The sequence below is a fragment of the Pelophylax lessonae genome, assembly GCF_965119305.1.
Source record: "Pelophylax lessonae genome assembly, chromosome: 8".
Taxonomy (NCBI): domain Eukaryota; kingdom Metazoa; phylum Chordata; class Amphibia; order Anura; family Ranidae; genus Pelophylax; species Pelophylax lessonae.
The window spans coordinates 5,059,601-5,203,779 of record NC_138775.1 but is presented as its reverse complement, the minus strand read 5'-3'; the positions used below and the strand labels follow the sequence as shown (position 1 = coordinate 5,203,779).

Here is a 144,179-nt window from a genome sequence, read left to right as displayed (position 1 = left end):
ATCTACAAGAAACGTCTGACCTCTGTGCTTCCAACTACAAGAAACGTCTGACCTCTGTGCTTCCATCTACAAGAAACGTCTGACCTCTGTGCTTCCCAACTACAAGAAACGTCTGACCTCTGTGCTCCCATCTACAAGAAACGTCTGACCTCTGTGCTCCCATCTACAAGAAACGTCTGACCTCTGTGCTCCCATCTACAAGAAACGTCTGACCTCTGTGCTTCCATCTACAAGAAACGTCTGACCTCTGTGCTTCCAACTACAAGAAACGTCTGACCTCTGTGCTTCCATCTACAAGAAACGTCTGACCTCTGTGCTTCCCAACTACAAGAAACGTCTGACCTCTGTGCTTCCATCTACAAGAAACGTCTGACCTCTGTGCTTCCCAACTACAAGAAACGTCTGACCTCTGTGCTTCCATCTACAAGAAACGTCTGACCTCTGTGCTTCCCAACTACAAGAAACGTCTGACCTCTGTGCTTCCATCTACAAGAAACGTCTGACCTCTGTGCTTCCAACTACAAGAAACGTCTGACCTCTGTGCTTCCATCTACAAGAAACGTCTGACCTCTGTGCTTCCCAACTACAAGAAACGTCTGACCTCTGTGCTTCCAACTACAAGAAATGTCTGACCTCTGTGCTTCCAACTACAAGAAACGTCTGACCTCTGTGCTTCCATCTACAAGAAACGTCTGACCTCTGTGCTTCCAACTACAAGAAACGTCTGACCTCTGTGCTTCCCAACTACAAGAAACGTCTGACCTCTGTGCTTCCAACTACAAGAAACGTCTGACCTCTGTGCTTCCAACTACAAGAAATGTCTGACCTCTGTGCTTCCCAACTACAAGAAACGTCTGACCTCTGTGCTTTCAACTACAAGAAACGTCTGACCTCTGTGCTTCCCTCTACAAGAAACGTCTGACCTCTGTGCTTCCATCTACAAGAAACGTCTGACCTCTGTGCTTCCAACTACAAGAAACGTCTGACCTCTGTGCTTCCATCTACAAGAAACGTCTGACCTCTGTGCTTCCCAACTACAAGAAACGTCTGACCTCTGTGCTTCCAACTACAAGAAACGTCTGACCTCTGTGCTTCCCAACTACAAGAAACGTCTGACCTCTGTGCTTCCAACTACAAGAAACGTCTGACCTCTGTGCTTCCCAACTACAAGAAACGTCTGACCTCTGTGCTTCCAACTACAAGAAACGTCTGACCTCTGTGCTTCCCTCTACAAGAAACGTCTGACCTCTGTGCTTCCCAACTACAAGAAACGTCTGACCTCTGTGCTTCCATCTACAAGAAACGTCTGACCTCTGTGCTTCCATCTACAAGAAACGTCTGACCTCTGTGCTTCCATCTACAAGAAACGTCTGACCTCTGTGCTTCCCAACTACAAGAAACGTCTGACCTCTGTGCTTCCAACTACAAGAAACGTCTGACCTCTGTGCTTCCCAACTACAAGAAACGTCTGACCTCTGTGCTTCCAACTACAAGAAACGTCTGACCTCTGTGCTTCCATCTACAAGAAACGTCTGACCTCTGTGCTTCCAACTACAAGAAACGTCTGACCTCTGTGCTTCCCAACTACAAGAAACGTCTGACCTCTGTGCTTCCCAACTACAAGAAACGTCTGACCTCTGTGCTTCCCATCTACAAGAAACCTCTGACCTCTGTGCTTCCCAACTACAAGAAACGTCTGACCTCTGTGCTTCCAACTACAAGAAACGTCTGACCTCTGTGCTTCCCAACTACAAGAAACGTCTGACCTCTGTGCTTCCAACTACAAGAAACGTCTGACCTCTGTGCTTCCCAACTACAAGAAACGTCTGACCTCTGTGCTTCCAACTACAAGAAACGTCTGACCTCTGTGCTTCCCAACTACAAGAAACGTCTGACCTCTGTGCTTCCCAACTACAAGAAACGTCTGACCTCTGTGCTTCCATCTACAAGAAACGTCTGACCTCTGTGCTTCCCAACTACAAGAAACGTCTGACCTCTGTGCTTCCCATCTACAAGAAACGTCTGACCTCTGTGCTTCCAACTACAAGAAACGTCTGACCTCTGTGCTTCCATCTACAAGAAACGTCTGACCTCTGTGCTCCCAACAAGGGTTTCTCCACCAACTACTAAGGCGATCAAATACTTATTTTACTCACCAAGCTGCACCTCCATTTATAACATTTGTATCATTTTTGGTTGATATTCTGTCTCTATCATATAAAATACACTGATGATAAAAATTATACACCCGACATTTCTTTGTAAGTGGGCAAACTTACACAATCTGCAGGGAGCCAATCATTATTTTTCCCACTGTAATTACCACAATGCACATATAATTATGCGCGTTGCGTGACTTTAGGCGCATTATTTTTTGCACATGTTCGGTTTTAGCTTTTTAGAATGAAATTTGCGATCTTCGGGATGGATTTGGTGCAGAACACGAGTAGAAGTTGCAGTCTGGAGTTCCCCTTTACCCCCGGACTGGTAATTTGCGGCTCCCATGACTCTCCTGGCCCCTCGCCAGTCCTCTTCATGGAACATTAATACAGTAAATTCTTTTTTCTCAGGAGGAGTGGAAGAATTTCCCCGGCGAGCTCCGGCTTTAATGTGGTCGGTTCTGAGCTCATTTCCATGTAAAAGACAAACACGAAAACAGAGGCGTCCAGTGCGGAGGGAGGAGGAGGAGGCGAAACGCATAGGATGTAAATAGGAGCCGCAATTGCGCAACGCGATCAATGCCAACAATTCCTATTTAATTATTTACTGCTGTTAATAGGAAGGAGAATTCATGGAATCAGAATCGCAGTCATTTATTCCATCTAATGTCACAATGTAACTTCAATTCTTTAATAATCCGAAGTCTTTCTGTCTATTCAAATGGCACACACCAGCTGAAAGTTGAAGTTTGGCTTGCAGTGTGAGACTTATCTCTATGGGCCAATACACAGAAAGGGGAGAACTTTATTTTATCATTTAACAATGACTATGTTTAATCCTTATGTTGCTAGGATTAGTAAATAGATAGGAAAGTCTATTATATTTACTTGTTTTAAACTTTTTTTTTTTTTACATCATATCAGTGTCTTTCTGGTTTCTGGCCTAGGCCAAAATTATGTCATACATCCCAGGAGTCTTCATGGGAGGAGGGGCTTTCTCAGCTGCATGCATGCCTGAGCTAAGAGCAGATGGATTCCAGGAACTAAATGGTACATGAATCCTCTGCCCTTACTCAAGATGGCCACAACTAGAAATGCTAGGGGGTGTTTTTTTACAGTGATTTCTCAGCAAAATAAATCATGAAGACATGGATGAATGGATGTATGGATGGATGGAGACATGGATGGATGAAGACATGGATGGAGACATGGATGGATGCATGAATGGAGACATGGATGGATGGATGGATGGATGGAGACATGGATGGATACATGAATGGAGACATGGATGGATGGATAGAGACATGGATGGATGCATGAATGGAGACATGGATGTATGGATGGAGACATGGATGGATGGATGGATGGATGAATGGAGACATGGATGGATGCATGAATGGAGACATGGATGGATGGAGACATGGATGGATGGATGGATGGATGGAGACATGGATGGATACATGAATGGAGACATGGATGGATGGATAGAGACATGGATGGATGCATGAATGGAGACATAGATGTATGGATGGAGACATGGATGGATGGATGAATGGAGACATGGATGGATGCATGAATGGAGACATGGATGGATGGAGACATGGATGGATACATGAATAGAGACATGGATGGATACATGAATGGAGACATGGATGGATGGATGGAGACATGGATGGATGGAGACATGGATGGATGCATGAATAGAGACATGGATGGCTACATGAATGGAGACATGGATGGATACATGAATGGAGACATGGATGGATGGATGGAGACATGGATGGATGGAGACATGGATGGATGCATGAATAGAGACATGGGTGAATGGATGGAGACATGGATGGAGGGATGGAGACATGGATGGAGGGATGGAGACATGGATGGATGGAGACATGGATGGATGCATGAATAGAGACATGGATGGATACATGAATGGAGACATGGATGGATGGATGGAGACATGGATGGATGGAGACATGGATGGAGGGATGGAGACATGGATGGATGGATGGAGACATGGATGGATGGAGACATGGATGGATGCATGAATAGAGACATGGATGGATACATGAATGGAGACATGGATGGATGGATGGAGACATGGATGGATGGAGACATGGATGGATGCATGAATAGAGACATGGGTGAATGGATGGAGACATGGATGGAGGGATGGAGACATGGATGGAGGGATGGAGACATAGACGCATGGAGGGGTTTGGTTTGAATATGAAAAAGTAAATTAAATAGAATTTTTGATTATGGAGCACAGATGCAGTTTAGTTCTGCTTTAAGCAGTTCCTGCATGTGCTAGAGCCAATAGACGGCTACATCGCAGCTCTCCAGTCCTGGAAGGATGTCCATGGTCCATGAACTTGCATGCCCCCAGCGGGTGCGCTCTGTGACCGCTGTGTCCTTTGGACACAGCTGATCACAAATCGGGGTAAATGGCCAATCACAGCTGATCACATGTAATCAGAGTTTCTGGTTATCTGCATTTTACCTTCCCCACACAGAAACAGCATGTGAGGAAAGAAGAGCTGATAGGACAGGGCACAATGGAGTCCACTGTTTACCCTGATTATCAGTGCAGCCTCATCAGTGCCCATCAATGTTGCCTCACCAATGCAGCTTCTTCAGTGCCCATCAGAGCACATCAGTGGAGTCTCATCAGTGTCCATCAGTGCAGTTTCATCAGTGCCCATCTGTGCACATCATTGCAGCCTCATCAGTGCCCATCAGTGCAGCCAAATCAATGCCCATCAGTGCTCATCAGTGCAGCCTCATCAATGCCCATCAGAGCACATCAGTGCAGCCTCATCTTTGCCCATCTGTGCACATCATTGCAGCCTCATCAGTGCCCATCAGTGCAGCCAAATCAATGCCCATCAGTGCTCATCAGTGCAGCCTCATCAATGCCCATCAGAGCACATCAGTGCAGCCTCATCTTTGCCCATCGGTGCACATCAGTGCAGCCTCATCGGTTCCCATCAGTGCACATCATTGCAACCAAATCAATGCCCATCAGTGCTCATCAGTGTAGTCTCATCAGTGCCCATCAAAGCACATCAGTCAAGCCTCATCAGAGCACATCAGTGAAGTCTCATCAATGCCCATCAGTGCAGTTTCATCAGTGCCTATCAGTGCACATCATTGCAGCCTCATCAGTGCCCATCAGTGCAGCTCCATCAATGCCCTTCAGTGCAGCCTCATCAGTGCCCATCAGTGCAGCCTCATCAATGCCCATCAGAGCACATCAGTGCAGCCTCATCAGTGCCCATAAGTGCTACCTCATCAATGCAGCCTCATCTTTGCCCATCAGTGCACATCAGTGCAGCCTCATCGGTTCCCATCAGTTCACATCATTGCAACCCCATCAGTGCCCATCAGTGCGGCCTCATCAATGCCCATCAGAGCACATCAGTGCAGCCTCATCTTTGCCCATCAGTGCTACCTCATCAATGCAGCCTCATCTTTGCCCATCAGTGCACATCAGTGCAGCCTCATTGGTTCCTATCAGTGCACATCATTGCAACCTTATCAGTGCCCATCAATGCAGCCTCATCAGTGCCCATCAGAACACATCAGTGCAGTCTCCTCAGTGCCCATCAGTGCAGTTTCATCAGTGCCCATCAGTATACATCATTGCAGCCTCATCAGTGCCCATCAGTGCAGCCCCATCAATGCCCATCAGTGCAGCCTCATCAATGCCCTTTAGAGCACATCAGTGCAGCTTCATCAGTGCCCATCAGTGCACATCAGTGCTACCTCATCAATGCAGCCTCATCTTTGCCCATCAGTGCAGCCTTATCAGTTCCCATCAGTGCACATCATTGCAACCTTATCCGTGCCCATCAGTGCAGCCTCATCAGTGCAGATTATTGCAACCTCATCAGTGCCCATCAGTGCAGCCTCATCAGCACACATCAGTAAATAATAAAAATGACTTTTTTGCAACATTTTTTCCAACAGAAACAAAAAATAGTGCTAGTAGATGGTACGCTCCTGGAATAGACTTCCAGCAGAGGTGGTGAGTCAGTCATCAGAAGATTCAAACATGCTTTTGTTTAGCAAATAATAAGCCCCCCACCCCCACCCCCAGTTGTGAATAAATGCCACCAGGAAGCTCTATCTGTCTCAAAGAAAAAAAATAAAAATGTCATATGGGCACAGTGTAGCATGACCGTGCAATTGTCATTCAAAGTGTGACAGCGCTGAAAGCTGAAGATTGGCCTGCCTGGGCAGGAAGGGGGGGGGGAGGGGGAGTGCCCGGTAATGAAGCTGCAGAGTTCAGGGAAATGACCAGACCTGGTTTTAGCTTGCCTAAAATTGAGTGATTCCCCCCCCCCCCCCCCAATATTGGCATTATATGTCCATGAAAGTACGCTGTGGGCACACTGTCCTCCTGTGATTCATACAAGATTATATTAACATATCACATAGGACACAGTACTGCATGCCGTACTTTTTTTCAGGCTGCAGCAGAGGTCACCTGTGCCGCTGTGTGAATAGAACTTCATGAAATGTCACCTTTGGAGATCAGCAATGGGCCTTCTGGTGGGACGCACTGAGGGAGATTTCCCGTCCAAAGGGGCAAAGAGCAGTTTTTATATTTTTCCTCTTTCTGAATTGCCATGCAGTTTCTGGCAGAAGATGCCAGCAAGTGGCCCAGTGGCCTAATGGATAAGGCATCAGCCTCCGGAGCTGGGGATTGTGGGTTCAAGTCCCACCTGGGTCAGGGAGTTTTGAAAAAAATAAAGTGCTACCAGACGGTACGCTCCTGGAATAGATTTCCAGCAGAGGTGGTGAGTCAGTGATCAGAAGATATCAGACATAGATCTACACTATATTACCAAAAGTATTGGGACGCCTGCCTTTACACACACATGAACTTTAATGGCATCCCAGTCTTAGTCCGTAGGGTTCAATATTGAGTTGGCCCACCCTTTGCAGCTATAACAGCTTCAACTCTTCTGGGAAGGCCGTCCCCAAGGTTTAGGAGTGTCTATGGGAATGTTTCACCATTCTTCCAGAAGCGCATTTGTGAGGTCAGGCACTGATGTTGGACGAGAAGGCCTGGCTTGCATTATCCGCTCTAATTCATCCCAAAGGTGTTCTTTCAGGAACAGGTCAGGACTCTGTCAAGTTCCTCCACTCCAAACTTGAGGAGATCTCACAGCGTACTTTCATGGACATATAATGCTAATATGGGGGAAATCACCCCAAACCCCAATCCATGTCTTTATGGACCTTGCTTTGTGCAATGATCCAAATCATTTGGTGGAGGGGGGATTATGGTGTGGGATTGTTTTTCAGGGATTGGTCCCTTAGTTCCAGTGAAGGGAACTCTTAAGGCGTCAGCATATCAAGATATTTTGGCCAATTTTATGCTCCCAACTTTGTGGGAGGAGTTTGGGGATGATCCCTTCCTGTTCCAACATGACTCCGCACCAGTGCACAAAGTAAGGTCCATAAAGACATGGATGAGGGAGTTTGGGGTGGAGGAACTTGACTGGCCTGCACAGAGTCCTGACCTCAACCCGATAGAACACCTTTGGGATGAATTATAGTGGAGACTGCGAGCCAGGCCTTCTTGTCCAACATCAGTGCCTGACCTAACAAATGCGCTATTGGAAGAATAGTCAAACATTCCCATAGACACTCCTAAACCTTAGTCTTTTTCTGCTTTCACTCCTCAATATTTCAGATCAAGGGTATCAAAATGATGGCCCACTGCAAAAACTTATCCAGCCTGCCGCCAGGGTCAGTGGCCTCTCATATGGGTCTACAGGTCAGTCTATGGTCTCCATTTCTCCCCGACATGTACAACCTCCCACCTTTCCAGTCTCTAGAGCAGGCTCCCCTGGCCACATTGACATTGTACTATTCTTGGTCTCCTAAAAACCAATCACGTGTTTGCCCAAGTATTTATAGGAGGACAGCTCTTCTTTCATCCAGATCTCCTCTGCCTCCAACTGCTGCTACAGCCTCATCCTCCGGCTTTCCAGACCCCGATGTAAAGTGGAATCTGATGGGAACTTTGTTGTATGGGAAGACTCTGATGTAAAGGAAGACACATGAGACCAACTACTACTAGATACAATATCATCTGGACCAATGAGAACAATAACTACTAGATATACCATGACCAGGACACATGAGACCAACTACAGTAAACCCCCCTCCATTGCGGGGGTTACGTTCCGGACCCAGCCACGAAAAGTGAAATTCCGCGAAATAGAAAAACCCTATTAAAATGCATTGTAGGCATGTTTATTTTACTGTCACTGTACGTGTAAAAGCATTTTAAGGTCTTTAAACACACTTTTAAAACAATAGAAACTCATTTAAACACATAAAAGATACTGAGAGACATAACAAGAGCTATGGAAAACACAAAAATATTTCATTTTCAATGATTTATATAGTAAAATAACATTACAAAAAAAAAACGCAATATACCGGGACCGCAAAAACTGAACTGCGATGGAGCGGGGGTTTACTGTACTACCCCGATGTAAAGTGGAATCTGATGGGAACTTTGATGTATTGGAAGACTCTGATGTAAAGGAAGATCCATGAGCCCAACTACTACTAGATACAATATGACCTGGACAAATGAGAACAACTACTACTAGATTTACCATGACCAGGATCCATGGGAACAGCTACTACTAGATACTGTATACCATGATCCAGATCCATGAGACCAACTACTACTAGATATACAATGACCTGGGTCCATGAGAACAGCTACTACTAGATAACACATGACACGGATACAGGAGACTAACTACTACACTACATATATATATATATATATACCGTGACCGTGATACATAAGGCCAACTACGACTAGGTATACCGTGACCTGGATCCATGAGACCAACTACTACTAGATACACCATGACCTGAGACATGAGACCAACTACTACTAGATACACCATGACCAGGACACCTGAGACCAACTACTACCCTGATGTAAAGTGGAATCTGATGGGAACTTTGATGTATTGGAAGACTCTGATGTAAAGGAAGATCCATGAGCCCAACTACTACTAGATACAATATGACCTGGACAAATGAGAACAACTACTACTAGATACATTATGACCTGGATTCATTAAGCCAACTACTACTAGATACACCATGACCTGGATCCATGGGAACAGCTACTACTAGATACACCATGACCTGGATCCATGGGAACAGCTACTACTAGATACACCATTTCCTGAATACATTAAAACCAACTACTACTAAATACACCATGACCTGGGTCAATGAAACCAACTGCTTCTAGATATGTAATGACCTGGATCCATGGGAATAACTACAACTAGATATATTATGACATGGATCCATGAGATCAACTACTACTAGATACACCATGACTTGGACCAATGAGAACAACTACTACTGGATACACCATGACCTGGATCCATAAGAACAGCTACTTCTAGATACTGTGAACAATTACTACTAGATACATTATGCACTGGATACATGAAGCCAACTACTACTAGAAACACCATGACCTGGAAACATGGGAACAGCTACTACTAGATACACCATTGCCTGAATATATGAAACCAACTACTACTAAATACACCATGACCTGGGTCAATGAGAACAGCTACAACTAGATATATTATGACATGGATTCATGAGATCAACTACTACTAGATATACCATGACTTGGACCAATAAGAACAACTACTACTAGATGTACCATCACCTAGTTTCATGAGACCAACTACTACTAGATTTACCATGACCTGGACCAATGAGAACAGCTACTACTAGATATACCGTGACCAGGATCCATGAGCACCTTTACAGACACAGTCCTGATCAATGTTTCCCATGGCCGGTTATGGCAAGACATCCACTTCATTCTGGCCCCCTTTGTCCCCCCCGTCCTTTTCATAAACCCTCAAAGCCCTCTTCTGATTTACACAGCGGGAATTGTTTGTAAAGTGATGACAGGAGAAGTGAAGCAGACCACTGACCTCCTATGAGTCCTTTACAGAAGTTAAACAGATATTTTCTTCTCCTTCCTAATATGTTCCGTCTGACATTTCCCATTCGGCCCCCCTGATCCAAGGAGGGGGCCGCCCCGTATTTGTCGAAGAAATAAAAAGTGATATAAACAGAGGTCTGTTTGAGTGCTGCGGTGACCTTGAGGAACCGGAATCGGTGCCAGCAGCTGATGGCTGGCAGTCAAGTCCTCCGCCAGGCGATTCGGATGTCTGAGTCATGGAAGGGGGGTGGTGGGGAGGTCATGCCAATCTCTTCACCGCACACAGAGCCACAGTCACCTCCATTATTCCTGAAGGATCCTATGGCCAAGAACTGTCCTCCCACCATCACAGACCAGAAGATATTCATAGACTTTGCAGCAGGTGGGTGTTCAGACCCAATGAACAGGCTCAGACCTCAGCCGGTGTTGCTGGTCCTTAACCCTTTGCAATCTCTCAGCTTACAAGCATCCCTTAGAACTGAACATCCTAATTCGCCCCTCCGGCCCCCCTTCAGTCTTGCACAGGTGTAGCGGCTCCTCTCCTGGACTGAAACGGCTTCCTCTGACTTCACTGCACACTGTGAGCTTCTCACAATCTGCATTAGAAGCTGCAGCCAGTCAGATAGAGCCCCGCCCCATTTCCTGGCTGAAGGACATCCAACAATATCTGTCAGGGACTCAATACCCTGCGCAGGCGCACTGGCGTCGCTAACCGCGCATGCACATGCGCTGAAGCTACCTTGGTAGAGTTCGAGGCTACCTTGGTAGAGTTCGAGGCTACCTTGGTAGAGTTCGAGGCTACCAAATTGGCGCCAAAACGGCCTATTTAAACACAGCTGTCACTCTAGGTGATTGCTGTGTTGTCTTCAGCTCTCCTGTGCCTGTTATATCTGCTGTTCCTGTTTACCTGACCCGGCTTGTCTTTGGATTCTGACCTTGGCTTGTCCTGACTATCCTCCTGTCTCGTCCTGATCTGTTTACCTGCTACCGGCTATTGGTCCTGGACCTGTTCCTGGCTCTCCCAGGGAATCCGGGGGGCCGCGACCTGGTGTTAGCAAGCAGCCAAGTCCATCCCCACCATCTGGGGCCCTGGTGAAAACCGGCTTAAACTTAGACTCCGTGCCTCTGGTGAACCTGTGCCACGCCAGTTACCCGGTAAGCCACTCCTCTTACATCAGGCTCTGCCACGTTACCCCGTGACAATATCTAGCACTTTCCTCACCAGTATGACTATTCCTGGCCCCTCCCCTTTCATTCATTGGATTTCAGTTCTGTCAATCGTGGAGGCTTAGCATCACATGTGGGCGTTACCTATGCAAATACAGCCTGCCTAGGAACGCCCACTCCTCCAGACTGATACCCACCCATCAAAGCATTTTGATATTCACCTAAATGCTCCCAAAAGCCAGCCCACTGCTTGCATCAGTGCTAATTACTCCTGATGAGGTTCTGTGATGTTTTCAGGCATATACAGCACCCTCTCAGCCCCTCCCACCAGCCATGATCTGCTTGCATTGCATAGAGAGGCACAAAGACCCAGCCCTGCTCTTAGGTTTTGATGTTTTGCCAACAAATGGACTGTTGAGATAAACTCAGTTGGCATTTACCAATTCCCACCAGGAGGACATCCATTTGTGAGGTCAGGCACTGATGTTGGAAGAAAAGGTCTAGCCACTGTCTCCGCTCTAATTTATCCCAAAATCAGGTTGAGGTCAGGACTCTGTGTAGGCCAGTCAAGTTCCCTCACCCCAAACTCGCTCATCCATGTCTCATGGACCTTGGTTTGTGCACTGGCCCAAATCATTTGGTGGAGGGGGGATTATGGTGTGGGGTTGTTTTTCAGGGGTGGGGCTTGGCCCCTTAGTTCCAGTGAAGGGAACTCTTAGGCTCCGTTCACATTATAGCATATGGATCACGGGCAGAACCGCCGCGGTTCCGCCCGTGATCCGGAGATTATTGCAAATCGCGGGACGCCTGTGCATTGCCCGTTGATTTGCAATAGACCCCCAAACGCTGAGCGATGTTGCCACGATTTCCGCCTGCCGAATCGCGGTAACATCACGCAAAAAAAATCGCGGGACGCAAAACGCTCCAAAGAAGCTCTTGTACTTTTTTGGTCGTAATGCGTCCCGGGATTTTTTTTTGCGCAATGTTACCGCGATTCGGCAGGCGGAAATCGCGGCAACATCGCTCAGCGTTTGGGGGTCTATTGCAAATCAACGGGCAACGCACAGGCGTCCCGCGATTTGCAATAATCTCCGGATCGCGGGCGGAACCACGGCGGTTTTGCCCGTGATCCATACGCTATAATGTGAACGGAGCCGTAATGCGTCAGCATACCAAGACATTTTGGACAATTTCATGCTCCCAACTTTGTGGGAAGAGTTTGGGGATGCCCCTTCCTGTTCCAGTGCACAAAGCAAGGTCCATAAAGCCCAAGCCAAGCCCAACCCCTGAAAAACAACCCCCCACCATAATCCCCCCTCCGCCAAATGATTTGGACCAGTGCACAAAGCAAGGTCCATAAAGACATGGATGGGCAAGTTTGGGGTGGAGGAACTTGACTGACCTGCCTGACCACAGCCCGAGAGAACACCTTGCTAGCTGCCATAACCCCGGTATTTTTTTTGTACTGCGGGCGATTCTGCATCTGATAAAAGTGATTCCGGCAGCATATTCGCCACGGGATCACTTTGAGAGGCGGCGGGAGAGGTGCCTCCCCCCTCCCGCCGCTTCCCAGTCTTTTCTGGGCTTACCGGAACTATCAGTTAGCCCGGAGCCGATCCGATCCAATCCAATCCATGGCCAGGCAGGAAGCCACCTTTCCGGCCTTATAGGGATAATTTTTTTCTTCTCTTTTTTTTTTTTTTTAAAGATAAATGGTCTTTTTGACCCCAGATCTCTCAATAAAGAGGACCTGTCATGCATATTTCTATTACAACGGATGCTTTTTTAATTTTTTTAATTAAGGGACAGTGTAAAAATAAAAAATAAATAGTAAAATAAATAATAATAATAATAAAAATAATAATTAATATAAATATAATAAATATTAATAATAAAAATAATAATAAAAAAAACATTTAAAGCACCCCATCCCTCCGTGCTTGCACATAGAAGTGAACGCATACCTAAGTTACCCCCACATATGGAAACGGTATTCATACCACACATGGGAGGAATCGCCGCAATCGTTAGAGCGATAGCAATAATTCTATCCCTACACCTCTTCTGTAACTCTAAACTGGTAACCTGTAGACATTTTTGAAGCATCGCCTATGGAGATTTTATGTACCGTAGTTTGTCGCCTTTCCACGAGCGTGCGCAATTTTAAAGCGTGACATGTTGGGTATCCATGTACATCATCTTTCACATTATATTAACCAATTTAAGACCAAAAGGATTTGCCCCCTTCCTGACCAGGCCCTATTTTGCGATTCGGCACTGCATTACTTTAAAGGACAATTGCGTGGCCGTGCAACGCTGTACCCAAATACAATTGATGTCCTTTTTTTCCCACAAAGAGAGCTTTCTTTTGGCGGTATTTGATCACCTGTGCGATTTTTATTTTTTGCGCTATAAACGAAAAAAGAGCGACAATTCTGAAAAAAAAAAAAACAATATTTTTCACATTCTGCTATATGACATTCTCAAAAAAAAAATTTAAAAATCATAATTTTTTAACATTTTAGGCCAATTTGTATTCTGCTACATATTTTTGGTAAAAAAAAATTGCAATAAGCGTATTTTGATTGGTTTGCGCAAAAGTTATCGCGTCTACAAACTAGAGGAAAGATTTATGTCATTTTTATTGGGGGTTTTTTTTATACTAGTAATGGCGGCAATCTGCGATTTTTTGTGGGACTGCGACATTGCGGCGGACAGATCGGAGCCCTGACTGATATTTTTGACACTTTTGGGGGGGGGGACCAGTGACATTACTACAGTAACCAATGCTAAAAGTACACGCTGTTACTGTAATAATGACACTGGCAGACAAGGGGTTAACATTACGGGTGATCAAGGGGTTAAATGTGAGCCTAGGGGAATGATTCTAACTGTGGGGGGCATGGCTTCTGAAATGACCATAGAGACATGTGATCCTATATAGAAGGAGCTCTGTGATCATTCCAGAGAGAAGAACGGTCAGCTGTGTTTACAACATCCGACCGTTCTTCTCTCTCAGCGGGGAGAGAGAAGGCGGCAATCGGACACGTCTGACGAGCGGGGGCGGGAGCTCGCCCACAGCTGCGCGCGCTCGCCCCCTAGCCTCCTGAGAGCGAGCAACGTATACCTACCTCGATTTGCCCAGGAGCGTCTGCCTGCCCCAGTATATCTGCGGTGGGCGGTTGTAAAGTGGTTAAAAAAAAAAAAATGGGCTAACTTTACTGTTTATATATTTTTTTTTTTTTATTCAAAAGAGTGTATTTTTTCCCAAAAAAAATTGCATTTGTAAGACCGCTGCACAAATACGGTGTGACATAAAATATTGCAACGATCTCCATTGTATTCTCTAGGATCTCTGCTAAAGTATATATATATTGTTTGGGGGTTCTAAGTAATTTTCTAGCAATTTAAGCTTGTTATCAAAAAGTTCCAGAAAAGTCCTGGCCTTAAAGTGGAGGTTCGTCAGTCCCCTCTTAAAAATGAATAGTCAGCAGCTACAAATCACTGCCTACTCTTCCCTACAGGGCTCCCAACCCTAACTATAGTGACACCTAGTGACCAATTTTGGGAACTACATCTCTGTGCCCCTAACCTCCAGATTGGTTTATCAGGCATGTCCAACCTGCGGCCCGGTGGCCTCATGCGGCCCAGAACCGCAGGCAATGCGGCCCACTGCCCCCTGACAATTTTTTTTTTTCTGGGGAGGAAGGAAGTCGGGTCGGGGGCACGGCCACAGCGGCTTTCAACTGACTGTAGGCAGAGGCTGCCTCGGAAGGGATCATCCTCTAGTTGTGTTAAATAAGTGCTGGGGGGGGGGGGGGGGGCGGCAGCGCGGGAACGACACGGCAGCGTTTTATTACTTATATACCTTAACTATAGTATATATTTTATTTGCGGCCCGAGAAAATTTCTCTACACTCAATGTGGCCCAGAGAAGCCAAAAGGTTGGACACCCATGGTTTACATGAAATTGCGTTTTAGGGTAAGCCATGGGTGCTCAACCTGTGGCCCTGCAGCTTTTGCGAAACTACAAGTCTTATCATGCTTCTGCCTTTGGGAGTCATAATGCTTGTAGTGCTGGGACAAGGTCATCCTGCTCCCAGGGCAAAGATTCCAAACTGCACCCCCCCCCCCCCCGTTCATGATGTGCAAGCTTAGGGTAACCTACACCCTCAGCCGTCACTTGCTTGTCAAAATCATTGCTCCTCTCAGCCTTGCCACAGAAAGAAGGTGCCCCCAGTAAACCACTGCGCCCAGGGCAGCCTCCCCTCCTGCCCACCCTTTGTTAGCCTTGCAATGCCTCGTAGGATTTGTAGTTCCACAACAGCTATAGGGCCACAGGTTGAGCACCCATGGGGTAAGCAATAAGATTGCAGTGAGATTAGGTGACAATCTAACGTCGCAGCACTCTACAGCCCCAAGCGCCCATCCTCGGGGCATGATGCAATAAATGACAAAATTAACATAAACTTACTAGAGAATATAGGGCTGGGATCACAGACATTGCATGTGATTCGCACCCCATTGCTGTGCAGATCACATGCAAAGTCTGTGAGAGGCAGTTTCAGCTTTATAAACTGTTGGTCCTGACCAAAATGGTGCAGGACCCTTTTTTTGGTCCGCATTGGAATCGGATCACAAAGGTGCGATCCGATTCCTGCACCATTTCCCGCACTGCGATCTGCAAACCGATCTGGGGGTGTCATTAACTTTTCATTGACACCCCCAGCCGTTCGCAGATGTCAGTGTGAACCACCGCGGTGCGATGAAGGAACCGGCACTAAATCGCAAGATTTCCCGCATCGCACCAGTGTGAACTGGCACTAAATTTAAAGTTTTCTCTTGGGTATCTGGGCAGAAATTCACACGGACATTTAATTTTCCGATGACACATCTGTGCTGGCCATAGAATCATTCTCCCAGCAGATAACGGGGTAATTACCACATAATAAAGATTAGCCAGGAGACGATGAATATCTGATGTCCAACGGAACAGATTGAGTCCTCTGAGAACTTCGAATTACTGGAGCCATCGGCACCCCCCAATAATGTCTGGGGGCTCTGGCAGGCGTTCAGAGGTTGATCTGCATTTGGGATAAACACGATCGTTGGGCAATGCTTTGCTGGAGAACTTTCCATAAGTTGCCGCCGTTGTGCAATACTTTACCTAAAATGTCCGGCGAGGACCGTCTTCGAGGCACGCTACATTGTAATTACAGCCGTTACATAATGTTTATTTAGGTTCTGTACATTATGCTGACTCATTTCTCCATAAACACAGCAGATGCAGTACAATAAATCCGCAGAGAGGATTTTACTGTCCAAGGATTAGCTGTTGTGTAACAGGATTGGTAAAGAGGACCTGTGCTGCTTTTTCAGGTAGAATATTCTAGAGCAGGGGTCCTCAAACATTTTAAACAGGGGGCCAGTTCACGGTCCCTCAGACACTGTTGGGGGCTGGACTATAGTTTGAAAAAAAATATGAACGAATTCCAATGCGCATATTTTTTATTGTTTTATTTATATAGTGACGGTTGGTGCTCCAAATTTTTTTTTGGGGGGGGGGGCGCAAACAGAAAAATGTAATAGGCATTGCTTTGCGGCAAAAAACGCTGTAAAACATTGTGTGACTTTGAGGTCACAAAAGTGTGAAAGGGGCCTTTAGTAATCAAGGTATAGTGTGCCTCCATCAATGCAGAGTGACCAGCGTGCCCCCATCAATGCAGAGACCAGCATGCCCCCTTTTAATGCAGAGACCAGCGTGCCCCCATCAATGCAGAGTGACCAGCGTGCCCCCTTTCAATGCAGAGACCATCATGCCCCCTTTTAATGCAGAGACCAGCATGCCCCTTCAATGCAGAGACCAGCGTGCCCCCTTTCAATGCAGAGACCAGCGTGCCCCCTTTCAATGCAGAGACCATCATGCCCCCTTTTAATGCAGAGACCATCGTGCCCCCTTTCAATGCAGAGACCATCGTGCCCCCTTTCAATGCAGAGACCATCATGCCCCCTTTTAATGCAGAGACCAGCGTGCCCCTTCAATGCAGAGACCAGCGTGCCCCCTTTCAATGCAGAGACCATCATGCCCCCTTTTAATGCAGAGACCATCGTGCCCCCTTTCAATGCAGAGACCATCGTGCCCCCTTTCAATGCAGAGACCATCGTGCCCCCTTTCAATGCAGAGACCAGCGTGCCCCCTTCAATGCAGAGACCAGCGTGCCCCCTTTCAATGCAGAGACCATCGTGCTGTGCCCCCTTCAATGCAGAGAGACCAATCAGTGCACTTACCCGCAGCGGCGGCTTCTCCTCAGTCCCCCGGCGTCTCCTTGAGTCCTCCTGCCTCCTCCTCGGCCAATGGCATGAGCTCGCCTATCGGCCAATCAGGAAGCGGGTCTCGGAACCGCTTCCTAATTGGCCAAGAGGAGGATCCGTGTGACAAAAGGGAATTTTCATTCACTATTGTCACACAAATGGGTGGGCTAGGGCGCACTGCTCTGCGCCCCGGGTCCACCCTTTTCTGAAGCCAATTAGAGCCTCTGGCTCTAATTAGGTGATTCATGAAAAAAAAAAACATAAATCAAATTTTAATGCAGAGACCAGCGTGCCCCTTCAATGCAGAGACCAGCGTGCCCCCTTTCAATGCAGAGACCAGCGTGCCCCCTTTCAATGCAGAGACCATCATGCCCCCTTTTAATGCAGAGACCATCGTGCCCCCTTTCAATGCAGAGACCATCGTGCCCCCTTTCAATGCAGAGACCATCATGCCCCCTTTTAATGCAGAGACCAGCGTGCCCCTTCAATGCAGAGACCAGCGTGCCCCCTTTCAATGCAGAGACCATCATGCCCCCTTTTAATGCAGAGACCATCGTGCCCCCTTTCAATGCAGAGACCATCGTGCCCCCTTTCAATGCAGAGACCATCGTGCCCCCTTTCAATGCAGAGACCAGCGTGCCCCCTTCAATGCAGAGACCAGCGTGCCCCCTTTCAATGCAGAGACCATCGTGCTGTGCCCCCTTCAATGCAGAGAGACCAATCAGTGCACTTACCCGCAGCGGCGGCTTCTCCTCAGTCCCCCGGCGTCTCCTTGAGTCCTCCTGCCTCCTCCTCCTGCTCTGCGCCCCGGGTCCACCCTTTTCTGAAGCCAATTAGAGCCTCTGGCTCTAATTAGGTGATTCATGAAAAAAAAAAACATAAATCATACATCCCGGCTGGCGGGCCGGGTTCAGGACCCTGGTGGGCCGCATGTAGCCCGCGGGCCGTAGTTTGAGGACCCCTGTTCTAGAGCATCGATATGCAAACTGTGGCCCTAAAGCTGTTGCAGAACTACAAGTCCCATATGAGGCATAGCAAGACTATGATAGCCACAAGCATGACAGCCAGGGGCAGAGGCATGATGGGATGGAGGGCCACAGTTTGCATTTCCCTGTTCTAGAGTCTCCTTACAAAAGGGTCCAAATTGATACTTTGATTTGTTCATGGGAAATGTCAGCTTCCTCATTTATTGCATTGGGAGGACTATAGAAGTCAATGGCTGCACACAGAACCGGTGCTTTGGGGCATTTTGACACACTGGCATGGGATTTTACCACGCCTCAGTCAGTGGCTGTTACCTCCTCCATCCAATTCAAAAATGTTTTGGAAGTATCAAAAATGCATGTCAATGCACAAAGGAAATGCGGGTTGATGCACAATAATGCACCGGCCTAATGCTACAAAAACCACCCCTCTACACACACCCATAAATCTACATGGACCCTTAACCACTCCCCTACCGGGCACATTTACCCCCTTCCTGCCCAGGTCAATTTTAAGCTTTCAGCGCTGTCACACATTCAATGACAATTGTCCGGTCACTGCACCCATATGACATTTGTAGCATTTTTCAGACAAGTAGAGCTTTCTTTTGGTGGTATTTATTCACCACTGGGGGGATTTTAGTTTTTTACTAAGCAAACAGAAAAAGACAAAAAATTTTGTAAAAAAAAAATATATACATTTTTCATATTTTGTTAATAAAAATTTGCAATTAGGTAACTTTTCTCCTTCACTGATGTGCGCTTATGAGGCTGCACTAATAGGTGGCACTGGTGAGTACTGATAGGTGGCACTGATAGGTGGCACTGATAGGTGGCACTGACAGGCGGCACTAATGGGTACTGATGTGTGCTGATAGGTGGCACTGACAGGCGGCACTAATGGGCACTGATGTGTGCTAATAGGTGGCACCGGTGGGTACTGATAGGTGGCACTGATAATGAAATGGAATCTGAATGAACAAAATCACACAATGACTGCTGTGGTGGTGTTCTGGGACACTGTAACTGGTGTGGCAGTGATCGGAAACTGGTGTGGCGGTAATCAGGGACACTGTAACTGGTGAAATGGTGAAATGGTGATCAGGGACACTGTAACTGGTGTGGCAGTGATCGGAAACTGGTGTGGCTGTAATCAGGGACACTGTAACTGGTGAAATGGTGAAATGGTGATCAGGGACACTGTAACTGGTATGGAGGTGATCAGGGACACTGTAACTGGTATGGAGGTGATCAGGGACACTGTAACTGTTGTGGCGGTGATCAGAGACACTGTAACTGGTATGGCAGTAATCAGGGACACTGTAACTGGCATGGAGGTGATCAGGGACACTGTAACTGGTGTAGAAGTGATCAAGGACACTGTTACTTGTGTGACGTTGCTCAGGGACACTGTAACTGGTGTGGAGGTGATCAGGGACACTGTAACTGGTGTAGAAGTGATCAAGGACACTGTTACTTGTGTGACGTTGCTCAGGGACACTGTAACAGGTGTGGCGGTGATCAGGGACACTAACTGGTGTGGCAGCAATCAGGGACACTGTAACTGGTGTAGCGGTGATCAGGGACACTGTAACAGGTGTAGCGGTGATCAGGGACACTGTAACTGGTGTGGTGGCAATCAGGGACACTGTAACTGGTGTGGTGGCCATCAGGGACACTTTACTTGGTATGGCTGTAATCAGGGATACTGTAACTGGTATGGAGGTGATCTGGGACATTGTAACTGGTTTGGCGGTGATCAGGGATACTGTAACTGGTTTGGCGGTGATCAGTGACACTGTAACTGGTGTGGAGGTGATCAGGGACACTGTAACTGGTGTGGAGGTAATCAGGAACACTGTAACTGGTGTGGAGGTGATCAGGGACACTGTAACTGGTGTGGAGGTAATCAGGAACACTGTAACTGGTGTGGAGGTGATCAGGGACACTGTTACTGTTGTGACGTTGCTCAGGGACACTGTAACTGGTGTGGAGGTGATCACGGACACTGTAACTGGTGTGCTGGTGATCAGGGACACTAACTGGTTTAGCAGTGATCAGGGACCCTGTAACTGGTGTGCTGGTGATCAGGGACCCTGTAACTGGTGTGCTGGTGATCAGGGACACTGTAACTGGTGTGACGGTGATCAGGGACACTGTAACTGGTGTGACGGTGATCAGGGACACTGTAACTGGTGTGGTGGTGATCAGGGACACTGTAACTGGTGTGGCGGTGATCAGGGACACTGTAACTGGTGTGGTGGTGATCAGGGACACTGTAACTGGTGTCCTGATTATCAGGGACACTGTAACTGGTGTGGCGGTGATCAGGGACACTGTAACTGGTGTCCTGATTATCAGGGACATTGTATCTATTTATATTCATTATATATGTTTGTAAACATTTATTATATACATTTATATTACATTTTTATTCCCATGTATCAGTATTCGGTGATTCCTCCCAGCTTGGAGTTTTTGCGCACTTTATATTGGTGGCGTTGCGCTGTGAATAACGATCGTAGCGCTCGCAGTTCAGCGTGGAAGTTTTTCGGAGGTTTTCGTGGTTTCGATGCACTTTAGACGTCTCTCTGTAGCCGGAGATCGATGACGCAGGTCCGGCCGGACAGGTGCACTTTACCTTCCTCCGCCGCGAGGCGTCTGGAAATGAAGTTTTATTGGCAGTCGCCCTCTTAGCGGTCGCTGACTTCTTTAGAGACTCTTTATGTTCCCTGCGGGGGAGGGGAATTGGCCTCGATTTTCCCCTCACTCCACTCGTGAACGCTCGGCGCGGTCTGCAGCCAATTAAGGTCCATGTGTTGTTCACGCTTCATCCTGCGGTTTGTGTGGGGGGAGGAAGTGTTTGGATGGGGGGGTGATAACGGATGGGGGGGAAGGTGACATGGGGATTGGAGGAGGGATCATCCCAATAAATATCATCCTGGACCCAGAAATCTCCACAACTCCTCACCAGAGCCGCAGAGCACAGCCACCTCGGTGAGTATACTGGAGGCACGCCTGGATCAGCATCGCACCGCTCCCTAATGACAAGATTTATTCTTTATTATTATAAATCACAGAAATCCCAAATATATTCCAATTTATTATATATACACCCGGGGGGCAGCCAATCCTCACCATAAAATCTACCTGCTCCGCTGTCTACCTAGGAGTGCTGCACAGTGACTGCGCTTATATCACAGTGCTTGTTCAGCACTGATGCTGATTGCAATGTCTGACACTGAATATAGCCAGCAGGGGGAGAAAGTGCAGGTTCTATTAAAGTATTAGAGTAATGGAAATATGGGACAGCAAATACTAGAAGTAATTTAATTATTTTAAAAATATTAATAATTTATATCACATTTATAAATATGTATAGTGTATTTTATATTACATTTATATATCTACATAGTTATATATATATATATATCTGGGTTTTTTTCCAGGTGAGTGTGCTATATTCTTCCACTTCTCCCATTACTGGCCTATAACTCTGATGGCTCATACTGCCTGCTTATATCTCACTGCTTGTTCAGCACAGATGCTGATTGCAATGTCTGACATAAACATAGCCAGTAGGGGGAGACAGTACAGGTTCTATTAGAGAAATAGAGTAATGGAAATATGGGACAGCAACTACTGGAAGTAAATTAATTATTTTAAAAATAATAATAATCATTTATATCACATTTATTTATATACATTTATATTTATAGTACATTTAAATACATTTGTATACATATTTTGTTACATTTATATATATATATTACTGGTGAGTGTGCTATAATGTTCCACTTCTCCCATTAGTAGCCTATACTTCAATAAGCTGATGGCTCATACTGCCTGCTCACATCCCAGTGCTTGTTCAGCACAGATGCTGATTGCAATGTCTGACACTGACTATAGCCAGTAGGGGGAGACAGTACAGGTTCTACTAGAGTAATAGTGTAATGGAAATATGGGACAACAATTACTGGAAGTAAATTAATTATTTTAAAAATAATAATAATCATTTATATCATATTTATTTATATAGATTTATATTATATTTAAATACATTTGTATATATTCTTTGTTAAATTTATAAATATATATTACAGGTGAGTGAGCTATACTCTTCTACTTCTCCCATTACTGGCCTATACTCTGATAAGCTGATGGCTCATACAGCCTGCTTATATCTCACTGCTTGTTCAGCACAGATGCTGATTGCAATGTCTGACATAAAGATAGCCAGTAGGGGGAGACAGTACAGAAAGAAAATTGGAAGAAAAATGTATTATTTTAAAAATGTATAATAATTTATATTACATTTATTTATATACATGTATAGTAACTTGTATATTACTTTTAAATACATTTTTGTTACATTTATATTCATGTATTTATATACCTATAACATAAATATATATTTATAGTAAAGTTATATTACATTAAAATACATTTATAGACTGTCAATTTGTATACATTTATTTATATCTAAAAATATATAAATAATAATTTATATCACATTTATACTTATAATAACATTTATATATATTTATATCACAGCTGACTGCACTTTAATGTTCCACTTCTCCCATCACTGGCCTATACTCTGATAAGCTGATGGCTCATACTGCCTGCCTTTCCATTTTATCTCATTGCTTGTTCAGCACAGATGCTGATTGCAATGTCTGACATAAAGATAGCCAGTAGGGGGAGACAGTACAGGCTGTGCATAGTACAGAGTAATGAAAATATGGGAAGTAATATATAGGAATTCTGATAATCTGTATATAAGGGTGTGGAGGCACAATGGATGTATCAGGCGTCGGATGGATTGGCAGTGACCTGGAAGCAGCGTATGAAGGGTGCATGCGGAGTCCTCTGTTCTGATTGGTCACACACAGATCTGTAGGGGGCGCCCTCTAGTGGCTGATAATATTTTAGCCAGTGCAGTCAGAAATGCAGCTATAAGAGGAACAATCAGTGAGCAGGAAGCAGAGGCTGCCAATGTAATCAGGAAATCTGTATTTTTATAATGACCTTGTATGACCCCGGAATATATTTCCCTGTGTTTGGCATCACATCTCACTGTATACAGATTATCTTCAGAAAATCCTTATTTTTTTTTCTGTGAATGTTGCAAAGTTTCTCACCTGGAGATCCTGCCAGTAACAGCACTTCCTGTTGCAGGGAGACAACGCTGCTGCTAATTGCAAGGCAGTGTCCTAAAATTTATTATATTCAAAATTCAAATTTTGGAAGATGGTTATATTCTTTCTACTTCATTCTTTTCTATTTTTTTCTTTTAGTTTTTTTCTTTTAGTTTTTTCTTTTCTTTTCTTTTCTTTTCTATTCAAATGCAAATTTATTCTATTTGAAATTTGAAAATAGTTATGTTGGTATATTATTTCTATGTTATTCTATTATTTTCAATGTTATTATTTTATTTTTTATTTTTATTAATATTCTATTCAAAATTCAAAATTTCAGAAGATGGTTATATTCTTTCTAATCCATTCTATTCTATTGTTTTTTATACTCTATTTTTTTTCTTTTCTTTTCTATTACATTCTAGTTTTTTTTTTCTTTTATATTCTGTTCAAATTCAAATTTATTGTATTAGAAATTTGAATTGCGGAAAACGGTTATGTTGGTATATTCTTTCAATGTTATTCTTTTTTTTTTTTTTTCCTATTCTAATGTCTTCTATTCTAATATTTTATTTTTATTTCTATTATTATTATATTCAACATTTGAAGATGGTAATCTTTTTTATTCTATTCTTTTCTATTTTTTTATTCTATTCTATTCCATTCCTTTATTTTCTATTCAATTTTATTTTATTCTGTTCTTTTATTTTGTATTCTATTTTGTTCTGTTTTACTTAAAAACGGCTGCACAAATACAGTGTGACATAAAAAAAATTGCAATGACTGCTATTTTATTCTCTAGGGCCTCTGCTAAAAAATATATATAATGTTTGGGGGTTCTAAGTAGTTTTCTACCAAAAAAAAATAATATAATGCTTGGGGGTTCTAAGTTGTTTTCCTATAAAAAAAAAATGTTTGGGTGTTCTAAGTAGTTTTCTAGAAAAAAAAAAAATATATATATATATAAATTGCCTGGGGGTTCTATGTAATTTTCTAGCAAAAAAATATTATGCTTGGAGGTTCTAAGTAGTTTACCTAACAAAAAATATATATATATATATATATATATATATATATATATATATATATATATAATGTTTGGGGGTTCTAAGTATTTTTCTAGCAAAAATATATATATATATATATATATAATACTTGGGAGTTCAAAGTAGTTTTCTAGCAAAAAAAAAAATAAAATATATATATATATATATATATATATATATATAAAATGCCTGGGGGTTCTATGTAATTTTCTAGCAAAAAAATATTATGCTTGGAGGTTCTAAGTAGTTTACCTAACAAAAAAAAAAAAAATATATATATATATATATATATATATATATATATATAATGCTTGGGGGTTCTAAGTAATTTTCTAGCAAAAAAAAAAAAAAAATATATATATATATATATATATATATATATATATATATATATATATAATGTTTGGGGTTCTAAGTAGTTTTCTAGCAAAAGAAAAAAATATATAACGTTTGGGGGTTCTAAGTATTTTTCTAGCAAAAAAAAATATATATATATATATATATATATATATATATATATATATATATATATATATATATATAATGCTTGGGAGTTCAAAGTAGTTTTCTAGCAAAAAAAAAAAAAAAATATATATATATATATATATATATATATAAAATGCCTGGGGGTTCTAAGTAATTTTCTAGCAAAAAAATAATATTATGCCTGGAGGTTCTAAGTAGTTTTCCTAACAAAAATAAATATATATATATATATATATATATATATATATATATATATATATATATAAAATTTTTGGGGGTTCTAAGTAATTTTCTAGCAAAAAAGAATATATATATATATATATATATATATATAATGTTTGGGGGTTCTAAGTATTTTTCTAGCAAAAAAAAAAATAAATAAATATATATATATATATATATATATATATATATAATGCTTGGGAGTTCAAAGTGGGTTTCCTAGCAAACAAAGAAAAAATGATGTTGGGGATCCTAAGTAGTTTTCTGGCAAATATATATATATATATATAAAATGCTTAGGGGTTCTAAGTAATTTTCTAGCAAAAATAAAAATATATATTGCTTGGGGGTTCGAAGTAGTTTTCCTAGCAAAAAAAAAAACAAATGATGTTTGGGGGTCCCAAGTAGTTTTCTAGCAAAAAAAAAAAAAAAAAAAAAAAGATATATATATATATATATATATATATATATATATATATATTTTGCTATATATTTTTTGTTATATAAATATATAATGCTTGGGGGTTCTAAGTCGTTTTCTAGCAAAAAAAAAAAATTAAAAATATATATATATATATATATTTTTTTTTTTTTTTTTGCTATATATTTTTTATTTTATATATATATATATAATGTTTGGGGGTTCTAAGTAGTTTTCCTAGAAAAAAAATATATAATGTTTGGGGGTTCTAAGTAATTTTAAAGCAAAAAAACCCAGATTTTTATTTGTAAACAAAATGTGTCAGAATAGGTCTTGTCCTTAATAAGTAGTATCAATATACTGGGGATTATTTACTAAACCTGCATGGTGCAAAATCTGGTGCAGCTCTGCATAGAAACCAATCAGCTTCCAGGTTTTATTGTCAAAGCTTAATTGAAGAAGCTGAAGTTAGAAGCTGATTGGCTCCCATGCAGAGCTGCACCAAATTCTGAGTGCTCCAGTTTTAGTAAATCTCCCCCAATGTGCCTCACCCCGCATTCATCACTGACTCCAGCAGGTCCTAAATAATAGAAGCAAATATATTCTGACCCATTCCTAAACTCAGACCTTTCCCCTTTTGTCCACCCACCCACCTTCTCCCCACCTCTCTTGTCCCCCTGGTGCCCTTTTCTGGGCAGAGTCCATACATACCTCCGGTCAGAACCGCCCAGCCCAGATGTTGGGTCTAACAGAGATCTCGCTGTGTTTGATTCTAGAAGTGTTCAGCACCTCCTCGGCTGAAGTCTCCTTTCCTGTGGAAATCGGGCAGAGAGCAGAATGAAGACCCTGGGTGTCCTCCTCTTCCTGGCGCTGGCCGCTGTGGTCGCCCTCGCTTACGGTACGCAAAATTAATGGTAATGTTGTGTAATGACAGAGTACAAGGGGGCTTGGATGGTGATCCTCCAAATGATAGGCTGTGCATGGGAAAGGAACAATGTTACAATCTAGTCAATGAAAATAGGTGGGGGGGGGGGGGGGATTTATATTGTTATTAAAAATCTTTGATTGTCTGCTTTGTGAAGGCCAGTCAGCTTCCTTCACCCCAAACTCCCTCATCCATGGCTTTATGGACCTTGATGTGTTCACTGGTCCAAATTCCAAATCATTTGGTGGAGGGGGGGATTATGGTGGGGGGGTGTTTTTCAGGGGTTGGGCTTTATAGACCTTGCTTTGCGCAGTCATGTTGGAACAGGGAGGGGCCATCCCCAAACTCCTCCCATAAAGTTGGGAGCATGAAATTGTCCAAAATGTAATCAGTGCTAAAAATATGCACTGTTACTGTAATAATGACACTGGCAGGGAAGGGGTTAACCCATGGGGAGATCAAAGGGTTAAATGTATGCCTAGGGGGTGTTTTCTAACTGTGAGGGGGGGGGCTTATGGAATCAACACAGAGACCTGTGATCCTAAATAGGAGGAGCTCTGTATTGATTCCTGAGAGAACAACGGTCGGCTGTGTTTACAACACGCCGTTCTCTCGCCATGGGAAGCGATCGAGGTTTCCCTGTGAATCAGCTTCCCCGCTGGCGAATGGGGGCGTGCTCGAGCCTCCTGCAGCACACACGTCCCCCCAGGATCGCTCCTGTGGACCGCAGGTACGGCGATTTGTGCAGCCTGCCTCAGTATATATGCGGGGGGGGGGGGGGTGGTCGTCAAACGGCTAATTTGGAACCACTCATCAATATGAGGATAGGAGATGCCTATCAATAAAAAAAAAAATTATTTTCCAAAATATCTTTATTGAGAATCAAAAAGGTAACATACAGGAAATTCATAAGAATAATAAGAATAAAATAATGAGTTTGCAACAACAGAGGTAAAGAAAAACAAGAAGGAATGCGAATGGTGAAACAAAATTCAATTCCCGGACGGGAGTATCATAACTTGGACATGAGTGAGAACAATCAAGTTATATATCTATAAAATTTTATAGAACAATGATTATGTTAGGTTATATATAAAACCTTTTAGATCGATCGCTACCTCGATCACAGTCATTATATGAATAATAATAAAAAAAAGCAGCCAAATCAAATCTCCCAGAGGGCATTTCACTGAACGGTGCTGCTGATGACTTTTCCAGGGAAAAAATGTTCTCTATTTCCTCTGCTGGAGAACACACAACCCCCTCCCCTGATATATTCTATAAAATGTAAGGGAAAAAAATCAACTGTATATTAAAAAAAAAAAAAAAAAAAAAACATTGTCAGAATAAATACAAGAAAAGAGTGTGTTGACTCAATTTTCAGTTTGTAGGTTTTTTTTTTTTTCTTTTTTTTTTTTCTTTTTTGGTTTTTTTTTTAGATCAACATTTGTTAAACTGTTTTTAGAAGGAAAATGTAAATTAAGGAACATTTGCAAATAAATACTGTAAATAAATAAATAAAGTATGTAAATTAATTATCTAAAAAACTAATAATAATTCTATATTTTGGTAATTTTTATTAGTCCATCTTATTATTATTATAAATAAAATGATAAAGATAATAATAATAATAAATATAATATAATATATATATATATATATATATATATATATATATATATATATATATATATATAATATAATAAAAACATATATATATATATATATATATATATATATATATATATATATATATATATATATATATACAAAATATAAATAAAATGATAAATATAATAACAATAATAATAATAATATTATATTATATTTATATTATATTATATTTATTATAATATATATATATATATATATATATATATATATATATATATTATATTTATTATTATTATTATTATTATTATTATTATCTTATCTTTTTATTGGTCCATCTTTATATAACATTTGTACTTAGTGATGGGAGTTATCTTCTAGATCAGTCTATATTGAAATATATTAATAAGACTAAGAGCATTTTTTAGTATAGTTTTAGTAGTAATAAATACAGCTGAAAAAGATTCCTGACCTCATTCTTATTTTCCATATTAGTAAAGAAATAGGTGTGTTCTATACATTATGTATGCTGCATAGCAATAAGCAAATGGCTCATAGGTTCTACATTTGGGCAATTTCACAAAATAAATAAATAAATAAATAAAATAAATGAATATCCTATTTATTGTCATCAATATTGATTTTATTTTTGTCACTCTGTTTCAGATTCCCATGAAAGTCACGAGTCTTATGAAAGTTATGGTGAGATGATTGTTTTTCTTTAAATCTTATGTAACCCAATAAACATAGGAAATGACTGAGCAGAGACTTTTATTGCTCTCTGCTACCCAGATGTAAAATTTTGGATGGAGCTGTTGCTTGGAAGAAGATACATTTGATTAGATAGAGAAAAACACGACTTTCCTAAAGTGTCTGTCCAATCAAAACAGTTTTTGGTGAATGTTAGAGAAATAAAAATGTTAGGTGGTTAGATTCTATAATTCTGACACACTGTTGGTGAAATCTCTGCGCTGAGTTCCCAGGTCCACCAACCTTCTCTGCCCAAACTGCCAGATGGACAGAACAGACCCGTGAATTATGGCAGAGAGATATCACCACAAAGGCCTTCAAGAAGTCCCACCATAAATACATTGACCAAACTTGTCTCAATATATCTCCTAAACCGCCCTCTCCACTCTTCCCATAACCTCTTGCGCTCTAGTTCCCCCGTCAACTCCTCCAGGACTTCCCTAGAGCCTCTCCCATCCTCTGGAACTCTCTACCTCAATCTATCCAGCTATCTCTACTTTGGCCACATTTAGGTGATTCCCTGAAAACGCATCTCTTTAGGGAAGCCTATCCCATCTCTACCTAACAACTGCAATTTTATTTCTTCTATCAGCTCATCCCCAACAGTTATTACCATTTGTACCACTTGCTCTTCCCTATAAGATTGTAAGCTCTCAGGAGCAGGTCCCTCCTAACCCTTTTATATTGAATTGCATTGTAACTGTGCTGTTTCCCTTTATCTTGTAAAGCTCTGTGGAAACTGTTGGCGCCATATAAATCCTGTATACATTTCCAACAAGCCCATTTGTGAGAATTTGATCATTAGATTGACTTCTCAGGAATGCAAATAGCCATAGATGATTTGGAATTCAGGCCGATCCCTGCTGAACCAGTCAAATTTCAATCCATCGATTGCCAGCTTAAAAAAGAGGGAGGTAGCAATTGACCTCTAACTGAGGTCTAAAATGGGATTGTCCACAAATTGGGCTTCTGCCAGGGGAGGAGCTGACAGGCAAAAATGGGAAAGGAAAATACAATATTCAGCACTTCTTTGGATAAGCATTTCTACATTATTTATAGACCAGCAGTCATTCTTCAGTGCTCATGAGACATCTTCTTCAGGAACTCAGTATGCTGCTGTTGGTGCTGTATAAATCCTGTATACATTTCCAACAAGGCAATTTGTGAGAAGTTGATCATTAAATTGACTTTTCAGGAATGCAAATAGCCATAGATGGTTTAAAATTTGGGCCAATCGCTGCTGAACCATTTCAAATTTCAATCCATGAATGGCCAGCTTAAAAAAGAGGGAGGTAGCAACTGACCTCTAACTGAGGTCCACAATGGGATTGTCCACAAATTGGGCTTCTGCCAGGGGAGAAGCTGACAGGTAAGAATGGGAGAAGGAAAATACAATATTCACCACTTCTTTGGATAAGCATTTCTATATTATTTATAGACCAGCATTCATTCTTCACTGCTCATCATGAGACATGTTCCTCGGGAGCTCAGCATGCTGCTATGTTTTTTGTGTGCACAGCTCGCCTTGATTTTATTCATAGATTGGACAATATTGTACCTCCGATGCTAGTTTTTTTACAAATAATTATTATTTTTTTATTTAATGTCCTCAGACCCCTTTGTGAACTCCAGAACTGCCAACACCTTCATGCGCACCCAGCAAAGGCCCTCAAGAATGAACGAAAGGTAACAACCGATTCTTATAAAAATAAATCATCGATTGGAGTTCTGCGAATTTCAGCCGTTAGCATTGTACACTGAAAACACTCAGTTCCACGCAGGGACAAGATTCCATGCATATGACTGGAGGACCGGCACACTAACTGCAGAGGTGCCAAATGGGGCTCCAATGTGATTACAAGATTTGCAGGGCAAGGCAGCAGATTCACTTTATTGGTGGCTCCACCAAGAGCTCACACTTTCCTTTCCTTCTCTCTCCCGCTGCTCCGTTCACCTGTCCAGAGTGATAGAAATATACTCACTCCCCTTTTTTTTTTGTGACAGCCCTGGTGCTTTGTGATTGGCTGCTAAGCACCCAGGACTGTCACACGGGGACAGAGAAAGAGTCCTTAGTGCCTTACTGCTAAATAGCCTCCAAGTCGAGCCCTGGACCTTCTACAAGGTTTCCTCTCTTAGTTTCCCACAGGCAGAAAGAGTTTCACTTTTTGAATCGAATTACTGAAATAAATGATGTTTTTTGGTGATTTTCTAATTATTTTTAGATGCACCTTGTAGAGCTTTTTTCAACAAATAAAGATCCAAGTTGGGTTTTCAGGAATTCTGTGGGAAACTAAGAGAAGAAACCAGTGGCGGCTGGTGCATTGGGGGCGCAGGGGGCCGCCCACCCCTATCCATATGTCCAGCCCCCTAATCTACATGCAGGGCGGCGGAAGCATGGAGTTCAATGGGGCTTTTTTTTTTTTTTTAGCATGTGATTAGAGCCAGAGGCTCTAATAGGCTAATAAAAAGGGTGGGCTCGGGGGCGCAGTGGCCCACCCAGTTGTGTGACAATAGCGAATGAATATTCGCTATTGTCACACGGATCCTCCTCCTGGCCAATCAGGAAGCAGGTCTGAGACCCGTTTCCCGATTGGCGGAAAGGAGAAGCCATGCCATTGGTCATGGAGGAGGAGGGAGGAGACACAGAAGACTGAGGGGGAAGAAGGCAAAGCCGCCGTTTGCTGCTGCTGCCTGCCCTCCCTCCACATATCCAGGCAGGGTGAGTGCGGTCGGGTGGGGGGGTGGTATGGTGCAGTCCGTCTGCCCCCCCCCCCGGGCCATGGAGCACCAGCCACCACTGGAAGAAACCTTGTAGAAGGTCCAGGGCGTGACCTTTTATATATAATGAATGGGAACAGTTGAGACGTGAGGAATGATTGAACATAACAGCAAATAACAATCGAATCCTCCCCAGTAACCAATTTCCTTTTATTTCAGAATCCGCGAGCGCAACAAGAGCCCCCAAGAACGCCAACGCGAGGTCTGCGAGGACTACAGACCCTGCGACCGCTACGCCCTGCGACACGGCTACAGCGCCGCCTACAGGAAATACTTCGGGCAGCGCACCGGGGGGAAATAAGATGATCAGATGAGATCAGCGATCCCCACACACATGAAGATCTCGGAGTCCACCGATTAGACCAGGACCACTTTCCATCCACCTTCCCATCCCATCAAAGACTCCAAAAGGGGGTCAATAAAACCAAATACGAGTTGGTTTATGTAGAAGAGCTAACACTCCATTCAGATCTCCGTGTGGCACTATCCATATTATACAGAGACATTGTATTGATCATATTGTTACTTTGTAACCATTTTAGGGTGAAGAGGAAGTGATTGGCTGTATCATTGGATGGGATTACTGGGTGGGGTTTTATTTCTGATCTGATTGATGGTATTGGAGTCACTTTAATATAGACTAACCTGTAACCTTCTCCTGAGGCCCCGGAGGGCCCATTTGTTACCCGTCTCTGTATTTTATTATCTGTTGTCTACTCAGCACTTTATACGTTTTATCAGATCCGGAATGGCGGCCGCGGCGAGTCCCAGGAGGGCGCCCGGCGATCACACAGATATAATCCATTCTATTTCACGTTTTCAGAGTCGCTCACTATCTCTGTGTCTTGCTTCCATCACATGACCTTTTTTTTTTTTCCACAAATAAAATGCTGCTTTTATAATGGAAATCTGCCCTCTGCTGGCTTATTTTATTATCACACACAAATAAAGTGCACCTGTCATCAGATAGATTATTTCAGGTTAGGTTAAGCAATGTGTCAGCGTGACCCTTCCAGGTATTTATTACCTCCCACAGAGATCCCACTGTGGGAAGGTAGAAGAGGATCAGTGTTTGCATAAGGCAGTACAGCTGGCACTCCTGCTCAGCAGGTGCCTGGGCTCCGCTTTTGAACTGATGGGGCCCGGGCCCAGTACAAGAGGGCTGGCTGTACTGCCTTATTAGCGGCCCTGCTCTTTCCCACCCAAAGTCTCTCTGACACTCTAAATTCCAGGTCCCATTGAGGACTTCCCAATCCTGAGGGAACTGTACATCAGTCAGCTCCCTCCCCCACCGGACTACCCCGGGACCCCTCACCCTGCATAGGTGAGAGCCCCTGAGTACTAAAAATGTCTCCTATCATTCTCCCTTAAAGAGAACACAACTCTCTCTGAGCCTCCGAATTCCAGGTCCCATTGAGGACTTACTAACCCTGAGGGAACTGTACATCAGTCCGCTCCCTCCCACCGGACTACCCCCGAACCCCTCACCCTGCATTGGTGAGAGCCCCTGAGTACTAAAAATGTCTCCTATCATTCTCCCTTAAAGAGAACACAACTCTCTCTGAGTCTCCGAATTCCAGGTCCCATTGAGGACTTATCAAGCCTGAGGGAGCTGTACATCAGTCCGCTCCCTCCCCACCGGACTACCCCGAAACCCCTCACCCTGCATAGGTGAGAGCCCCTGAGTACTAGAAAAAAATCTCCTATCATTCTCCCTTAAAGAGAACACCGCTCTCTCTGAGTCTCCGAATTCCAGGTCCCATTGAGGACTTACCAATTCTGAGGGAATTGTACATCAGTCCACTCCCTCCCCCACCAAACTACCCTGGAACCCCTCACCCTGCATAGGTGAGAACCCCTGAGTACGAAAAATGTCTCCTATCATTCTCCCTTAAAGAGAACACAACTCTCTCTGAGCCTCCGAATTCCAGGTCCCATTGAGGACTTACTAATCCTGAGGGAACTGTACATCAGTCCGCTCCCTCCCACCGGACTACCCCCTCACCCCTCACCCTGCATAGGTGAGAGCCCCTGAGTACTAAAAATGTCTTTCCCTTAAAGAGAACACAGCTCTCTCTGAGTCTCCGAATTCCAGGTCCCATTAAGGACTTACTAATCCTGAGGGAACTGTACATCAGTCCTCTCCCCCTCCACCGGACTACCCCGGGACCCCTCACGCTGCATAGGTGAGAACCCCTGAGTACTAAAAAAATGTCTCCTATCATTCTCCCTTAAAGAGAACACAGCTCTTTCTGAGCCTCCAAATTCCAGGTCTCATTGAGGACTTACTAATCCTGAGGGAACTGTACATCAGTCTGCTTCCTCCCCACCGGACTACCCCGGAACCCCTCACCATGCACCCTTAAAGAGAACACAATTTAAATAATGGGGAAATATACCCGCTGTCCACGACACATCCCTGACATCCGTTACGGTTGTCATATTAGGACAAATAGCACCCAACTTGAAGGTTGCCCCTGTAGCACTGGCCCCGCAAGGGCCGTTAGTAACTGGTTCCCCTATTCCTGCAAAGCCAGGCAGCACACATTGTCCCCCTGCATCCAAACACAAGAAGTCAGTCCCTTGGTTTTGTTTTTATGTTTTATTAGGGGGTAACAACAGAGGCGTAACTAGAAACTTCAGGGCCTCGGTGCAAGAAAATACGAAAGGCCCCCCGGACCCCTGGCCGGGGCCCTTCCCTTCAAGCCTGGGGCTTTTCCCACTGATCCTGGGGCCCTTTACTCTTGTTGTGGGGCCCTTTATTACGGTCCCGCAGCGGGACCCTTTCACAAGTTCTGCAGTGGGCCCCCTTCCTGCCATCTTGGGGCCTCCCCACGGTGGTGGAATGCCAGGGCCCGGTTGCAAGTGTGACCTTTGCGATCCTGGAAGTTCACCCACTGGTGTCAGTAGTTTTTATTTTTTTGGTATTTTAATTGTATTATTTTTTATCATTTTATTTTATTTTTTTTTACAATGTGACTGACTATGACTCTGTCCATTCAGAAAAGGAAGGAGCTGGTAAATTACATTTCTCTATCGCTCATTGACAGACGTAGTCTTCTTGATTCTCAAGAGCTGGGTTATGTTGTCTCCGCAGGAGTAGGACTAGGCAGAATGACAAAACGTTCTGGCTCCACCCTAGGGGGCAGTCCCTGAGGGTATATCCTCCCTCTCTCTGCTACAGGGAATCAGTTTTTTTCTGTCTAGTCAGGAGTAAGGACCTAAGTTCCTTGCTGGGATCTTTTGGTCCTGGCAAGACTTTTTTTTTTTTTTCTTTAAGAAAAAGACATTTTTTAGGTAGTTTTCTCCAGTGTTTTTTTCCTGTGAGATCTTCAAGCAAAGATGCCGGACTGGGCGACACTTGTGGTCACCCCAGCCGGCCTACGAGCGCGTGCAGACCAGGCATTGCGCTTGGTCGGCCGCGACACATTCAAGTAAGTATGCGGGGCCGGGCGACGGGCTGGATGTGAGATCCAGTGGTCACCCCGGTTTCTGCCTAAAAGCGCGTGCAGACCAGTGCGCTGAGTCGGCCGCGACGGAGTCCCAGTAAAGGGACTGACTTTGCGAGTTAAAAGCTCGCTTGGACGCCAGGACCAGAGAGTCGAGGCGTCCACAAACCCCCACCTCGGTGGAGAGGGTATTATGAAGAGAGGGTGCCTGTCGGTTCGGTATGGTGAGTAAAACGTTCCCTTTTTTCCTCATTATGAGGCAGTATATATTATGGGCCCCTCCATATATGGTCAGTATATATCTGATACTTACAAGTCCCCCTTGTAATACAGCATGTGTTTGTGGGAAGTGGACTTGGTTCAAGAGCTAACACTCTACCCAGCAGACTGTAACATTACAGCAAACATAGGAGGTATAATCCTACCTTATGTGCAGTGTATCTCTGTAGATCCATATGTCACCTCTCAGCAGAGTGCAGGTGGATGTGCTGGGAAGACGATATCGGCGGTCCGCCGCCATTTTGCCGTAGACCGAATGCATGTATGTCCTCAGGTCACGCCGGCCGCCATGTTTTTGGAGTCTTATGTCTCTTCTATGGGGGCGGCCATGTTTTGTGAGCCCAGCTTCCTCGTGGAGGGCTGGGAACGCTGGAAGGCGTACACAGGGGGCGGAGCCACGCCTTCTGCCCGGGAAAAAGCAAACAGCTCCTTCCAGTCTGTGTAAGACAGACGCTGACTGCAGTTTGTTGGAAACTGCACTGCATCGGTTGGTGAGCCTTGGGGGTCCCTCTCTCTCTCTCTGGGATCGAGAAGCAGGTACTCTGAGGGGCGCTATTGCGCTAGGGGGAGACACACAAAAAAAAAAAAAAAAGTTTTTTTGTTTATTGCTGGCAAAAGTGTCCTGTATTAACATGGACCCTGCCACTCATGTATCTCCTCCGGATCCCCTCGAGGGGTCTGCGGGATCCTCCAGCACCCCATTGACAATTGAATCTTTGTCAGCTATTATGGAAACTTTTGTGTCCCGGGTGGAAGTGGCTTGTCAGGGACAGGGCGCAAGAAAGCGACCCCCGCCTAACCCCTTATTATCTGAAACCTCGGATTCAGACTCTGAGCCTATTTCTGCAGTTGCAGGTACTTCATCTGGTATTGGTGTCTCGGGTCCTGTCTCTTCAGACAGTGAGGAGGATGTTTCGGCATCTGCCATAGCCCGAGAGGAAGCGTTGGTAAACGCACTCATTGTATCTGTTCAAGAGACTTTAAGGTTACAGGGTATTCCATCAGAAATAGCTGAAACTGAGATCCCTTTTGGGACTAAAAAGCGCATCAAAGTGGCAAAGGTTTTTCCATTGCCCAAATGTTTTGGCAATCCAATCGATGAAGAATGGCGTCTGCCAAAACGCACTTTTAATATTTCCAAACGCATTAACAGGCGTTATCCATTTGAGGAAACCCTTATTAAGAAATGGACAGAACCACCTGTGGTGGATTCACCTATTGCTAGATTGAATAAAGCCACGGTTATTCCTTTAGAAGACGCTCCGTCTTTTAAAGATCCAGTGGATCGCAAGATAGAAGCTATGTCTCGCACCATGTTTTCCTTGATTGGATCAGCTTTCAGACCTATAATAGCTATTGGTCTGGTTTCGCAGGCTGTAACTGAATGGACCAAGTGGTTACGCCGGGACTTAGAAGAAGTCCCTCAGGCGGTATCAGATTTGTTGGAACAAATGATACAGGGATTACAGTTTGTATGTGATGCGGCGTTAGACGCCACTCCATTATTGGCGCGAGCATCAGTCTCAGCAGTGGTTCTCAGGCGTACACTGTGGCTAAAAGGTTGGATAGCCGACCAAGGTTCCAAAAAAGCATTGGCTAATATCCCCTTTTCAGGAGAGCGTCTATTTGGAGCCAACTTAGATGAGATCATTAAGGATCTCACCGGTGGAAAAAGCACCTTTTTACCGCAAAATTTTAAAGGTAAAGGAACTCGTCAAAGACGAGGGCCTTCTTTTTCTGCTCACAAGAGGTTTTTTCGTCCAGCGGGTGAAAAAACTAAGTCCTCCAAAGCTCCTGCAGGAGGCGTCAGGGGTCGGTGGTCGGGCAAGCAAAAGCCCGCCCCCTCCAGACCCGAAGATAAACCATCCAAAGCCTGAAGGTGCGCCCCCACCCATAACTGGGGTGGGGGGACGTCTTCGCCGGTTCCCGGATCCATGGCTTTCCAGAATCCCGGACAAATGGGTTTGCGAAGTCATAAAGTCAGGGTACAAGATCGAGTTTCGATCTCTCCCACCGGCGCGATTCTTCCCTTCCAATATCCGACTATCTCCGGATCGTCTAGAAGATCTGCGGAGAGCAGTCACAGATCTACTACAACAAGGAGTGGTAGTCCACGTTCCTTGGACAGAACGGTTTCAAGGGTTTTATTCAAACCTGTTTACAATACCCAGGAAAGAGGGCAAAGTGCGTCCAATTCTGGACTTAAGAGCACTCAATTCTTTCGTCAACATAAGAAGATTCAGAATGGAGTCCATTCGCACGGTAGCAGCCTTCCTGCATCCAGGGGATGTCCTAGCGTCCATAGACATCAAGGACGCCTATCTTCACATTCCCATTTTCGCAGGACATCAGCGTTTTCTACGCTTTTCCGTAGAGGAGAACCACTATCAGTTTGTGGCGTTACCTTTCGGTCTCGCCACGGCTCCGCGGGTCTTCACAAAAGTGTTGGCCCCCATGTTGGCACTTCTGCGCCAAAGAGGTATATCGATTCTAGGTTACCTAGACGATCTTCTGCTTCATGCAGAATCTCCTCAGACCTTGCTACAAAACATAGAGATTACTATGATTTCTTTACAGGAATTCGGGTGGCTGGTGAACCAGCAAAAGTCATTTCTGGTTCCCACCCAGAGGCTCGAATATCTGGGTCTAATTCTAGACACAGTCAGGACGAGAGTTTTCCTTCCGGTAGGGAAACTTCGAAAGATTCAATCAGCAGTCCAGTTGTTACTGTCCAACAGCTGGTCTTCCCTTCGGACGTGCATGAGGGTTCTGGGGTTGATGGTGGCTTCATTCGAAGCAGTCCCATTTGCCCAGTCCCATACCCGAATTCTTCAGCAAGAGATTCTTCTCAGATGGAATCGGAATCCGGAATCCCTGGACAATCAGATACGATTGAGCAAACAGACCAGAGAGTCTCTGGTTTGGTGGCTTCGGTCTCCAATGCTCAGCCAGGGAAAGTCATTTCTGCCAATATATTGGACGATAGTGACCACGGATGCCAGTCTATCCGGATGGGGAGGAATTCTTGGTCAGTTATCTGTCCAGGGACTTTGGTCCCCAGAAGAATCCAGATTACCGATAAATGTATTGGAACTGAGAGCGATCAGACTTTGTCTGATTCACTGGACCGAGCAGCTCCAGGGCAGCCCGGTTCGGATCCAGTCGGACAATGCCACGGCCGTGGCTTATGTCAATCATCAGGGGGGCACCAAGAGTGTCCGAGCGGCCAAAGAAGTGGCTTGCATTCTTCGCTGGGCGGAACGTTTTGTTCCAGCAATCTCTGCGGTGTTCATTCCGGGGGTGGAGAATTGGCAGGCAGATTATCTCAGCCGTCAGACCCTGGATCAGGGGGAATGGTCCCTCCATCCAGACGTTTTCCACCAGTTGTGCCTACGGTGGGGCACCCCGGATGTGGATCTGTTGGCATCACGATTCAACAGGAAAGTTCAGAGATTCGTGGCTCGCTCCCGCGATCCTCTAGCAGAAACCGCAGACGCACTGATCGCCCCATGGGGGCAATACCAGCTAATATATGCCTTCCCTCCTCTCGCGTTACTGCCAAGACTTCTTCGCAGGGTAGAGGAGGAAGGAATCCCAGTAATCCTGGTAGCTCCGGACTGGCCTCGTCGAGCTTGGTACGCCGACATGGTCAGACTGGTGGCGGACGTCCCATGGAGACTTCCTCTCAGGGAGGATCTACTGTCTCAGGGACCGATCTTCCATCCTGCTTTACGATCGCTGGCTTTAACGGCCTGGCTATTGAGACCCAGGTGCTGAAGGACAAAGGTTTGTCAGCTTCAGTTATTCCTACTCTAGTTGAAGCAAGGAAAGCGACTTCCAGAAAGATTTATCATCGCACATGGAAGTCCTACATTGCATGGTGTGAACCTTTGGGGTTCCGTCCTCGGTCTTATTCGATTAGTCGAATATTGGCTTTTCTGCAACAAGGGGTTGAGCAGAAACTGGCCTTGAGTACTATCAAGGGTCAGGTCTCAGCATTAGCCATCTTCTTTCAGAAGCCTTTGGCTACTCATTCCTTGGTGCGGAATTTCATCCAGGGGGTGCGACATCTGGCTCCGCCAGTGCACGCGCCGTTACCCCCCTGGGATCTTAATTTAGTGTTGTCGGTTCTTCAGAAAGATATTGAAGATATTAGGGAGATTCCTCTACCTACGTTGTCCCAGAAGGTGGCCTTCTTGGTGGCTATTACTTCTGCACGCAGGGTGTCAGAACTGGCCGCATTATCTTGTCGTTCACCATATCTGGTGGTTCATAGAGATAAGGTGGTTTTTCGTCCGAATCCATCCTTCCTACCAAAAGTAGTTTCAGAATTTCATCTGAATGAAGAAATTGTATTACCTTCCCTGTGTCCTAAGCCCAGTCATCCTCGGGAATTTGCTTTGCACTCCTTGGATGTGGTCCGGGCGATCAGGGTATACTTGAAAACGACAGACTTGTTTCGCAAGACGGATTCACTTTTTGTGATCCCAGATGGACCCAAAAAGGGGTTGCCTGCATCTGCCGCGACCATTTCCAAATGGATCAGACAGACGGTAGTACAGGCTTATTCTATTAAGGGTCGGGAGCCCCCGTTCCCTGTTAAGGCGCACTCCACTCGGGCACTTAGTGCGTCATGGGCCTTTCGCCATCAGGCGTCAGTGGTCCAGGTGTGCAAGGCGGCTACCTGGTCGTCGGTGCATACCTTCTCTAAACATTATAAAGTTGATGTAATGGCATCGTCTGATGCCTCATTTGGCCGCAAGGTTTTGCAGGCCGCAATTTGAGGAGACCAGTGGTCTACCTCGAGGGTTTTTTTCCGTTGGAAAATTTTTTCTTTTAGTCTCATTCTTTGTTTATAATGAGCCTTTAAAACTTCTAGTTTGGCACCGGTTGGGCCTACTAGATTGGATTTGATTTTGTCAATCCCACCCCTCATTTGTGGCACTGCTTCTGGATGTCCCAGCTCTTGAGAATCAAGAAGACTACGTCTGTCAATGAGCGATAGAGAAAAATGGATTTTCTCTTAAGCTCATTGACAGACGTAGTACCCGCCCCTCTATCATTGAGTTGGGTTGGGTTAAATTCTCTGTACTGCTTTAAACAGAACTGATTCCCTGTAGCAGAGAGAGGGAGGATATACCCTCAGGGACTGCCCCCTAGGGTGGAGCCAGAACGTTTTGTCATTCTGCCTAGTCCTACTCCTGCGGAGACAACATAACCCAGCTCTTGAGAATCAAGAAGACTACATCTGTCAATGAGCTTAAGAGAAAAGGATTTTACGGTAAGTTCTTACAAAAATCCATTTATTTACTGACCCCTTCCTGGTTCTCTATTGTGACACACTCCCTGCAGCAGCCAGCAGGAGAGGGAAGGGAGCACAGTAGGGGGGGGGGGACACAGGGGCCCAGAAACAGCAGAACACAAGTGAACTGGATAGGAGGAGTGGCGGGGGCGGCATACAGAGGAACCAATCTCCTCCATTTTCCTCCTGCAGCTACAGGGGGAAAAAGGAGGACAGTGATTTCTCTACACGCTGCCCCACCGCCCCTCCTATCCAGGTGTACAGGGGAGCTGCACAGGCCCCTGGCGCATGGGGCCCGGTTGCAATTGAAACCACTGCAACCCCTGTAGTTACGCCCCTGGGTAAAAACTTGGATAGGTGAAGGGACTTATGGGAAGTCCAACTTGAACCAAAAACAACAACAGGGGACAACTTCCTCCCTACATACAAAGTCCTGAATTAGAGCTGCCGGAGTAATAGTTAAAAAATCGATTCAACCCCCCTTACGATCCAAATCCGGCATTTCCATGATTCAAGTGCAGAGCCGTTCTCTGCTCCAAAAAAAAAAAAAAAAGGCAGCCGGTGTTCTGCCGAAAACACCAACCAATCTCCAACCACGTTCATTCTGATGACTCTCCAGCAGCAATGATTGGAGATTTATGACGAGGTGGCTGTTTTCACAGAACAACTGGAGGAAAAAGTTGTCACCGCCTTGGAGGCGGCCATGTTGTTGGTTGCTAGCGGGCGCACTAACAATGTCCACTCATTATATGGTGTACCAGACTCAGAGTGTATAGGCTGCCGGTGTTGTGTGAAAACAGCCAAGTTGTCGAAATCTCCAATTATTTCTGCTGGAGAGTCCCTGGAAGTGATGGGATTGGAGGTTTTGGCGATGTGGAGTTTTTAGCAGAACATCGGCAAAGTTTATCACACCATTGCTCAGCGCTGAGAGAAAAAGAAACATTGTATCATTTAGTTCTGAACAGTACAGAAGGGATGAACTTCCATCTGTAAATGAGGTCAGTTTACCCTCTTAAAGTGGCTCTTCAGTCATTTTTTCATCTTTCCGTCTATTAAATCCTCTGCCCTTGTTGGTATAACTTTGAATAGTAAAAAAATGTTTTTTCTGCCAGTAAATACCTTATACTTCCTCTTTCTTGTCTGGTAATTAGCCTAGGCTAATGACATCATGCACAGCTCTCTATCTCTCACTCTCATGAGAGTTTGCCAGCAAGGGAGGGGGAATGAATCATAGGAGGGCCAATGAGAGCTAGAGTGGGCTGGATGAGGGCGGAGATAACAGGAGACTGGAGAGATCCATGAGTATTCATCAAGAGAGGAAAAATGGGCAGGCAAGCCGTGGTGTGTTTGTGTGTCTATTTATGTATATATATATATATATATATATATATATATATATATATATATATATATATATATACGTATATATATATATATATATATATATATATATATATATATATATATATATATATGTGTATGTGTGTGTGTGTGTGTATGTGTGTGGGGGGGGTGTATATATATATATATATATGTGTGTGCCTCCGTGTAATTCCAGGAAGTGAACAGGCAGCAGCTTCAGCTGCCCACAGTTAAAATGGCTGCAGCCAGACTTAGTGGAGGGAGATCTCTTAAGCATATTTGGCAAGTACTGAATCATAGCATATATAAAATAATATGCAAAGTGATTGGAGGTCCTGAGAGTTTGCCAGCACTGGAGGAGGAATGAGTCATAGGAGGGTCATTGAGAGCTAGAGGGGGCTGGATGAGGGCGGAGATAACAGGAGACAGCAGAGATCCATGAGTATTCATCAAGAGAGGAAAAATGTGCAGGCAAGCAGTGGTGTGTTTGTGTGTCTATATATATATATATATATATATATGTATGTGTGTGGGGGGGTATATATATATGTGTATGTGTGTGTGTGTGTGTGTGTGTGTCTGTGTGCCTCTGTGTAAATCTAGGAAGTGACCAGGCAGCAGCTTCAGCTGCCCATAGTTAAAATGGCTGAAGCCAGACCTAGTGGAGAGAGATCTCTGCAGCATATTTGGCAAGTACAGAATCACAGCATATATAAAATAATATGCAAAGTGGTTGGAGGTCATGAGAGTTTGCCACCAAGGGATGAGGAATGAGTCATAGGAGGGTCATTGAGAGCTAGAGAGCTAGAGGGGGCTGGATGAGGGTGGAGATAACAGGAGACAGCAGAGATCCATGAGTATTCATCAAGAGAGGAAAAATGTGCAGGCGAGCAGTGGTGTGTGTGTGTCTGTATATATTTGTGTGTGTGTGTGTGTGGGGGGGGGGTATATGTGTGTCTGTGTCTGTATATATATATGTGTGTGTGTGTGTGTGTGTGGGGGGGGTATATGTGTGTGTGTGTGGGGGGGGGGGGGGGTATATGTGTGTCTGTGTAAATCCAGGAAGTGAACAGGTAAAATGGCTGCAGACTTAGTAGAGGGAGATTTATGCAGCCTATTTGGCAAGTACAGAATCACACCGACGCATTGCAGGCCGAGTGCCCGCGTTCCGGATTATATCGATTTTTTTCTATATATTCTTATAACATACCCCAATACTTGATATCACAGAGATTCTCTGGGAATAAAAGCCCCGGTGATTGGTCGCTACACCGGACGCTGAAAAAAAATCTGAAAGAGATTCTAACTCTCCACCTGCTGGCTGAAAATGAGAATGCAGCCGATTCATTTATAATGTCAGATCAAACCGACAGAAGCAAAAATGTTAAAAATGTTTATTTTTAGACACTGACCATAATTAATTAGGACAATATTTATAAAACCAGCGCACATTCCTTTCTGGTGGATCTGTTTTTTTTGTTGCACAATAATGATGATGAAGCACATATTGTACAATACATTCCTCTGGCAGCAGAGAAGGACGAGGATGAGCAGCCAGGCACCCCGCATGCTCCACGCTGAGCTCTCTTATGGTGAGCCCAGAAATGTTTTCTCCTTTGTCACCCCTGAAGCACTAATAAACATTCTCTGCCTACAGGAGGTCAGGTGTGGGAGGAGGATCTGGGCTAGACTTCAAATATTAAACTATTTGGCCTGAATGGGAAGCGTCATGTCTGGAGGAAACCAGGCACCGCCCATCACCTGGCCAATACCATCCCTACTGTGAAGCATGGTGGTGGCAGCATCATGGTGTGGGGATGTTTTTCAGAATCGCAAAATCTGGCCTGGTCAGGAAGGGCGATTATTCTTCCGGTCTTAAAGTGGTTAAAGAAGAAATACACAAAAAAAAAAAAAATAGTGAAACCCACGAGTGCTTTTTTAACCTCTTCTATTCCTTTATATCGGCTTTTTAAATTTACAAATGCAGCAATTTAGAGATGGAATGAAAGGTTCAGCACTGGGAAACATTTTTGAAAGATAAAAAGTGCATTTTATTTTATATACAATTACTGTATATGGATCAGACCAAAATGAGGGACAAATAGGGAGGAAAGAGGGGCAGAGGGACTTTGTTCCAGATCAGGGACAGTCCCTCCAAAGCCCCCGGTGAGAGAGGTCTGGAGAGTCCCAACCTGGGCTGTGGCAGAGGCCGAAGATTTTTCAAGGTTGGCCTCCATCTGGGCCTAGAAGGTTCACATTAGCGTGTAGCCAAGGCATTAAGATACTAGAAAGTGGAGTTACCCTTTAAGGGGGGGAGGGGGATGATGACAATGTTTCTTTAAATGAGAGGAAGCTGGATTGCCGTGGTTTAGATTTGGACGCAGAACGCAGAATCTGTTCCCAGCCGTGATTACCCCGACCGCTGATCATTATCCCATCTGATTGGTGTCTGGGGATCTCAGCCAGTTCTGGTAAACAGAAGCCGCCGCCCCTTCCATTCCACAAACCGTTCCAAATCACACATCACCGACCCGAGGATTTCTTCATCAACCGACACCAAAACGTGACACCACACAGGCGTCACCTTCCTATAGGAGACCCGAGAACGTGACACCACCCAGGCGTCACCTTCCTATAGGAGACCCGAGAACGTGACACCACCCAGGCGTCACCTTCCTATAGGAGACCAGAGAACCTGACACCACCCAGGCGTCACCTTCCTATAGGAGACCCGAGAACCTGACACCACCCAGGCGTCACCTTCCTATAGGAGACCCGAGAACATTACACCACCCAGGCGTCACCTTCCTATAGGAGACCCGAGAACGTGACACCACCCAGGCGTCACCTTCATATAGGAGACCCGAGAATGTGACACCACCCAGGCGTCAACTTCCTATAGGAGACCCGAGAACGTGACACCACCCAGGCGTCACCTTCCTATAGGAGACCCGAGAACGTGACACCACCCAGGCGTCACCTTCCTATAGGAGACCCGAGAACATTACACCACCCAGGCGTCACCTTCCTATAGGAGACCAGAGAACCTGACACCACCCAGGCGTCACCTTCCTATAGGAGACCCGAGAACATTACACCACCCAGGCGTCACCTTCCTATAGGAGACCAGAGAACCTGACACCACCCAGGCGTCACCTTCCTATAGGAGACCCGAGAACGTGACACCACCCAGGCGTCACCTTCCTATAGGAGACCCGAGAACGTGACACCAACCAGGCGTCACCTTCCTATAGGAGACCCGAGAACATGACACCACCCAGGCGTCACCTTCCTATAGGAGACCCGAGAACAATACACTACCCAGGCGTCACCTTCCTATAAGCGACCCGAGAACATGACACCATCCAGGCGTCACCTTCCTATAGGAGACCCGAGAACATGACACCACCCAGGCGTCACCTTCCTATAGGAGACCCGAGAACATTACACCACCCAGGCGTCACCTTCCTATAGGAGACCCGAGAACATGACACCACTCAGGCGTCACCTTCCTATAGGAGACCCGAGAACAATACACCACCAAGGCGTCACCTTCCTATAGGAGACCCGAGAACGTGACACCACCCAGGCGTCACCTTCCTATAGGAGACCCGAGAACGTGACACCACCCAGGCGTCACCTTCCTATAGGAGACCCGAGAACGTGACACCACCAAGGCGTCACCTTCCTATAGGAGACCCGAGAACGTGACACCACCCAGGCGTCACCTTCCTATAGGAGACCCGAGAACGTGACACCACCCAGGCGTCACCTTCCTATAGGAGACCCGAGAACGTGACACCACCCAGGCGTCACCTTCCTATAGGAGACCAGAAAACCTGACACCACCCAGGCTTCACCTTCCTATAGGAGACCCGAGAACGTGACACCACCCAGGCTTCACCTTCCTATAGGAGACCCGAGAACGTGAGACCACCCAGGCGTCACCTTCCTATAGGAGACGCGAGAACGTGACACCACCCAGGCGTCACCTTCCTATAGGAGACCCGAGAACGTGACACCACCCAGGCTTCACCTCTCTATAGGAGACCCGAGAACGTGACACCACCCAGGCGTCACCTTCCTATAGGAGAGCCGAGAACGTGACACCACCCAGGCGTCACCTTCCTATAGGAGACCCGAGAACCTGACACCACCCAGGCGTCACCTTCCTATAGGAGACCCGAGAACGTGACACCACCCAGGCGTCACCTTCCTATAGGAGACCCGAGAACGTGACACCACCCAGGCTTCACCTTCCTATAGGAGACCCGAGAACGTGACACCACCCAAGCGTCACCTTCCTATAGGAGACCCGAGAACGTGACGCCACCCAGGCGTCACCTTCCTATAGGAGACCCGAGAACGTGACACCACCCAGGCGTCACCTTCCTATAGGAGACCCGAGAACGTGACACCACCCAGGCGTCACCTTCCTATAGGAGACCCGAGAACGTGACACCACCCAGGCGTCACCTTCCTATAGGAGACCCGAGAACATTACACCACCCAGGCGTCACCTTCCTATAGGAGACTCGAGAACGTGACACCACCCAGGCGTCACCTTCCTATAGGAGACCCGAGAACGTGACACCACCCAGGCGTCACCTTCCTATAGGAGACCCGAGAACGTGACACCACCCAGGCGTCACCTTCCTATAGGAGACCCGAGAACGTGACACCACCAAGGCGTCACCTTCCTATAGGAGACCAGAGAACGTGACACCACCCAGGCGTCACCTTCCTATAGGAGACCAGAAAACCTGACACCACCCAGGCGTCACCTTCCTATAGGAGACCCGAGAACGTGACACCACCCAGGCGTCACCTTCCTATAGGAGACCCGAGAACGTGACGCCACCCAGGCGTCACCTTCCTATAGGAGACCCGAGAACGTGACACCACCCAGGCGTCACCTTCCTATAGGAGACCCGAGAACGTGACACCACCCAAGCGTCACCTTCCTATAGGAGACCCGAGAACGTGACACCACCCAGGCGTCACCTTCCTATAGGAGACCCGAGAACGTGACACCACCCAGGCGTCACCTTCCTATAGGAGACCCGAGAACGTGACACCACCCAGGCGTCACCTTCCTATAGGAGACCCGAGAACATTACACCACCCAGGCGTCACCTTCCTATAGGAGACCCGAGAACATTACACCACCCAGGCGTCACCTTCCTATAGGAGACCCGAGAATGTGACACCATCCAGGCGTCACCTTCCTATAGGAGACCCGAGAACGTGACACCACCCAGGCGTCCCCTTCCTGTAGGAGACCCGAGAATGTGACACCACCCAGGCGTCACCTTCCTATAGGAGACCCGAGAACGTGACACCACCCAGGCGTCACCTTCCTATAGGAGACCAGAGAACCTGACACCAGCCAGGCGTCACCTTCCTATAGGAGACCAGAGAACCTGACACCACCCAGGCGTCACCTTCCTATAGGAGACCCGAGAACATGACACCATCCAGGCGTCACCTTCCTATAGGAGACCCGAGAACATGACACCACCCAGGCGTCACCTTCCTATAGGAGACCCGAGAACATGACACCACCCAGGCGTCACCTTCCTATAGGAGACCCGAGAACCTGACACCACCCAGGCTTCATCTTCCTATAGGAGACCCGAGAACGTGACACCACCCAGGCGTCACCTTCCTATAGGAGACCCAAGAACGTGACACCACCCAGGCGTCACCTTCCTATAGGAGACCCGAGAACATGACACCACCCAGGCGTCACCTTGCTATAGGAGACCCGAGAACGTGACACCACCCAGGCGTCACCTTCCTATAGGAGACCCGAGAACGTGACACCACCCAGGCGTCACCTTCCTATAGGAGACCCAAGAACGTGACACCACCCAGGCGTCACCTTCCTATAGGAGACCCGAGAACGTGACACCACCCAGGCTTCACCTTCCTGTAGGAGACCCGAGAACGTGACACCACCCAGGCGTCACCTTCCTATAGGAGACCCGAGAACATGACACCACCCAGGCGTCACCTTGCTATAGGAGACCCAAGAACGTGACACCACCCAGGCGTCACCTTCCTATAGGAGACCCGAGAACGTGACACCACCCAGGCGTCACCTTGCTATAGGAGACCAGAAAACCTGACACCACCCAGGCTTCACCTTCCTATAGGAGACCCGAGAACGTGACACCACCCAGGCTTCACCTTCCTATAGGAGACCCGAGAACGTGAGACCACCCAGGCGTCACCTTCCTATAGGAGACGCGAGAACGTGACACCACCCAGGCGTCACCTTCCTATAGGAGACCCGAGAACGTGACACCACCCAGGCTTCACCTTTCTATAGGAGACCCGAGAACGTGACACCACCCAGGCGTCACCTTCCTATAGGAGAGCCGAGAACGTGACACCACCCAGGCGTCACCTTCCTATAGGAGACCCGAGAACCTGACACCACCCAGGCGTCACCTTCCTATAGGAGACCCGAGAACGTGACACCACCCAGGCGTCACCTTCCTATAGGAGACCCGAGAACGTGACACCACCCAGGCTTCACCTTCCTATAGGAGACCCGAGAACGTGACACCACCCAAGCGTCACCTTCCTATAGGAGACCCGAGAACGTGACGCCACCCAGGCGTCACCTTCCTATAGGAGACCCGAGAACGTGACACCACCCAGGCGTCACCTTCCTATAGGAGACCCGAGAACGTGACACCACCCAGGCGTCACCTTCCTATAGGAGACCCGAGAACGTGACACCACCCAGGCGTCACCTTCCTATAGGAGACCCGAGAACATTACACCACCCAGGCGTCACCTTCCTATAGGAGACTCGAGAACGTGACACCACCCAGGCGTCACCTTCCTATAGGAGACCCGAGAACGTGACACCACCCAGGCGTCACCTTCCTATAGGAGACCCGAGAACGTGACACCACCCAGGCGTCACCTTCCTATAGGAGACCCGAGAACGTGACACCACCAAGGCGTCACCTTCCTATAGGAGACCAGAGAACGTGACACCACCCAGGCGTCACCTTCCTATAGGAGACCAGAAAACCTGACACCACCCAGGCGTCACCTTCCTATAGGAGACCCGAGAACGTGACACCACCCAGGCGTCACCTTCCTATAGGAGACCCGAGAACGTGACGCCACCCAGGCGTCACCTTCCTATAGGAGACCCGAGAACGTGACACCACCCAGGCGTCACCTTCCTATAGGAGACCCGAGAACGTGACACCACCCAAGCGTCACCTTCCTATAGGAGACCCGAGAACGTGACACCACCCAGGCGTCACCTTCCTATAGGAGACCCGAGAACGTGACACCACCCAGGCGTCACCTTCCTATAGGAGACCCGAGAACGTGACACCACCCAGGCGTCACCTTCCTATAGGAGACCCGAGAACATTACACCACCCAGGCGTCACCTTCCTATAGGAGACCCGAGAACATTACACCACCCAGGCGTCACCTTCCTATAGGAGACCCGAGAATGTGACACCATCCAGGCGTCACCTTCCTATAGGAGACCCGAGAACGTGACACCACCCAGGCGTCCCCTTCCTGTAGGAGACCCGAGAATGTGACACCACCCAGGCGTCACCTTCCTATAGGAGACCCGAGAACGTGACACCACCCAGGCGTCACCTTCCTATAGGAGACCAGAGAACCTGACACCAGCCAGGCGTCACCTTCCTATAGGAGACCAGAGAACCTGACACCACCCAGGCGTCACCTTCCTATAGGAGACCCGAGAACATGACACCATCCAGGCGTCACCTTCCTATAGGAGACCCGAGAACATGACACCACCCAGGCGTCACCTTCCTATAGGAGACCCGAGAACATGACACCACCCAGGCGTCACCTTCCTATAGGAGACCCGAGAACCTGACACCACCCAGGCTTCATCTTCCTATAGGAGACCCGAGAACGTGACACCACCCAGGCGTCACCTTCCTATAGGAGACCCAAGAACGTGACACCACCCAGGCGTCACCTTCCTATAGGAGACCCGAGAACATGACACCACCCAGGCGTCACCTTGCTATAGGAGACCCGAGAACGTGACACCACCCAGGCGTCACCTTCCTATAGGAGACCCGAGAACGTGACACCACCCAGGCGTCACCTTCCTATAGGAGACCCAAGAACGTGACACCACCCAGGCGTCACCTTCCTATAGGAGACCCGAGAACGTGACACCACCCAGGCTTCACCTTCCTGTAGGAGACCCGAGAACGTGACACCACCCAGGCGTCACCTTCCTATAGGAGACCCGAGAACATGACACCACCCAGGCGTCACCTTGCTATAGGAGACCCAAGAACGTGACACCACCCAGGCGTCACCTTCCTATAGGAGACCCGAGAACGTGACACCACCCAGGCGTCACCTTGCTATAGGAGACCCAAGAACGTGACACCACCCAGGCGTCACATTCCTATAGGAGACCCAAGAACGTGACACCACCCAGGCGTCACCTTCCTATAGGAGACCCGAGAACGTGACACCACCCAGGCGTCACCTTCCTGTAGGAGACCCGAGAACGTGACACCACCCAGGCGTCACCTTCCTATAGGAGACCCGAGAACTTGACACCACCCAGGCGTCACCTTGCTATAGGAGACCCAAGAACATGACACCACCCAGGCGTCACCTTCCTATAGGAGACCCGAGAACATGACACCACCCAGGCATCACCTTCCTATAGGAGACCCGAGAACATGACACCACCCAGGCGTCACCTTCCTATAGGAGACCCGAGAATGTGACACCACCCAGGCGTCACCTTCCTATAGGAGACCCGAGAACATGACACCACCCAGGCGTCACCTTCCTGTAGGAGACCCGAGAACGAGACACCACCCAGGCGTCACCTTCCTATAGGAGACCCGAGAACATGACACCATCCAGGCGTCACCTTCCTATAGGAGACCCGAGAACGTGACACCACCCAGGCGTCACCTTCCTATAGGAGACCCGAGAACGTGACACCACCCAGGCGTCACCTTCCTATAGAAGACCCGAGAATGTGACACCACCCAGGCGTCACCTTCCTATAGGAGACCCGAGAACGTGACACAACCCTGGCGTCACCTTCCTGTAGGAGACCCGAGAACGTGACACCACCCAGGCGTCACCTTCCTATAGGAGACCCAAGAACATGACACCACCCAGGCGTCACCTTCCTATAGGAGACCCGAGAACGTGACACCACCCAGGCGTCACCTTCCTATAGGAGACCCGAGAACGTGACACCACCCAGGCGTCACCTTCCTATAGGAGACCCGAGAACAATACACCACCCAGGCGTCACCTTCCTATAGGAGACCCGAGAACATGACACCACCCAGGCGTCACCTTCCTATAGGAGACCCGAGAACGTGACACCACCCAGGCGTCACCTTCCTATAGGAGACCCGAGAACGTGACACCACCCAGGCGTCACCTTCCTATAGGAGACCCGAGAATGTGACACCACCCAGGCGTCACCTTCCTATAGGAGACTTTATGGGGCTCCTTCTGAAAAATATTCTAATTAGATGCTCACACTACTTCTAATTAACTGCTTACTGACCGCCCACCGCGCTGGCTTGGCTGCACGAAACGACGTAGCACTACGTCAGTTGTGCTTGTTGTGCTGGAGGAGCGAGCGAATGTGCCACCGGCAGCGCGCTCCCATCCCCACTAGGCAGCGAGGATGCCGATCCACAGCACTGGTCGCCATGATTGCCGCCTGACACCCGCGATCGCTCCCCGCTGAGAGAGAAGGACGGTCGGATGTTGTAAACACAGCTGACCGTCCTTCTCCCTGGAATGATCACAGAGCTCCTTCTATAAAGGATCACAGGTCTCTATGATCATTTCACAAGTCCCTCCCCCCACAGTTAGAAAACACTCCCCTAGGCTCACACTTAACCCTTTGATCACCCCTAGGTTAACCCCTTCTCTGCCAGTGTCATTAGTACAGTGACAGTGCATATTTTTAGCACTAATTACTGTAGTAATGTCACTGGTACCCCCAAAAATGTCAGTTAGGGGTCCGATCTGTCCGCCACAATGTCGCAGTCCCACTAAAAATCGCAGATCGCCGCCATTACTAGTAAAAAAAAAAAATTTAAAATAACATAAATTTTTCCCCTAGTTAGTAGAAGCGATAACTTTTGCACAAACCAATCAAAATACGTTTATTGCAATTTTTTTTTTTTTTGCCAAAAATATGTAGCAGAATACAAATTGGCCTAAAATGATGAAAAAATTTGATTTTTATTTTTTTTATTTTTTATTTTGGGGGTTGGGAATGTTATATAGCAGAATGTGAAAAATATATATTTTTTTTTCAGAATTGTCGCTCTTTTTTTGTTTATAGCGCAAAAAATAAAAATCGCAGAGGTGATCAAATACCCCCAAAGCAAATCTTTATTTGTGGGGAAAAAAAGGACGTTAATTTCATTTGGGTACAGCCTCACATGACCGCGCAATTTTCTGTTAGAATAACGCAGTGCAGAATCGCAAAAAATGGTCTGGTCATTAAGGGGGCAAATTTGGCAATATAACGGCAGAGCGCCACTCCACGGTGTATCCGGTGGCAATCGTGGCCACTGGACCTGCAGATCCGATTCCCACTTTGGTGAATGGGTGCATGAGCGCCCCCGGGAAGCGACGTACAGGTACGTTATTTTCGCGGGACAGAGCCGACCTGCTGCAGTAAAACTATGGCAGGCTGGTCAGCAGGCGGTTAATTGAGTCACCTATTGTTTCTGTCTGTCGGATCATCTCTTGAAGAGATGACTGATGTTGCATGCTGTATCTTGGTATTGAACAATTGTGGGATGTTTATGTGTATGTAGCACCCTCCTAGGTAGGTAGGTGCTGGGTGGAAGCATCTTTTGCTCCTTCTGCTTATCAGGGGAGCCTGGTCTATTAGGTTGCCTGTTGCAAGTTTCCAGGAGTGATTCACTGGGTATGAGGGAGTGTCCCCACTGCATCCAATGAGCGAGCTTGTTGGACAGTGGAGGGAACCCAGCCAGTGACACATTGGCTTTTGTGGGAGTCCCAGTGGGTGGGTACATCCTGGGATTGCTCACAAAAGCCAGGAGGACATGTGACAGGGTGTCTTTGGCGGGATGCAGAGTCCCAGGAGGAAGCTGACGGCTGATCTCTCCTCCTGCTGCATGAGGAAAGTGGTCATAATAGGCAGTCGGCCTAGTGAACCAGGTGTGGAGCTGAACTGCAGAGGATCCAGTGAAGCTGCTGGCAGAGTCTTCCTGGGAAAAACTGTGTCCGTGAGTACCAGGGGACTTGCCAAAGGGTCTGCCCAGGAAGGGGGACCACTCCAGTCAGTGGCGTAGCGTGGGGGGTGCAGGGGGGGCCGGCCGCACCGGGCGCAACATTTGGGGGGGCGCATCCCACGCCAGTGTCACTCTAGCAAACTTTAAAAATTCTTCCTCCAGGTCGGCGCCCTGTGATTGGGCCAACATTGTCATGTGCGGCAGCGGGGCTGGCCAGTGGCAGAGCCCCGCCTCGCTTCTGGAGCCTGCCTCGCTGTCTTCTAAGTCAGCCCTGCATGTGCCTCCATCCCGCCTCCTCTAAGCTCTCACAATCCTCCCCGACCCGCCCCCTGTAAGGGCTCGATGACGCGGTGGTGTCCTCTGTGTAGTGGGCAGTGTAGTGTAGTGGGCAGTGTAGTGGTCAGGTAGGAGTCAGGTAGGTCTTTGTAAGGGTCAGTGTCGTTGACAGGTAGGTCAGTGTAGTGGCCACTACAGGAATCAGGTATGTTAGTGTAGTGGACTGGTAGGTCAGTATAGGAATCAGGCTGGTCAGTACTATTGTAGGAAGGGACTCGGGGAGTACTAAAAGTCCGCAGGTTAGGGGGCGCAAATTACTTGCCTTGCCCCGGGCGCTGACAACCCACGCTACGCCACTGACTCCAGTGAAGTCAGAGGATAAAGGGTCAGCCCACACAGAGTGTCAGATTAAAGGGGGTGCCGTATAGAACCCTAAAGAGTATGGACAAAGGGGGTGCTGAGTAGGACCCTGAAGAGCGATTCACAGTACAGTACAGTTCATCTAATTCTTCTTCACTTAGTGGCAAGGTGAAGCAGAGGCCTTGCCGCATTCAGCTATAGTCAGAAGACCCAGCAATTGTGCATAGTTTATTCAGTTGGAGTATCCCACTCATCCCTTCTCCTATCCCAGTTCTCCAATAAAACAACAAAAAAAACCCTGGACTGTTTTCTGACTGAGCCAAGCACTTAGAATATACTATATTGTCAAGTTGTTGCTATGGGTGACCCTGGGGAATCCGTAACCAGCAGCTCCCAGGGGAGTAGTGCTACACGTATGCTAATGTGTAATGTTCGGGGGTTGTGGGCTGGCTACTGGACGGTCTGGATATCACTGCCGGACGGTTTGGGTGTCCCTGCCGGACGGTTTGGGTGTCGCTGCCGGACGGTCTGGGTATCGCTGCCGGATGGTCTGGGTATCGCTGCCAGAAGGTCTGGGTATCGCTGCCGGAAGGTCTGGGTATCGCTGCCGGACGGTCTGGGTATCACTGCCGCACGGTATGGGTATCGCTGCCGGACGGTCTTGGTATCGCTGCCAGACGGTTTGGGTATCGCTGCCGGACAGTCTGGGTATCGCTGCTGGACGGTCTGGGTATCGCTGCCGGACGGTCTGGGTATCGCTGCCGGAAGGTCTGGGTATCGCTGCCGGACGGTCTGGGTATCGCTGCCGGAAGGTCTGGGTGTCGCTGCCGGACGGTCTGGGTGTCGCGGCCGGATGGTCTGGGTATCGCTGCCGGACGCTCTGGGTATCGCTGCAGGACGGTCTGGGTATCGCTGCCGGAAGGTCTGGGTGTCGCTGCCGGACGGTCTGGGTGTCGCGGCCGGATGGTCTGGGTATCGCTGCCGGACGCTCTGGGTATCGCTGCAGGATGGTCTGGGTATCGCTGCCGGAAGGTCTGGGTATCGCTGCCAGACGGTCTGGGTGTCGCTGCCGGACGGTCTGGGTATCGCTGCCAGACGGTCTGGGTATCGCTGCAGGACAGTCTGGGTGTCGCTGCCGGAAGGTCTGGGTGTCGCGGCCGGACGGTCTGGGTATCGCTGCAGGATGGTCTGGGTATCGATGCCGGACGGTCTGGGTGTCGCTGCCGGACGGTCTGGGTATCGCTGCCGGATGGTCTGGGTATCGCTGCCGGATGGTCTGGGTATCGCTGCCGGACGGTCTGGGTATCGCTGCAGGACGGTCTGGGTATCGCTGCCGGAAGGTCTGGGTATCGCTGCCAGACGGTCTGGGTGTCGCTGCCGGACGGTCTGGGTATCGCTGCCAGACGGTCTGGGTATCGCTGCAGGACAGTCTGGGTGTCGCTGCCGGAAGGTCTGGGTGTCGCGGCCGGACGGTCTGGGTATCGCTGCAGGATGGTCTGGGTATCGATGCCGGACGGTCTGGGTGTCGCTGCCGGACGGTCTGGGTATCGCTGCCGGATGGTCTGGGTATCGCTGCCGGATGGTCTGGGTATCGCTGCCGGACGGTCTGGGTATCGCTGCAGGACGGTCTGGGTATCGCTGCCGGAAGGTCTGGGTATCGCTGCCAGACGGTCTGGGTGTCGCTGCCGGACGGTCTGGGTATCGCTGCCAGACGGTCTGGGTATCGCTGCAGGACAGTCTGGGTATCGCTGCCGGATGGTCTGGGTATCGCTGCCGGACGGTCTGGGTATCGCTGCAGGACAGTCTGGGTATCGCTGCCGGATGGTCTGGGTATCGCTGCAGGACGGTCTGGGTATCGCTGCCGGAAGGTCTGGGTATCGCTGCCAGACGGTCTGGGTGTCGCTGCCAGACGGTCTGGGTATCGCTACCGGACGGTCTGGGTATCGCTGCAGGGGATGGTCTGGGTGTCGCTGCCGGACGGTCTGGGTATCGCTACCGGACGGTCTGAGTATCGCTGCCGGAAGGTCTGGGCACCTCTGCTGGTTTCAGTGGCTAGTAGTTCATTATATGACATCTATTAGTTGCTGAGTGTGGATTAGCATAGTCTATGTTGGCTCCTCCCTAGCTAAGCTAATTATATGGCTGCTTACTGATTGCAGTGTATAGGCGGGGAATGTGATCAAACTATTCTCTGATCCTGACTGGTTTATATTCTGGGTGAATTTACAGTCAGTTCCAGTATTCACCTAAACCGGTGTCACCCCGATCCTGGGTGCAATCTTCACCTCTAATCCCACACTACAGGAAGCTGTATACTGATGCCCAAGCTGCAATAAAGTAACTCTTTATTACTGAATGTTGCTGATTTTTATGAGGCCTTTTCCCATCGGGAGAAGATTTCCTCTGCTGGATGTAATCTCATCCCTGTAATGAAGAAGTGGCACTGCCTAGAGCCCTGAAACGCGTAGCCCATGGTACAAATAAAACAAACACATTTTTTTTTATGGTTGCTGATTATTATGAAGCCCATCAGGAAGAGATTTCCTCTGCTGGAAGTAATCTCATCCCTGTAATGAAGAAGCTGCACTGCCTAGAACCCTGAAACGCGTAGCCCACGGTATAAATAAAATATAAAACTTTTTTTTTTTTTTGCTGATTTTTATGAGGCCTTTTCACATCTGTATTCTACATCGGGAGGAGATTTATTTCATCTCAGCAATGAGGAAGTGGCACCGCCTAGAACCAGGAAACGCGTTGCCCATGGTATCAATAAAATAAAATAAAAAACTTTTTTACTTTTTTTTTTTTTTTTTTACTGAATGTTGGTGATTATTATTATTATTATTTTCACATCTGTATTCCCCATTGGCAGGATATTTCCTCTGCTGGCTGGCTGTAATCTCATCCCTGTAATGAAGAAGCTGCACTGCCTAGAACCCTGAAACGCGTAGCCCACGGTATAACTAAAATATAATTTTTTTTTTGCTGATTTTTATGAGGCCTTTTCACATCTGTATTCCCCATCGGGAGGAGATTTATTTCATCTCAGCAATGAGGAAGTGGCACTGCCTAGAACCAGGAAACGCGTTGCCCATGGTATAAATAACATAAAATAAAAAACTTTTTTACTTTTTTTTTTTTTCACTGAATGTTGCTGATTATTATTATTATTTTCACCTCTGTATTCCCCATTGGCAGGATATTTCCTCTGCTGGCTGGCTTTAATCTCATCTCTTTAATGAAGAAGTGGCACTGCCTAGAGCCCTGAAACGCGTTGCCTACATCATAAATAGAGAAAAAATACATTTTTTACTGAATGTTGCTGATTTTTATGAGGCCTTTTCTCATCTGTATTCCCCATCGGGAGGAGGTTTCCTCTGCTGGAAGTAATCTCATCCTTCTAATGAAGAAGCTGTCCTGCCTAGAGCCCTGAAACGCGTTGCCCACGGTATAAATAAAGAAAAAAACACTTTTTTTTTTACTGAATGTTGCTGATTATTATGAGGCATTTTCACATCTGTATTCCCCATCGGGAGGAGATTTCCTCTGCTGGAAGTAATCTCATCCCTGTAATGAAGATGTGTGACACGTGTGCTTCCAGACTGGGAGAAGAGAGAATAAAGGAATTATTTTCTGTACAGATGATGAGTCACAGAACGTCTCTGACTATGTGGAGGACAGACAGAACCCTCCAGCAGGAAAGGGGGGATGAGCGGTGGCGATACGGCGAGTTCCAGAACCTCCGGATCCCCTTCCAATCATGAGCTGACCTCCCAGGAATTTGGCTACCGGCGGCTCCGGCACGCCGCGGCGTTATATAAGAGGACGTAACGCAGAACAGACCCAGCCCCCGCAGACTGCCAGAGACTCACCAGCTGGGGATCAGAGAGACGAGGAACGCACCGCGCACCGCCATGAAGACGCTGATTGTCCTGGCGCTGCTGGCGATGGCCGCCGCTGCCGCCGTCCTGACTCACCAAGGTCGGAAAATTTGAGGATCTCTCAGATTTTTTTTAAAACTTCCACAAAATTATAATCGCTGTTCAGGTTTGGAAACCCGCATTGCTGTGAATGGTTTATAGATACATTGTTGCTGTGAATGGTTTATAGATACTTTGTTGCTGCGAATGGTTTATGGATACATTGGTGCTGCGAATGGTTTATAGACACATTGTTGCTGTGAATGGTTTATGGATACTTTGTTGCTGCGAATGGTTTATGGATACATTGTTGCTGTGAATGGTTTATGGATACATTGTTGCTGTGAAGGGTTTATAGATACATTGTTGCTGTGAAGGGTTTATAGATACATTGTTGCTGTGAATGGTTTATGGATACATTGGTGCTGCGAATGGTTTATGGATACATTGGTGCTGCGAATGGTTTATGGATACATTGTTGCTGCGAATGGTTTTTGGATACATTGTTGCTGCGAATGGTTTATGGATACATTGTTGCTGCGAATGATTTATGGATACATAGTTGCTGCGAATGGTTTATGGATACATTGTTGCTGCGAATGGTTTTTGGATACATTGTTGCTGCGAATGGTTTATGGATACATTGTTGCTGCGAATGATTTATGGATACATTGTTGCTGCGAATGATTTATGGATACATTGTTGCTGTGAATGGTTTATGGATACATTGTTGCTGTGAAGGGTTTATAGATACATTGTTGCTGTGAATGGTTTATAGATACATTGTTGCTGTGAATGGTTTATGGATACATTGTTGCTGTGAATGCCCCCCCCCCCCCCCTCTGCATGGGTGAGACTGCAGGAAAGGTGAGACCTTTCATTTGCCGTCTGAAAGATAAAGTTAACCATTTGTCGCCCGCCCACAGTGAAATGAGGGCGGAGCAGAGCGGTGCGGCTCTCGTTGTGATGACGTCATATGACGGCGCCCCAGAACAGACACTCGGGGGCGCGCAGTGCTGCGATCACAGCCGCTCCGTGTTCCTAGTAAAGAGCCAATGACGCAGTTCTGTACCCATGTGATTAACTGTGACCAATCACAGCCGGTCACAGGTAAATGAGGAAGTGCGTTTATCGCTCTCCTAGCCTCACACTGTCAGAGCCAATCAGCGGCTTCTCCTTGAAGGGGAGTCCAAGACAGCTAATCACGGCACTGATAACAGTAAATCCAGAGCAGTGCCCATCAATGACACCAATTACTGCCCATCAGTGACCCCAATCAGTGCCCATTAGTGACACCAATCAGTGCCCATCAGTGACCCCAATCAGTGCCCATTAGTGACACCAATCAGTGCCCATCAGTGAACCCAATCAGTGCCCATCAGTGACACCAATCAGTGCCCATTAGTGACACCAATCAGTGCCCATCAGTGACCCCAATCAGTGCCCATCAGTGACACCAATCAGTGCCCATCAGTGACCCCAATCAGTGCCCATCAGTGACCCCAATTAGTGCCCATTAGTGACACCAATCAGTGCCCATCAGTGACCCCAATCAGTGCCCATCAGTGACCCCAATCAGTGCCCATCAGTGACACCAATCAGTGCCCATCAGTGACACCAATCAGTGCCCATCAGTGACCCCAAACAGTGCCCATTAGTGATGCCAGTCAGTGCCTGCTCATCTGTGCTGCCCATCAGTGCCCACCAGTGCTGCCAGTCAGTGCCCATCAGTGTGGCCCACCAGTGCCACCTATCAGTGCCCATCAGTGCCACCTATTAGTACCACCTCTCAGTGCCCATCAGTGCAGCCTATTAGTGTCTCCTCATCAGCACACATCAGTGAAGGAGAAAAATTACTTATTTACAAAATTTACTGACAGAAACTAAGAAAACTTTTTTTTTTCTTTCAATATTTTTGGTCCTTTTTTTTTTTGTTAGAAAAAAATAAAACCCCCAGCGGTGATTAAATACCACCAAAGGAAATCTCTATCTGTCATCTGGAGACAGCGTTGCATGACGGCGCAATTGTCATTCAAAGTGTGAGAGCGCTGAAAGCTGAAAATTGACCTGGGCAGGAAGGGGGATGGGAGTGCCCGGTATTGAAGAGCTTAAATCTGCTTCTGTTTTGCCCTCCCTGGTCCCTCCCCCCCCCCATCAACATATTAATGATATTATTAATTAAAACCTTTCCATTTTTAATACATCTCTTATTTTTAGTCCCTGTGATGTCATCACTGGGTCTCTGTGCTTCTCTATGCGATCCGGCTGGACACAGTTTCCTGTGTGTAGCTTATATTTTGCCTACCCTGGAAAATTAAGACTTTTTTTTTTTTTCTTTTACTGTCACTTGTGCAGTACAGCGTCATCATAGGACTGGTGTGGCAGTGAATAGGGACACCAACTGGTGACATTACGAAAAAAAAAAAAAAATACTTTATTTTTATTTTTTTATTTATTTTTATTTTTTTTGTTATTTTTTTTTTTTTTTGTTTTTAGGATTTTTTTAACACACTTTGACAAGAGCAATATAGGGTTACCATAGTAACATTGTACTACTCTGGGGGAGTGTTCAGGATTTATTTATTTTTTTCACGCATTGTTTGCATAGAGTGGTGAATTTCCTTGCTATATGCCGGGCTGCTGTTAGAAATTAGGGGGCCCCGTACAGCCTACCTGCTCCTGATCCCCGCCCCCTCATGTGCCCCTCTTTCACTGTGCCAATCCCCCTCCCCCAGCACTGCAGACTTCTCTGTCCTGTAAAAAAATAACACATTTAAAAAAAAAAAAAAAATGCTTTAAACGTAATTAATAATTTTCAAAAATTGTAAAATCCACTAATTTTAAACATTTTTAAAAAAAATATGGGATTAGTGGATGGTTTAGTCCAATAACAAATTGTCAAAAAAATGCTTAAAACGTAATTAATAATTTTCAAAAATTGTAAAATAAACAAATCTTAAACATTTTTTAAAAAAATTATGGGATTAGTGGATGGTTTAGCCCAATAACAAATTGTCAAAAAAATGCTTAAAACGTAATTAATAATTTTCAAAAATTGTAAAATAAACAAATCTTAAACATTTTTTAAAAAAATTATGGGATTAGTGGATGGTTTAGCCCAATAACAAATTGTCAAAAAAATGCTTAAAACGTAATTAATAATTTTCAAAAATTGTAAAATAAACAAATTTTAAACATTTTTTAAAAAAATATGGGATTGGTGGATGGTTTAGCCCAATAACAAATAGTCAAAAAAATGCTTAAAACGTAATTAATAATTTTCAAAAATTGTAAAATAAACAAATTTTAAACATTTTTAAAAAAAATATGGGATTGGTGGATGGTTTAGCCCAATAACAAATTGTCAAAAAAAATGCTTAAAACGTAATTAATAATTTTCAAAAATTGTAAAATAAACAAATTTTAAACATTTTTAAAAAAAATATGGGATTGGTGGATGGTTTAGCCCAATAACAAATTGTCAAAAAAATGCTTAAAACGTAATTAATAATTTTCAAAAATTGTAAAATAAACAAATTTTAAACATTTTTTTTAAAAATTATGGGATTAGTGGATGGTTTAGCCCAATAACAAATTGTCAAAAAAAATGCTTAAAACTTAATTAATAATTTTCAAAAATTGTAAAATAAACAAATTTTAAACATTTTTTTAAAAATTATGGGATTAGTGGATGGTTTAGCCCAATAACTAATTGTCAAAAAAAATGCTTAAAACGTAATTAATAATTTTCAAAAATTGTAAAATAAACAAATTTTAAACATTTTTAAAAAAAAATTATGGGATTAGTGGGTGGTTTAGCCCAATAACAAATTGTCAAAAAAAAAAATGCTTAAAACATAATTAATAATTGTCAACAATTGTAAAATAAACAAATTTTAAACATTTTAAAAAAACATATGGGATTAGTGGATGGTTTAGCCCGATAACAAAATATCTTTGATTTTTTTTTCTTGTTTGTCTATGTAAAACCAAATAAAAATTAATTGATTAAAAATTGTAAATAAACTAATTTTAAAATTTTTTTAAAAAAATGATGGGATTAGTGGATGGTTTAGCTACCCGTACGCTCTTGACACTTCTTCTGTACTATGCAAGGAAATTAATAATAGTTTCATGGAAAAAAACAAAAACCTCCAACAGTACATGGTTGGAAAGGAATTATAAATAGGACACGCCCACTTTATAAAACTACGTACATAAAAAGAGGCTCATTGGAAAAATGTAATGAGGTTCGGGGATGTTGGGTCAGTGGGGTATCTACACTATCAGAAGAATTAGGAAGTCCTTGAAGAGTAGTAGAGAGTGGGGGGGGGGGGGGGGGGTTATTGGCTGATATAGGCTGAAGGTATATAGTATATATTGTAATTTTGCAAAAATAACAATATTTTTCACATTTTTTTATATGAAATTCCCCCCCAAAAAAAAGTAAAAATCAAAATTTTTTAAAATTTTCGGCCAATTTGTTTTATGCTACATATGTTTGGTAAAAAAAATCGCAAAAAGCGTATTTTGATTGGTTTGCGCAAAAGTTATCGCGTTTACTAACAAAGGGAAAGATTTTTTGTCATTTTTGTTGTTTTTTTTTAACGCGTAATGGCGGCGATCTGCGATTTTTTTTGCGGTACTGCGACATTGGGGCGGACAGATCGGACCCTTGACTGACATTTGTGACACTTTTGGGGTTACCGGTGACATTACTACAGTAATCAGTGCTATAAATATGCACTGTTACTGTAAAAATACACTGGTAGTGAAGGGGTTAACTTTATTTGGGAGGGAGGGGCTGTGTGTGTCCCTAGGGGCGTGCTTTCTACTGTGATTGGCTGTGGCTTGAGCTGTAAGGACACTGATCAACGGATCTACATAGTAGATCCGTTTGATCTGTCTTTACAGCGAGGAGAATGACAGGCAGTTTGTTTACACAAGCCCCCCCGCCGATCGCCAAGTGAGTCACACGCGCGGGGGGGTCCGTGACCACGCGGGAGCGGGAGCGCGCCTCCGGGGGCGCGCGCTCGCTCCCTAGACCCTCACAAGCTAGTGACGTAGCCCTACGTCACTTTGCCTGTGAGGGGCTGACTGCCGACGTAGATAGTCGTTAGGCAGTCGGCAAGTGGTTAAAATGCAAATCAATTTATAACTTTTTTGAAATGTGTTTTTCTGGATATTTTTGTTGTTATTCCGTCTCTCACTGGTAAAATAAACCGACCAATAAAATTATAGACTGATCATTTCTTTGTCAGTAGGCAAACGTACAAAATCAGCAGGGGGTCACATACTTTTTCCCTCACTGTATATGGGCTCCATTCACACTTTCCACTTCTGTGTTCATTTCTTTATCCTCCTCCACAGAAAATAAAACTTCTTCTCTTTTTATGTTCCTTTAGGTCCCGCCCCTCAGAAATCAAGAAAAGTGATCGACGCTAAAGGTGAACCAATCACATCCTTCCTTTATAACGATTGTTCTGTCCTGAATTAACCACTTGCCGGCCGGCCATTTTCTGGCACTTTTTGTTTACAAGTTTATTATCAGTATTTTATGCTAGACAATTACTTATAACCTCCAAACATTATATATTATATATATATGTGTATTTTTTTTTTTTTTTTTTTTTAGAAGACTCTTGGGAATAAAATGTTGAACGTTGCAATTTTTTATGTCACACGGTATTTGCACAGCGGTTTTGCAAACGCAGTTTTTTGGGAAAAATACACTTTAATAAATTTAAAAAAAAAACAAAGATGATGTTACACCGAGTAAATAAGAACTTTTTCCTTACAACTTTAAATGTGTATATTGTGCTAAAAAAATATATTTAGAACACCCAAACATTATATACAGTATCTCACGAAAGTAAGTACACCCCTCATGAAATATATGTGTATTATTATTATTGATATAGTGGTTATAAGCTTTAAATACAGTATCTCACCCCTCACATTTCTGTAAATATTTTATTCTATCTTTTCATGTGACAACACTGAAGAAATGAGACTTTGCTACAATGTAAAGTAGTGAGTGTACAGCTTGTATAAAAGTGTAAATTTACTGTCCCCTCAAAATAACTCAACACACAGCCATTAATGTCTAAACCGCTGGCAACAAAAGTGAGTACACCCCTAAGTGACAATCTCCAAATTTGGCCCAAAGTGTTAATATTTTGTGTGGCCACCATTATTTTCCAGCACTGCCTTAACCCTCTTGGACATGGAGTTCACCAGAGCTTCACAGGTTGTCACTGGAGTCCTCTTCCCCTCCTCCATGATGACATCACAGAGCTGGTGGATGTTAGAGACCTTCCCCTCCTCCACCTTCCGATTGAGGATGCCCCACAGATGCTCAATAAGGTTTAGGTCTGGAGACATGCTTGGCCAGTCCATCACCTTTACCCTCAACTTCTTTAGCAAGGCAGTGGTGGTCTTGGAGGTGTTTGGGGTCGTTATGTTGGAATACTGCCCTGCCCCCCAGTCTCTGAAGGGAGGGGATCATGCTCTGCTTCAGTATGTCACAGTACATGTTGGCATTCATGGTTCCCTCAATGAACTGTAGCTCCCCAGTGCCGGCAGCACTCATACAGCCCCAGACCATGGCACTCCCACCACCATGCTTGACTGTAGGAAGACACACTTGTCTTTGTACTCCTCACCTGGTTGCCGCCACACACGCCTGACACCATCTGACACCAAATAAGTTTATCTTGGTCTCATCAGAGCACAGGAGATGGTTCCAGTAATCCATGTCCTTAGTCTGCTTGTCTTCAGCAAACTGTTTGTGGGCTTTCTTGTGCATCATCTATAGAAGAGGCTTCCTTCTGGACGACAGCCATGCAGACCGATTAGATGCAGTGTGCGGCGTATGGTCTGAGCACTGGAAGTCAGATCATGACATCGCTCCGGTCCTCCAAGGCCATAGAGGGGAATCAAACTGTGTTAAATCTTTGATCGCTTATGGAAGCAGCCGGCCGCACCGTTAAGAAACCAGGCACCTGCTAAAAAAGGAACGATACCCGGGTTATAATCTTCAGCCATCACCCCGGTAAACAACTTGCAAATCGCAATCTATATATACATATTACAGTCGGAGAGTGGAATCATTAACCACTTCTGAACCGTAAGATTTCCCCCCTTATTGACCAGGCCATTTATTGCGATTCGGCACTGCGTTACTTTAACTGACAATTGGACGGTCGTGTGACGCTGCACCCAAATAATTATTGATTAAAAATAATTGACGTCCTTTTTTTCCCCACAAACAGAGCTTTCTTTTGGCAGTATTTGATCATCTGTATGATTTCTATTTTTTGCACTATAAATTAAAAAAGGCCGACAATTGTTTAAAAAAAAAAATATATATATATATATATATATTTTTTTTTTTCACTTTATGCTATAAAACATCAAATAAAAAAAATATAAAAAATCAAATTTCTTCATCAGTTTAGGCCAATATGTAGTCTTCTATATTTTGGTGGTATTTGATCACCTGCGCAATTTATTTCTTTTTTGAGCTATAAACAAAAAAACGCCGGCAATTGTTTTAAAAAAAAAAAAAAAAAAATATATATATATATATATATTTTTTTTTCACTTTATGCTATAAAACATCCAATAAAAGAAAATAAAAAATCAAATTTCTTCATCAGTTTAGGCCAATATGTAGTCTGCTACATAATGGCGGTATTTGATCACCTGTGCGATTTATTTTTATTTTTTGCGCTATAAACAAAAAAACGCCGGCAATTGTTTAAAAAAAAAAAAAAATATATATATATATATATATATATATATATTTTTTTTTTTTTTTCACTTTATGCTATAAAACATCCAATAAAAGAAAATAAAAAATCAAATTTCTTCATCAGTTTAGGCCAATATGTAGTCTGCTACATAATGGCGGTATTTGATCACCTGTGCGATTTATTTTTATTTTTTGTGCTATAAACAAAAAAAAAAAAAAAAAAAAACGACAATTCTGAAAAAAAAAAAAACAATGTTTTTTTACTTTCTGCTATTTAACATTTTCAATAAAAAAAAAAAAAAAACAAAATCTAATTTTTTCATCCTTTTAGGCCAATTTATTTTCTGTTACATATTTTTAGTAAAAAAAAAGAAAAATCCCAATAAGCGTATTTTGATTGGTTTGCTCAAAAATTATCACGTCAACAAACTAGGGGAAAGATTTATGTCATTTTTATTTATTTATTTGTTTATTTTATTACTAGTAATTGCGGCGATCTTCGATTTTTAGCGCGACCGTGATAGATCGGACCCCTAACTGACATTTTTGACACTTTTTGAGGGACCAGTGACATTACTACAGTAATCAGTGCTAAAAATATGCACTGTCACTGTGATAATGACACGGGGACGATCAAAGGTTTAAATGTATGCCTCGGGGGTGTTTTCTAACTGTGAGGGGGAGGGGCTTATGGAATCAACACAGAGACCTGTGTCCCTAAATAGGAGGAGCTCTGTATTGATAGCTGAGAGAACAACGGTCGGCTGTGTTTACAACAGCAGACCGCCGTTCTTTTTTTTCAGGGAGCAATGGCGGGTGCCCGGCGGCAGTGGTGGCTACCAGCTCTGCGCCTCAGCTTCCCCGCTGGTGAATGGGCACGCGCGCCCTCAGGATCACTCCCGTGAACCATCACGCATGTACGGCGATTCACGGCAACCTGCCGCCGTATACAGGCGGTGGCTGCTCAGCAGGCGGTATTAAACCCAAAAGCGCACATTTCTTATATTGCGGCTTCCCAATTCTGCATTCTTTTCCGATTTCAGGCTTTCTTTCCGTCATTTTCAGCGGGTGATCCAGCCAGTAAGTCTGTTGTTTTTCAAACTAAAAAGCTCCTTATCAAACTAAAAAGCTCTCTTGCAGTTACAGAGATGAGACAAACCATTTACCACTGACAGGGGGTGCTTACAAAGATCAGCTCCATGTAAGACCTTTATCCCAAAAGGAAAAAACTTTAACTGTAACTGATTATAAAGTGTGAGCTGGAGATTGCTTTCAATTTGTTAGTGTATCTAAATCTGCTAGTCTGTCTAACACTCCCCTCCTCCCAGACTGACAATGCTGTTGTCTGCTGTGCCCCCTGTGCTCCTTCATCCAGAGTGAGGGGGGGGGGTCACTCTTATACAGGTGTGTTACTGGCCAGATCACCCAGAATAGTCCATAAAAAGAGAGGGATGCAGCTGCTGTATCTAATGATTGGTGAGCTGCAATATGTTACATTTCTGGATTATTATCGCTTCAATGTATCAATAAATCCGAGATCTCTGATCATTCTACTTCCTCTTCCAGAGGTGAGGATCCCGAGGAGCTCCGCCCACTCCCTCATCAAACGGCACCGGAGGGCCTATGACTATTATGAGAGGTAAGTCAACCATAGAGAGGACTCTGCTCCTTCCTCTGCTCTCCTATCCTGAAATACTCTGCACTGCTGGAGGACTCTGCTCCTTCCTCTACTCTCCCCACCTAAAATACTCTGCACTGCTGGAGGACTCAGCTCCTTCCTCTACTCTCCTCTCCTGAAATACTCTGCACTGCTGGAGGACTCTGCTCCTTCCTCTATAACTCTTCTCTCCTGAAATACTCTGCTCTGCTGGAGGACTCTGCTCCTTCCTCTATAACTCTCCTCCCCTGAAATACTCTGCACTGCTGGAGGACTCTGCTCCTTCCTCTATAACTCTCCTCTCCTGAAATACTCTGCACTGCTGGAGGACTCTGCTCCTTCCTCTCCTCAGCTCGCCTTTAAAAAGCTCCTGAGGTCCTTCTCAGGTGCTCCATTTGGACCCTCTTCCCTGGCTTGTATTGGGGAGTAAAGGAGTGTTGATGCAATGTGCAGATTAGTATATTCCGAATCGAAATTCGGACAAAATGTTTGTTATTCGGAGGTTCAGATGTATCCAAGCTTCTGAATTACAATAAGAATGAATTTAAATAAATCCAAAATAGTGGAACAAAATTTTGTCCAAAATTCAAATCGAATTTGTATCTCTTCTTATATTCTTCTATATATCTTGAATTTCGAAAAGAATAACATAGAATGAAACAGAATAGAACAGAGAAGAATTGAAAAGAAAATAATATACTGTAGCTGTCTTCTGAAACTCGAATGTCCTGATTGAATAGAAAAGAAATGAATATAAAATAAAGGAACAGAATAGAAAAAAATGTATGGATTAGAATAGAATTGAAAAAAAATAGAAAGAATTTATCCATCTTCCAAAATTTAAATTTTGGAAAGAATACAATAGGAGAAAACAAAATAGAACAGAATATGAAATGAAGTAATACAGTGAGTAGAATAGAAAATAAAAGAAAAGAATCGAGAAAAAATAGAAAGAATATAGCTGTCTTCGGAAATGTTAATTTAAAAAATGAATAGAACAAAATAAACAGAATAGAATAGTAAATAAAAGAAGAGAATACAATATATATTGATTAGAATAGAAAAAATAAATCAGAATTGAATAAAATGAAATAGAAAGAATATAGCTGCCTGCCAAAATTGGAATTTTTTAAAAAGAATAGAACAAAATAAAACAGAATAAAATAGTAAATAAAAGAATAAAATAGAATAGAAAATAAAATAATGGAATAGAAACATTATAGCCATCTTTAAAATTTCGAATTTCGTAAAGAATAGCATAGAATAAAACAGAATAGAACATAAAGAATAGAAAATAAAGGAATCTAATAGAATAGTAAGTAAAAGAATATAATAGAAAATAATAGAATAGAATATAAAGAATATAGCTGTCTTCTGAAATTCGATTTTCTGATAGAATAGGAAATAATTTAATATAAAATAAAGGAAAAGAATAGAATAGAAAAAAAAATAGATTAGAATAGAATTGAAAAAAAAATTGAATATATCAATCTTCTGAAATTTGAATTTTGAAAAGAATATAATAGGATAAAACAAAATAGAATAGAATATAAAATAAAGTAATAGAGTGAGTAGAATAGAAAATAAAAGAATAGAATAGAAAAAATGGAAAGAATATAGCTGTCTTCCGAAATTTGAATTTCAAAAACAATAGAACAAAATAAAACAGAATAAAATAGTAAATAAAATAATAAAATAGAAGAGAAAATAAAATAACAGACTAGAAACATTATAGCCATCTTTAAAAGTTTGAATTTCATAAAGAATAGCATGGAATAAAACAGAATAGAACAAAAAGAATAGAAAATAAAGGAATCTAATAGAATAGAAAATAAAAGAATATAATAGAAAAGAATAGAATAGTATATAGCTGTCTTCTGAAATTCGATTTTCTGATACAACAGAAAATTATTTAATATAAAATAAAGGAATAGAATTGAATAGAAATAAAGTTAAATTGATTAGAATAGAATTGAAAAAAAAATAGAATATATCCATCTTCCGAAATTTGAATTTCAAAAAGAATAAAACAAAATAAAACAGAATAAAATAGTAAATAAAATAATAAAATAGAAGAGAAAATAAAATAACGGACTAGAAACATTATAGCCATCTTTAAAAGTTTGAATTTCATAAAGAATAGCATGGAATAAAACAGAATAGAACAAAAAGAATAGAAAATAAAGGAATCTAATAGAATAGAAAGTAAAAGAATATATAAGAATAGAATAGAATAGAGCTGTCTTCTAAAATTCGGTTTTCTGATAGAATAGAAAAGAATTTAATATAAAATAAAGGAATAGAATTGAATAGAAAAAAGTTAAATAGATTAGAATAAGAATTCATAAAATTGAAAAAAAAAAAAATAGAAAGAATATATCCATCTTCCAAAATTTAAATTTTGAAAAGAATATAATAGGATAAAACAAAATAGAACAGAATATAAAATGAAGTAATAGAGTGAGTAGAATAGAAAATAAAAGAATAGAATAGAAAAAATGGAAAGAATATAGCTGTCTTCCGAAATTTGAATTTCAAAAAGAACAGAACAAAATAAAACAGAATAGAATAGAAACAAAAAGAATAGAATACAATATAATATAAAGGAATAGAATAGAAAAAAAAAGAAAATAGATTTGAATAGAATAAAATAGAATGAATATAGCTGTCTGTCGAAATTTGAATTTGAAAAAGAATAGAACAAAATAAAACAGAATAGAATAGTAAATAAAAGAAAGCAAAACAATACAATATAGAGGAATAGAATAGAAAAAAAAGAAAATAGATTTGAATAGAATAAAATAGAATGAATATAGCTGTCTGTCGAAATTTGAATTTGAAAAAGAATAGAACAAAATAAAACAGAATAGAATAGTAAATAAAAGAAAGCAAAACAATACAGTATAGAGGAATAGAATAGAAAAAAAAAGAAAATAGATTTGAATAGAATAAAATAGAATGAATATAGCTGTCTGTCGAAATTTGAATTTGAAAAAGAATAGAACAAAATAAAACAGAATAGAATAGTAAATAAAAGAAAGCAATACAATACAATATAAAGGAATAGAACAGGATAGAAAAAAATAAAATATATTTTAATAGAACAAAATAGAAAGAAATTAGCCATCTTCGAATTTTGAAAAGATTAAAATAGAACAAAACAGAATAGAAAAGAATAGAAAATAAAAGAAGAATAGAATAGAAAAAAATAAATTAGATTAAAATAAAATAGAATGGAAAACATAAAAAAATAGATTAGGTTAGAATAGAATAAAATAGAAAGAAAATAACTGTCTTTTCGAACATCAAATAGAATAGTACCGGATATTCTTTACAATGAATTTGGATTGATTCGATGTTTTTGATTCAAATCCATTGGAAAAATTAAAATCGAATCGAAAACTAAACTCAATGAATTTCTTTATGAATGCAAGAAAACAAAATTTGGAAGTTACGGATGGGAAAGGAAGGGAATGTTGGGGGTTGTGTAGATGTGTGGGAGGTTCCCGGCCTAATCATGTCCTCTCCTGAGCAGGTTCTATCCTCGTATAAAGTCCCCCATGGAGGTGAAGAAGGAGCAGTGTGAGAATTATCGGCCGTGTGATCAGTTCTCTGAGTGGGTCGGCTTCCACCAGGCCTACCAGACTTACTTCGGACGGGTGTGAGGAGCGGCGGTGATGAGGAGGTCCCCGCCCACTGCGCCAACACTAAGCCGCCTCCTTCTTCCTGGACTTCCAGCCGAGGCGGAGAGTTCGGCTTTCCCATTATCGGCTTTTATATTTCCAGCACAGCCGACATCTTCTAAGAATAAAATGTCTCTGCATAAGAAAGATAAATAAACCAGGTTTTTATCGCTGTCTAATAACGTTCTTTTCATGAATCTGCGCCTCGCTGCAGCGCGATCGGTCACTGGCGGTGTCCATGGAACGCATTGAATGGCTGATCGGTGTGCTGACAGTACCATGTGATCACTGTGACCCAAAGGGGCGGGGGAACAGTTTGGCCTGAGCAGGAATTTCAGGGCCGAACATTTCCCTGTTTGCCCGTTCCCCAAACCACTATACCAGTTCATACCAGTATAGATCCTAACACATTACCCAGTCCATACCAGTATAGATCCTAACACATTACCCAGTCCATACCAGTATAGATCCTAACACATTACCCAGTCCATACCAGTATAGATCCTAACACATTACCCAGTCCATACCAGTATAGATCCTAACACATTACTCAGTCCATACCAGTATAGATCCTAACACATTACCCAGTCCATACCAGTATAGATCCTAACACATTACCCAGTCCATACCAGTATAGATCCTAACACATTATCCAGTCCATACCAGTATAGATCTTAACACATTACCCAGTCCATACCAGTATAGATCTTAACACATTACCCAGTCCATTCCAGTATAGATCCTAACACATTACCTAGTCCATACCAGTATAGATCCTAACACATTACCCAGTCCATACCAGTATAGATCCTAACACATTACCCAGTCCATACCATTATAGATCATAACACATTACCCAGTCCATACCAGTATAGATCCTAACACATTACCCAGTCCATACCAGTATAGATCCTAACACATTACCCAGTCCATACCAGTATAGATCCTAACACGTTACCCAGTCCATACCAGTATAGATCCTAACACATTACCTAGTCCATACCAGTATAGATCCTAACACCTTACCCAGTCCATACCAGTATAGATCCTAACACATTACCCAGTCCATACCAGTATAGATCCTAACACATTACCCAGTCCATACCAGTATAGATCCTAACACATTACCCAGTCCATACCATTATAGATCATAACACATTACCCAGTCCATACCAGTATAGATCCCAACACATTACCCAGTCCATACCAGTATAGATCCTAACATATTACCCAGTCCATACCAGTATAGATCCTAACACATTACCCAGTCCATACCAGTATAGATCCTAACACATTACCCAGTCCATACCATTATAGATCATAACACATTACCCAGTCCATACCAGTATAGATCCTAACACATTACCCAGTCCATACCAGTATAGATCCTAACACATTACCCAGTCCATACCAGTATAGATCCTAACACATTACCCAGTCCATACCAGTATAGAACCTAACACATTACCCAGTCCATACCAGTATAGATCCTAACACATTACCCAGTCCATACCAGTATAGATCCTAACACATTACCCAGTCCATACCAGTATAGATCCTAACAGATTACCCAGTCCATACCAGTATAGATCCTAACACATTACTCAGTCCATACCAGTATAGATCCTAACACATTACCTAGTCCATACCAGTATAGATCCTAACACATTACCCAGTCCATACCAGTATAGATCCTAACACATTACCCAGTCCATACCAGTATAGATCCTAACACATTACCCAGTCCATACCAGTATAGATCCTAACAGATTACCCAGTCCATACCAGTATAGATCCTAACACATTACCTAGTCCATACCAGTATAGATCCTAACACATTACCCAGTCCATACCAGTATAGATCCTAACACATTACCCAGTCCATACCAGTATAGATCCTAACACATTACCCAGTCCATACCAGTATAGATCCTAACACATTACCTAGTCCATACCAGTATAGATCCTAACACATTACCCAGTCCATACCAGTATAGATCCTAACACATTACCCAGTCCATACCATTATAGATCATAACACATTACCCAGTCCATACCAGTATAGATCCTAACACATTACCCAGTCCATACCATTATAGATCATAACACATTACCCAGTCCATACCAGTATAGATCCCAACACATTACCCAGTCCATACCAGTATAGATCCTAACATATTACCCAGTCCATACCAGTATAGATTCTAACACATTACCCAGTCCATACCAGTATAGATCTTAACACATTACTCAGTCCATACCAGTATAGATCCTAACACATTTCCCAGTCCATACCTGTATAGATCCTAACACATTATCCAGTCCATACCAGTATAGATCCTAACACATTATCCAGTCCATACCAGTATAGATCCTAACACATTATCCAGTCCATACCAGTATAGATCCTAACACATTACCCAGTCCATACCAGTATAGATCCTAACACATTACCCAGTCCATACCAGTATAAACCCTAACACATTACCCAGTCCATACCAGTATAGATATCCAGCATGATATTTTCCCCATTGAGATCTGTTCTCAAAGTGTTCCTTTCATTTATTTTTGAGCAGTGTATATATATATATACACACACACAAGGATGTGTATATACATTTATCTAGAGCTCGAAAATGTATATCTATGTATCAATTAGGTGTAGAAAATTATATCTAGAAAAAACATTATATACAATAATAATGTAAAAACATTGCATGCTATGTAGAGAAGGAAGGGTCAGTATGAGAACAGCAGATCACGCACCTCCTATAGAATAACAACTCCTCTTCCTTTGTTACTTTTCTTTTGTAACTTTGTTTTAAAAAAAAAAAAAACAGAAGGAAAATAAAGGTAATACCCTCATTTCACCTCAAGATGGCGCTCGGTTCCAGGCCACAGGCACATAGAGGCCGTGGAGTGTGGGGTCTCCAGTTTGTCGGAAGGTGCTCTGCCTCCCCCTGCTGGCAGATTTTGGGAAGTGAACCGTGCTGACACATTAAATTTGCGACGCGACAGGAGGGAAGAGGGAGCGCACACCGGGAGAGAGGGAGAGGGGAGCACCGGGAGAGGAGAGACAACCTGCTGTCAGAACTACAAACCCCAGCTGGGTTGAGAGCGACCCGGGGCATACTACACTGTGTGGAACAAAGTACAAATAATAATAATAAAAAAAAAAAAAAAAAACGGTAACAGGCAGCCTGAGTAACGGGCCGGGACAAAGTCAATTACCTGGGACAGGCTTCTATTTCCCGGGATTGTCCTGGCAAAATCGGGACAGTTGGCAGGTATGAGACAAGTGTGTCTTCCTACAGTCAGGCATGGTGGTGGGAGTGTCATGGTCTGGGGCTGCATGAGTGCTGCCGGCACTGGGGAGCTACAGATCATTGAGGGAACCATGAATGCCAACATGTACTGTGACATAAAAAAAAAAATGTAATATACACTGTAGCATCCCACAAAGTCCAGTATTAATCACACTCAGCAGCGCTGAATAGGCTTCCACATATCAAAGTATTAATTGCTTAATGTCCGCGATACATTTACATGAAAAAAGACACAAGTGACAGAAGTGAAATATTGTCCATATACTGCTATATGCAGTGGTGTATTTTAGTTTTGTGCCGCCCTAGGCAAGACTAAAATTGGGCGCCCCTCCCTTCCGACTCCTATGTAAATTTGCCCAACTCCTTCCTTTTTGACGGATGTGACTCCCTCCAAAATTGAAGGACTCCAAGTCCCAGCATGAACCCCTGAGATTTCATGAGAGGGGGGTGGGAGAGAGAGAGAGAGGGGGGGGGTGAGGGAGGGAGAGAGGGGGGGGGACGAGAGAGAGGGGGGGGTGGGTGAGGGAGGTAGGTAGAGAGAGGGGGATGAGAGAGAGGGGGGATGAAGAGAGAAGAGGGTGAGAGAGAGAGGGGATGAGAGAGAGAGAGGGGGATAAAAGAGAGGGGGGTGAGAGAGAGGGGGGATGAGAGAGAGGGAAAAAGAGAGGGGGTGAGAGAGAGAGAGAAAGAGAGGGTGGTGAGAGAGAGAGGGTGAGAGAGAGAGAGGTGAGAGAGAAAAGAGGGTTGAGAGAGAAAGGAGGGGTGAGAGAGAGAGGGGGGGTGACTGAGAGAGAGAGAGAGAGAGAGGAGGGGGGGGTGAGAAAGAGAGGTGGGAGAGGCGGCTCTAGAAACCAGTGTCCAAAAGAGTCTCAGGTGGAGGGGGGCGGCTTTTTTGCTGCCCCCCTGCAAAGTGCCGCCCTAGGCCTGGGCCTTGTTGGCCTAGGCCAAAATACAGCACTGGCTATATGACCAGGTAAGTGTGACCCCAAATAGGTCCAATATATTCAATATGACTTGAGAAACGGTGGTACTCCCGGTGCCTGTATGGATAGAAATGGTCTATAGCCTTCACCACACTTCCAGTGCACCCCATAGCAGTGAGCACTCACCAGATACACAGTAGAAATCAGGCTCTTTATATATTCACTCCAAGACCTCCTCAGCTTCTAATGGCCAGTAATGAATCCTCGGATGGTACTGCCTCTCCCAATCTAATCGGAAGTCTCCATGGAGGAGGGGAAGAGGACTCCAGTGACAACCTGTGAAGCTCTGGTGACCTCCATACCCAAGAGGGTTAACCACTTGCCGACCAGTCACGTTGACCCTACTGCGGCAAAGTGGCTCGTTCCCGTCCAGCGACGTAGACCTACGTCGCTGGACTCCTCCCCTTGTGGGCGGCGCGCGCACGCTGCCGGAGGCTCGCTCCCTCTGTATTCTGTCACAGCGGGAGTCGGGCCAGGGGAGGAGCGATCACCGCCGCTCTTCCCCAATCGTCGGGGAATCGAGTCTGGAGATCCGCCCACTTGTGTAAACAAAGCTGGCGGATCTCCTAAGTGACAAGGAGTGACAGATTGCAGGGTTCAGCATAGCTGAACATGCGATCTGTCCCTGTGTCACTCAGTCACCTCCCCCCCCCCCACACGTCAGTAAGCACCAGGCATACATTAACCCCTCCCTCTCCAATAAAATTAACCCCTTCCCTGCCAGTGTCATTTTTACAGTAACAGTGCATATGTATAGCACTGATTACTGTAGTAATGTCACTGGTACCCCCAAAAGTGTCAAAAATGTCAGTCAAGGGTCCGATCTGTCCGCCGCAATTACATAGTTAGTGAGGTTGAAAAAAGACACAAGTCCATCCAGTTCAACCCATGATGCGTGTGTGTTTGCTTTTAACCGTACATTGTGTACCCCTGTATGTTGTGGTCTTTAAGGTGTACATCTAATAGTTTTTTGAAACTATCTATGCTCCCCGCTAATACGACTGCTTGTGGAAGAGAATTCCACATCCTTACCGCTCTTACAGTGAAGAACCCCTTACGCACTTTAAGGTTAAACCGCCTTTCCTCTAGTTTTAGTGAGTGGCCACGTGTCTTATTGTATCTCCTTTCTCTGAATAGTTTGTTCCTTATGCTAGGGTCGCCAGTACAGTATTTGTACATTGATATCATATCCCCCCTCAATCGTCTCTTCTCCAGAGAGAATAAGTTCAGTGCTTGTAGTCTTTCCTCATAGCCGATGCCCTCCATTCCCCTAATTATTTTTGTTGCCCTCCTCTGGACTTTCTCCAGTTCCAGCACATCCTTCCTGAGGACCGGTGCCCAGAACTGGACAGCATACTCCAGATGTGGCCGGACCAGAGTCTTGTAGAGTGGGAGAATAATCTCTTTATTTCTGGAGTGAATCCCCTTTTTTATACATCCCAGTATTCTGTTGGCTTTGCTTGCAGCGGCTTGGCATTGCATGCCACTGCCAAGCCTGTTGTCTACCAGTACCCCCAAGTCCTTTTCCATCCTAGACTCACCCAGAGGTTCACCCCCTAGTGAATAGCTTGCTTTCTGGTTTCTGGCACCCAAGTGCATTACTTTACATTTTTCTACATTAAACCTCATCTGCCATGTGGTTGCCCACCCCGTTATTTTGTTCAGGTCTGCTTGCAAGATTTCCACATCCTGCATAGAAGATATTGGCATGCCTAATTTAGTATCATCTGCAAATACTGAGATTGTACTAGATATCCCCTCCTCTAGATCATTTATGAATAAATTAAACAGGATTGGTCCCAGGACAGAACCCTGGGGGACCCCACTTTCCACACCCGCCCAATCCGAGTACTCCCCATTAATCACCACCCTCTGGACTCTCCCCTGGAGCCAGGTCTCTATCCAGGTACTCACCTTATGATCCATACCTACCTTCCTTAGTTTGTACAGTAAGCGTTTGTGAGGAACGGTGTCAAAGGCCTTTGCGAAGTCCAGATACACCACATCCACAGGCTTACCTTTATCTAGGTGGCAGCTCACTTCATCGTAGAAGGTTAACAGATTGGTTTGGCATGAACGATTTTTCATGAATCCATGCTGATTACTACTTATAATACCATTTTCATTACTAAAGTCTTGTATGTGGTCCCTTATCATCCCCTCCAAAATTTTGCAGACTACTGATGTTAGGCTGACCGGCCTATAGTTACCCGGGATATATCTCGCCCCCTTTTTAAATATTGGTACCACGTTGGCTTTTTTCCAATCAGCTGGCACCATACCCGTCTGTAAACTATCCTTAAAGATCAAGAATAATGGTCTGGCAATCACCTGGCTGAGCTCATTAAGAACCCTCGGGTGCAAGCCATCCGGTCCCGGGGATTTATTTATGTTAAGTTTCTCTAGTTTAGCTCTAAGTCTATCCTCTGTTAGCCATGGCGGCACTTCCTGAGGTGTATTATTTAGTTCGGCCTTACAAGCGGGTTTCGTGTAGCCCCCCGATTCCTTTGTGAAGACTGAAGAAAAGAAATTATTTAACACTTCCGCCTTTTCTCTGTCCTCAGTGGCCATTTTTCCTTTATCATCTTTTATGGGGCCAATGTGCTCTGGCCTGGCTTTCTTACTGTTTATATACTTAAAGAACTTCTTGGGGTTCTTTTTGCTCTCCTCCGCTATATGTCTCTCGTGTTCTATTTTAGCCGCCCTGATTTCATCTTTACATTTCTTATTACACTCTTTGTAATGCTTAAATGCTGCCAATGACCCCTCAGTCTTGTATTTTTTGAAGGCCTTTTCTTTAGCACTAATATACATTTTTATGTTGGAGTTTAGCCACCCAGGGTTTAGTTTTGCTCTTTTAAATGTATTTCCCTTTGGAATGCACTGGTCAATCCCCTTGTTTAGTATGCTCTTGAAGCACTCCCATTTTTCCTCCGTGTTCTTTGTTCCCAGGGTTCTATCCCATTTGATATTTTCTAGCAGCGAGCGCAGTTTAGGGAAATTGGCTCTTGTGAAATTCAGCGTCCTTATATTACCCTTGTGTTTCCTATTACTGTAATTAATACTGAAACCAATTGACCTATGGTCACTGTTCCCTAAGTTGTCCCGTATTTCTATATCCGTGATCAGGTCTGTATTGTTGGTAATCAGTAGGTCAAGTACCGCATTGCTTCTTGTCGGTGCATTCACCATCTGACCCATGAAATTGTCCTGCAAAACATTTAGGAACTGCCGAGCCTTGGCTGAGTGTGCGGTTCCTTCTGCCCAGTCTATATCTGGATAATTAAAGTCCCCCATTATAATGACATTTCCCATCCTTGCTGCCAATCCTATCTGTAACATGAGGTCCGCCTCACCCTCCTCCCTCTGGTTGGGGGGCCTATAGCATACGCCCAATATTACCTTCCCCACCGTGCCTTCACTTTGAAGCTCTACCCATAGGGATTCTGCCTCGTCCATAGCTCCATTATTAATATCATCCCTCATATTTACCTGTATACTGTTCTTAATATACAAACATACCCCTCCCCCTTTTTTACTTTCTCTATCTCTGCGATAAAGGGAATACCCCTGAATGGTCGCCATCCAATCATGAGAGCTGTCAAACCAAGTCTCAGTTATCCCCACAAAATCTAAGTCCTCCTCAAACATCAGCAGCTCCAGCTCTCCCATCTTGTTGGCCAGGCTTCTGGCATTGGTATACAAGCCTCGTAATTTTGATCGGTTATATTTATCCTCTTTTGATGTTTTTAGGCTGCTCTCTTGATTTTTCCCCGTACCCACCCTGGGTATAGGAGCTCCGCACACCCTATCGCTAATGCCCCCATTTCTGCCCTCTGAAACTTGCTTTCCACTGGGTAATTCTACATCTGTACCCTCCCCCCCATTCCCTAGTTTAAAAGCCCCTCTAACTTTTCGGCCATCCTCGCACCCAGTACGGCTGCACCCACCCCATTTAGGTGCAATCCGTCCCTACCAAAGAGCCGGTGACCGACTGAGAAGTCGGCCCAGTTCTCCAGGAACCCGAAACCCTCCTTACTACACCAGCTCCTCAGCCACTCGTTAACTTCCCTAATCTCCCGCTGCCTCTCTGGTGTGGCTCGAGGTACAGGTAGTATTTCGGAAAATATTACCTTGGAGGTCCTAGTCCTCAACTTAGCGCCTAAGTCCCTGAAATCGTTTAGGACTCTCCATCTTCCTTTGCCTATGTCATTGGTACCCACGTGTACCATGACAGCTGGGTCTTCCCCAGCCCCACCCAATAATCTGTTCACCCGATCCGCTATGTGCCGAACCCGAGCGCCCGGCAAACAACAGACTGTTCGGCGCACACGGTCTATGTCACAGATTACACTGTCTGCCCTTCTAATAATTGAGTCCCCTACCACCAGCACCTGTCTTTCCTTTCCCTTTCTCCCAGCCTCACTGGAGGAGTTCTTCCCCTGGCAGCTAGGGGCGTCGCTCTGCTCCAGCAATGCTGGTCCCTGACTGGTTTCCCCAACATCACACAACGGGGCGTATCTATTGGGGTGCTCCAGCCCAGGATCAGCCTCCTTGCCTTGTTCCCTTCTACCCCTCCTAACTGTCACCCCTCTACTCTGCTCTGATGCCTGCACCTCCGATACTCCGCCCACCTCTGTGCAGACCCCTGCCTGCACCTGATTGGTACAATCCTGGCTCTCCTCCGGTATGGACATTCGTCTCAGTGTTGCCAGCTGCTTCCCTAGATTCAGGACCTGAGCTTCCAGGGAAGCAACGTGCTCACATTTTGCACATTTGTATTCGCCTTCGATCACATGACCGAGGAACGCATACATATCACAAGATGTACACCGAGTCGCATCTCCACACCCGCCGGGCATTGTACCTACTAATCTAATCTAATGGGGATTCAGTAATTTAAGCCTATCCTATGTGGCTATTTCCTGGCTTCCTAACGCTACCTTCTCACCCTCTGGTATTCCGCTCCACTCACTTGACACTCAGTTGCACAACACTCACAATCTCACAGCCAGGTCAGACGCACAACACTGAGTCGCACCGCCCGGTCAGACGCACAACCCTCAGTCGCACAGCCCGGTCAGACGCACAACCCTCAGTCGCACAGCCCGGTCAGACGCACAACACTAAGTCGCACAGCCCAGTCAGACGCACAACACTAAGTCGCACAGCCCGGTCAGACGCACAACACTAAGTCGCACAGCCCAGTCAGACGCACAACACTAAGTCGCACAGCCCAGTCAGACGCACAACACTGAGTCGCACCGCCCGGTCAGACGCACAACCCTCAGTCGCACAGCCCGGTCAGACGCACAACCCTCAGTCGCACAGCCCGGTCAGACGCACAACACTAAGTCGCACAGCCCAGTCAGACGCACAACACTAAGTCGCACAGCCCGGTCAGACGCACAACACTAAGTCGCACAGCCCGGTCAGACGCACAACACTAAGTCGCACAGCCCAGTCAGACGCACAACGCTGAGTCGCACAGCCCGGTCAGACGCACAACGCTGAGTCGCACAGCCTGGTCAGACGCACAACACCAAGTCGCACAGCCCGGTCAGACGCACAACACTGAGTCGCACAGCCCGGTCAGACGCACAACACTGAGTCGCACAGCCCGGTCAGACGCACCACGCTGAGTCGCACAGCCCGGTCAGACGCACAACACTAAGTCGCACAGCCCGGTCAGACGCACAACACCGAGTCGCACAGCCCGGTCAGACGCACAACACTGAGTCGCACAGCCCGGTCAGACGCACAACACTGAGTCACACAGCCCGGTCAGACGCACAACCCCGATCGCACAGCCCGGTCAGACGCACAACCCCGAGTCGCACAGCCCGGTCAGACGCACAACCCCGAGTCGCACAGCCCGGTCAGACGCACAACGCTCAGGTAGTAACAGGTACTCCCAGATACTCAGGTACTCACAGATACTCAGGTACTCACAGATACTCAGGTACTCACAGGTACTCACAGATACTCAGGTACTCACAGATACTCAGGTACTCACAGATACTCCCAGATACTCAGGTACTCACAGGTACTCCCAGATACTCAGGTACTCACAGGTACTCCCAGATACTCAGGTACTCACAGGTACTCCCAGATACTCAGGTACTCACAGGTACTCAGGTACTCACAGATACTCAGGTACTCACAGATACTCACAGATACTCAGGTACTCACAGATACTCAGGTACTCACAGATACTCCCAGGTACTCACAGATTCTCAGGTACTCACAGGTACTCACAGATACTCAGGTACTCACAGATACTCAGGTACTCAGGTACTCACAGATACTCCCAGATACTCACAGGTACTCACAGATTCTCAGGTACTCACAGGTACTCACAGATACTCAGGTACTCACAGATACTCAGGTACTCACAGGTACTCACAGATACTCAGGTACTCACAGATACTCAGGTACTCAGGTACTCACAGATACTCCCAGATACTCACAGATACTCACAGGTACTCACAGATTCTCAGGTACTCACAGGTACTCACAGATACTCAGGTACTCACAGATACTCAGGTACTCACAGGTACTCAGGTACTCACAGATACTCACAGGTACTCACAGATTCTCAGGTACTCACAGGTACTCACAGATACTCAGGTACTCGCAGATACTCAGGTAGTAACAGGTACTCAGGTACTACACTACACCCTCAGTCAGTGTACAATCTCAGTCACCAGTCTTACTTACCTAGTGTATGTCCCTTTAAGTCTGACTCTAGCAGTTCCTGGCTTTTTTTTTCCCTCAGACGGTCAGTCTCCGCTCTGCACCCGCCTCCCTCTGTCACTTCCCGGTCAGCCTTTGCTCCGCTAGTCTCCTCTGCTCCCTCTCTGTCAGGGGGGGGGGGGGGGGTCCGCACCACTCGCCGCCCGCCGCAAAAAAAAAGGGGGGGGGGTTTACTGTACCGCTCGCCACCCGCGATAAGAGAGGGGGGGGTCCCGACCCGCTTGCCGCTCGCTTGCCGCTCGCTTCTGGGGGGCGGGGTTCGAGCGCCGCTCCCCGCCGCTGCTCTCCTGGGGGGGGGGGGGTTACTCACACGCGGTCGGTCGGTCGGTCGGTCACGCACAACACACTCCTCTCTCCTGCACGCCCTGACAGCCTCTGATCCCGCACTCTGCTCCTCTGCTCCACAGCACCACCTGCTGGACCAAAAAGCTAAAGACAGCAATGTCGCAGTCCCGCAAAAAAAAAAAATCGCAGATCGCCGCCATTACTCGTAAAAAAAAAAAAAAATGACAGAAATCTTTCAGAAAAAATGACAGAAATCTTTAGTTAGTAAACGTAATAACTTTTGCGCAAACCAATCAAAATACGCTTATTGCGATTTTTTTTTTACCAAAAATATGTAGCAGAAAACAAATTGGCCTAAAATGATAAAAAATTTTGATCTATACATTTTTTTTTGGGGGGAATGTGAAAAATATTGTTTTATTTTTTTCAAAATTGTCGCTTTTTTTTTTTTCAAAAATTTTGATTTTTGCATTTTTTGGGGAATTTCATATAAAAAAATGTGAAAAATATTGTTATTTTTTGAAAATTGTTGCTCTTTTTTCGTTTATAGCGCAAAAAGTAAACATCGCACAGGTGATCAAATACCACCAAAAGAAAGCTCTATTTGTGAGAAGAAAAGGACGTCAATTTGGTTTGGGTACAGCGTCGCACGACCGCGCAATTGTCAGTTAAAGTCGCACAGTGCCGAATCGCAAAAAGTGGCCTGGACGTAAGACAGCAAAATCCTCCGGTGGTAAAGTGGTTAAAGGCAGTGCTGGAAAATAATGGCGGCCACACAAAATATTGACACTTTGGGCCCAATTTGGACATTGTCACTTAGGGGTGTACTCACTTTTGTTGCTAGCGGTTTAGACATTAATGGCTGTGTGTTGAGTTATTTTGAGGGGACAGCAAATTTACACTGTTATACAAGCTGTACACTCACTACTTTACATTGTAGCAAAGTCTCATTTCTTCAGTGTTGTCACATGAAAAGATAGAATAAAATATTTACACAAATGGGAGGGTGTACTTACTTTTGTGAGATACTTTAACCACTTAAGCCCCGGAAGATTTTACCCCCTTCCTGACCAGGGGGTATTTTGCGATTCGGCACTGCGTGACTTTAACGGACAATTGCGCGGTCGTGCGACGCTGTACCTAAACGAATTTGATGTCCTTTTTTTTCCCACAAACAGAGCTTTCTTTTGGTGGTATTTGATCACCTGTGCGATTTTTTGATCACGCGCTATAAACAAAAAAAGAGCGTAAATTTTGCAAAAATAACAATATTTTTCACATTTTTTTATATGAAATTCCCCCCCAAAAAAATGTAAAAATCTAAATTTTTTAACATTTTTGGCCAATTTGTTTTCTGCTACCTATGTTTGGTAAAAAAAAATCACAATAAGTGTATTTTGATTGGTTTGCGCAAAAGTTATTGCGTTTACTAACTAAGGGAAAGATTTTTGTCATTTTTGTTGTTTTTTTTTAACTAGTAATGGCGGCGATCTGCAGTTTTTTTTGCGGGACTGTGACATTGCGGCGGACAGATCGGACCCTTGACTGACATTTTTGACACTTTTGGGGGTACCAGTGACATTACTACAATAATCAGTGCTATATATATGCACTGTTACTGTAAAAATGACACTGGCAGTGAAGGGGTTAATTTTATTGGAGAGGGAGGGGTTATGTGTGTCCCTAGGGGCGTGATTCTAACTGTGATTGGATGTGGCTAGATGTGTAAGAACAGTGATCAACGGTCCTACATAGTAGAACCGTGTGATCACTATTCATACACAGGGGAGAGTGACAGGCGGCTGTGTTTACATCAGCCACCTGCCTTTCTCCCGCTGTAACGGACGATCGCGAGAGCCCGGCGGACCCGGGGGGGGGTCCGTGACCGAGTAGGAGCGTGCATCCGGCGGCGCGCGCCCGCTCCCAAAACCCTTACAGGCTAGCGATGTATCCCTACGTCGCTCTGCCTGTGAGGGGCTGACTGCCGCAGTAAATAGTCGTGCGGCAGTTGGCAAGCGGTTAATCCATTTTGTAAACAGATGATATAATGTGCAGTGCGTCTCCTTTTGTAACTTTATTGTGGAAAATAGATTATTTGCAGCGCGCTGGGCGCTCACATGACCTGAGATAGATCTCCTCTCCTCCCGGTTGACGTCAGCGGCCCCCTCACTCTGCAGTGCTGAAAGCGGGGGAAGAAGAGCTCCGGAGGGTCACGTGAGCGCCCAATGGCGCTGTAAATAAAGTATTATTACATAAAAATATATTATAAAGAATTAAAATAAAATAATAATAATTATTTATAAACAAAAAAAATGAATTATAAATTAAAGCCCATTATGTCTATTCAACAGGGGGTTAATATTTCTAGTGTCATCTATATATATCATATTAAATATGGGGTGTGGGGGAGGGATGGAGAGAACCAATAAATAATAATAAATATATCAATAAATATAACGATTGTAGGGGAGGCACTGGTGACAGAAGAGCCTCACACAATTATCTGAACACTTCCAGGATTTATCAGATAAATGAGAGCACCAATATGACACCTGCTGAGTTGGGAGTACAAAGATGGCCGGAGGGGTGTAGCGCTGGTGTAGAAATTCCCGTGTCCGCTCACGCGGAGCCATTTTTCTGGAGTCCTATAGGCTGCATCTTATGATCGACAACAAGATGGCCGCCGCTGAAAAGCGTCGGGGAACGCTGTAACGTTAAAAAACCATACCCCGTGGAGAAACCATACCCTCGTCACTTCCGGGCTGAAACAGCTGAGCAGCGCAGCAGTGCGCATGCTCAGAGCCCCGGATACGTGATTGAACATTAAAGAATTAGACAAGTGCGCATGCTCGGTGGGCATGAAATTCTCACGGCACTGTGTCTAATGTAAAACTTGCGGCGCTTACATTAAAACAGCTCCTCTGAAACGTAAATCATCTCCGCTCTTCGCCCTGTCACTGCCCTCATCTCCGGTAATAAATATAAAAGCGGCGGCGGGTGTATGTGATGTAAATGTGACGGCGATCGCGGCTCCGTGATCCGCTTTTATATTTATTACCGGAGATGAGTCTCTCCCTCTAGTGGGCGGAGATGGATGTGGGCGGAAGGACTTTCTGCCGCCGGAAGTGGATGTCTGATGACCCGGAAGCGGAAGTGCGCTGTGCATAGTGCAGGATTGATGCTGGAGAGAGCGGGGAAGACGAGGCAGAGGTAGTCGGACAGGTGAGAGAGGGGGCTGGAGAACTACAACTCCCAGCAGGCTCTGTGTACAGTATACTATGGGGGACTACAACTCCCAGCAGGCACTGTGTACAGTATACTATGGGGGACTACAGCTCCCAGCAGGCACTGTGTACAGTATACTATGGGGGACTACAGCTCCCAGCAGGCACTGTGTACAGTATACTATGGGGGACTACAACTCCCAGCAGGCACTGTGTACAGTATACTATGGGGGACTACAACTCCCAGCAGGCACTGTGTACAGTATACTATGGGGGACTACAACTCCCAGCAGGCACTGTGTACAGTATACTATGGGGGACTACAACTCCCAGCAGGCTCTGTGTACAGTATACTATGGGGGACTACAACTCCCAGCAGGCACTGTGTACAGTATACTATGGGGGACTACAGCTCCCAGCAGGCACTGTGTACAGTATACTATGGGGGACTACAGCTCCCAGCAGGCACTGTGTACAGTATACTATGGGGGACTACAACTCCCAGCAGGCACTGTGTACAGTATACTATGGGGGACTACAACTCCCAGCAGGCACTGTGTACAGTATACTATGGGGGACTACAACTCCCAGCAGGCACTGTGTACAGTATACTATGGGGGACTACAACTCCCAGCAGGCACTGTGTACAGTATACTATGGGGGACTACAACTCCCAGCAGGCACTGTGTACAGTATACTATGGGGGACTACAACTCCCAGCAGGCACTGTGTACAGTATACTATGGGGGACTACAACTCCCAGCAGGCACTGTGTACAGTATACTATGGGGGACTACAACTCCCAGCAGGCACTGTGTACAGTATACTATGGGGGACTACAGCTCCCAGCAGGCACTGTGTACAGTATACTATGGGGGACTACAGCTCCCAGCAGGCACTGTGTACAGTATACTATGGGGGACTACAACTCCCAGCAGGCACTGTGTACAGTATACTATGGGGGACTACAACTCCCAGCAGGCACTGTGTACAGTATACTATGGGGGACTACAACTCCCAGCAGGCACTGTGTACAGTATACTATGGGGGACTACAACTCCCAGCAGGCACTGTGTACAGTATACTATGGGGGACTACAACTCCCAGCAGGCACTGTGTACAGTATACTATGGGGGACTACAACTCCCAGCAGGCACTGTGTACAGTATACTATGGGGGACTACAACTCCCAGCAGGCACTGTGTACAGTATACTATGGGGGACTACAACTCTCAGCAGGCACTGTGTACAGTATACTATGGGGGACTACAACTCCCAGCAGGCACTGTGTACAGTATACTATGGGGGACTACAACTCTCAGCAGGCACTGTGTACAGTATACTATGGGGGACTACAACTCCCAGCAGGCACTGTGTACAGTATACTATGGGGGACTACAACTCTCAGCAGGCACTGTGTACAGTATACTATGGGGGACTACAACTCTCAGCAGGCACACATCAATGACAGACAGTAATCCGGTGCTACAATTATTATTGTTACATAATGACAGTGAAACCACGCCCACTCCGAGCCCCATAGAGGAAAATATACTATTTCATTCCATTTGTGTCCCCACCCCCCTCCGTCCGTGTCTCCACCCCCCCTGCTTCCATGTCTCCACCCCCCCTTGCTTCCGTGTTCCCCCCCCCCTGCTTCCGTGTCTCCACCCCCCCTGCTTCCGTGTCCCCCCCCCTGCTTCCGTGTCCCCCCCCCTGCTTCCGTGTCTCCAACCCCCCTGCTTCCGTGTCTCCACCCCCCCTGCTTCCGTGTTCCCCCCCCCCTGCTTCCGTGTTCCCCCCCCCCTGCTTCCGTGTCTCCAACCCCCCTGCTTCCATGTCTCCAACCCCCCTGCTTCCATGTCTCCACCCCCCCCTGCTTCCGTGTCTCCACCCCCCCTGCTTCCGTGTTCCCCCCCCCCGTGCTTCCGTGTCTCCACCCCCCCGTGCTTCCGTGTCTCCACCCCCCCGTGCTTCCGTGTCTCCACCCCCCCGTGCTTCCGTGTCTCCACCCCCCCGTGCTTCCGTGTCTCCACCCCCCCGTGCTTCCGAGTCTCCACCCCCCCGTGCTTCCGTGTCCCCCCCCTGCCCCCCTCCCTCGGTTCGTCAGTCTCTCCACCCCTCCCTCGGTCCGTCAGTCTCTCCACCCCTCCCTCGGTCCGTCAGTCTCTCCACCCCTCCCTCGGTCCGTCAGTCTCTCCACCCCTCCCTCGGTCCGTCAGTCTCTCCACCCCTCCCTCGGTCCGTCAGTCTCTCCACCCCTCCCTCGGTCCGTCAGTCTCTCCACCCCTCCCTCGGTCCGTCAGTCTCTCCACCCCTCCCTCGGTCCGTCAGTCTCTCCACCCCTCCCTCGGTCCGTCAGTCTCTCCACCCCTCCCTCGGTCCGTCAGTCTCTCCACCCCTCCCTCGGTCCGTCAGTCTCTCCTCCCCTCCCCTCCCTCCGTCAGTCTCTCCTCCCCTCCCTCCGTCCCTCCCTCCGTCAGTCTCTCCTCCCCTCCCCTCCCTCCGTCCCTCCCTCGGTCCGTCTTCCGTTTGGCTCCCGCAGCTGTCAATCAAAGTTATTTCCAATCAGGAGAGAGAGGGGGCTGTGCGGAACGGCAGCCCGGTGTCTGAATGGTGTCGGCTCGGGTGCCCCAATAGTAAGCTGCTTGCTATGGGAGCACTCGACAGGAGGGAGGGGCCAGGAGCAATGAAGAGACCTGAGAAGAGGAGGATCCAGGCTGCTCTGTGCAAAACTACTGCATAGAGGAGGAAGTATAACATGTTTTTTTTATTAAAAACAATACTTTACTATCACTTTAAATATAAATAATAATAATAAATATAAATAATAAAATTTATAATAAATAGAAATAAAAATAAAATGGTTTTAAAATGCTGTTATTGGGTTCCCCTCCATCCCCATTGTATACAAAAAAAGAAAAAAAATAATTTTTTTGTTACAATCACTTTAACATCTCGTGATTTTCTTTTGATGTTTCAGGTTCCCCTTTTATTTTATTTCTCGGTGGGAAGGTAGAAGAACTCGGAAACCATGGGGCGGAGATCCACATCTTCCACCAAGAGTGGGAAGTTTATGAACCCCACCGACCAAGCCCGTGAGTATTACACCACCCGGCACCGGGACAATGTAATAATTGTATTGGAAGTCACATGGACGCCTCGGGGTCAGCAGAGATGCGCCAGTTTGTGCAGTGTGGGATAGTGTAAGGCAGGGATCCTCAAACTACGGCCCTCCAGCTGTTGGGCAACTACACATCCCATGAGGCATTGTAAAACTCTTGACGTTCACAGACATGACTAGGCATGATGGGAATTGTAGTTCCTGAACAACTGGAGGGCCATAGTTTTGAAGACCCCCTGATGTAAGGAGTAATGGCGCCTCCCTTTACAATATAATACCGTGTGGTGTAGAGCTGTCTTCAATTTAAAGCGGAGTTCCGGCCTCGGGGGTCAAATTTTAGATAAAAATACCCCCGGGACAGTCAGGGTTAGTACATTCCACAATGGATAGCCTCTGTATTGTCCTGGGTCGCACTTACCTTTTTAGAAGAAATACTTACCTTGAAAATTTCTTCTCCAGCGCTGCCATTTCTCAGGTGTGGGCAGCTGAAGCCGGAGCGTCCTCTTCCGTGTCCTCTTCTCCCAGAATGCACTGCACCGGCCCCGCTCGTCACTTTCGCACCGGAAGTGACGAGCGGGGCCGGTGCAGGCCCATTGATTCCTGGGAGCGATGACGTTCAGCTCCCAGGAATCAATGCAAAGAGGAAGTGACGGCGCGGGCTGCGGCCGCAGAGGGAGGAAGTGGAAGGAAGGTGAGTATATTTTCTTCTATAACAAGGTAAGTGACCAAAAAAAAAATTGGGAGCATCCATTTCTTTTTCAGGTGGCACTTAGCAAGCTGATGGCCCAAAATTACATAGTTACATAGTTTGTGAGGTTGAAAAAAGACATCAGTCCATCCAGTTCAACCTATGATGTGTGTGTGTGTTTGCTTTTAACCATACATTGTATACCCCTGTATGTTGTACATTGTATACCCCTGTATGTTGTACATTGTATACCCCTGTATGTTGTACATTGTATACCCCTGTATGTTGTACATTGTATACCCCTGTATGTTGTACATTGTATACCCCCTGTATGTTGTACATTGTATACCCCTGTATGTTGTACATTGTATACCCCTGTATGTTGTACATTGTATACCCCCTGTATGTTGTACATTGTGTACCCCTGTATGTTGTACATTGTGTACCCCTGTATGTTGTACATTGTATACCCCTGTATGTTGTACATTGTATACCCCCTGTATGTTGTACATTGTATACCCCCTGTATGTTGTACATTGTATACCCCTGTATGTTGTACATTGTATACCCCCTGTATGTTGTACATTGTATACCCCCTGTATGTTGTACATTGTATACCCCCTGTATGTTGTACATTGTATACCCCCTGTATGTTGTACATTGTATACCCCTGTATGTTGTACATTGTATACCCCCTGTATGTTGTACATTGTATACCCCTGTATGTTGTACATTGTATACCCCTGTATGTTGTACATTGTATACCCCTGTATGTTGTGGTCTTTAAGGTGTCCATCGAATAGTTTTTTGAAACTATCAATGCTCCGTGCTGATACCACTGCTTGTGGAAGAGAATTCCACATCCTTACTGCTCTGACAGTGAAGAACCCCTTACGCACTTTAAGGTTAAACCGCCTTTCCTCTAGTTTTAGTGAGTGGCCACGTGTCTTATTGTATTCCCTTACTCTGAATAGTTTGTTCCTTATGCTCAGGTCACCAGTACAGTATTTGTACATTGATATCATATCCCCCCTCAATCGTCTCTTCTCCAGAGAGAATAAGTTCAGTGCTTGTAGTCTTTCTAGTCTTTCCTCATAGCTGATGTCCTCCATTCCCCTAATTATTTTTGTTGCCCTTCTCTGGACTCTCTCCAGTCCCAGCACATCCTTCCTGAGGACCGGTGCCCAGAACTGGACAGCATACTCCAGATGTGGCCGGACCAGAGTCTTGTAGAGTGGGAGAATAATCTCTTTATTTCTGGAGTGAATCCCCTTTTTTATACATCCCAGTATTCTGTTGGCTTTGCTTGCAGCGGCTTGGCATTGCATGCCACTGCCAAGCCTGTTGTCTACCAGTACCCCCAGGTCCCTTTCCATCCTAGACTCACCCAGAGGTACCCCCCCTAGTGAGTAGCTTGCTTTCTGGTTTCTGGCCCCCAAGTGCATTACTTTACATTTTTCAACATTAAACCTCATCTGCCATGTAGTTGCCCCCCCCCCCCCCCCCGTTATTTTGTTCAGGTCCGCTTGTAAGGTTTCCACATCCTGCATAGAAGATATTGGCATGCCTAGTTTAGTATCATCCGCAAATACTGAGATTGTACTAGATATCCCCTCCTCTAGATCATTTATGAATAAATTAAACAGGATTGGTCCCAGGATAGATCCTTGGGGGACATCACTTTCCACACCCGCCCAATCCGAGTACTCCCCATTAATCACCACCCTCTGGACTCTCCCCTGGAGCCAGTTCTCTATCCAGGTACTCACCTTATGATCCATACCTACCTTCCTTAGTTTGTACAGTAAGCGTTTGTGGGGAACGGTGTCAAAGGCCTTTGCAAAGTCCAGATACACCACATCCACAGGCTTACCTTTATCTAGGTGGCAGCTCACTTCATCGTAGAAGGTTAATAGATTGGTTTGGCAAGAATGAATTTTCATGAATCCATGCTGATTACTACTTATAATACCGTTTTCATTACTAAAGTTTTGTATGTGGTCCCATTACTAAAATTGAGGCCGGAACTCCGCTTTAAGTACAGTGTAGGCTAATTAGGAATTGGAAGGTGCAATGAGGCGCTACTATAAACAAAAAATAAATATTTCCGCGCTAAAAATGAGCAAAATAAGTGACGGTGAATAAAATACAAGCAGCTGGCACAAAATCAACTAACAGTGATCCATAAACACAATATTTCCAAAAAGTGCAGCGCTAAACATAAATGAAAAAATCAATATTTTAGTGAAACAGTGGGAAGACCACAAAGGCGTAAGAGGGGTAATCAAAGCAATGATTACAGTCCCAGAAATTGGTGCAAATAAAATAAAATAAATCCACATGCAGAATGTTGACAAAAAACTCCTTCCGGTGACACCAGGGAAAAGTGTAAGATGGGGACACCTCTGAGCACAAGTAAGGCAAGCAGCTTACCAAAACTCCGTGGCTACTCAATTGAATGAGCCAGCCTCTCCCAGCAAGTTGTTATACCAGTGTGGTCAGTGGATGTCAAGTTCAGGCACTCCTTAGTTACTCCGTCATACATACATGAATATGCAGAAGGAAATAGAGGCCCATAGCGTAATCCCGTAATGTATAAAGGCAAAATTTATTTAAAAGATCCACTCACAATATGAAGGCATATAACAGGCATGAACAATAAGTTGTTCGTGGATCAAGTCGCGGCGTCCCGCGGGTATCCAAAAGTAGCATAGAATGATAAACAGCCGGCTCTGTAAGGGGGCGTGTGGACGTTACGTCTGGAGTCGCCAACGTTTCGTCATCACGCCCAGACGACGTCTTTTGATGACGAAACGTTGGCGACTCCAGACGTAACGTCCACATTTAAGCTTATGGCAGAGTAGTAGCGCCTCATTACACCTTCCAATTTGTGCAGTGCGCTGTCCCTATCCCTCCACCCCCCCCCCCCACCGCTGTGACAGAGGAGGAGAGTGCACTGCGCATGCGTGGGGTTTGAACCTGGCATAGTACTCGTTCCTGCAGTGTGTGTGTGTGTGTGGGGGGGGGGGGTGGGCACACGTGACATACTCTGGTAACTAGACGGGACGGGACGGGGGGGGCGCACTCATTAGGAGTTTTTCCGGCAGGCTTGGAGGAGGACGCCCACAGCCCACAGATAGGACAGGGAAGTGATTTTTATTTTGCTGGGGACAATTCAATACCTGGGAAGTTTTTATTTTTTAAGATATGTTTATTGAGTTTTCACACAAAGAAACCTCACAAAGTACAAAAGGAAAACAATAAAAATACAGACAATGAACCTGTCAGGGGGGTACATGGGGAATTTTACTGGGAAGGGGAACTTTGCCTTCAGAGCGGCAGATAGAAGAAGAATGAAAATAACTTTTAGAAAGACGTAAACCCGGGGAAAGTTTAGATTGGAGGTACGATATGGAAGTGTGATTTACTGAGGATGGGGGAGGCGGGGGAGATTTCTCTGTGTGTTCTGTATATACTGATCACTGTGCTGTGTTCTGTGCAGGGAAGGAGGCCAGGAAGAGGGAGCTGAAGAAGGTGAGACCTCCAACCTCCTGTATCCTCAACACCTCCAACCTCCTGTATCCTCGACACCGCCAACCTCCTGTATCCTCGACACCTCCAACCTCCTGTATCCTCAACACCTCCAACCTCCTGTATCCTCAACACCTCCAACCTCCTGTATCCTCGATCCCTCCAACCTCCTGTATCCTCGACACCTCCAACCTCCTGTATCCTCGACACCTCCAACCTCCTGTATCCTCGACACCTCCAACCTCCTGTATCCTCGACACCTCCAACCTCCTGTATCCTCGACACCTCCAACCTCCTGTATCCTCGACACCTCCATCCTCCTGTATCCTCGACACCTCCTGTATCCTCGACACCTCCAACCTCCTGTATCCTCGACACCTCCAACCTCCTGTATCCTCGACACCTCCAACCTCCTGTATCCTCGACACCTCCAACCTCCTGTATCCTCGACACCTCCAACCTCCTGTATCCTCGACACCTCCAACCTCCTGTATCCTCGACACCTCCAACCTCCTGTATCCTCGACACCTCCAACCTCCTGTATCCCCGACACCTCCAACCTCCTGTATCCCCGACACCTCCAACCTCCTGTATCCTCGACACCTCCTGTATCCTCGACACCTCCTGTATCCTCGACACCTCCTGTATCCTCGACACCTCCTGTATCCTCGACACCTCCTGTATCCTCGACACCTCCAACCTCCTGTATCCTCGACACCTCCAACCTCCTGTATCCTCGACACCTCCTGTATCCTCGACACCTCCAACCTCCTGTATACTGAACACTGCCGACCTCCTGTATACTGGACACTGCCAACCTGTATACCCCACACTGGCGACCTCCTGTATACCCCACACTGGCGACCTCCTGTATACCCCACACTGGCGACCTCCTGTATACCCCACGCTGGCGACCTCCTGTATACCCCACGCTGGCGACCTCCTGTATACCCCACGCTGGCGACCTCCTGTATACCCCACGCTGGCGACCTCCTGTATACCCCACGCTGGCGACCTCCTGTATACCCCACGCTGGCGACCTCCTGTATACCCCACGCTGCCGACCTCCTGATTACCCCACGCTGCCGACCTCCTGTATACCCCACGCTGCCGACCTCCTGCACACTGGACACTGCGCGACCCCCCTGCCTACCCCACCCACACTAGCTTTTCTGAGCCCTTTTTACACCTGAGAAACCCCTCATTCATTGGAGCCATTGTTGGGTGGATAGGAATCATCTATAAATGACGGAGGTGTCGTATCCCCCGGGGAGCTCTCACTGAACCCCGGTGGAGAAACCCTTCTTTATACGGCTCGCTGTCCCCGTTATACCTGTACCTGCGGTTTCAGAGGAAGGTTCTGTATGTGTGGCTCTGCTGACCGTATTTCATAAATGTTTTCCAGAACAAGAAGCAGCGAATGATGGTGAGGGCGGCGGTGCTGAAGATGAAAGATCCCAAACAGATCATCCGAGACATGGAGAAACTGGACGAGATGGGTGAGATTATAGAACCTTACAGTTTTTTTTACTAGTAATGGCGGCGATCTGGGATTTTTTTTTTTACTGCGACATTGCGGCAGACAGATCGGACCCCTAACTGACATTTTTGACACTTTTGGGGGTACCAGTGACTACAGTAATCAGTGCTAAAAATATGCACTGTCACTGTAATAATGACACTGGCAGGGAAGAGGTTAACATGGGTGATCAAGGGTTAAATGTGAGCCTAGGGGAGTGATTCTAACGGTGAGGGGGGGCGTGGCTTGTGAAATTATCATAGAGACCTGTGATCCTATATAGAAGGATCACATGGTGTGACGGGAGTCACTTTGGGAATTTAATGTGATGAGACCCTTGCTCGCTCTGTCCGCTCTCCCGACACTCCTGTGTTTCTAGTGAGTCAGCTTGCAGATCGCAACATCTGAAGGTTCGGTCAACCAAGGATCCGGGATCCGAAATACAGCTATGTGCCGTCCGGAATCCATTAGAACAAACGCCAGGCAAGGCTGTATGTAAGTTCAAACAGGAAGACAATTTATTGGAAGTACATAGCACACTTTTATGCAAAATTTGGAACATCCTGTCCCCAACAACCGCCCTCCCATTGGTCAATTGCAAAGTACCGGCAGTTCCCATTCAGGTCCTCTTTAGCCATGCAAATGAGGACTTGAAAATGAGTCAAGAGGGATTGGTCAGATAGCTTGACCAGAAGCACTGCCATGTGCAAGGAGACAGAAGCCCCAGGGGGCAATCAATGTACACAATAGTCAGACACAGAACAATGGTTCCCTAATGAGCCCCCAATACACATTACTCTGAGTGTCAATACCTCCCTTAGCAGACAACAGGTGAGTTCATTAGCACACCCGACAATAGGTGAATGGAAAGCCACCTCAGACGAAAAGCAACATTGTTAGCCAGCCCGTCTCCACATTGAACTTCCTGGAATGACCATATTAGGAGTTGGACTTCCTGGTCAGAGACCTCATACTGGACAGGGAATAAAATCGTCATATTACAAGGGAGACATTATTCCTGACTGACTGACCCATTTGTAGTAGTCCAAACCATATTTTCAGTGTTCACCACCCTCCCGGTCACCCTGCATCCATAACAGATGCAGGGTGACTTAAACATAAGAGAACCCCATAAGGCTGGGCATGGTGCCCCCTGACCTCTCTAAAGGAATTTGGGGTCCACAACCCCCATGCCCAAAGTGACTCCCGTCACACATGGGCTCTATGATCATTCCAGGGAGAAGAATGGTCAGCTGTGTTTACAACATCCGACCGTCCTTCTCTCTCAGCGGGGAGCGATCGCGGGTGTCAGATGGCAATCGGAGCCGTCTGACACACGCATCGGCTTCTCCGCTGAGAAGCGGGGGAACGCCGCGGGTGGCGTGTGCTCGCCCCCTATCCTCCTGAGAGCGAGCAACGTATACCTACATCGCTTTGCCCAGGAGCGGCTGCCTGTCACAGTAAATCTGCGGTAGGCGGTCGGTCGGTCGGTAACGGGTTCTAGTAATGATGGATCCAGAGCTGCATTGATTTGTGTGTTTTATATCTTCCCAGATTTGTCAGCTTTTCGAGTTGGCTGCACAGTTGATCTACTACATCTGCTGATCAATTGGGGGAGATTTAAAGAGGCTGTAAACCTCCAAATTTTTAAAAAACGAACACCTGAAAGAAAAACACATAATGAGCTAGTATGCATCGCATACTAGCTCATTATGAAATACTTTAGAACGAAGCCCAGAAGTGCCGACCGCTCACCTGTCTCATGGGTGACATGTCCTTCTTCCGGGTTTGCGGCATCCGGCCATCTGATTGGCTGGAGCCGCGATGACGTCACTCCTGCGCATGCGCGCGGCACCCGACGGTAACGGCATGGGGCTCTGAAGGAACGGCACGAGCGGCCTTCAGAACGAATGCGCCAGTGATGTCACTGGCTGCATGTAAGGTAAATATCTCCTAAACGGTACATGATTAGGAGATATTTACAGTACCTATAGGTAAAAGTGTCAGAGGAGGGTTTACTTCCTCTTTAACCACTTAAGCCCCGGAAGATTTTACCCCCTTCCTAACCAGGGGGTATTTTGCGATTCGGCACTGTGTGACTTTAACGGACAATTGTGCGGTCGTGCGACGCTGTACCCAAACGAATTTGGCGTCCTTTTTTTTCCCACAAACAGAGCTTTCTTTTGGTGGTATTTGATCACCTGTGCGATTTTTTGATCATGCGCTATAAACAAAAAAAGAGCGACAATTTTGCAAAAATAACAATATTTTTCACATTTTTTTACATGAAATTCCCCAAAAAAATGTAAAAATCTAAATTTTTTTAACATTTTAGGCCAATTTGTTTTATGCTACATATGTTTGGTAAAAAAAAATCGCAAAAATCGTATTTTGATTGGTTTGCACAAAAGTTATCGCGTTTACTAACAAAGAGAAAGATTTTTGTCATTTTTGTTGTTTTTTTTTTTTTGAACACGTAATGGCGGCGATCTGCGATTTTTTTTTTGCGGTACTGCGACATTGGGGCGGACAGATCGGACCCTTGACTGACATTTTTGACACTTTTGGGGTTACCAGTGACATTTTCTACAGTAATCAGTGCTATATATATGCACTGTTACTGTAAAAATACACTGGCAGTGAAGGGGTCAACTTTTTTTTAAAGGGAGGGGCTATGTGTGTCCCTAGGGGCGTGCTTTCTACTGTGATTGGCTGTGGCTTCAGATGTATGAACAGTGATCAACGGTCCTACATAGTAGAACCGTATGATCATCCTTCATACACAGGGGAGAATGACAGGCAGCTTGTTTACACAAGCCACCTGACTTTCTCCCTCTCCCCCGCCGATCGCAGAGTGACCGGCGGACATCGGGTCCGCCGGTCACACGCGCGGGGGGGGGTCCGTGACCACGCGGGAGCGTGCCTCCGGCGGCGCGCGCTCGCTCCCTAGACCCTCACAGGCTAGCGACGTAGACCTACGTCGCTTTGCCTGTGAGGGGCTGACTGCCGATGTAGATAGTCGTGCGACGGTCGGCAAGTGGTTAATAAAGCTGGAGCATGCAGAATCTGGTGCAGCTCTCTCTAGTAACAAATCGGCTTCCAGGTTTTATTGTCAAAATTTTATTGAGAGCTGAAGCTGGAAGCTGATTGGTTTCTTTGCACAGCTGCACTGAACTGTGTGCACCAGTTTTAGTAAATCTCCCTCAGAAGTTTGTAGAAATGTTTTGCCGGAGGCTGCAAGTTGGCAAAGAAAAAAGTTCTGCAGTGCCTGCAGAGTAGTTTGTGCAGCGATTAGGGCCACCATTGGAAATCCTGGGGCCCGGTGCAGCCTAGGCGGCAGAAATTCCTCAGCTTTGGACACAATGAAGCTGCCGTCCTTGTGGGGGAGCCTTTAGTAGAGGATCACTGTAACAGAACCGCGACCCACACTGTGCTTGTGGGCATCTGTCAGAATACTGATTCCTTCAGTCTTAAACATAGATATCAGACAATTTAGCCGCCCCCCCATACAAAGCTAGCCGAGAATAGCTTGTATAAGTTCTGGAACCTCAAGGAATATATGAAGACTCTGGGGCTCTAGCCCTAGGATCCATGTTAAAGGTCTAGCTGCCTATTGCCAATAAGAGACGGCTTCACACAGTCAGACTCCTAGCAGATGCGAATATAAGCTGAACCACCTGTCTTCCACACATTTTTGATTGTGCTAATTAACTCACCTATTGTCTACTGCAGAATCTGTGTTTATACTTAAGGTAATGTGTAATGTATTTTGTTTTAGCTTTGTTGCAGTGCTGAGTTAATTACCATGGTAATTATAAAAATTGTCTGGGTCTGCATTCACATTTCCCCACCAGGTCAGGTGCCTGATTACATTATCCTATGCAGATGAAATAGAATTAACCTGAACTAATTATCTAGCCATCTGGACAGAAACAATATGTGAATGCAGACCCAGACAATTTTATAATTACCATGGTAATTAACTCAGCACTGCAACAAAGATAAAACAAAATACATTACACATTACCCTAAGTATAAACACAGATTCTGCAGTAGACAATAGGTGAGTTAATTAGCACAATCAACAATGTTTGGTAGACAGGTGGTTCAGCTTATATTTGCATCTGCTAGGAGTCTGACTGTGTGAAGCCGTCTCTTATTGGCAATAGGCAGCTAGACCTTTAACATGGATCCTAGGGCTGGAGTCCCAGAGTCTTCATAGGTTCTTTGAGATATATTGTTGACAAATATTACTGTCCCATTTGAGTAATCCAAACCATATTCTGTGTCCATTAAGTCCATTGTTTCCTTGGCCACCCTGTACCCCTAATAGACACAGGGTGACTTACACATAGGAGGGGCCCAGGGGGCTGAGAGAGGGATTCTGGGTTCCATGGGCCCCCCAACCAAAGTGACTCCCATCACAATTACCACCAGTCACATGGGCTGGCAGCTTGAACTTTTCTGGGCTAAAACTGAGGCCACGCCACTGACCAACATGGTGATGTGGGCATCCCGGCGGTCACTGAGGAGTGACAGCGATGGAACTTGTCCCCCAACTCCAGGGGTCCCCAAAACGAGCTGTGGACGCTGCATTTGGGGCAGCCACAGGCATCTCCTGCCAGGCAGAACCCACCCCCCCCCCCCCCACTGACCTGGGCCCACCTGTAACCTTCTATCGGTGACCCCTGTGGCATAGCTACACATTGACCGTTGTTTCTACGTTCAATAGAATTTTCATTGGAACACTTTTGTTATTCTAGTGATGTGTGGACTGAAATCTACCGACTCGATCTTTCCGCAGAATTCAACCCCGTCCAGCAGCCGCAGCTCAACGAGAAAGTCCTTAAAGACAAGAGGAAGAAGCTGAGGGAAACCTTCGAGCGAATTCTGCGTCTGTATGAGAAGGAGAACCCCGAGACCTACAAAGAGCTGCGCAAGATAGAGCTGGAGTACGAACACAAGAGGTCCCAGCTCAGCCAGTACTTCGATGCTGTCAAGGTAAGACCCAGCGACCTCCAGCCAATCATCTACAGAACTATGTGAAATACACCATATTACCAAAAGTATTGGGACGCCTCTCTATATACACTATATTACCAAAAGTATTGGGAAGCCTCTCTATCTACACTATATTACCAAAAGTATTGGGACGTCTCTCTATATACACTATATTACCAAAAGTATTGGGACGTCTCTCTATATACACTATATTACCAAAAGTATTGGGAAGCCTCTCTATCTACACTATATTACCAAAAGTATTGGGACGCCTCTCTGTATACACTATATTACCAAAAGTATTGGGACGCCTCTCTGTATACACTATATTACCAAAAGTATTGGGACGCCTCTCTATATACACTATATTACCAAAAGTATTGGGAAGCCTCTCTATATACACTATATTACCAAAAGTATTGGGACGCCTCTCTATATACACTATATTACCAAAAGTATTGGGACACCTCTCTATATACACTATATTACCAAATGTATTGGGACGCCTCTCTATCTACACTATATTACCAAAAGTATTGGGACGCCTCTCTGTATACACTATATTACCAAAAGTATTGGGACGCCTCTCCATATACACTATATTACCAAAAGTATTGGGACGCCTCTCTATATACACTATATCACCAAAAGTATTGGGACACCTCTCTATATACACTATATTACCAAAAGTATTGGGACCCCTCTCTATATACACTATATTACCAAAAGTATTGGGACGCCTCTCTATATACACTATATTACCAAAAGTATTGGGACGCCTCTCTATATACACTATATCACCAAAAGTATTGGGACACCTCTCTATATACACTATATTACCAAAAGTATTGGGACCCCTCTCTATATACACTATATTACCAAAAGTATTGGGACGCCTCTCTATGTACACTATATTACCAAAAGTATTGGGACACCTCTCTATGTACACTATATCACCAAAAGTATTGGGACGCCTCTCTATATACACTATATTACCAAAAGTAGTGGGACCCCTCTCTATATACACTATATTACCAAAAGTATTGGGACGCCTCTCTATGTACTCTATATCACCACCCTGAGCTCCTATATAAACCTGTCCGCCATGTTGGATAGTTGCAGTACACTCCGCCATGTTGGATAGTTGCACCGCACTCCGCCATGTTTGATAGTTGCAGTACACTGTCTGGCCAGTAATGTGATTTGTGTTGTGTGTTGGTGCAGAACGCTCAGCATGTGGAGGTTGAGAGTATTCCGCTGCCTGATCTTCCTCACGCTCCTTCCAACATTCTCATCCAAGACATTCCTCTTCCTGGGACTCAGCCGCCCTCCATTCTGAAGAAGACCTCCGCTTACGGGTAAGATGAGACTTTAATTTAAATGTCTTCTTGGATTATAGGCTGCCATCTCTGCAATACGCACCCCGTCCCCCCATATTTTGCCCCGTCCCCCCATATTTTGCCCCGTCCCCCCGTATTTTACCCCGTCCCCCCCGTATTTTACCCCGTCCCCTCATATTTTACCCCGTCCCCTCATATTTTACCCCGTCCCCTCATATTTTATCCCGTCCCCCACCCTGCCCCCCATATTTTACCCCGTCCCCTGTATTTTACCCCATCTTACACACCTCGGCCTGCCAAAGTGCTTCTATAGACGTAGGTCTACATCGCTAGCCTGTGAGGGTTTTGGGAGCGAGCGCGCGCCACCGGATGCGCGCTCCCGCTCGGTCACGGACCCCTCCCGCGCGTGTGTCCGGCGGACCCGATGTCCGCCGGTCACTTGCGATTGTCCGTGACGGCAGGAGAAAGGCGGGCAACTAGTGTAAACAAAGCCGCCTTTCAGTCTCCCCTGTGTAAGAATGGTGATCATACGGGTTCTACTATGTAGGATCGTTGATCTCTGTTCTTACACATCAAGCCACAGCCAATCACAGTTAGAAACACGCCCCTAGGACACAGTTAACCCCTTCACTGCCAGTGTCATTTTACCAAACATAGGTAGCATAAAACAAATTGGCCTAAAATGTTAAAAAAATTTTGATTTTTACATTTTTTTTGGGGAATTTCATATAAAAAATGTGAAAAATATTGTTATTTTTTCAAAATATCGCTCTTTTTTTGTTTATAGCGCAAAAAGTAAAAATCGCACAGGTGATCAAATACCACCAAAAGAAAGCTCTGTTTGTGGGGGGAAAAAAGGACGCCAAATTTGTTTAGGTACAGCGTTGCACGACCGCGCAATTGTCCATTAAAGTCACGCAGTGCCGAATCCCAAAATAGGCCCTGGTCAGGAAGGGGGTAAAATCTTCCGGGGCTTAAGTAGTTAAAGGAGAAGTACGGGGAAAGCTTACCTGGCTTCCTATGGATTACAGGATTGCAGTTCGTTTTGCACTCCTGTGACCCGTTTTCAGCAGACAGCGGCTGAATTAGTCCTGCAAAGAAGAATTCAGGCGGTGCTGAAAACCTGACTTAGGGAGATTTTATTTTTAAGTTTATACTGAAGCTCTGTTGAGCTTTAAATGAAGAAAAAAAAAAAAAAAAAAAACATCCCTGGCATCCCCTTAGCCGTACTCTGCCCAAGTGTTATATAAAAGAACACATCCCTGGGGTCCCTTTTAGATGTTTATGCTTCTCCCTGCTGGCCACTGGGTGGTGTATGTATACCTTAGCTTTGCAATCTGCTGATCAGTTGCTTGATTGCAATCCATCAGACCTGCTTCTGGAACAGATTGCATAGCTAATGTTTGCAACATCCAGTGGCCAGTAGTAAGGAGCATGCACGTCTAAAGGGACCCCAGGGGTGTGTTCTTTCATATAACTCTTGGGCAGAGTATGGCTTTCACCCAGAGGAGCATGCGCCGTGTGAGTAGCAGCACAAATGGAGGATCGGCTGGTATAGCGTTGCCCCTCTGAACAAGGAAATAGTGGGAAATTATAGGATCAACCAGGCATTTACTCTCTAAGAATACAGTAATGGAAGAAACATTGATAATACAATACAAACAGATAAAAAAACATTTTTGCTTTACTGACCATTTAAGCGGTAGGTTGTAGCTCTCAGAAATCTTCTGACAGCTACATTATAAATGCCCCTCCCCCTTCCTGATTTGTATGCCATGTCTATAAATGTATATTATTTGCAGACCTCAGGGGCGTGGCGTATCTGTGACCTATCCACCAGGGCACGGCGTTCCTCGCTTACCACCCGGCAAGAAACCCCCTGGGCCGCCCCTAGGTCCTCCCCCACCCCAGGTCCTGCAGATGTACGGGAGGAAAGTGGGCTTTGCTTTGGACAACATTATGAGGAAGAAGGATGACGATGTGAGATACAGCCCTGATAGAGGTGAGGATGGGGGGTCGGGTCAGGGAAAGGGCTGGTATGGGGGGTCGGGTCAAGGGAAGGGATGGGGGCGTCGGGTCAGGGGAAGGGCTGGAATGGGGGGTCGGGTCAGGGGAAGGGCTGGAATGGGGGGTCGGGTCAGGGGAAGGGCTGGAATGGGGGGTCGGGTCAAGGGAAGGGCTGGGATGGGGGGGTCGGGTCGGAAAGGGATGGGGGGTCGAGTCAGGGGAAGGGATGGGATGGGGGCTGGGTCAGGGGAAGGGCTGGGGGTCGGGTCAGGGGAGGGGTTGGGAGGAGGGTCGGGTCAAGGGAGGGGCTCGGATGGGGGGTCGGGTCAGGGGAAGGGCTGGGATGGGGGCCGGGTCAGGGGAGGTGCTGGGAGGAGGGTCAGGGGAGGGGCTGGGAGGAGGGTCGGGTCAGGGGAGGGGCTGGGAGGAGGGTCGGGTCAGGGGAGGGGCTGGGAGGAGGGTAGGGTCAGGGGAGGGGCTGGGATGAGGGTCAGGGGAAGGGCTGGAATGGTGGTCGGGTCAGGGGAAGGGCTGGGATGAGGGTCAGGGGAGGGGCTGGGATGGGGGGAGTCAGGGGAGGGGCTGAGATGGGGGGGTCGGGTCAGGGCTGGGATGGGGGGGTCAGGGGAGGGGCTGGGATGGGGTCGGGTCAGGGGAATGGTTGGGATGGGGGGGTCAGGGGAAGGGCTGGGATGGGGGGTTGGGGTCAGGGGAAGGGCTGGGATGGGGGGTCAGGGGAGGGGCTGGGATGGGGGGGTCAGGGGAGGGGCTGGGATGGGGGGGTCGGGAAGGGCTGGGATGGGGGGTCGGGTCAGGGGAAGGGCCTGGATGGGGGGTCGGGTCAGGGGAGGGGCTGGGATGGGGGGGCTGGGTCAGGGGAAGGGCTGGGATGGGGGGGGTCGGGTCAGGGGAGGGGCTGGGATGGGGGGGGTCGGGTCAGGGGAGGGGCTGGGATGGGGGGGTCGGGTCAGGGGAGGCGCTGGGATGGGGGGGTCGGGTCAGGGGAAGGACTGGGATGGGGGTCGGGAGGGCCTGGGATGGGGGGTCGGGTCAGGGGAGGGGCTGGGATGGGGTCAGGGGAGGGGCTGTATTGGTGGGTCGGCTCAGGGGAAGGGATGGGGGGTCAGCTCAGGGGAGGAGCTGGGATGGGGTCGGGGGAGTGCCTGGGATGGGGGGTCGGGTCAGGGGAGGTGGGCAAAAAATATAACTGCACTTTGTTGTAAAATGCCCTCATCTTGTGTGTAGATCCATGTTTCCCCCAATCGTATGTAACTTCTGCCATTCTCCATCTTGTCCGCGTTCCTTGCAGGTGACCGAGGTCGCCACGACGACTCCAGTTCCAGTGAGGATGAGGGTTACCCCAATGAGATGGAGCAGGATAAGGAGGAGGAGGGGAGCAGCGATGAGGACAGTGACAGTATTCAGTCGGATGGGCGGGACACGGATGAAGGGGAGTACGCCCAGCGGGACGATGAGAAGAAAGGTGGCGGTGGTGATAAGAAAGGAGGTGAGAAGAGGACCGGTCATCATCTTATATACAGATCTCCCGGGCTCTGTGTGTGGTCTCATCTTATATACAGATCTCCCGGGCTCTGTGTGTGGTCTCATCTTATATACAGATCTCCCGGGGTCTGTGTGTGGTCTCATCTTATATACAGATCTCTCGTGCTCTGTGTGTGGTCTCATCTTATATACAGATCTCTCGTGCTCTGTGTGTGGTCTCATCTTATATACAGATCTCTCGTGCTCTGTGTGTGGTCTCATCTTATATACAGATCTCTCGTGCTCTGTGTGTGGTCTCATCTTATATACAGATCTCCCGGGGTCTGTGTGTGGTCTCATCTTATATACAGATCTCTCGTGCTCTGTGTGTGGTCTCATCTTATATACAGATCTCTCGTGCTCTGTGTGTGGTCTCATCTTATATACAGATCTCTCGTGCTCTGTGTGTGGTCTCATCTTATATACAGATCTCTCGTGCTCTGTGTGTGGTCTCCTCTTATATACAGATCTCCCGGGGTCTGTGTGTGGTCTCATCTCTGTCTCTGTCTCCTCAGGGCACAACGTTCACTTCTCTGACAATTCAGATAAAACCCAGAGGAGGAAGAAGAAGTCGGTGAAGGACATCACCCCCCTTCAGGCCATGATGTTACGGATGGCAGGTAGGTGACTCTGATCTTTACCATAAGTTCCAGTTATGAACAAAGCCGGGTGATTGTAATTGGTGGGGAAACGATAGCCATAAGGATTCCTCCCGGCACCGTACACCATAAGGGGCACTCCCTCCTCCCTGGTACACTCTGATTGGCTATGCAGGCTGCATTGTATGGCTCATTGGAGGAGAGCCAGTTATGTGACTCTGACCGGTCATGTGACCGGGATCTCACAAACCTGCCAAGTAATGGTGAACCGAAATAAAAATTCTGCATCTAAACTGAAAATTGGGGATGCACCTGGCCAAAAAACCAAACCGAAATGGAGAGTTTTTTAAAAAAAAATGTTAAACTTAATTTGGCCAATGTTTTTTACATTGAAGCCAACGGGGGGGGGGGGGGGTTTGCATTGAAGTCAAGAGGGGGACGTTTTTTCATTGAAATCAAGGGGGTGTGCATTTTTGCATTGAAGTCAAGGGGGGAGGGGGCATTTTTGTTGCATTGAAGTCAAGGGGGGGGGGGCATTTTTGCATCAATGTCGGGGGGGGGCATTTTTGCATCAAAGTCATGTGGGGCACATTTTTGCATCAATCATAGAGGGGCTTTTTTGCATTGAAATTAAAGGGGCGGGGCATTTTTGCATTAGAGTCATAGGACGCAGCATGCCATTATGGGCATTTTTTTTCCTATTGGCACAGTGCCAATAACCCTAGTTTTTGGCGGAGGATATATCTGCCAAGCATACATGATTATAAAATTAGTGGATTTTCTTCTAGACTGCATTATGTCTCCTAATGACTGAATATCTTCACCATGCGGGTCTGCAGGTCATGTGACCGGGGGTCTCTCACTCTTGCAGGTCAGGAGATGACAGAGGAGGACGATGAACATGAAGCTGAAGATTATTCATCTCCCTCGTCATCCGAGGACGAGTCTGAGCCGGAGAATGAGCAGCGGACTGAAGAGTCAAAAGGGGAGGGCACAGAATCCAGCTCCTCCTCCGCACAGGCGTCTTCGGCACCGCCGCCTGTTACCGTCCCGCCCCCACCGATGCAGATGCCGCCATCCATAATGTCGGGACCTCCTCCTCTTGGTCCACCGCCTGTTCCACCGCTACGGCCTCCTGGACCGCCTACAGGAATGCCGCCTGGACCGCCTCCAGGTAATACGTTCGGTCCGGTGATTGTAGGAACAGATCACAGGTCTCTCTTCTTTTAAAGAGTTCCGTTCTGCAGTCAGCTGAATGTAATATGTGAAGGAGAGGAGGTTAGGGAAGGTACGAGGTAAGTGTCCTCTTTGTAAAGCGGGAAGCCATTGTGTGCCTTTTGATTATTTGAATTTTCAGGAATATACCTGTTTATCCATATAGCAACTTCCTCTCCTTGGTTAGTGGTGGCACTGATCTGCTGGTCCATCAATCCTCTGCAGCATTGCCAACGCTTGTGCCTGTGCTACAGATCATAAAACAAAATTCCTGTGTCTACGGCTCACTCTGCCTCACTCTTTCATGATCCAAAGTAGAGTAGAGTATGTAGATTCTGGTTGGGTGGGTAGGAGTCATTCTGGTTGGGTAGGTGCCATTCTGGTTGGGTGGGTAAGGGTCATTCTGGTTGGGTGGGTGCCATTCTGGATGGGTGGGTGGGTGCCATTCTGGTTGGGTGGGTAGGAGTCATTCTGGTTGGGTGGGTAGGGGTCATTTTGGTTGGGTAGGTGCCATTCTGGTTGGGTGGGTAGGAGTCATTCTGGTTGGGTGGGTGCCATTCTGGTTGGGTGGGTAGGATTCATTCTTGTTGGGTAGGTGCCATGCTGGTTGGGTGGGTAGGTGCCATTCTGGTTGGGTAGGTGCCATTCTGGTTGGGTGGGTAGGAGTCATTCTGGTTGGGGTGGGTAGGTGCCATTCTGGTTGGGTGGGTAGGAGTCATTCTGGTTGGGTAGGAGTCATTCTGGTTGGGTGGGTAGGGGTCATTTTGGTTGGGTAGGTGCCATTCTGGTTGGGTGGGTAAGGGTCATTCTGGTTGGGTGGGTAGGGGTCATTTTGGTTGGGTAGGTGCCATTCTGGTTGGGTGGGTAAGGGTCATTCTGGTTGGGTGGGTAGGAGTCATTCTGGTTGGGTAGGCGCCATTCTGGTTGGGTGGGTAGGAGTCATTCTTGTTGGGTAGGTGCCATTCTGGTTGGGTGGCTAGGAGTCATTCTGGTTGGGTGGCTAGGAGTCATTCTGGTTGGGTGGGTGCCATTCTGGTTGGGTGGCTAGGAGTCATTCTGGTTGGGTGGGTAGGAGTCATTCTGGTTGGGTGGGTAGGAGTCATCCTGGTTGGGTGGGTAGGGGTCATTTTGGTTGGGTAGGTGCCATTCTGGTTGGGTGGGTAGGAGTCATTCTGGTTGGGTGGGTAGGAGTCATTCTGGTTGGGTGGGTAGGAGTCATTCTGGTTCTGTAAATAATAAAGTGAATGAGCCATAAATGTTTGATATTTTCTGACCCTTTTTCTTTTTATATATAGAATTATCAGTTCTCACAACTGTTGTCTGTGGTTTAATCCTTCCTCTGAACCCCATATTTGTGTTTTAGGAGCGCCTCCATTCTTGAGACCACCGGGTCTTCGTGGCCCCCCACCACGTCTGTTACCGCCAGGACCTCCACCGGGCCGACCTCCTGGCCCTCCCCCAGGGCCACCTCCAGGCTTACCACCAGGTCCTCCTCCACGTGGCCCCCCACCCCGCCTGCCCCCACCAGCACCTCCAGGTAACTCCTCTTTCTCAGGTGACGTGTTATGATGGACGCCGGTTGCTGACTATTCCCTGTCAGTGGCTCTAAAAGGATGTAATGCTGTGTCTAGCATTATGTATGAAGCTGAGAATATTTGCAGTAGCTATTGGCAACATAATTCATTCATTATTTTACAGCTGTATGGATGCTGCTGCAAAAAAAGGCTTTAATATTATTTAAAGCTGAACTGCTGGCAGATATAAAAGACACCAAATTAAAGAAGAAGTTCTGTAATCATTAATAAATGTAATTAGTATGAATACAAGCAGTGGAAGTACATTTATGTGGTGCCAGCCTCTTGCAATCCCTGTACAGCAGAGCTCCGACTGGAAATTGAAGTGCCACACCACTGTTAAGACTTCCAGATACCACTTTATTCCAATGAAAGTCAGGGGGACAATCCAAAGAGCAGCCAACATGTTTCAGGGGGTCCAAAACGTCCCCTTCATCAGGGCTTGGTTAAAAACAATGTGAATGGAGTACAAACCAAATGAACCTTGTAATGTTATGACTGTGTAGGGGTCATTCTGGTTGGGTAGTGGCCCCCTCTGATTGGGTAGTGGCCCCCTCTGGTTGGGTATGGTTGGGTAGAGGGGCCCCTGTGGTTGGGTATGGGGGCCCCTGTGGGTGGGTAGGGGGGCCCCTCTGGTTGGGTAGAGGGGCCCTTCTGTAAGAAATTATTCCATAGCTTAACTCCGCAGTTGCTTGAAAATAAAGGGACAGCCTGCCAAGAAACGAATTGTTTGGGTAGGGGGGTCATTCTGGTTTCCAGTGTAATTACAAGTCCAGGCCTTGTCAGCAGCTGGTTTGGCCTGTGCTTGTAATTAAACTTTCCCATTCAAGAGTCTAATGCCTCGTACACACGTGCAGATCGTCGGCCTAACAAACGGCCGTCTTATGTCCAGGGCTGTCGGTGTCTGTTGAAAAGTGCAAAAGACTGCACAAGAATTTTGTCCGCTGACTACAGCCGACTGCAGAAGTGATGTCATGTGATGGTTAACTTTCCCTGTGTTTTTCCTTTTCTGAGCATGCCCAGTCTTGCAAATCTGCGGTCTGTCGGCCGAATTCTGTATTGACTGGCGAACAATCCACCGCTCTGGTGTCGGCATACAAAAATTTTAATGCTTGCATGACAGATTCTTTTCGGCCGAAAGTGCGCTGTCGGCTGTCGGAAGCATCATACTAACAAGCCGAAAATCGGCCGATCGGTCATCGGCCGAATCTTTTCGGCCGACAATCTGCACGTGTGTACGGGGCATAAGTCTTATATGGAAGAAGACATCCCCAGCATCCATATAGATATGCATGCTCCTCCTTGTTGACCACTGGGTGCTGCATACTTAAATTGTGCAATCTGCTCATCCATTGCTTGATTACAATTGCACAGCTAATCAGGAACATGCGTGTCTAAAGGGATGCTGGGGATCTAATGCTTGGAAACGGCAGTACAGTGACTGACGCCAACCCCGAAGAACACACAGAAGGTGGAGCAAAAGATTTTTTTAGACGTGCATGCTCTGCAATCTGATCATCGTTTGCTTGATTACACTGGTAATCCAACAACTGATATGCAGATTGCACAGCTAATCATTAACATACACTTCTAAAGGGATGCTAGGGATGTTTTCTTTTTATCTAATGCTCAAGAACAACAGTACAGTGACTGACGCCAGCCCCACAGAGCACAAATTGTTTTTTAGACATGCATGGTCCTCCTTGCTGACCACAGGGTGCTGTAGACTTTAGCCGTGCAATCTGCTCAACAGATGTTTGATTACACTTGCACAAATAATCAGGAAAATGCACATCTAAAGGGATGTTGGGAATGTGTTCTTTCGCAGTACAGTGACTGAGGTGTTTGATTACACTTGCACAACTAATCAGGAACATGCATGTCTAGAGGGATACTAGGGATGTGTTCCAACACAGGAGAGGACTTGCTACAAGGTAAAGTTATGACTTTATTAACGTCCCTTTCTCCTTTTACTCCTACAGGAATGCCTCCTCCTCCCCGGCCTATGATGCGCCCCCCAATGGTTCCTCCGCCTGGCACTGCTCCCCCCGGCATCTACCCACCAACCCCTCTGGCGAACCCGGGTGTGCTGAGTGCACCTCCCAGCTTGATTCAGAGACCCAAATCAGACGAAAGTGGGGCCACCATTGAGAAGAAGGCCACCGCAACCATCAGCGCCAAACCCCAGATCACCAACCCCAAAGCCGAAGTTACGCGTTTCGTCCCCACCGCCCTCCGCGTCCGCAGGGAGAACAAACCCACCACAACCGCCGCTCAGTCCCTGAAGAGACCCGAGGAGGAAGTGGTGACGCGGCCGGTGCCCAAAGCGGGACCCAAGTTGGGATCACACGCGGTGGTGAAAACCAAGGACGATATGTACGACGCGTTCATGAAGGAGATGGAGGGGCTCCTGTAACGCCGATCCCTCACTTGTAGTAAAATGTACTTTTATGTAGAAGTTTACCCGGCGACATCCGTTCCGGGGGAGGGGAGACGCGCCCAGAGCGTCAGTCTGCAGGCCAGGGGTGCCGATGGGAAGATGATTCTTATATTTTGTCTACATTACTGTGACTCCATATTGTGTCCGGCCGGGAAATCCCATTTCATGGTTTCTTTTTTTATTGTTCTGCGAGTAATAAACTTGTGTGAGTTCCATTCATTCCGCGGACGCTGCCCTTCGTTTTTTCACTTTTATGACCTGAAATTCAGTTGCCTTTTGTGCAGCGATAGGCAGCACTGGAGAGGTGCAAATCTACCCAAAAACATGGAGCCCAGCAAGGCCCATCAAAAAGGAGGATCCGTTTTACAGGGTTCAGAGGTCCATAGTAGGTAACCCACGGTTCAGAGGTCAGTAGTAGGTAACGCAGGGTTCAGAGGTCAGTAGTAGGTAACGCAGGGTTCAGAGGTCAGTAGTAGGTAACGCTGGGTTCGGAGGTCAGGAGTAGGTAACGCAGGGTTCGGAGGTCAGGAGTAGGTAACGCAGGGTTCGGAGGTCAGGAGTAGGTAACGCAGGGTTCGGAGGTCAGGAGTAGGTAACGCAGGGTTCGGAGGTCAGGAGTAGGGATGATCGAACTTTTGAAAAGTTTGGTTCGTCCAGAACACCCGAACTTCCCGAAAGTTCGGGTTCGGATTCCAGAACCCCATTGAAATCAATGGGACCCGAACTTCGGTAATCAAAAAACACCATTTTGAAGCCCTAAAACCCAATAAATGTCCCTAAAAAGTGCCTAGGGTTCTGGGTCATGCCCCAGGGACTATGAATCACACAAAAAAAAGTTCTTAAAATTTTTTATTTTTGATAGCCAATTATTGAAAAAATTATTGAAAAAAAAAATGAGATTTCTTTGGATTTAGTGTCTGGGGGGTCTAAAAAGTGTACCTGTGAAGTTTCAGCTCTGTAGCATGTCCAGAACCAGAAAAAAAAGATCGTTTCTATTAGAATTGCAGTAGAGCAGGGATGGGGCTCCGCTATTTTCACATCCGGCTTTTTGTTGCAGCCGTTTATTGGGCTTTTTTGTGGACGTGTTTGGAGGCAGGCATGACATCTGAACTTCTGTATAGGGGTATATATACACATACACTTATATGTATTTATACACATACACATATATAGGTGTGATAGGAGTGGAGCCATATGCCTGCAAATAATTTCATTAGCGCAGGCATAGGGTTCCGCTACTTTCACACCTATATGTGTGTATGTGTATATATACATATAAGTGTGTGTGTATATATATATACCCCTATACAGAAGTTCAGATGTCATGCCTGCCTCCAAACACGTCCACAAAAAAGCCCAATAAACGCCTGCAATAAAAAGCCGGGTGTGAAAATAAAGGAGCCACATCCCTGCTCTACTAAAAATTCTAATACAAACAATCTTTTTTCTCTATAGCGGTCACCCTGACATGGAAGAGTTTGGTCACCCTGCCATAGCAGTCAGTCAGTTAACCCTACACTACACTACGGTCCCCTTACACTTAACACTTTCCCTACAGAAACTAGATTATTGAATCTAACTATAGTGGAAAATAGTACCCTAACTACACTAGATATCCCTTTCCTCACACTAATAATTGCTAAATGACACTTTGTAGCAGAAGTAACAGAACTGCTTCCACTCTCTTCCACATCCCTGTATTACAATGCTAGAGATTTGGCGGGGGCTATCTTATATACTGGGGGGGCGTATTCACTACTGATTGGCATCTGGACCCCCTAGTCACTCCAATCACATTCCTAGCATTCTCCTGCTCCCTCAATTGGCTTTTACTAATGGTTCTGGTCCAATCACGGGCTTTTAAAGCCCATTTCCTGAACCATTGCATTTTGGTCGGTTCTGGTTGCCGAATTCCAAACTTTTTCAGCAAAACGTTCGGAAATCGGCCGAATTTCGAACAGTAAATGTTCGGGTCGAACCGATTGGTCGACCCGAACTGTTCGATCATCCCTAGTCAGGAGTAGTTAACCCAGAGGTCAGGAGTAGGTAACGCAGGGTTCAGAGGTCAGGAGTAAGTAATGCAAGGTTCAGGGGTCAGTAGCAACAGAGGGTTCGGAGGTCAGTAGTAGGTAATGCAGGATTCGGAGGTCAGTAGTAGGGTAACGCAGGGTTCGGAGGTCAGTAGTAGGGTAATGCAGGATTCGGATGTCAGTAGTAGGGTAACGCAGGATTCAGATGTCAGTAGTAGGGTAATGCAGGATTCGGAGGTCAGGAGTAGGTAATGCAGGATTCGGAGGTCAGTAGTAGGGTAACGCAGGGTTCGGAGGTCAGGAGTAGGTAACGCAGGGTTCGGAGGTCAGGAGTAGGTAACGCAGGGTTCGGAGGTCAGTAGTAGGGTAACGCAGGGTTCGGAGGTCAGTAGTAGGGTAACGCAGGGTTCGGAGGTCAGTAGTAGGGTAATGCAGGGCTCGGAGGTCAGGAGTAGGGTAACGCAGGATTCGGAGGTCAGTAGTAGGGTAACGCAGGATTTGGAGGTCAGTAGTAGGGTAACGCAAGGTTCAGAGGTCAGTAGTAGGGTAACGCAGGATTCGGATGTCAGTAGTAGGGTAACGCAGGGTTCAGAGGTCAGTAGTAGGGTAACACAGGATTCGGAGGTCAGGAGTTGGGTAACGCAAGGTTCAGAGGTCAGTAGTAGGGTAACGCAGGATTCGGAGGTCATAAGTAGGGTAACGCAAGATTCAGAGGTCAGTAGTAGGGTAACGCAGGATTCGGAGGTCAGTAGTAGGGTAAGGCAGGGTTCAGAGGTCAGTAGTAGGGTAACGCAGGGTTCGGAAGTCAGTAATAGGGTAACGCAGGGTTCGGAGGTCAGTAGTAGGGTAACACAGGGTTCAGAGGTCAGGAGTAGGGTAATGCAGGGTTCGGAGGTCAGGAGTTGGGTAACGCAGGGTTCGGAGGTCAGGAGTTGGGTAACGCAGGGTTCGGAGGTCAGTAGTAGGGTAACGCAGGGTTCGGAGGTCAGTAGTAGGGTAACGGTCAGCAGCATGTAAGGCAGAGTGCAGGGGGTCAGCAGCATGTAACACAGGGTGCAGGGGTCAGCAGCCTGTAACACAGGGTGCAGGGGGTCAGCAGCCTGTAACACAGGGTGCAGGGGGTCAGTAGCCTGTAACGCAGGGTGCAGGGGTCAGTAGCATGTAACACAGGGTGCAGGGGTCAGCAGCCTGTAACACAGGGTGCAGGGGGTCAGCAGCCTGTAACACAGGGTGCAGAGGTCAGTAGAATGTAACGCAGGGTGCAGGGGTCAGTAGCATGTAACGCAGGGTGCAGGGGTCAGCAGCATGTAACGCAGGGTGCTGAGGTCAGTAGAATGTAACTCGGAGTTCAGTTGAAAGCACAACCTCCCCCATCTCTGTAAAAGTTCACTCTCCAAACCTCGGTTGCCAGGCAGACTAAGGGAAGTACTTCCAGCCAGGTCTGTCATGTGATGTCAGAGAGGGTCCTAGGTTGTCCCTTGGATCTGCATTCACATTGCCCCTCTGATTTGAGGTCAAGGAGGTGACAGGCGGGGTCAGACGGTGGAATAGCGGGTTGCAATCTACCCATCACATGGCTGCCATTGACTGGTTGATGCCCCCCATGCTTTAAAGTAAATGTTCTGTGCCCACACGGCTCTATTTAATGCAAACCTACAGAGATACCCCAACCTTCTGATTGTTCCCTCACCACTCCATTCAACACCTCAGAGCACGGGAGCCCTGTGTAAGGTCCTATTCTCTGCAGTCACCCCCTAAACAGGGCTGTTTTATGTGGTTGGGTTGGTGTTGGCACATGGAAAGGAATGCACCGATATATCTGCCGAAATATAGGGATATCAGCGTTTACCGATAATGGCATGCTGCGTCCCATTGTCTTCAATGCAAAATTGCGTCCCATTGACTCCAATGCACAAGAGGGATGTGCTGGAACTGGAAAGAGTTCAGAGAAGGGCAACAAAGATACAGTGCTTTGAAAAAGTATTCACACCCCCTTAAATTTCCCACATTTTGTCATGTTACAACCAAAACCGTAAATGTATTTTATTGGGATTTTATGTGATAGACCGACACAAAGTGGCCATAATTGTGAAGTGGAATGAAAATGATGCAAATAAATCTGTGAAAAGTGTGGCTGCATTTGTATTCATCCCCCGGAGTCAATACTTTGTAGCTCCGCCTTTCCCTGCAATTACAGCTGCAAGTCTTTTTGGGGATGTCTCTACCAGCTTTGCACATCTAGAGAGGACATTTCTGCCCATTCTTCTTTGCAGAATATCTCCTCTCTGTCAGATTGGATGGAGAGCGTCTGGGAACAGCAATTTTCAAGTCTTACCACAGATTCTCAATGTGATTTAGGTCTGGACTGTGACTGGGCCATTCTAACACATGAAACCATTCCATTGTAGCTCTGGCTGGATGTTTCGGGTCGTTGTCCTGCTGGAAGGTGAACCTCCACCCCAGTCTCAAGTCTTTTCTTCTAAGATTTCCCTGTATTTGGCTCCATCCATTAGAGCTGCACGATTCTGGCCAAAATGAGAATCACAATTTTTTTAGCTTGGAATAAAGATCACGATTCTCTGTGTAACAAAAAAAAATGGGATAACTTTACTGTTACTTTTTTTTTTTTTATTCATTAAAGTCTATTAATTGCGTTTGAAAGACTGCTGCGCAAATACAGTGTGACATAAAATATTACAACAATCGCCATTTTATTCTGTAGGGTCTCTGCTAAAAAAATATATAAAATGTTTGGGGTTCTAAGTACTTTTCTAGCAAAAAAAAGCTGATTTTAACTTGCAGGCAACAAGTGTCAGAAAAAGGTCCAGTCTTTAAGAGGTTAAACTTCCTTTCTCCCTGGCAGAGGGAAGGAAAAGATACAATGTAATCATTTTGTTTATAGTTACTGGGAGACTAATGTTGATAGGCGTTTGTTTGCGGGAGGCTTTTTTTTTTTTTTTTTTCCCACAGCTGTTCTCTCTGCAGCTATGCAAAGAATCTAGCATATGTCAGGTTCAGATCGTCAGGAGGGGTGAATCGAGATCGCGATTTTCATACGATTAATCGTGCAGCTCTACCATCCATCTTCCCATCAACTCTGACCAGCTTCCCTGTCCCTGCTGGAGAAAAGCATCCCCACACCATGATGCTGCCACCACCATGTTTCACAGTGGGGATGGTGTGCTCAGGGTGATGTGCAGTGTTAGTTTTCCCTCACACATAGCATTTTACTTTTAGGCCAAAAAGTGTAATTTTGGTCTCCTCTGAGCAGAGCTCCTCCCCCCACATGTTTGCTGTGTCCCCCCACATGGCTTCTCCCAAACTGCAAACAGGACTTCTTATGGCTTTCTTCCACCAATGGCTTTCTTCTCACTCTTCCATAAAGGGCAGATTTGTGGAGTGACGACTAATAGTTGTCCTGTGGACAGATTCTCCCACCTGAGCTGTGGATCTCTGCAGCTCCTCCAGAGTTCCCATGGGCCTCTTGGCTGCTTCTCTGATGAATGCTCTCCTTGCCCGGCCGGTCAGTTTAGGTGGACGGCCATGTCTTGGTAGGGGCCCGGTCGGTCAGTTTAGGTGGACGGCCATGTCTTGGTAGGGGCCTGGCCAGTCAGTTTAGGTGGACGGCCATGTCTTGGTAGGGGCCCGGCTGGTTAGTTTAGGTGGACGGCCATGTCTTGGTAGGGGCCCAGCCAGTCAGTTTAGGTGGATGGCCATGTCTTGGTAGGGGCCTGGCCGGTCAGTTTAGGTGGACGGCCATGTCTTGTAGGGGTCCGGCCGGTCAGTTTAGGTGGACGGCCATGTCTTGGTAGGGGCCTGGCCGGTCAGTTTAGGTGGACGGCCATGTCTTGGTAGGGGCCTGGCCGGTCAGTTTAGGTGGACGGCCATGTCTTGGTAGGGGTCTGGCCGGTCAGTTTAGATGGACGGCCATGTCTTGGTAGGGGCCCAGCCGGTCAGTTTAGGTGGACGGCCATGTCTTGGTAGGGGCCCGGCCAGTCAGTTTAGGTGGACGGCCATGTCTTGGTAGGGGCCCGGACAGTCAGTTTAGGTGGACGGCCATGTCTTGATAGAGGCCCGGCTGGTCAGTTTAGGTGGAGGGCCATGTCTTGGTAGGGGCCCGGCCAGTCAGTTTAGGTGGACGGCCATGTCTTGGTAGGGGCCCGGCTGGTCAGTTTAGGTGGACGGCCATGTCTTGATAGAGGCCCGGCTGGTCAGTTTAGGTGGAGGGCCATGTCTTGGTAGAGGCCCGGCTGGTCAGTTTAGGTGGATGGCCATGTCTTGTTAGAGGCCCGGCTGGTCAGTTTAGGTGGGCGGCCATGTCTTGGTAGAGGCCCGGCTGGTCAGTTTAGGTGGATGGCCATGTCTTGGTAGAGGCCCGGCTGGTCAGTTTAGGTGGACGGCCATGTCTTGGTAGGGGCCCGGCCGGTCAGTTTAGGTGGACGGCCATGTCTTGGTAGGGGCCCGGCTGGCCAGTTTACGTGGACGGCCATGTCTTGGTAGGGGCCCGGCCGGTCAGTTTAGGTGGACGGCCATGTCTTGGTAGGGGCCTGGCTGGTCAGGTTAGGTGGACGGCCATGTCTTGGTAGGGGCCCGGCCGGTCAGTTTAGGTGGACGGCCATGTCTTGGTAGGGGCCTGGCTGGTCAGGTTAGGTGGACGGCCATGTCTTGGTAGGGTTGCAGTTGTGTCATACTCTTTCCATTTTCCCATGATGGATTGATCAGCGCTCCGTGAGATGGTCAAAGCTTGGGAGATTTTTTTATAACCTAACCCTGCTTTACACTTCTCCACAACTTTATCCCTGACCTGTCTGCTGTGTTCCTTGGCCTTCATGATGCTGTTTGTTCACCAAGGTTCTCTAACAAACCTCTGAGGGCTTCACAGAACAGCTGTATTTATACTGAGATTACATTACACACAGGTGGACTCTATTTACTAATGAGGTGACTTCTGAAGGCGATTGGTTCCTCTAGATTTTAGTTAGGGGGTATCAGAGTAAAGGGGGGTGAATACAAATGCAGCCACACTTTTCACAGATTTATTTGTATCATTTTCCTTCCACTTCACAATTATGGCCACTTTGTGTCGGTCTATCACATAAAATCCCAATAAAATACATTTACGGTTTTGGGTGTAACATGAAAAAAATGTGGAAAATTTCAAGGGGTGTGAATACTTTTACAAGGCACTGAACCATCTGTTTTGTTCTCACACCACTCCATTCAACACCTCGGAGCACGGGGGAACCCTGTGTAAGGCTGTGGGCTGTTTATGTGGTTGGATTGGTGATGGCACATGGATACGGATGCACCGATATTTCGGCAGCCGAAAAAAAAAAGGTTATCAGCGTTTTGCCGGTAATGGTGTGCTGTGTCCTTCAATGCAAAATTGTTTCTCATTAACTTCAATACAAAAACGGCCCCTATTGATTTCAATGCAAAATCGCGTCCCATTGCAAAACTCTCATCCCATTGACTTCAATGCAAAACACCCCCTATAGTGATTTCAACTTAAAAATCGCGTCCTATTGACTTCAGTGCAAAAAAAAAATGCCCTCTATTGACTTCAATTCAAAAATCACGTCCTATTGATTTCAATGGAAAAATGCCCTCTATTGACTTCAATGCAAAATCACATCCCATTAACTTCAATTCAAAAACGCCTGCCACATTAATAACATTTAAAGCTAAACACCACCCAAGGGGAAGTTCTGCTTTAACCGCTTGCCGACCACCGCAAGAACATTTACTGCGGCAGTCAGCCCCTCCTGGGCAAAGTGACTTATATATACGTCACTCGCCCAGGAGTCTGTAGGGGGTGAGTGCGCGCCGCCGGAGGCGAACTCCCGCCCCCGCTCGTTCACTGAGGTTCCCTCGCGAGTGACTGGAGGCTCCGATGTCCGCCGGTCACTCGCGATCTCCCGCTGGAGAGGGAGAAAGGCAGGCGGTGATGTAAATAAAGCCGCTTGTCATTCTCCCTGATGTAACTGCAGAGATCATACGATCCTGCTATGTAGGATCGTATGTCTCTGTGGTTACATGAAAAGCCACACCCCTTTACAGTTAGAATCACGCCCCTAGGGACACATTTAACCCCTGCATCACTAATAAAGTTAACCCCTTCCCTGCCAGTGTCATTGTTACAGTGACAGTGAATATTTATAGCACTGATTACTGTAGTAATGTCACTGGTTCCCCCAAAAGTGCCAAAAATGTCAGTCAGGGGTCCGATCTGTCCGCCGCAATGTTGCAGTCCCGCAAAAAAAAAAAAAAATCTCAGATCGCCGCCATTATTTGTTAAGAAAAAAAAACAATAAAAATGACAGAAATCTTTCCCTTAGTTAGTAAACGCAATAACTTTTGCGCAAACCAATCAAAATATGCTTATTGCAATTTTTTTTTTTTACCAAAAATATGTAGCAGAAAACAAATTGGCCTAAAATGTTAAATAATTTTGATTTTTACATTTTCTTTTTTTGGGGGGGAATTTCATATAAAAAAAAATGTGAAAAATATTGTTATTTTTTCAAAATGGTCGCTCTTTTTTTGTTTATAGCGCAAAAAGTAAAAATCGCACAGGTGATCAAATACCAGCAAAAGAAAGCTCTGTTTGTGGGAAAAAAAAGGAGGTCAATTTTATTTGGGTACAGCGTCGCATGACCGCGCAATTGTCAGTTAAAATCACGCAGTGCTGAATCACAAAATCCCCCCTGGTCTTTGAGCAGCCAAATCCTCCGGGGCTTAAGTGGTTAAGGACTTGTGCCCCGCTCCTTTCTGACAGGTACCCCCGCTTCCCACTGCCGCGGCGCTCGGCAACAGAAGTTCTCCTGCCTCCCTTCCCCTGCAGTCTTCTGGGGCACTGACAGGTCCCAGAAGACTGCATCCACCTCTTACAATGCGCAGAGTGTCTCGCACATGCACAGTGGACACCCGGCTGTGAAGCCACAAGCTGTCACAACCAGGTGTCCATAGTGAAGATGCCAGGGAACTGAAGTGAGCGGGTGATCCCCGCCGAGGGTGAGCACACCGCTGGATCCTGGGACAGGTGATTGGCTGTTATTTAAAAGTCAGCTACACTTATTGTAGCTGCTGACTTTAATCTTTATCACAGGCGGCCGCAACGCCTCTTTAAAAAAAAATGTCCATTTCTGTTTTGGTTTCCAGCCAAGTACATCCCGGATTTTCAGTTTCAGTCCATTTCTAATTTTCTTTGAGCGGAGATATAATGACTTCACAGCTTTGCACAGTGGGAGGAGCAGCGGTGTGCAGACTCCCGCTCTGTCCCGCCCACCAATGACCACAAGAGCCAATTGACAGCAAGGAGATTCCTGTACTGTCCCCCCACCAATGACTGCCAAAGACTGATTAACACCAAGGAGAATCCCAGTGTACCCGCCCACCAATGACTGCAAGGGCTGATTGATAGCAAGGAGAATCCCAGTTTGTCCCCCCCCCCCCACCAATGACTGCAAGGGCCAATTGACAGCAAGGAGATTCTTGCTCTGTCCCACCCACCAATGACTGCAAGAGCCAATTGACAGCAAGGAGAATCCCAATCTGTCCCTCCTACCAATGGCTGCCAAAGGCTTATTAACACCAAGGAGATTCCCAGTGTATCCCACCCATTAATGACTGCAAGGGCTGATTGATAGCAAGGAGATTCCCAGTTGACAGAAAGGAGATTCCTAGTCTGTCCCTCCCACCAAGGACTGCAAATTCAAGGGCCAATTGACAGATTCCCAATTCGTCCCATTAATTACTGCCAAAGGCTGATTAACACCAAGGAGATTCCCAGTTTATCCCACCCATCAATGTCTGCAAGGGCTGATTGATAGCAAGGAGATTCCTGTACTGTCCCCCCACCAATGACTGCCAAAGGCTATTTAACACCAAGGAGATTCGTAGTGTATCCCGCCTACCAATGACTGCAAGGGCTGATTAATAGCAAGGAGAATCCCAGTTGTCAGCAAGGAGATTCTTGCTCTGCCCCCCCCCCCCCAATGACTGCAAGAACTAATTGACAGCAATGAGACTGCCAGTCTATCCCGCCCACCAATGACTGCAAGGACTGATTGACAAATAGGAGATTCCTGCTCTTTCCCGCCCACTCTTCTAGTGTCCTTTGTAAGACTCATCTCCCTGCCTGAGAGCTCCTCCACTGACCTTCAGGAGCAGCCAGCAGAGAACAGGTCTGTCGGCATCCATGCCCCTTTGTACCTGGCACTCCCTGTCCCCACCTTCAGGGTTGTTCGGACCACAGCCACAAGGGAAGTCTCTTTACTTCATTGTTGTCCTGTTCCCAAAATGCTAGTTGCCTGGGTCTAATGCTGGCAATATTTTGAGCCCCTGGCCCTGGAAGTATAGAGAAAGACTTTTGGCTGACCACGCTGGTGTCTTCCATAATACTGACCATGCTGGTGTCTTCTATAATACTGACCACCCTGGTACAACCCTGACCGCTCTGTTATCTTTAATCCTACTGACCACCCATCTATGACCTCAGCTTGGCTCCTGACCTCTCTATTATTTTCAATCCTACTGACCACCCCGGTAGGACCCTGGCTTTGGCTCCTGACCACTCTGTCATCTTCAATCCTACTGACCATCTATACTGTATATGACCTTGGCTTGGCTCCTGACCTTGATGTCACCACTCCGGCTCTTTCCTGCTGGCCATATTCTGCATCATCTCTGCCTACTGCGGGTGTCGGCATCCTCCCAGCTGCTGGGTCTTACCTTCTTTTCTACAGTGCCCCTTGTAAGACTCATCTCCCTGCCTGAGAGCTACCCTGCTGACCTTCAGGAGCAGCCAGCAGAGAATTGTTCTTCCTACAATTCATTCTGCTCTCTCAATATAGGTCTCTTTGTAGCCACCCATTCAGCTGAACTGAGAGCAGAAAATAGAAGTGAAAGAACACATCCTTTGGTATCCCTTTAGACAAGCATGTTCTTCCTTGCTGGCCACTGGATGGTAACAGACTTTATGTAAAAGAACACATCCTTAGTATCCCTTTACATAAGCATGTTTCTCCCTGCTGGCCACTAGATGGAGCAGGCATTACCTGTGCTAATCAGTTGCTTGATTACTGTTCTAGAGGCAGGTCTGATAAAAATGTAATCAGGCAACTGATGGGCAGACTGCACAGCTAAAATCTACAGCAAAAAGTACAAATTAAAATGAGGTAGTCCCGCATATTAACACCAGCCAATTACCACAGAAGAAAAAAAAAAATCTATATATATATATATATATATATATGAGACAACATATCAAATTGTATTTACACAAATAATATTTTATAATAAAAAAAACTGGAAAAAAGATTTTTTTTTTGTGTTTAATACCGGTAGGTAAAAGTTCCACGTGTAGAACATCTTGTGAAGGACTTAATTAAACAGCCCAATGGCTAATCCTGTAGAACACTTTTTCTATCGTTGATGTTACAGCCATAACTTTATGACCACCTGCCTAATATTGAGTAGGTCCCCCTTCTGCAGCCAAAACCGCCCTGACCCGTCTAGGCATGGACTCCACTAGACCTCTGAAGGTATGCTGTGGTATCTGATACCAATTTGTCAGTAGCAGGTCCTTTAGGTCCTGCAAGTTGCGGGGTGGGGCCTCCTTGATTTGGACTTGTTTTTCCAGCACATCCCACAGATGCTCAATTGGATTGAGATCTGGAGAACCTGGAGGCCAAGTCAACACCTCAAACTCGTCGCTGTGTTCCTCAAACCATTCTTGAACCATTTTTGCAGTGTGGTAGGGTGCATTGGCCTGCTGAAAGAGGCCACTGCCATCGGGGAATACCGTTTGCATGAAGGGGTGTACTTGGTCAGCAACAATGTTTAGGTAGGTTGTACTTCCATCCACATGAATGGCAGGACCCAAGGTTTCCCAGCAGAACATTGCCCAAAGCATCACACTGCCTCCGCCGACTCCTGAAGCCACCTCTTCCCCGGGTACACGACGCACACACATCCGCCCATCCACATCATGTAAAAAGAAGCGCGATTCATCAGACCAGGCCACCTTCTTCCATTGCTCCGTAGTCCAGTTCTCATACTCGTGTGCCCATTGTAGTCGCCTTTGGCTGTAGGTCAGCATGGGCTCCCTGACCGATTTCCGTCTACGCATCCCCATGCGCAACAAACTGCGATGCACTGTGTGTTCTGACACCTTTCTATGGGAACCAGCACTCACTTTCTCAGCAATTTCAGATCCAGTAGCTCCTCTATTAGATTGGACTACATCGGCCAGCCTTTGCTCCTCACCTCCATCAATGAGCCTTGGGCGCCCATGACCCTGGCGCCGGTTGACTGGTTCTCCCTCCTGTAAGCAATTTTGGTAGATCCCAACCACTGCAGACCGGGAACATCCCACAAGAGCGGCAGTTTCGGCGATGCTCTGACCCAGTCGTCTCGCCATTACAATCTGGCCCTTGTCAAAGTCACTTAGATCCTTACCCTTGCCCATTTTTTTCTTCTTTCAGCACATCTGTAATAACCTGAAATGATAAATACACAATGACAAACTCCAACCTAACATTGTATCAAACATAAGTCTGTATGAACAGTCAGGTGGTGAATTTCACACTCAAAATGTGGGGCCTCCCATTGACTTGTTTCGTCTACAGCGGACGTCTTCAGGGGACAGCCTTGAAACATATTACAAAAACATAAGTCTGTATATGGGGGGTGGACTTCATACCCAAAATGTCAGTATGATCATAAAACAGGATTACAGGATACACATGTGCATATCCCCCCCCCCCCCCCCTCGTCCCCATCCCAGCAAGTAGAAAACCTAGAAAATGAATGGAAATGGCTGAGTAAGGCCTCGTTCATATGGGTGTATCATAGCATACGCCCATGCTAGGGCTGTGTTTGCCCACATGGGAATGCACAATCATTCTGTGCATCCCCGTGCAAAAATTCCCATTCGTGTCAAATAGGACACAGTAGCTGTGCAACTGAACAGTACTGAACGCACACGGTGGACAAACGTGGCCCTCACATAGCTGTACACTATACACTATAGTACACCTGTGTGAACGAGGCCCGAGTGTCTATAGATCAACCAGAGTAGGGGAAAAAAAAAAAAAAAAATCTTCATACCAGGATTACACCCATATAATGAGGAGGATCTCCAAAAAAAAATGTCACCAATGTTGAGGCCCACCGTCCTCCCAATTGGATGGGAAAGGGGTTTATGTTCCACCCTTCATCTAGGTTTATAAACCCAGCCGAACCCCCCCCCCCCCCCCCACACCTGTTTCTGCCTATCTCAGAACCAGAGATGGGAAGGCCTTGAAAGAAAACTGGAAAAAACAAGTCCCTCCCCCACCTCCATCAATGAGCCTTCCCTCCCCACCTCCATCAATTATCCTTCCTTCCCCCACCTCCATCAATGAGTCTTCCCTCCCCACCTCCATCAATGAGCCTCCCCCCCACCTCCACCAATGAGTCTTCCCTCCCCACCTCCATCAATGAGCCTTCCCTCCCCACCTCCATCAATGAGCCTTCCCTCCCCACCTCCATCAATGAGTCTTCCCTCCCCACCTTCATCAATGAGCGATTCCCTCCCCACCTCCATCAATGAGCCTTACTTCCCCCCACCTCCATCAATTATCCTTCCTTCCCCCACCTCCATCAGTGAGCCTTCCCCTCCCCACCTCCATCAATGAGCCTTCCCTCCCCACCTCCATCAATGAGCCTTCCCCTCCCCACCTCCATCAATGAGCCTTCCCCTCCCCACCTCCATCAATGAGCCTTCCTTCCCCATCTCCATCAATGAGCCTTCCCTCCCCCTCCTCCATCAATGAGCCTTCCCTCCCCACCTCCATCAATAATCCTTCCCTCCCCCACCTCCATCAATGAGCCTTCCCTCCCCCTCCTCCATCAATAAAACTTCCCTCCCCCCCCTCCATCAATGAGCCTTCCCTCCACCACCTCCATCAATGAGCCTTCCCTCCCCACCTCCATGAATAATCCTTCCCTCCCCCTCCTCCATCAATGAGCCTTCCCTCCCCCTCCTCCATCAATGAGCCTTCCCTCCCCCTCCTCCATCAATGAGCCTTCCCTCCACCACCTCCATCAATGAGCCTTCCCTCCCCCTCCTCCATCAATGAGCCTTCCTTCCCCAACTCCATCAATAAAACTTCCCTCCCCACCTCCATCAATGAGCCTTCCCTCCCCACCTCCATCAATGAGCCTGCCCTCCCCATCTCCATCAATTAGCGATTCCCTCCCCCACCTCCATCAATGAGCCTTCCCTCTCCACCTCCATCAATGAGCCTTCCCTCCCCCACCTCCATCAATGAGCCTTCCCTCCCCCACCTCCATCAATGAGCCTTCCCTCCACCACCTCCATCAATGAGCCTTCCCTCCACCACCTCCATCAATGAGCCTTCCCTCCCCACCTCCATCAATGAGCCTTCCCTCCCCCACCTACATCAATGGGCCTTCCCTCCCCACCTCCATCAATGAGCCTTCCCTCCCCACCTACATCAATGAGCCTTCCCTCCCCACCTCCATCAATGAGCCTTCCCTCCCCACTCCCATCAATGAACCTTCCCTCCCCACCTCAATCAATGAGCCTTCCCTCCCCACCTCCATCAATGAGCCTTCCCTCCTCCACCTCCATCAATGAGCCTTCCCTCCACCACCTCCATCAATGAGCCTTCCCTCCCCACCTTCATCAATGAGCCTTCCCTCCTCCACCTCCATCAATGAGCCTTCCCTTCCTTCCTCAATCAATGAGCCTTCCCTCCTCACTTCCATCAATGAGCCTTCCCTCCCCACCTCCATCAATGAGCCTCCCCCCCACCTCCACCAATGAGCCTTCCCTCCCCCACTTCCATCAATGAACCTTCCCTTCCTTCCTCAATCAATGAGCCTTCCCTCCCCGCCTCCATCAATGAGCCTTCCCTCCCCACCTCCATCAATGAGCCTTCCCTCCCCACCTCCATCAATGAGCCTTCCCTCCCCACTTCCATCAATGAGCCTTTCCTCCCCACCTCCATCAATGAGCCTCCCCCCCACCTCCACCAATGAGCCTTCCCTCCCCCACTTCCATCAATGAACCTTCCCTTCCTTCCTCAATCAATGAACCTTCCCTTCCTTCCTCAATCAATGAGTCTTCCCTCCACGCCTCCATCAATGAGCCTTCCCTCCCCACCTCCATCAATGAGCCTTCCCTCCCCACCTCCATCAATGAGCCTTCCCTCCCCACTTCCATCAATGAGCCTTTCCTCCCCACCTCCATCAATGAGCCTTCCCTCCCCACCTCCATCAATGAGCCTTCTCTCCTCCCCACCTCCATCAATGAGCCTTCCCTCCCCACCTCCATCAATGAGCGATTCCCTCCCCCACCTCCATCAATGAGCCTTCCCTCCCCACCTTCATCAATGAGCCTTCCCTCCCCCACCTCCATCAATGAGACTTCCCTCCCCACCTCCATCAATGAGCCTTCTCTCCTCCCCACCTCCATCAATGAGCCTTCCCTCCCTCACCTCCATCAATGAGCCTTCCCTCCCCACCTCCATCAATGAGCCTTCCCTCCCCCACCTACATCAATGAGCCTTCCCTCCCCACCTCCATCAATGGGCCTTCCCTCCCCACCTCCATCAATGAGCCTTCCCTCCCCCACCTACATCAATGAGCCTTCCCTCCCCACCTCCATCAATGGGCCTTCCCTCCCCACCTCCATCAATGAGCCTTCCCTCCCCACCTACATCAATGAGCCTTCCCTCCCCACCTCCATCAATGAGCCTTCCCTCCCCACTCCCATCAATGAACCTTCCCTCCCCACCTCAATCAATGAGCCTTCCCTCCCCACCTCCATCAATGAGCCTTCCCTCCTCCACCTCCATCAATGAGCCTTCCCTCCACCACCTCCATCAATGAGCCTTCCCTCCCCACCTTCATCAATGAGCCTTCCCTCCTCCACCTCCATCAATGAGCCTTCCCTTCCTTCCTCAATCAATGAGCCTTCCCTCCTCACTTCCATCAATGAGCCTTCCCTCCCCACCTCCATCAATGAGCCTCCCCCCCACCTCCACCAATGAGCCTTCCCTCCCCCACTTCCATCAATGAACCTTCCCTTCCTTCCTCAATCAATGAGCCTTCCCTCCCCGCCTCCATCAATGAGCCTTCCCTCCCCACTTCCATCAATGAGCCTTTCCTCCCCACCTCCATCAATGAGCCTCCCCCCCACCTCCACCAATGAGCCTTCCCTCCCCCACTTCCATCAATGAACCTTCCCTTCCTTCCTCAATCAATGAACCTTCCCTTCCTTCCTCAATCAATGAGCCTTCCCTCCCCGCCTCCATCAATGAGCCTTCCCTCCCCACCTCCATCAATGAGCCTTCCCTCCCCACCTCCATCAATGAGCCTTCCCTCCCCACTTCCATCAATGAGCCTTTCCTCCCCACCTCCATCAATGAGCCTTCCCTCCCCACCTCCATCAATGAGCCTTCTCTCCTCCCCACCTCCATCAATGAGCGATTCCCTCCCCCACCTCCATCAATGAGCCTTCCCTCCCCACCTTCATCAATGAGCCTTCCCTCCCCCACCTCCATCAATGAGCCTTCTCTCCTCCCCACCTCCATCAATGAGCCTTCTCTCCTCCCCACCTCCATCAATGAGCCTTCTCTCCTCCCCACCTCCATCAATGAGCCTTCCCTCCCTCACCTCCATCAATGAGCCTTCCTTCCCCACCTCCATCAATGATCCTTCCCTCCCCCACCTCCATCAATGAGCCTTCCCTCCCCACCTCCATCAATGAGCCTTCCCTCCCCACCTCCATCAATGAGCCTTCCCTCCCCACCTCCATCAATGAGCCTTCCCTCCCCACCTCCATCAATGAGCCTTCCCTCCCCACCTCCATCAATGAGCCTTCCCTCTCCACCTCCATCAATGAGCCTTCCCTCCCCCACCTCCATCAATGAGCCTTCCCTCCCCACCTCCATCAATGAGACTTCCCTCCCCCACCTCCATCAATGAGACTTCCCTCCCCCACCTCCATCAATGAGCCTTCCCTCCACCACCTCCATCAATGAGACTTCCCTCCCCCACCTCCATCAATGAGCCTTCCCTCCACCACCTCCATCAATGAGCCTTCCCTCCCCACTTCCATCAATGAGCCTTCCCTCCTCACCTCCATCAACGAGCCTTCCCTCCCCACCTCCATCAATGATCCTTCCCTCTCCACCTCCATCAATGAGCCTTCCCTCCCCCACCTCCATCAATGAGCCTTCCCTCCCCCACCTCCATCAATGAGCCTTCCCTCCTCCACCTCCATCAATGAGCCTTCCTTCCCCACCTCCATCAATGATCCTTCCCTCCCCACCTCCATCAATGAGCCTTCCCTCCCCACCTCCATCAATGAGCCTTCCCTCCCCACCTCCATCAATGAGCCTTCCCTCCTCCACCTCCATCAATGAGCCTTCCCTCCACCACCTCCATCAATGAGCCTTCCCTCCCCACCTTCATCAATGAGCCTTCCCTTCCTTCCTCAATCAATGAGCCTTCCCTCTCCACCTCCATCAATGAGCCTTCCCTCCCCCACTTCCATCAATGAGCCTTCCCTCCCCACCTCCATCAATGAGCCTCCCCCCCACCTCCACCAATGAGCCTTCCCTCCCCACCTTCATCAATGAACCTTCCCTTCCCACCTCCATCAATGAGCCTTCCCTCCCCGCCTCCATCAATGAGCCTTCCCTCCCCGCCTCCATCAATGAGCCTTCCCTCCCCGCCTCCATCAATGAGCCTTCCCTCCTCCACCTCCATCGATGCGCCTTCCCTCCCCACCTCCATCAATGAGCCTTCCCTCCCCACCTCCATCAATGAGCCTTCCCTCCCCCACCTCTATGCAGGAGAAATGCACCAAAGAAGCTCGCGCACCTTTTTTGGGTGCGTCTTCCACCGTGGGACGGTCACACATTGTACTGCATGCAAAAATTAAGACCCGCATTTCCTGGCTGCAATTGGGGCGCCATTAAAAGTTAGCGGCCCCCCGCCTGTTTTTTTTTTTGTACAACCCCGGATGTGGATGCAGCCGAAGGACCCAACCGCGTCCTCGCATTCCGGGAGCATACGCAGAACTGCACGTTCCCAAAATACGTGAGAAAACTTAGGTGACACTCGCGGGGCCATTGGTCATCGCACCCCAAAGGCAGCTAATAAACATGGCGGCCCGATAAGAAATGCGCCCCCCAAAAAAGGCGAATCTGTGGGATACGCAGGCGTAGAAAAGGACTGGGGAACCAGAATCAAGGAAATAATAACAATGGAACCTTCATACCTGCAACACTAACAGAGAGGAGCTCCAGAATAACAAAACATTTCCCTGGAGCTCTTCGTCCTTCCAGCCAGGATCATGGATCCCCCACACCTCCCCCCTCCCTATTCCTGGCCTATCCCGGAAGTGACATCACCACTGGGAATAGGGCACGAAACAGCCTCTAGTCCCCAAATTCCAACCCTCCAATACGGGGAGAGAAGAAAGCAGACCAATGCTCCGCAAACCCAGCGCCATGTCCACCGGGGCGCCGCATTAATCACTGAATGCGTTCCACCGTGGAACGCAAGCAGCCGGGGCCATCTTGCCAGGGAAAGTTGCGGCGCACAGAGGTGATGTCATCACGCAGGGCGGGGTGACCGGAACGTAAACACTGTACAGGGTAGTCGCGGCCCGTTGCCTAGCAACCAGGATAAAGGGCAAAGAGGAGGAAAAATAAAGATAAACAAATCATAAATCAAATGTAGAAAATATATGGAAATAAAAATATGAAGATTTGTCCTTCAAGACCAAAACAATCCATAACCACCACCCGCCCTCCGGAAAATGTACCCCCCTTCATGACCAGGCCATTTTATATTTGCGATAGGGCATTGCGCTACTTTAACCACTTCTGGACCGGAAGATTTTCCCCCTTAATGACCAAGCCATTTTTTTTTGCGATTCGGCACTGCGTTACTGTAACGGAAAATTGCGCGGTCGTGCGACGCTGTACCCAAACAAATTTGACGTCCTTTTTTTTCCCCACAAACAGAGCTTTCTTTTGGTGGTATTTGATCACCTGTGCGATTTTCATTTTGTATATTTTTCACATTCTGCTAAATAACATTCCCAGTAAAAAAAATCAAAGTTTTTTGTATTCTGCTGCATAATTTTGGTAAAAAATATCCCAATAAGCGTACTTTAATTGGTTTGCGCAAAAGTTATTGCGTCTACAAACTAGGGGAAAGATTTATGTTATTTTTATTTATTTTTGTACTAGTAATGGCGGCGATCTGCGATTTTTAGTGGGACTGCGACATTGCGGCGGACAGATTGGACCCTTAACTGACACTTTTAAGGGGACCAGTGACATTACTACAGTAATCAGTGCTAAAAATATGCACTGTCACTGGCAGGGAAGGGGTTAACCCAGGGGCGATCAAAGGGTTGTGTGAACCTAGGGGAGTGTTTTCTAACTGTATGTGGGAGGGACTTCTGAAATGACCATAGAGACATGTGTTCCTATATAGAAGGAGCTCTGTGATCATTGCAGGGAGAAGAACGGTCAGCTGTGTTTACAACATCCGACCGTCCTTCTCTCTCAGCAGGGAGCGATCGCGGCCGCTGGTCCCGTGGAGCGGCTTCCTCACTTTATTATTATTATTCAGGATTTCTATAGCGCCAGCAGTTTACGCAGCGCTTTACAATGTTAGAGGGAGACAATACAGTTACAATACAATAAAATACAAGAGGTTTAAGAGGGCCCTGCTCAGAAGAGCTTACAATCTAATGGGGTGGGGCAGGTGTTACAAGAGGTTGTAACAGTAGGAAATGAGCTGATGGGGGCGCCCCCACGGACCGACGTACTCATGCAACGGTTCATGCAGCCGAGCCAGCCTGCCGCAGTATGTCTGTGATAGGCAGTCCACAAGTAGTTAACTGACAATTGCGCGGTCGTGCGACGCTGCGCCTAAATAAAATTGATGTCCTTTTTTCCCCACAAACAGAGCTTTCTTTTGGTGGTATTTGATCACCTGTGTGATTTTTATTTTTCGCGCTATAGGTCCTGGTCATTGAGCAGCCAAATCCTCTGGTCTGAAAGTGGTTAACCAACCACTTGCCGACCACCTACAGTATATTTACTGCGGCAGTCAGCCCCTCCTGGGCAAAGTGACGTAGTACTACGCCGCTCGCCCGAGAGCCTCTAGGGGGCGAGCGCGTGCCGCCCCCGCTCGTTCCCTAACATTCCCGCGCGAGTGACCGGCGGCTCCGATGTCCGCCGGTCACTCGTGATCTCCCGCTGCAGAGGTAGAAAGGCAGACAGGTGATGTAAACAAAGCCGTCTGTCATTCCCCCTGGTGTAACTGCAGAGATCATACAATCCTGCTATGTAGGATCGTATGTCTCTGTGGTTACATAACTAGCCACACCCCTTTACAGTTAGAATCCCGCCCCTAGGGACACACTTAACCCCTGCATCACCAATAAAGTTAACCCCTTCCCTGCCAGTGTCATTTTTACAGTAACAGTGTATATGTATAGCACTGATTACTGTAGTAATGTCACTGGTAACCCCAAAAGTGTAGAAACTGTCAGTCAAGGGTCCGATCTGTCCGCCGCAATGTCGCAGTCCCGCAAAAAAAATCGCAGATCGCCGCCATTACTCATTAAAAAAAACAATAAAAATGACATAAATCTTTCCCTTAGTTAGTAAACGCAATAACTTTTGCGCAAACCAATCAAAATACGCTTATTGCGATTTTTTTTTACGAACATATGTAGCAAAAAACAAATTGGCCAAAAATGTAAAAAAATTTTGATTTTTACACTTTTTTTTGGGGAATTTCATATAAAAAAATGTGAAAAATATTGTTATTTTTTCAAAATTGTCGCTCTTTTTTTGTTTATAGCGCAGAAAGTAAAAATCGCACAGGTGATCAAATACCACCAAAAGAAAGCTCTGTTTGTGGGAAAAAAAGGGTGTTGATTTAATTTGGGTACAGCGTCGCACGACCGCGCAATTGTCCATTAAAGTCACGCAGTGCCGAATCGCAAAATAGGCCCTGGTCATTGAGCAGCCAAATCCTCCGGGGCTTATGTGGTTATAAAACAAAAAAAAAATAAAAAAATAAACATTTTTTTCTGCTATAAAAGGCTTTCAATAAAAAATGTAAAAAACTCAAATTTCTTCATCAATTTAGACGAATTTGTTTTCTGCTACATATTTTTGGTAAAAAAAAAATCCCAATAAGTGTATATTGATTGATTTGCGCAAAAGTTATCGTGTCTACAAAACTAGGGGAGAATTTTATGGAATTTTTATTTATTTATTTTCTTTTATACTATTATTGCAGTGATCAAAGACTTATAGCAAGGGGCACTGACACACACTTTTTGGGAACCAATGACACCAATGCAGTGATCCAGACATCTCAAGTTCCCCGCAAGTCGCGGGAGACTCCCGTTTTCCGCCCTGAGCTCATGGACACCACAAGCTCAGGGCAATATCCCGGTCACAGTCAGGAGCATCGATGCAGCGTGTCAGCGCCTGTGCAGTGAGAGTAAGAACGCCCAACGGAGCCACTGTAGAGCCGGCTCACAGGCGGAGAGATATGAGCACATGCACTGTGGGAGGAGCGGCAGAGAGGAAGCAGAAGCTTTGCTCTCTACTACAGCACATCTTCCACTCCAGAGACATTTTGGCGCGCGCTGGATCATCGGCCACAACACTGACCAACTCTGACCTAACCTAAACCCAGAGGCCAGCACAGACAAGAGAGCAGCACCAGTTACCAGGGCAGTACCAGTGACCAGGCCAGTGACCAGCACCAGTTACCAGGGCAGCACCAGTGACCAGGCCAGTACCAGTGACCAGGGCAGCACTAGTTACCAGGGCAGCACCAGTGACCAGGGCAGCACTAGTTACCAGGGCAGCACTAGTTACCAGGGCAGCACCAGTGACCAGGGCAGCACTAGTTACCAGGGCAGCACCAGTGACCAGGGCAGCACTAGTTACCAGGGCAGCACCAGTGACCAGGGCAGCACTAGTTACCAGGGCAGCACTAGTGACCAGGGCAGCACCAGTGACCAGGGCAGCACTAGTTACCAGGGCAGCACCAGTGACCAGGGCAGCACTAGTTACCAGGGCAGCACCAGTGACCAGGCCAGTACCAGGACCAGTGACCAGGGCAGCACCAGTGACCAGGCCAGTGACCAGCACCAGTTACCAGGGCAGCACCAGTGACCAGGCTAGTACCAGCACCAGTGACCAGGCCAGTACCAGCACCAGTTACCAGGGCAGTACCAGTGACCAGGCCAGTGACCAGCACCAGTTACCAGGGCAGCACTAGTTACCAGGGCAGCACCAGTGACCAGGCCAGTACCAGCACCAGTGACCAGGCCAGTACCAGCACCAGTGACCAGGCCAGTACCAGCACCAGTAAAGAGGGCAGCACCATTTACCAGGCCAGTACCAGCACCAGTGACCAGGGCAGCACCAGTGACCAGGCCAGTACCAGCACCAGTTACCAGGGCAGCACCAATGACCAGGCCAGTACCAGCACCAGTGACCAGGGCAGCACCAGCTACCAGGCCAGTACCAGCACCAGTGACCAGGGCAGCACCAGTGACCAGTGACCAGGTATACTGATTACATTTCATTTCATTAATCTCAGATTGTGTTAAATTGGAAAGGGGGGGGGGGGGGTGCGGCGGCGGCGGCGTGCGTGGGGGGGGGGGTGCGTTTGGGCACCTCCCTGAAATTAGTTTTTGTAGGTTGGGATGTCTGAGTTATCAGTGCTAAAAATATGCACCGTCACTGTACTAATGACACTGGCAGGGAAGGGGTTAAACATCAGGGGCGATCAAAGGGTTAAATGTGTGCCTAGCCAGTGTTTGTGTGTACTGTGTGCTGTTTTTTAACTAAGGCTGGGCTTCCCCGAATCCAATTCCCATGACAGGAGATGGTGAGGGGCTGTTAGTGGAGCGGATTGCACACACGGGGGTCCGGTGCGTCTTTGGCTCCTTTTTAGTCCCAATTCCTGAATTCAGGCAAAAATGTGGTCCTGATTCGTCCCTGAACAGAGAACAGGAACGCACCGGAACCCCTGCTGTGAGCTGCATCAGTATTAGGTGTGAATCCAGCCTAAGGGATGAACTTTGCAGGGAAACAAAATCCATAACTTTCCCACTGACAGGACAGAGCTCTGCATTGTTTACAGCGCCTTGAAGAAGTATTCACACCCCTTGGAATTTCCCACATTTTCTCATGTTACACCCAAAAACGTAAATGTATTTTATTGGGATTTTATGTGATAGACGACACAAAGTGGCCATAATTGTGAAGTGGAAGGAAAATGATAAATTATACAAATAAATCTGTGAAAAGTGTGGCTGCATTTGTATTCACCCCCCTTTAATCTGATACCCCGAACTGAAATCTAGAGGAACCAATTGCCTTCAGAAGTCACCTGATTAGTAAATAGAGTCCACCTGTGTGTAATGTAATCTCTGTATAAATACAGCTGTTCTGTGAAGCCCTCATAGGTTTGTTGGAGAACCTTAGTGAACAAACATCATCATGAAGGCCAAGGAACCCCCCAGACAGGTCAGGGATAAAGTTGTGGAGAAGTGTAAAGCAGGGTTAGGTTATAAAAAAATCTCCCAAGCTTTGACCATCTCAGGGAGCGCTGATCAATCCATCATGGGAAAATGGAAAGAGTATGGCACAACTGCAACCCTACCAAGACATGGCCGTCCACCTAAACTGACCAGCCGGGCCCCTACCAAGACATGGCCGTCCACCTAAACTGACCAGCCGGGCCCTTACCAAGACATGGCCGTCCACCTAAACTGACCGGCTGGGCCCCTACCAAGACATGGCTGTCCACCTAAACTGACCGGCTGGGCCCCTACCAAGACATGGCCGTCCACCTAAACTGACCGGCTGGGCCCCTACCAAGACATGGCTGTCCACCTAAACTGACCGGCTGGGCCCCTACCAAGACATGGCCGTCCACCTAAACTGATCGGCTGGGCCCCTACCAAGACATGGCCGTCCACCTAAACTGACCGGCCGGGCCCCTACCAAGACATGGCCGTCCACCTAAACTGACCGGCTGGGCCCCTACCAAGACATGGCCGTCCACCTAAGCTGACCGGCTGAGCCCCTACCAAGACATGGCTGTCCACCTAAACTGACCGGCCGGGCCCCTACCAAGACATGGCCATCCACCTAAACTGACCGGTCGGGCCCCTACCAAGAATGGCCGTCCACCTAAACTGACCGGCCGGGCCCCTACCAAGACATGGCTGTCCACCTAAACTGACCGGCCGGGCCCCTACCAAGACATGGCCGTCCACCTAAACTGACCAGCTGGGCCCCTACCAAGACATGGCTGTCCACCTAAACTGACCGGCCGGGCCCCTACCAAGACATGGCCGTCCACCTAAACTGACCGGCTGGGCCCCTACCAAGACATGACCGTCCACCTAAACTGACCGGCCGGGCCCCTACCAAGACATGGCCGTCCACCTAAACTGACCAGCTGGGCCCCTACCAAGACATGGCTGTCCACCTAAACTGACCGGCCGGGCCCCTACCAAGACATGGCCGTCCACCTAAACTGACCGGCTGGGCCCCAACCAAGACATGACCGTCCACCTAAACTGACCGGCCGGGCCCCTACCAAGACATGGCTGTCCACCTAAACTGACCGGGTGGGAGAATCTGTGCACAAGACAACTATTAGTCGTGCGCTCCACAAATCTGCCCTTTATGGAAGAGTGAGAAGAAGAAAGCCATTGGTGGAAGAAAGTCATAAGAAGTCCTGTTTGCAGTTTGGGAGAAGCCATGTGGGGGAGGAGCAAACATGTGGAAGGAGGAGCTCTGCTCAGAGGAGACCAAATATGAAGCAAAACGCTATGTGTGGGGGAAAACTAACACTGCACATCACCCTGAACACACCATCCCCACTGTGAAACATGGTGGTGGCAGCATCATGGTGTGGGGATGCTTTTCTTCAGCAGGGACAGGGAAGCTGGTCAGAGTTGATGGGAAGATGGATGGAGCCAAATACAGGACAATCTTAGAAGAAAAGACTTGAGACCGGGGCGGAGGTTCACCTTCCAGCAGGACAACGACCCGAAACATCCAGCCAGAGCTACAATGGAATGGTTTCATGTGTTAGAATGGTCCAGTCACAGTCCAGACCTAAATCACATTGAGAATCTGTGGCAAGACTTGAAAATTGCTGTTCACAGACGCTCTCCATCCAATCTGACAGAGATGAGATATTCTGCAGAGAAGAATGAGCAGAAATGTCCTCTCTAGATGTGCAAAGCTGGCAGAGACATCCCCAAAAAGACTTGCAGCTGTAATTGCAGGGAAAGGCGGTTCTACAAAGTATTGACTCCGGGGGGTGAATACAAATGCAGCCACACTTTTCACAGATTTATTTTTATCATTTATCATTTTCCTTCCACTTCACAATTATGGCCACTTTGTGTCGTCTATCACATAAAATCCCAATAAAATGCATTTACATTTTTGGTTGTAACATGACAAAATGTGGGAAATTTCAGGGGGTATGAATACTTTTTCAAGGCGCTGTACATAGGCGATGCTCTGTTCTGTCTTTCTCCTCGCCGATCAGTGGGTGGTGGTGGACGTCCATTGGCTTGTACCTGCTGATTGGCTTCTGCTGTGACTAATTCCACACATTGTTCATTGGGCTAATTGACTCACCTATTGTCTACTGTGGGGACGTGTTTATACTTAGGATAATGTGTATTGCACTTTATGAACTTGATGCTGGCAGTCTGCCCTAGAGTGAGATCCTCATTGATCAAAGCATTGTCTGGGTGCGGATTTCCATTCACCTATTGTTTCTGTCCAGATGGCTAGGTAATTAGTTCAGGTAATTATATTTCTGTACACAATTTCATCTGCATAGGATAATGTAATCAGGCACCTGGTGGGGTAATCTGATCAGGAGGGGGATGTCCTCCTATGTGGTATATATTGTGTGTGAGTTTGTTCAATAAAGGTTCCAGATCTATACAAGCTAAGTTGTCGGCTAGCTTTGTATGTAGGGCGGCTGTACTATCTGATATCTATGTTCAGACTGGAGGAAGCCGTATACTGACGGAAGAACGCAAGCACATTGCACGTTGGTTCTGTTAACCACTTGCCGACCGCTCACGTCGCTGCTACTGCAGCAGAGCGGCTCGGCTGGGTCCAGCGGCGTAGACCTACGTCACTGGACTCCTCCCACCCTCGGCGGGTAGCTCCCGCTGCATTCAGACACAGCAGGAGTCGGGCCAGGGGAGGAGAGGCGGTGATCACCGCCGCTCTTTCCTGATCGCCGGGGATCAAGTGAGGAAATCCGCCCACTTGTGTGAACAAAGCGGGCGGATCTTCTCTGTGACAGGGAGGGACAGATTACAGGATTCAGCATAGCTCAACCTGCGATCTGTGTCTGTGTCACACAGTCCCCTCCCCCCACACACGTCAGTAACCACCAGGCATACATTTAACCCCTTGATCACCAACAGTGTTAACCCCTTCCCTGCCAGTGTCATTATTACAGTAACAGTGCATATTTATAGCACTGATTACTGTAGTAATGTCACTGGTACCCCCAAAAGTGTCAAAAATGTCAGTCAAGGGTCCGATCTGTCCGCCGCAATGTCGCAGTCCCGTAAAAAAAAAAATCGCAGATCGCCGCCATTACTAGTTAAAAAAAAAAAACAATAAAAATGACAGAAATCTTTCCCGTAGTTAGTAGCTGCAATAACTTTTGCGCAAACCAATCAAAATACGCTTATTGCGATTTTTTTTACCAAAAATATGTAGCAGAAAACAAATTGGCCTAAAATGTTAAAAAATTTTGATTTGTAAATTTTTTTTGGGGGGGGGGGGGAATTTCATATAGCAGAACGTGAAAAATATTGTTTTTTTTTTTTTTCAAAATTGTCGCTCTTTTTTAAAAAAAATAAAAATCGCACAGGTGATCAAATAACACCAAAAGAAAGCTCTGTTTATGGGGAAAAAAAGGGCATAAATTTTGTTTGGGTACAGCGTCACATGACCGCGCAATTGTCAGTTAAATTAAAGCAGTGCCGAATCACAAAATTAGCCTGGTCGGGAATGGGGTAAAATCTTCCGGTCTTAAAGCGGTTAAAAATTTGCTCATTGAGAATTGTTTTGTCAAAGACATGTAGCTAAATACATTTTGGCCTAAATATATGACAAAAATTGAATATATTGGATATTTTTCAACTGTCAAAGCAGAAAATGTAAATTTTTTCACAAAAGTTTTGCTTTTTTTTGTATTAATATCGCAAAAAATGAAAAGCGCAGAGGTGATCAAATACCAGCAAAAGAAAGCTCTGTAAAAGGACTTAAATTTTGTTTGGGTACGGCGTTACATGACTGCGCAATTGTCAGTTAAAGTCGCACAGTGCCAAGTTGCAAAAAGTGGCCTGGACGTAAAGCAGGAAAATCCTCCGGTGGTAAAGTGGTTAACCCAGGCACAATTACTTAACCACTTAAGCCCCAGAAGATTTTACCCCCTTCCTGACCAGGCCCTATTTTGCGATTCGGCACTGGGTTATTTTAACTGACAATTGCACAGTTGTGCGACGCTGTACCCAAATGAAATTGACGTCCTTATTTCCCCACAAACAGAGCTTTCTTTTGGTGGTATTTGATCACCTGTGCGATTTTTACTATTTGCGCTATAAACAAAAAAAGAGTGACAATTCTGAAAAAAATAACAATATTTTTCACATTTTTTTATATGAAATCCCCCCCAAAAAATGTAAAAATTTAAAATTTTTGGCCAATTTGTTTTCTGCTACATATGTTTGGTAAAAAAAAAAAAATTGCAATAAGCGTACTTTGATTGGTTTGCGCAAAAGTTATTGCGTTTACTAACTAAGGGAAAGATTTTTGTCATTTTTATTGTTTTTTTTTTTTTAACGAGTAATGGCGGCGATCTGCGATTTTTTGCGGGACTGCGACATTGCGGCGGACAGATTGGACCCCTGACTGACATTTTTGACACTTTTGGGGGTACCAGTGACATTACTACAGTAATCAGTGCTATAAATATGCACTGTTACTGTAAAATTACACTGGGAGGGAAGGGGTTAACTTTATTGGGGAAGGAGGGGTTAAGTGTGTCCCTAGGGGCGTGATTTTAACTGTGGGGGGCGTGGCTTGTGATGCAACCACAGAGACATACGATCCTACATAGCAGGATCGTATGATCTCTGCAGTTACACCAGGGAGAATGACAGACGGCTTTGTTTACATCAGCCGCCTGCCTTTCTCCCTCTCCAGCGGGAGATCGCGAGTGACCGGCAGACATCGGAGCCACCGGTCACTCGCAGACATTTTAGGGAACGCCCCCTAGAGGCTCACAGGCTAGCGACGTAGTACTGCGTCACTTTCCCTGTACGGGGCTGACAGTGATAATAAAGGTGTTCTCTAGGTTTAGCCGTTGGGTTCTCTTGTTAGGTCCTTCACCAGATTCACTATATTACCAAAAGTATTGGGACGCCTCTCTATATTCACTATATTACCAAAAGTATTGGGACGCCTCTCTATATACACTATATTACCAAAAGTATTGGGACCCCTCTCTATATACACTATATTACCAAAAGTATTGGGACCCCTCTCTATATACACTATATTACCAAAAGTATTGGGACGCCTCTCTATATATACACTATATTACCAAAAGTATTGGGACGCCTCTCTATATATACACTATATTACCAAAAGTATTGGGACCCCTCTCTATATACACTATATTACCAAAAGTATTGGGACGCCTCTCTATATATACACTATATTACCAAAAGTATTGGGACGCCTCTCTATATATACACTATATTACCAAAAGTATTGGGACGCCTCTCTATATACACTATATTACCAAAAGTATTGGGACCCCTCTCTATATACACTATATTACCAAAAGTATTGGGACGCCTCTCTATATACTCTATATTACCAAAAGTATTGGGACGCATCTCTATATACACTATATTACCAAAAGTATTGGGACGCCTCTCTATATACTCTATATTACCAAAACTATTGGGACGCCTCTCTATATACACTACATACATAGTTACATAGTTAGTGAGGTTGAAAAAAGACATCAGTCCATCCAGTTCAACCTATGATGTGTGTGTGTTTGCTTTTAACCGTACATTGTATACCCCCTGTATGTTGTACATTGTATACCCCTGTATGTTGTACATTGTATACCCCCTGTATGTTGTACATTGTATACCCCTGTATGTTGTACATTGTATACCCCTGTATGTTGTACATTGTATACCCCCTGTATGTTGTACATTGTATACCCCTGTATGTTGTACATTGTATACCCCTATATGTTGTACATTGTATACCCCTGTATGTTGTACATTGTATACCCCTGTATGTTGTACATTGTATACCCCCTGTATGTTGTACATTGTATACCCCTGTATGTTGTACATTGTATACCTCCTGTATGTTGTACATTGTATACCCCTGTATGTTGTACATTGTATACCCCCTGTATGTTGTACATTGTATACCCCCTGTATGTTGTACATTGTATACCTCCTGTATGTTGTACATTGTATACCCCTGTATGTTGTACATTGTATACCCCCTGTATGTTGTACATTGTATACCCCTGTATGTTGTACATTGTATACCCCTGTATGTTGTACATTGTATACCCCCTGTATGTTGTACATTGTATACCCCCTGTATGTTGTACATTGTATACCCCCTGTATGTTGTACATTGTATACCCCTGTATGTTGTACATTGTATACCCCCTGTATGTTGTACATTGTATACCTCCTGTATGTTGTACATTGTATACCCCTGTATGTTGTACATTGTATACCCCTGTATGTTGTACATTGTATACCCCTGTATGTTGTACATTGTATACCCCTGTATGTTGTACATTGTATACCCCTGTATGTTGTGGTCTCCAAGGTGCCCATCTAATAGTTTTTTGAAACTATCAATGCTCCCAGCTGATACCACTGCTTGTGGAAGAGAATTCCACATCCTTACTGCTCTTACAGTGAAGAACCCCTTACGCACTTTAAGGTTGAACCGCCTTTCCTCAAGTTTTAGTGAGTGGCCACATGTCTTATTGTATCTCCTTTCTCTGAATAGTTTGTTCCTTATGCTAGGGTCGCCAGTACAGTATTTGTACATTGATATCATATCCCCCCTCAATCGTCTCTTCTCCAGAGAGAATAAGTTCAGTGCTTGTAGTCTTTCCTCATAGCTGATGTCCTCCATTCCCCTAATTATTTTTGTTGCCCTTCTCTGGACTCTCTCCAGTTCCAGCACATCCTTCCTGAGGACCGGTGCCCAGAACTGGACAGCATACTCCAGATGTGGCCGGACCAGAGTCTTGTAGAGTGGGAGAATAATCTCTTTATTTCTGGAGTGAATCCCCTTTTTTATACATCCCAGTATTCTGTTGGCTTTGCTTGCAGCGGCTTGGCATTGCATGCCACTGCCACCAAAACTATTGGGACACCTCTCTATATACACTATATTACCAAAAGTATTGGGACACCTCTCTATATACACTATATTACCAAAAGTATTGGGACGCCTCTCTATATACACTATATTACCAAAAGTATTGGGACGCCTCTCTATATATACACTATATTACCAAAAGTATTGGGACGCCTCTCTATATACACTATATTACCAAAAGTATTGGGACGCCTCTCTATATATACACTATATTACCAAAAATATTGGGACGCCTCTCTATATACACTATATTACCAAAAGTATTGGGACCCCTCTCTATATACACTATATTACCAAAAGTATTGGGACCCCTCCCTATATACACTATATTACCAAAAGTATTGGGACCCCTCTCTATATACACTATATTACCAAAAGTATTGGGACGCCTCTCTATATATACACTATATTACCAAAACTATTGGGACGCCTCTCTATATACACTATATTACCAAAACTATTGGGACGCCTCTCTATATACACTATATTACCAAAACTATTGGGACGCCTCTCTATATACACCATATTACCAAAAGTATTGGGACGCCTGCCTTTACACACACATGAACTTTAATGTCATCCCAGTCTTAGTCCGTAGGGTTCAATACTGAGTTGGCTCACCCTTTGCATCTATAACAGCTTCAACTCTTCTGGGAAGGCCATCCATGAGGTTTAGGAGTGTCTATGGGAATGTTTCACCATTCTTCCAGAAGCACATTTGTGAGGTCAGGCACTGATGTGGATGAGAAGTCCTGGCTCTCAGTCTCCGCACTAATTCATCCCAAAGGTGTTCTATCGGACTGAGGTCAGGCCAGTCAAGTTCCTCCCCCCAAAAATTGCTCATTGTTTACTGCCTTGCTTTATGCACTGGTCCAAATCATTTGGTGGAGGGGGGATTATGGTGTGGAGGAGGGGGGATTATGGTGTGGGGGGTGTTTTTCAGGGGTTGGGTTTGGCCCCTTAGTTCCAGTGAAGGGAACTCTTAAGGTGTCAGCATACCAAGATATTTTGGACAATTTCATGCTCCCAAGTTTGTGGGAGGAGTTTGGGGATGGCCCCTCCCTGTTCCAACATGACTGCTCACCAGTGCACAAAGCAAGGACAATATAGTGTATATGCAATTGACCTCTCCAAGTGCAGAAAGGACTTTGGGTATTGGTTGCTAAGCCTGAGCACTGCACCATCGCAGCAAGTCACATGCCCCCCCCTCCCCCCACCACCTGGAAACAGCAATGTCGCATGATCGATGGGGGATGTCAAATCACAAAAATCCATAAAATATGCCATTTATTTTGAGCCAACAGCCATGAAGGAGAGTGAGGTCTCTGAACTTCCTCAACCAGGGTTCCTCCAGAGGCAGGTTGGGTTTCCTTGAGAGGAGAGCAATGGTGAATCCATCTCCTTTCTACACTGACCTCCAATGTAAGGGGTCACTTCTACACTGTCCACCAATGTAAGGGGTCCCTTCTACACTGTCCACCAATGTAAGGGGTCCCTTCTACACTGACCTCCAATGTAAGGGGTCACTTCTACACTGACCTCCAATGTAAGGGGTCACTTCTACACTGACCACCAATGTAAGGGGTCCCTTCTACACTGACCTCCAATGTAAGGGGTCCCTTCTACACTGACCTCCAATATAAGGGGTCACTTCTACACTGACCTCCAATGTAAGGGATCACATCTACACTGACCTCCAATGTAAGGGGTCACTTCTACACTGACCACCAATGTAAGGGATCACATCTACACTGACCTCCAATGTAAGGGGTCACTTCTACACTGACCTCCAATGTAAGGGGTCCCTTCTATACTGACCACCAATGTAAGGGGTCCCTTCTACACTGACCTCCAATGTAAGGGGTCACTTCTACACTGACCTCCAATGTAAGGGGTCACTTCTACACTGACCACCAATGTAAGGGGTCACTTCTACACTGACCTCCAATGTAAGGGATCCCTTCTCCACTGTCCACCAATGTAAGGGGTCACTTCTATACTGACCACCAATGTAAGGGGTCACTTCTATACTGACCTCCAATGTAAGGGGTCACTTCTACACTGACCTCCAATGTAAGGGGTCACTTCTAAACTGACCTCCAATGTAAGGGGTCACTTCTACACTGACCACCAATGTAAGGGGTCACTTCTATACTGACCTCCAATGTAAGGGGTCACTTCTACACTGACCTCCAATGTAAGGGATCACATCTACACTGACCTCCAATGTAAGGGGTCACTTCTACACTGACCACCAATGTAAGGGATCACATCTACACTGACCTCCAATGTAAGGGGTCACTTCTACACTGACCTCCAATGTAAGGGATCACATCTACACTGACCTCCAATGTAAGGGGTCACTTCTATACTGACCACCAATGTAAGGGGTCACTTCTATACTGACCTCCAATGTAAGGGGTCACTTCTACACTGACCTCCAATGTAAGGGGTCGCTTCTACACTGGCCTCCAATGTAAGGGGTCACTTCTACACTGACCACCAATGTAAGGGGTCACTTCTACACTGACCTCCAATGTAAGGGGTCACTTCTACACTGACCTCCAATCTAAGGGGTCACTTCTACACTGACCTCCAATGTAAGGGGTCACTTCCATACTGACCTCCAATGTAAGGGGTCACTTCTACGCTGACCTCCAATCTAAGGGGTCACTTCTACACTGACCTCCAATGTAAGGGTTCACTTCTACCCTGACCTCCAATGTAAGGGGTCACTTCTACACTGACCTCCAATGTAAGGGGTCATTTCTACATTGACCTTCAATGTAAGGGGTCACTTCTACGCTGACCACCAATGTAAGGGGGTCACTTCTACACTGACCTCCAATCTAAGGGGTCACTTCTACACTGACCTCCAATGTAAGGGTTCACTTCTACCCTGACCTCCAATGTAAGGGTTCACTTCTACCCTGACCTCCAATGTAAGGGGTCACTTCTACACTGACCTCCAATGTAAGGGGTCATTTCTACATTGACCTTCGATGTAAGGGGTCACTTCTACACTGACCTCCAATGTAAGGGGTCACTTCTACACT

The 144,179-nt window shown here is 46.6% G+C and overlaps 3 protein-coding genes across 4 annotated transcripts; all 3 read left to right on the top strand.

The window, feature by feature from the left end:
- The first annotated feature begins 21,547 nt into the window (after nt 1-21,547).
- Nucleotides 21,548-32,932, top strand: LOC309561314 (matrix Gla protein-like). The gene is made up of 5 exons (XM_082265172.1): nt 21,548-21,641; nt 26,737-26,858; nt 29,163-29,198; nt 30,860-30,932; nt 32,184-32,932. Exons 2-5 carry the CDS (start codon nt 26,798-26,800, stop codon nt 32,323-32,325), a joined length of 312 nt encoding a protein of 103 aa, XP_082121298.1. The 5' UTR covers nt 21,548-21,641; nt 26,737-26,797; the 3' UTR covers nt 32,326-32,932.
- Nucleotides 32,933-58,066: 25,134 nt separating this feature from the next.
- LOC309561062 (osteocalcin-like) lies at nt 58,067-71,461 on the top strand. Its single transcript, XM_082264786.1, has 4 exons — nt 58,067-58,324; nt 63,669-63,710; nt 67,586-67,658; nt 71,212-71,461. Exons 1-4 carry the CDS (start codon nt 58,258-58,260, stop codon nt 71,339-71,341), a joined length of 312 nt encoding a protein of 103 aa, XP_082120912.1. The 5' UTR covers nt 58,067-58,257; the 3' UTR covers nt 71,342-71,461.
- A 17,467-nt stretch (nt 71,462-88,928) lies between these two features.
- Nucleotides 88,929-110,659, top strand: WBP11 (WW domain binding protein 11). Of its 2 annotated transcripts, XM_082265072.1 has the most exons (11): nt 88,934-89,031; nt 93,248-93,279; nt 94,682-94,775; nt 99,600-99,796; nt 101,021-101,154; nt 102,939-103,138; nt 104,453-104,650; nt 105,201-105,305; nt 106,156-106,458; nt 107,863-108,036; nt 110,056-110,659. In XM_082265072.1, the coding sequence occupies exons 1-11, from the start codon at nt 88,968-88,970 to the stop codon at nt 110,487-110,489; spliced, it is 1,935 nt and encodes a 644-aa protein (XP_082121198.1). In that variant the 5' UTR covers nt 88,934-88,967; the 3' UTR covers nt 110,490-110,659. The 2 variants fall into 2 exon arrangements, with proteins under 2 accessions (XP_082121197.1, XP_082121198.1); XM_082265071.1 differs by lacking the exon at nt 93,248-93,279 and having other exon boundaries at nt 88,929-89,063; nt 110,056-110,658.
- Nucleotides 110,660-144,179: the final 33,520 nt, after the last annotated feature.

What these genes read in the sequence shown, in the direction of transcription:
- LOC309561314 (XM_082265172.1), top strand. Translation starts at nt 26,798, where the DNA reads ATGAAGACCCTGGGTGTCCTCCTCTTCCTGGCGCTGGCCGCTGTGGTC. An exon ending in TGTGGTCGCCCTCGCTTACG is followed by an intron (nt 26,859 to 29,162) that starts GTACGCAAAATT and finishes ACTCTGTTTCAG; the next exon opens with ATTCCCATGAAAGTCACGAG. An exon ending in CCCTCAAGAATGAACGAAAG is followed by an intron (nt 30,933 to 32,183) that starts GTAACAACCGAT and finishes CTTTTATTTCAG; the next exon opens with AATCCGCGAGCGCAACAAGA.
- LOC309561062 (XM_082264786.1), top strand. Translation starts at nt 58,258, where the DNA reads ATGAAGACGCTGATTGTCCTGGCGCTGCTGGCGATGGCCGCCGCTGCC. An exon ending in CGCCGTCCTGACTCACCAAG is followed by an intron (nt 58,325 to 63,668) that starts GTCGGAAAATTT and finishes ATGTTCCTTTAG; the next exon opens with GTCCCGCCCCTCAGAAATCA. An exon ending in AAAAGTGATCGACGCTAAAG is followed by an intron (nt 63,711 to 67,585) that starts GTGAACCAATCA and finishes TTCCTCTTCCAG; the next exon opens with AGGTGAGGATCCCGAGGAGC.
- WBP11 (XM_082265072.1), top strand. Translation starts at nt 88,968, where the DNA reads ATGGGGCGGAGATCCACATCTTCCACCAAGAGTGGGAAGTTTATGAAC. An exon ending in GGAGAAACTGGACGAGATGG is followed by an intron (nt 94,776 to 99,599) that starts GTGAGATTATAG and finishes ATCTTTCCGCAG; the next exon opens with AATTCAACCCCGTCCAGCAG. An exon ending in GAGATACAGCCCTGATAGAG is followed by an intron (nt 103,139 to 104,452) that starts GTGAGGATGGGG and finishes CGTTCCTTGCAG; the next exon opens with GTGACCGAGGTCGCCACGAC.